The sequence below is a fragment of the Salmo salar genome, chromosome ssa17, assembly GCF_905237065.1.
Source record: "Salmo salar chromosome ssa17, Ssal_v3.1, whole genome shotgun sequence".
In the NCBI taxonomy this organism is placed as follows: Eukaryota; Metazoa; Chordata; class Actinopteri; order Salmoniformes; family Salmonidae; genus Salmo; species Salmo salar.
Window position 1 is genome coordinate 30348065 of NC_059458.1, and position 110805 is coordinate 30458869.

At 45.6% G+C, this 110805-nt stretch overlaps 1 protein-coding gene across 2 annotated transcripts; it reads left to right on the forward strand.

Moving 5' to 3' along the window:
• Window positions 1-3562: 3562 nt before the first annotated feature.
• LOC106573968 (semaphorin-5B) lies at window positions 3563-88760 on the forward strand. 2 transcript variants are annotated; one of them, XM_045699370.1, is made up of 23 exons: window positions 3563-3719; window positions 33980-34069; window positions 44684-44904; window positions 48332-48431; window positions 48614-48659; window positions 56275-56337; window positions 57516-57614; window positions 58631-58844; window positions 59502-59787; window positions 63880-64015; window positions 65862-66069; window positions 66202-66409; window positions 74440-74557; window positions 75214-75398; window positions 76811-76954; window positions 77290-77434; window positions 77701-77926; window positions 79249-79503; window positions 84529-84699; window positions 85032-85181; window positions 85408-85446; window positions 87271-87476; window positions 88563-88760. In XM_045699370.1, exons 3-23 carry the CDS (start codon window positions 44712-44714, stop codon window positions 88746-88748), a joined length of 3378 nt encoding a protein of 1125 aa, XP_045555326.1. In that variant the 5' UTR covers window positions 3563-3719; window positions 33980-34069; window positions 44684-44711; the 3' UTR covers window positions 88749-88760. The 2 variants fall into 2 exon arrangements, with proteins under 2 accessions (XP_045555326.1, XP_045555327.1); XM_045699371.1 differs by lacking the exon at window positions 33980-34069.
• The last annotated feature ends 22045 nt before the right edge of the window (window positions 88761-110805 follow it).

Below are 110805 nucleotides of genomic sequence, written 5' to 3' on the forward strand. Positions count from 1 at the left end.
CAGGGACAGGCAGACAGAGACACACAACGTGATGCAACAGAATGTAAACTATCTGATAGGAGTTATAGTGGATGGAGGACGGGGTTCAACTCACATACCTGCATATACCCTATCGTCAGGATCCAGCCAACCCATGCCCCCCCCCACACACACACACACACACACACACACACACACACACACAGACACACACACACACACACACACACACACAGAATGCTGTGAGGAGTGAGCGTGGTACCCTCACAAACACACAAACTAAACTACCTCACTGTAACATCCTTCATTATGAACTAGGGCTGTCAAAAGATTCAACAAATGTATCGCGTTAATCACAGGATTTTGTGTGGTTAATCACGATTAATCGTAAATTCAGAAGTTACTGAAGTTTAGCTGTAATTTAAGATTTTTTATAGAAGGACCATTACAAGAATATTGGTGTCATGATTTTGGCCAAATTAAAGGTTAGCAAAATCAGGTAAATTGATAAAGCCCACTTTCTTTAACCTCAAAGTCAACTTGTTTTGACATTGTATTATTGTTTTTAGCTGTATAGTTTATGTATTTTGGACGTTTTTAGTGTATTTTCGAAGTATTTCAGACAATGCTATTTAGTCACTGCCATAATATTAGTACAATAACATTACAAAAAGTTAACTTGAGTTGACTGATGAGCTCTGACAGCCCTATTATAGACAGAGAGAATATTCATCTTTCCACTTCCTCCGTCTATTCTGAACAGTATACTGTAGCACAAGGCCCTCAGGCTCTGCCTGATTGACATATCCAATGGTGAAAAGCATCAAGGTAGCCCACTCAATAGTCTTTCATTCAGATCTACGAATATAATAATTGATCATTGAATCTATTTTGACACAATAACTGTAAAGAACCTTAATGTAGTTAGACCCATACGGCAGATACATTAGGCTAGTGCAGCAGGAAACGTCTTAGTTTTAAAGGCAAAAGGAAACTAATCTGGCAACATGCCATTTCTGGTTCTTATTCATTCGCAAAGTGGTGGCAAACCTGGCAACCCGCCTGTTTTTTCCTCTCCTGGTTACAGAGGAGCGGAGGGCCCAGAGCCATGGCTGTCACTGTTTTTTAATGCCCCCCTCCTAACAGTACAACCGGGGTCCTGTTCGGTCCAGCAGAATACACAATCACAACTGCTGAGTGTCAAGTCAGCAGAGAGAGGGATTTACAAACTGCCACACGCTACATATTGATGGGAAGCCATGTCTGAGTCACACTACAATAGGGAAGAGAATGGGGGGGGTTATCCATTTTGTGTAACATTGGGGAGACATTGGAGAATGAGTGGTGAGTAACCTTGTCTGAGACTGAAGACTTGTGGTATCTGTAATGTCTAGGCTTCAGCTCGGAGGGCTAACAGAGTCTTGTGTTCAAACCCCATCAAGTCACATATGATTATTTCCTATACAAGACCATGAAACCTGTGGAAGGGGTCATCAAATATGAACAATACAATGGTCAAGCACCAAAACCAGGAACTACAATACCTGACTAACTACTCTAATTTAATTCGGTGAAGGCATTCCTCTGGATCAGAGTGGTAGCCGTGAGTGAAATTCCACTCCGAACTTTGGAGAGCTTTGTATTGGCCTCTTACTCAAGGATTCAGCTCTTTTGTGTTGATCTGCTTTTCTAAAAAGTACCAAGTCGTTGAGAGAGTGAAGCACCTTTCCTTCCTGTCTTTTTAAGCCGCCCTGATCTAGAGAAATCAAAAGACAGATGGAAAAACATAACACAAGTCAAACAATGCAGATTATTTCAGAAGGAATAGTTCATGTGTGAAAGGAAGCGTTTGACTGATGCCTCAAAACCTTGCAGACTTGGCGGCTACTAAGTTAGCACTGAGAGTTAGTTTTCATCTTCTATCAGCATGCTGTCGGTGCTACTCTGTTACTTTGTGATGCATCGCTGGCAAAAAGAATGGCCTTAAATCTGTCCTGCATGGTAAGGGAGTTTTGCAGTGGCTGGTACAGTCAAAGCACATATTGTGTCATGAAAGGTGTACCCAAATATGCTTCAGTCCAGCTTGAACAAAAATATCATGGATGAAAAGTATTCATACAGGATGCTCGACAGGCTTTGCCCCCTCAATCCACGTGGTCTGGATTTTGCCATCTCCAACCATCTTGCCGTCCTGTGTAATCTGGTCGTCCCCTTAACCAAGATGCTGCAAAAACGGACCATTACATACAGGAACATTAAGTTTGTCATCACATCAGTCCTAGGAAACGCAGTTCAAACACACAACAGCTGTGATCCTCTTCTTTCCTCGGCCGAGGAGCTGGGTTCTCACTATGACACACTCCTCTCCTCCAGCCTTGACTCTTTTGCACTTCTGATAACTCGGACTGTGTCTTTCTCCTTCTCTGCTCCCTGGTTTACCTCTGAGCTGCATTCTATGAAGTTCACTGGCCGACAACTGGAGAGGCTATAAAAAATCTGGTCACACAGTCCAGTCCACTCAGAGTCCTGGAGGACTAAATGATGCTCTCTCCCAGGCCAAATCAATCTACTACTCCAACCTCATCAATAATGGCCAAGGCAATCCCAGAAGCCTTTTCTCCACCATCAACAGACTACTCAGGCCTTTGGATTCCTCCCCCTCACTGGCTCTTTACAGCCTTGTAATACATTTCTGGACTTTTTTCAGTCAAAAATTGAATACATCTGCCAGCAGCTTCAGATATCCCCCAGCCTGCACCCAGCCCCAGTTGTGACTAACACTACCCACACAGCCTTCTGAAAGGTGCTTTAAATCCCATGTATTACTATTTTATTGTTATTATTTAGGATATGAAAGTGGAAAAGTTTTGGGGCATTTTGGGGACACATTTAGATCCACATTCGGGTTCTCTACCCGTTTAATGGTTGGGGACTTGGAGACCGTTCTGGATGTTGTAGCGCAGCCACTGACCGAAAGAAAAGGAAGAAGGGAAAGTCAATAGAACTGGTTTCTTCTTTAAAACACTTTTTTTAAAACAGCTTTCCTCCCAGTATTATCATTAAAAGTTACATTTTTTTGGATAACAGCAACGTGTGTGACTGAATAATATCAACACTTTTAATTAAGCTTTTTGCTGACATTTGCTAAATATTTTTTTACATTTCCCATGAATAAAGCATTTGTAATAATAGTAATACAAAAACGTAGTTATAACTGTTAGTAGAATGTCCTATTACTACCAGAAGAAATGTATATTAGGAGACAAAGTATAAAAGCCACCGTTCTGTCAAGTAGCCTTATCAATATCAATTAGAACCGTATCACGCCCTTACATCGAGAGTGACCATTCTATCTAGGGGGGTGCGCATCTCTCACTCTGAATAGAATGGAAAGACAATTATATGACTGGAGAAATTAGTTTGAAGAAAAAGGCTCTGGGTGGTTAAAAGTTAGCCTACCTACAATTAAATTGTAACAAACATGTCCTTAATTTGAGATTTAAAACACCCTCAACCGATTCGTAGGTTCAAAACTCCCCTTTTAACAGCTGTAGTGGGATCTCCGCACAACATCACAGCGCCTGCAAAGCCAGCCAGGCAGATAGCCACTTGGTAGGAGAGAGACACGCACAGGACAGTGGATACTCGTATAGGCTACTGTGTATAGGCCAACGCGCTCCGCTTAAGCCTTCGTATGAAACTAACTTTCCCCAGCAACATAAATGCACCAATAAAGAAAGGTAAGGTTTGTAAAAAAAAAAATGAAAAAAAAAATGGTAGTGAGACAGCAATTGAATTAACTTAGTTTTCTGGAAAGTTTGACTGAAAGGCAATTTGAACATATTTGAGTAACCGTATTTCCATTTCGTAGAATATGCTTATGTCAAATAATTATTGACTTTGAACAAGCAACTTCATATAAATGGTGTTATCTGAATGACAAACGCGGTATAATCTTTGTTATTTGACTATAGGACGCCTTGTGTTGCGTCAATGTACTGTCCCTTCGATACATTTTTCAGATCAATTCTGTTATGGGATTTTCGGTTGATTCCGAATGGATTTTAGGCTACCTATGCGCGCAAGATGTTGGCCCGACAGACAAAAGGCAAGCGGTTGGAATCATACCACTAGAGTAAGACTGTCTGATCATTCTGCGCACTGCTTTAGGGCATTAGATACAGTATAATGCACATCTTTACGACGCAGCCCAGGACAGAATTGTCCTTTTCTTTTCTGTTCTAGGCCATATAACATTCATGTTGCCCCAAACTTTGCAACTTTGCTCACAATTTAGGTTAATTATTGCCACTCGTCGATAGAGTGCAGAGTTGAGCAGCTGTTGTCCTTGGGTTTACAGTAGTCTCTGGGTTTACTGTAGTCTCTGGGTTTACAGTAGTCTCTGGGTTTACAGTAGTCTCTGGGCTTACAGTATTTGTGTTAATACTGTATGTCTAAAGTGTTTTATGCACCAGTAGACAACGAGAGTTTATCAAGGTGTTTGAAAATAGCACTGTAATGTATTTCTTCCTCACCTAATGGCTTTAATATCACACCTAATGGCTGGTTCATGATGTTGCATGAATACAGCTAGAATGTGTCTAAAGTTGTCTCATTCTCTGTAAATTCTCATCTGGAATGTAATCTGTGATGATATATCATGTATATATCTCTCAATGAGTGTATACTGTATTCTTTGGGGCAAAGATCTGGTTTGTGGCACTCTCTACCTCTCAATTCAATTCCTTTATTGGCATCCAAACATCTCTCTCTCTCTCTCTCTCTCTCTCTCTCTCTCTCTCTCTCTCTCTCTCTATTCTATTCTATTCTATTCTATTCTATTGGCATGACGTACCAATGTACATACGGCCAGAGCTTACTTTGGAGATGTACAATATTAACATAATTAATAATAATAATTAATATTGTCAACGGAACAACAGTAACAACAATAATAAAGGGTCAAAATAACCCTACATTGAACAATACCAATAACAATAATCATAGAGGACATGTGCAGGTTGGTTGGTCTGTCAGACACCGTCCCTCATCTTATGGCAGGCAGCAATGTAGTGCGCTGCCAACCCACAGCTCTCTGTGTCCTCTGTTCTATCTGTTCTAAACAGACCTATTGATGATTCAATAGCTTCGCTCACTGATCTCCCTCAGCGCAAGTCCAGTTCACCTTATCAGATCTGTTCACAAAAGATGAAATGACTGCCCCTCACCCTGTCCTACCTGGCTACAAAAGTGGAACATGAGCTTCAGTGATAAGGGCTAGAAAAGGTCAGGGTAGAGAAGCACTTGTGTCCATTGTGAGTTGGCGCACCTCCACAGACAAGAGCAGTACAGCAGTCAACTACAAGACCTGAGGAGAGAGGAGGAGAGAGACATTAATTATATTCCATTCTTAACAACTCTGGTAGCATGTCTGTGTACAACATGATCAGAGTTGAGAAAGGAAAGTGGAGAGATGAGAGGAGGGAGATGCTTGTTACTACATGTTAAAACTATTGGCTGGTGGAGTATGCTACAACAGAGATTTAATGTCTTGGACCTGCGGGGCTCAGCTCTGGTCTGCCTGTCGCTCTGCCTGCCTGTCGCTCTGCCTGCCTGTCGCTCTGCCTGTCTGTCGCTCTGCCTGTCTGTCGCTCTGCCTGTCTGTCGCTCTGCCTGTCTGTCGCTCTGTCTGTCTGTCTGTCTGTCTGTCTGTCTGTCTGTCTGCCTGCCTGCCTGCCTGCCTGCCTGCCTGCCTGCCTGCCTGCCTGCCTGCCTGCCTGCGTGCGTATTCTTAGGTCTCAGGAGTAGTGTTTCTCTGCTCAATCGCTTCAGCTCTTGTCCCAACAACACAGAAACAAAAATACTACTCCCCAGGCTGTTCAGAAAAGTACCTCTGATGTATTTGAGTACGGCTTGGTGCCATGACTTATCCATGTGTTTAGTTACATCTGTGTGTTTCTCATCGGAGAACGTCCCCTGTCAACACACACTCGCTCACTTGCTTGCATGCACGTGCCCGCACACACACACACACACACCACACCACACCACACCACACCACACCACACACACACACACACACACACACACACACACACACACACACACACACACACACACACACACACACACACACACACACACACACACCTCTCAGTGATCTGCTGTAACAGACTAACTGTGACTCCATTGCATTTGGGATTGTGATTCTTGCTCTGTAGGTCTCTGGTGTTTGATGGGAAACGGTCAAATCTAGAGGACAGTTTCCCCTTCCACTACATTAATAATACAGTAAGACTGTTGAATGATTCATTGATAAAATCCCCCATCCCCACAAAACTCAACCTCTGTGACCTCTTTCACTTCCCCATTTCATTCCTAGTAATTTCTCATCTCCCGTTTACATTTACAGGTTGGATTAAATGTGTATTTAATGTGTATGTACATGTATACAGTAGGATGTTAATTTGAGCCAGTTTACTACAGCAGGAACAGGACATGTGAAATGTGGATTATTATTAATGGACATTTTTGTATGGGTTAAAACATTTTTCGTCAAGTAAAAAATGTCAAAGTGGAATTTACAAACTTCAGAAGCCTTTTTAAACCTCAAATACACTAAAAGTTTAACATTTTCTGCATTGCAGGAAAGTTATCCTGCAACAGGGTGATCAAATGAAGATCCTACATCTGTATGGCAATCACCTGGCCTAGACAAACAACGTTGCACTCTCTCAGCATCAGGTCTACAGAATACAGCCTTTAATATGCGGCTCAAAGTGGAAGCAGCCATTAAATAATTTTAGTGCTAGACAGACTGCCACAGGCTGATTATGAAATGGCACCCTATTCCCTTTGTGGTGCACTACTTTAGACAAGGGTCTCTGGTCAGAAGTAGTGCACTGTATAGTGAGTAGGTAAGCCAGAGACCACAGCTCCCCTCTCTCTCTCCACTGCTGTTTTACTGGGATGGTGGGAGGGGGGAGGAGAGGGAGGGAGGGTCACCTAGCCAGGTGGGCTATGGTGGTCACCTTGCACTGACCATGTCATTCACTAAGAGGGCTCAGATGAGTGCGTGTGTGTGTGTGTGTGTGTGTGTGTGTGTGTGTGTGTGTGTGTGCGACTATATTACCAGAGTAGCAAGGTAAACGTTGACACTCCCAAGAGGTGGGTCAAAGGCCACACAGCCACGCTTGTTGAAGTCAGGTTATCCCAATGTTTGAAGTAAAAGTCAAGGACAATATTTCGGTGTGCGATACCCCTGGCTCACAGTGGAGTGCTATGCTGTCGGACAAGGGCCCCATTGATGCCTCTGCAGAGGAAAGTGAGGGGAGGTTTCCCAGGGGAGGTCCCTGGACTGTTGTATCTGAAGGGTCTAGGAAGCTCTGCTGGTCAAACCAACCGTACTGTGATGGCTCAGATATTTTTGTCCGTTCCAGTACAGTTCCATTCCAGTACAGTTCCATTCCAGTACAGTTCCATTCCAGTACAGTTCCAGCAACTATGGTAAATGGGTAAGGCTAGCACAGCTCGGTTCAGCTCGGCTCAGTAATGTGTAAAGGGTATAACAGTCAGAGAGAGAGGAAAATGAAGGAAGTCTTTGACTCTGTACAGACTCAATGAGCATAGCCTTGCTATTGAGAAAGGCCACCGTAGGCAGACCTGGCTCTCAAGCGAAGACAGGCTATGTGCACACTGCCTACAAAATGAGGTGGAAACTGAGCTGCACTTCCTCCTGCCAAATGTATGACCATATTAGAGACACATATTTCCCTCAGATTACACAGATCCACAAAGAATTTGAAAACAGATCCAATGTTGATAAACTCCCATATTTATTGGGTGAAATACCACAGTGTGCAATAACAGCAGCAAGATTTGTGACCTGTTGCCACAAGAAAAGGGCAACCAGTGAAGAACAAACACCATTGTAAATACAACCTATATTTATGTTTATTCATTTTCCCTTTTGTACTTTAACTATTTGCACATTGTTACAACACTGTTTATAGACATAATATGACATTTGAAATGTACCACGTACCATGCACCAGGCCTCCAATACGTCAGCCCAGTCCAACTCAGCCCGTTCCTGCTCCCCGCACTAGCCATGAGGTGCGTGTCCCCAGGCTGGTACCTCCACTACCAGTCTCACGCATCAGGCTTCCAGTGCGTAATACCAGTTCCACTCGGCCAGTTCCTGCTTCCCGCACTAGCCCTGAGGTGCGTGTCCCCAGGCTGGTACCTCCACTACCAGTCTCACGCATCAGGCTTCCAGTGCATCAGCCCAGCCTCGAGTGTCCGGAAACAGTGCCCTGTCCAGAGTGTCCGGAAACAGTGCCCTGTCCAGAGTGTCCGGAAACAGTGCCCTGTCCAGAGTGTCCGGAAACAGTGCCCTGTCCAGAGTGTCCGGAAACAGTGCCCGTCCAGAGTGTCCGGAAACAGTGCCCTGTCCAGAGTGTCCGGAAACAGTGCCCGTCCAGAGTATCCGACGACAGTGCCCCGTCCAGAGTATCCGACGACAGTGCCCCGTCCAGAGTATCCGACGACAGTGCCCCGTCCAGAGTATCCGACGACAGTGCCCCGTCCAGAGTATCCGACGACAGTGTCCCGTCCAGAGTATCCGACGACAGTGTCCCGTCCAGAGTATCCGACGACAGTGTCCCGTCCAGAGTATCCGACGACAGTGTCCCGTCCAGAGTATCCGACGACAGTGTCCCGTCCAGAGTATCCGACGACAGTGTCCCGTCCAGAGTATCCGACGACAGTACCCCGTCCAGAGTATCCGACGACAGTGCCCCGTCCAGAGTATCCGGTAAGAGTGTTAAGCCCGGAACCGAGTGAGACGGCCTACAGTTCGGAACCAACGGAGACGGCCCACTGTGCAGAACCGAGTGAGACGGCCCACAGTTCGGAGAGGGGTGAATGGGTCTACAGTCCGGAACCGAGTGAGTCTGCATGCGGTCCGGAACCGAGTGAGTCTGCCTGCGGTCCGGAACCGAGTGAGTCTGCCTGCGGTCCGGAACCGAGTGAGTCTGCCTGCGGTCCGGAACCGAGTGAGTCTGCCTGCGGTCCGGAACCGAGTGAGTCTGCATGCGGTCCGGAACCGAGTGAGTCTGCCTGCGGTCCGGAACCGAGCGAGTCTGACTATAACTCCGAACCGAGTGAGTCTGCCTACAGCTCAGAACCGAGTGAGTCTGCCTACGGCCCGGAACCGAGTGAGTCTGCCTACGGTCCAGAACCAAGCGAGTATGCCTACAGTCTGGGTGGCTGTAGACCAGAACCTGAGCCACCTCCAGTATAGGTGGGTTGGGGTGGGGGGGTGTAGCACAGGTGCCGTCGTTGACGGCAGCTACCCTCCCTTCCCTCCCTTTAGTTTAGGGGATTTATGTTTGTTTTGGGGTATTTTGTTTTTTGTGTGAGGTGCATCCGAGGTCTGCACCTTTGTGGGGGGGGGGGTACTGTCACGTCCTGACCAGTAATAGGGGTTATTTGTTATTGTAGTTTGGTCAGGACGTGGCTGAGGGTATTTGTTTTATGTGGTTCGGGGTGGTGGTTTGTTTAGTAGGGTATTTGATTTATGTATTCCGGGTTTTTTTTGGGCACTGTTCTATGTTAGTGTATTTCTATGTTCTGTCTAGTCTTTTGTATTTCTATGTTTTGTTAATTGGGGTTGGACTCTCAATTGGAGGCAGGTGTTTTCTAGTGGCCTCTGATTGAGAGTCTTATATATAGGTATGTGTTTGTTGAGTGCTTTGTGGGAGATTGTTCTGTGTATAGCCTTGTGCCTTACCAGCCTGTGAATAGTCGTTGTGTTTTCTTTGTGTACGTGTTTATTTTGGTTCTCCTTCTTGTCCGATTATAATAAAGAAGATGAGTGCACATTTCCCCGCTGCATTTTGGTCTATATCCGACGACAGCCATTACACTACCTCACTTGCTTTGGTGAAGTTAACATATGTTTCCCATACCAATAAAGCCTTTAAATTGAACATGTAATTGAGATAGGGTTACACCCACCCAGCATGACAGTAGTTGCTTGCTCTTTAGTCAATGGCTCTGATGTCCAAGTGCCAATAACTTGTTCTTCCTAACAGAATGTATCCGATTGGATGTCAGGCCTATTGCCCTCACCCGATGAGTGCTCGATATTTAGATCCATTTCCTAAGGAAATGAGGTCATACTTTCTTGTCTCCTTAAATGATTGTTTTGTCTGTAATGGATCCACTTAAGACACCTTAGCTAAGGGTCTTGACTTACTTGAGTTAAAGTTGTTGACCCCGTGAGGAGCGAAGGTATGGAGCTAAGGGTCAGACAGGAAGACTAACGGCTCACTGTCAACCCTGACCTAGCCTTGACTCCTGTGATACTGTATGCATCCTGACCAGCTACTCTCACCCTCTGTCTCTGGTGACAGAGAGAGAGAGAGATTAGTGATGGCAAGACCTGACCTGTTCTGAAGACAATCCACACTTTACAGCTGTAAGTAGGCTTAGCAGGTTTGTGTAGTGCTAGGAATGTGTTTGGAAAATAACATTTTAGGTATCAGGTACCAGAGAGAAAGACTGGAAATGTGTGTGGAATAAGCTGTAGTTTCCAAGTAATGGTAACTAAGTCAAATAAGGCATTATGAAGGGTCATGCATGCTTATAACAACTAATGAAGCGTTATACCTGCTTGTTGGCTTTAAGTGAAGTCCTACTGAGGTAGGATTATATATGTCAAAAAGTCTTACTGAAGTAATAAACATTATCTGACTACTCTATTTTCTCCCCCATTTCCACTTCGATTTATCTGCAAGAGTTGTCCTCCTAAGTGTCTGGCTGTGCTACAAACTCTATCTCTCAACCTAAGGTGATGACAACAGCACTGTGAAATCACTTTACACTGCCACTCTGGGGTTGGGCTGAAAGTTTAGCAAAAGCAACAGGCCCCCACAGTCTCTTGGGGTTGGGGTAGTCTACCGAGCCAAGCTAAGATGAATGAGCCGCCTCCCGCATCTTTCAAGGTTAGGAGTTCAATCGCTGGAGACTATTTGTCTCTGCTCTGCTGGACATACGGGCCAAGTGGAGGGTTTTTTCAGCTGACGTGATTTATGGTCACCGTGAATTGCTATTATATGTGTTTGAGCAGCGGGTCATTCTACGATGCCCTTGTGTTTTCCTTTTAGATTGGCATTTAATTCCTTGGTTGGGAGACTCAGACTGCAGCCTAAGTGTGTGTGTGTCTTGTAGTACAATGACACATCATAGGGGTTTGTGTCTCAATGTAGACGTGTTGTTGTCACTGTCCTGCCCTTTGAGACTTCCTGTTAGCCACTTCTAAGCTGGGCTTTGGATGTGCTCTGTCACAGGTGAAAGATCTGACCTTTTACAACTGACACTTTGGCATAATGATAAATTGTAATTTCAAAAAGGTAAACTAATATTTCTCAAAGCTAATCAGATTTGGTATTGTCTTTGTGACGCACGCACGCCTTCATTTACACATTAATGAGGCTTATTCCTGCTCCCTAGAGCGATGGCGTTGATTTCCGGCCCAAATTAAATGTCCACCTTTAGGTAATGGCTTTACAAATTAATTAATCTGGGAAATCAATTTGGAAGTGAAAAAAATCAGGGAGATTGCACACCATGTGGAAATAAAACATAAACAATCATGTCTTCCACCAGAATATTTTTGATGATCATCTCCTCTCCTCTCCTATCCTCTCATTTCCTCTCCTCTCCTCTCCTATCCTTTCTTTACTGTGTTACAATACAGAGGAGAGTACTAGAGCTTTCTTTATCTCTCCATCTCTCTCTCTCTCTGGCTTTCTCTCTCTCTCTGTGTTTAGTTGAAACAGCTGATGGATAGTAGGTAGTTCATCTTGTGAACAGATCATCTGTTTTTTTTCACCTTCCCTCTGATATTTGACTGAAGAGAAAATATGTATCTCCATAACTCTTGTCACTCTCTCCATGTTCAGTCTCTATCTTTCGTTATCTCTCTCCCACTCTCTCCTTTCTCTCTCTCTCCATCTCTCCTCCCAGTAATATGTTGTATTGGTCTGTATTTACAGACTGTTTCTCCTGCCTTGCCTCCCAGTGGGGTTCTCTCTGTCTCTCTCTGAAGGTTATGCTGTTGTTAGACACACACACCAGGCCTCCAGACCAAGCTCCCAAACCACCAGAGGGCTAGACACACACACCAGGCCTCCAGACCAAGCTCCCAAACCACCAGAGGACTAGACACACACACCAGGCCTCCAGACCAAGCTCCCAAACCACCAGAGGACTAGAACACACACAGGCCTCCAGACCAAGCACCCAAACCACCAGAGGACTAGACACACACACCAGGCCTCCAGACCAAGCTCCCAAACCACCAGAGGGCTAGACACACACACCAGGCCTCCAGACCAAGCTCCCAAACCACCAGAGGACTAGACACACACACCAGGCCTCCAGACCAAGCTCCCAAACCACCAGAGGACTAGACACACACACCAGGCCTCCAGACCAAGCACCCAAACCACCAGAGGACTAGACACACACACCAGGCCTCCAGACCAAGCACCCAAACCACCAGAGGACTAGACACACACACACACACATACGCAAACACAAGCACGCACACATAGACACACACACGCATGCGGACACATGCACACACACACTCATACACACATGCCTTAATGCAAACATAAACACACACAAACATTGTGTTTAAACTTCAACTTTATATATAAAGTTTCAACAGAACTTTTTGCGTTGTTTTCATTGTTGCCTCTGTCATATTCTCCTCTCTTGCTAGTTTGAAGTTTCCTGACCTTCAACCCCATGGTGTTTCACTCAGAGGGAATCCATACACCATAAGAATGGCTGCAGATGCTAAGCCCATCAGACAAGTGACAAAATGGGGCGGCAGGTAGCCTAGTGGTTAGAGCATTGGACTAGTAACCTGAAAGGTTGCAAGTTCGAATCCCCGAGCTGACAAGGTACAAATCTGTCGTTCTGCCCCTGAACAAGGTGTTTAACCCACTGTTCCTAGAACGTCATTGAAAATAAGAATTTATTCTTAAATGACTTGCCTAGTTAATTTAAAAAACAGCCCTGTAAAAGTGGACAACCATTTCCAACATTGGACACAAATTTCCCAGTGGTTAGAAAACATGAGACTTTTCTTTGTTGCACACAGATTGACCCACTATCTTTATTCATGTTGTCTAATGGTTGTCTTTATGTTCCCTTATAGATTTAACTAAACATTGTCACGCCCTGACCTTAGAGATCCTTATTATTCTCTGTTTGGTTAGATCAGGGGGTGACTCGGGTGGGGAAGTCTATGTTTTCTATTTCTTTGTTTTTGGCCGAGTGTGGTTCCCAATCAGAGGCAGCTGTCTATCGTTGTCTCTGATTGGGGATCATATATAAGTTGTCATTTTCCTTTTGGGTTTTGTGGGATCTTGTTTTCTGTTTAGTGTCTGTGCCTGACAGAACTGTGCGCTTTCGTTTTTGCCTTTTGCTATTTTGTTTAAGTGTTTGGTGAATAAAAGTAATCATGAACACTTTCCACACTGCGCTTTGGTCTACTCTTCCTACCACCAATGAGAATCGTTACAAACATACTGAATTGGAATGATATAAATAATTTAAAACCTCAACGCTATTACTGTAAATATTAGCCTATGTTCCCTTAGGACTTTCAATGTAAACCTAACCAAGTGACACGCATGAATACACACACACACACACACACACACACACACACACACACACACACACACACACACACCACACACCACACACACATGCCTGTATGCACCCCATTGTTTGTTTGAATATTATTTTCCCTCTGTTGTCCTTCTTGTCTCTCCTGGAGGACTGTTTTGTTAACTGACCTCAATCAGGTCCTTCTGGGGGTCTGAGGTTTAAGGATGTTTTAACACTGTAAATCCTCACACACACGCTCACCTACAAACACAGACAAACACACACACACACACGCAGACAAACACACTTGTGTGTCAGACATGAGTACACCAGCAAAATCTTTAGCCATCAAACTACACCCAACTGTGAAGCATGCAGTCCCCTACCAGAGTTGACTGGAGGGGGGGCTAGGTGGGGGGCTGGGAGGATACCATACCAGAGGAGACTGGAGGAGGGCTAGGTGGTGGGCTGGGAGGATACATTACCAGAGGAGACTGGAGGAGGGCTAGGTGGTGGGCTGGGAGGATACATTACCAGAGGAGACTGGAGAGGGGCTAGGTGGGGGGCTGGGAGGATCCCCTATCAGAGTTGACTGGAGGGGGGGCTAGGTGGGGGGCTGGGAGGATACATTACCAGAGGAGACTGGAGGAGGGCTAGGTGGGGGGCTGGGAGGATACATTACCAGAGGAGACTGGAGGAGGGCTAGGTGGGGGGCTGGGAGGTTCCCTTACCAGAGGAGACTGGAGGAGGGCTAGGTGGGGGGCTGGGAGGATACATTACCAGAGGAGACTGGAGGGGGGGCTAGGTGGGGGGCTGGGAGGATACATTACCAGAGGAGACTGGAGGGGGGGCTAGGTGGGGGGCTGGGAGGATACATTACCAGAGGAGACTGGAGGAGGGCTAGGTGGGGGGCTGGGAGGATCCCCTATCAGAGGAGACTGGAGGGGGGCTAGGTGGGGTGCTGGGAGGATACATTACCAGAGGAGACTGGAGGGGGGCTAGGTGGGGGGCTGGGAGGATCCCCTATCAGAGGAGACTGGAGAGGGGCTAGGTGGGGGGTTGGGAGGATACATTACCAGAGGAGACTGGAGGGGGGGCTAGGTGGGGGGCTGGGAGGTTCCCTTACCAGAGGAGACTGGAGGGGGGCTAGGTGGGGGGCTGGGAGGATACATTACCAGAGGAGACTGGAGGGGGGTCTAGGTGGGGGGCTGGGAGGTTCCCTTACCAGAGGAGACTGGAGGAGGGCTAGGTGGGGGGCTGGGAGGATACATTACCAGAGGAGACTGGAGGGGGGTCTAGGTGGGGGGCTGGGAGGTTCCCTTACCAGAGGAGACTGGAGGAGGGCTAGGTGGGGGGCTGGGAGGTTCCCTTACCAGAGGAGACTGGAGGAGGGCTAGGTGGGGGGCTGGGAGGTTCCCTTACCAGAGGAGACTGGAGGAGGGCTAGGAAAAACAATACTGATCAACCAGATGTCCCTGGCCTGTAGCTCAGACATATAGGGAGCTGTTGTAATCTGATGTAACCCTCTTCTCACCAGACATATAGGGAGCTGTTGTAATCTGCTGTAACCCTCTTCTCACCAGACATATAGGGAGCTGTTGTAATCTGCTGTAACCCTCTTCTCACCAGACATATAGGGAGCTGTTGTAATCTGATGTAACCCTCTTCTCACCAGACATATAGGGAGCTGTTGTAATCTGCTGTAACCCTCTTCTCACCAGACATATAGGGAGCTGTTGTAATCTGCTGTAACCCTCTTCTCACCAGACATATAGGGAGCTGTTGTAATCTGCTGTAACCCTCTTCTCACCAGACATATAGGGAGCTGTTGTAATCTGCTGTAACCCTCTTCTCACCAGACATATAGGGAGCTGTTGTAATCTGCTGTAACCCTCTTCTCACCAGACATATAGGGAGCTGTTGTAATCTGCTGTAACCCTCTTCTCACCAGACATATAGGGAGCTGTTGTAATCTGCTGTAACCCTCTTCTCACCAGACATATAGGGAGCTGTTGTAATCTGCTGTAACCCTCTTCTCACCAGACATATAGGGAGCTGTTGTAATCTGCTGTAACCCTCTTCTCACCAGACATATAGGGAGCTGTTGTAATCTGCTGTAACCCTCTTCTCACCAGACATATAGGGAGCTGTTGTAATCTGCTGTAACCCTCTTCTCACCAGACATATAGGGAGCTGTTGTAATCTGCTGTAACCCTCTTCTCACCAGACATATAGGGAGCTGTTGTAATCTGCTGTAACCCTCTTCTCACCAGACATATAGGGAGCTGTTGTAATCTGATGTAACCCTCTTCTCACCAGACATATAGGGAGCTGTTGTAATCTGCTGTAACCCTCTTCTCACCAGACATATAGGGAGCTGTTGTAATCTGCTGTAACCCTCTTCTCACCAGACATATAGGGAGCTGTTGTAATCTGCTGTAACCCTCTTCTCACCAGACATATAGGGAGCTGTTGTAATCTGCTGTAACCCTCTTCTCACCAGACATATAGGGGGCTGTTGTAATCTGCTGTAACCCTCTTCTCACCAGACACGCATGCAGGACTACTTGTGTTGTTACAGAGAGATAAACTGCCCTATATCAGATTTTTGTATTTATTTTTTATTTCAACTTTACTTAACTAGGCATATGAGATTGTTAAGTGATTGACTTGGTTGGAAACGCTGATCTGATGTGGCTGGATATTTGTTAGCCTATCTGCCTATTTGCCCAGTACATTAGATAGATCATGTCTGAACAGTATTAATTGGGGATCTGGATCAGTTACTATTCCCTATCACCATCCTGCTGTGTAGATAATGAGTGGCTTAGTCATGTACACACACACACACACACACACACACACACACACACACACACACTTGCTACCTTGGTATATTATCCCCCTTAGCAGAATGCCCTGCAGCGCATGCTAATTGAGCTTACTGTAATTAACACTAGACCAAAGCTTCTGGTGCGCCTGCTCATTTAATTAGTTTTTCACAATGTGTTCATTTAGAAATGAGGAAATGCAGGCCTCTCATCAATCTTCAAACTCAACCTTAACCATTTTATCATCTTCGTTGAACTCTGAACAGTTTCTGAGAAAATCCAGAGAGAGTATGGAGCCATCAAACACACACACACACACACACACACACACACACACACACACACACACACACACACACACACACACACACACACACACCATGTTCCACCAGCCTACTTGGTCACTTGCTTGTTGCCTCAGTGTATGTGTCAAGCCCTGATCTGTTTCACCTGTCCTTGTGATTATCTTCACCACCTCCAGGTGTGGCTTATTTTCGCCAGTGTATTTATCCCTGTGTTTCCTGTCTCTCTGTGCCAGTTTGTCTTGTATGTTTTCAAGTCAACCAGCGTGGTTTCCTGTGCTCCTGTTTTCTATTCTCTTTTTCTAGTCTTCCCGGTTTTGACCCTTTTTTCTGGACTCCGTACCCGCCTGCCTGACCCTTCTGCCTGCCCTGACATCTAGCCTGTCTGATCCTTCTGCCTGCCCAGACATCTAGCCTGTCTGACCCTTCTGCCTGCCCTGACATCTAGCCTGCTTGACCCTTCTGCCTGCCCTGACATCGAGCCTACCTGACCCTTCTGCCTGCCGTGACATCAAGCCTGCCTGACCCTTCTGCCTGCCCTGACATCTAGCCTGCTTGACCCTTCTGCCTGCCCTGACATCGAGCCTGCCTGACCCTTCTGCCTGCCCTGACATCGAGCCTGTCTGACCCTTCTGCCTGCCCTGACATCTAGCCTGCCTGACCCTTCTGCCTGCCCTGACATCGATCCTGTCTGCCACTCTTTAGCTCTTGGACTCAGAATCTGGTTTTGACCTTTTGCCTTGCCTGTCCATGACCATTCTCTTGCCTACTCCTTTTTGGATTATAATTAAACTACAAAGACGCTAAGCATCTGGCTCCTGTGTCTGCATCTGGGTCTCTTCTTGTGCCCTGATAGTATGAGCTGCATAGTGTGCTTACTGTGTGGTGTTACAGTCTGGGGGTGTTTCACACCATTGTGTTGTCCAGCCAATTCAAAAGGTGGAAACAGAGCTAGTGTTCAGTCTGTCAGTGGACAACGCAGGAGAGCAGTATAATCAGTGTATGTGCTGTATATACCTGCTGTGTTATTGCCACTCCTGTGCTGAGCAGTACCGATAGATACTTTACTGTCCATTGTGTGATGGGAATGAATCTTCTGCCTTTTCCAACTCCCCCCAGACACACACACACTGAGAGACACAAGATCAATTCTGGGGTTAAGTCCCTTGCTCGAGGGTACAGCGGCAGAAAATGTACCTGGGATCTGACCAGCAGCCCTTCGGTTGACAGTTTAGTTCCCATTTCTTTCATTTCATTTCAAGTGGTAGGGAGAAGGCAGCAGTGGTAAGTGAGTACAGAGTGGCAGACAGACAGACAGTTGTCAGAGAACAGCCCTTACTAAGGTGTGATGTCAACAACTGCTATAGCAGTAGTGTCTGTGTAAACCTGACTTCCTGTCATACAGGACCTTGGGAAAGTATTCAGACCCCTTCAATTTTTCCAAATTTTGTTACGTTACAGCCTTATTCTAAAGTTGATTCAATTGATTGGACATGATTTGGAAAGGCACACACCTGTTTATATAAGGTCCCACAGTTGACAGTGCATGTCAGAGCAAAAACCAAGCCATGAGGTCGAAGGAATTGTCCGTAGAGCTCCGAGACAGGATTGTGTCGAGGCACAGATCTGGGGAAGGGTACCAAAAAATGTCTGCAGCATTGAAGATCCCCAAGAACAAAGTGGCCTCCATCATTCTTAAATGGAAGAAGTTTGGAACCACCAAGACTCTTCCTTGAGCTGGCTGCCCGGCCAAACTGAGCAATCGGGGGAGAAGGGCCTTGGTCAGGGAGGTGGTCAAGAACCCAATGCTCACTCTGACAGAGCTCCAGAGTTCCTCTGTGGTGATGGGAGAACCTTCCAGAAGGACAACCATCTCTGCAGCACTCCACCAATAAGGCCTTTGTGGTAGAGTGGCCAGACAGAAGCCACTCCTCAGTAAAAAGGCACATAACAGCCCGCTTGGAGTTTGCCAAAAGGCACCTAAAGACTCTCAGACCATGAGAAACAAGATTCTCTGGTCTGATGAAACCAAGATTGAACTCTTTGGCCTGAATGCCAAGCGTTACATCTGGAGGAAACCTGGCACCATCCCTACGGTGAAGCATGGTGGTGGCAGCATCATGCTGTGGGGTTGTTTTTCAGTGGCAGGGACTGGGAGACTAGTCAGGATTGAGGCAAAGAAGAACGGAGCAAAGTACAGAGAGATACTTGATGAAAACCTGCTCCAGAGAGCTCAGGACTTCAGACTGTGGCGACAGTTCACCTTCCAACTGGACAACGAACCTAAGCACACAGCCAAGACAACGCAGGAGTGGCTTGGGACAAGTCTCTGAATGTCCTTGAGTGGCCCAGCCAGAGTTGAACCCGATCGAACATCTTTGGAGAGATCTAAAAATAGCTGTGCAGCAACACTCCCCATCCAACCTGACAGAGCTTGAGAGGATCTGCAGAGAAGAATGGGAGAAACTCCCCAAATACAGGTGTGCCAAGCTTGTAGCGTCATACCCAAGAAGACTGAAGGCTGTAATCGCTGTCAATGGTGCTTCAACAAAGTACTGAGTAAAGTGTCTGAATACTTATGTAAATGTAATATTTAAGTTTTTTATTTGTAATGAATCTGCAAAAAATTCAAAAAAACAGTTTTTGCTTGGTCATTATGGGGGCTAACACCTAGATTGATAAGGGTAAAAAAATCTTTAATCAATTTTAGAATACGGCTATAACCTAACAAAATGTGAAAGTCAAGCGGTCTGAATACTTTCCGAAGGCACTGTAGAGAGGCAGGAGGTACTGTATTAATGGTCCAGGGAATAAACAATCCCCTCCTCCCTTCCCCCATCCTCCTCCTCTCCCCCTCCTCCCTTCCCCCATCCTCCTCCCCCCAACCTCTCTGTCTGGCTCAGAGCGGGCACAGTTGGGCATCCCCATGCCCCCCTCCCTCCATCCCTCCTTCCCTCCCGTCTCTTTCTCTGCACACACTCACACCCCCACTCCATTGAGAAAGTTAACGGTTTGTTTTTCACAAGCGAGGAATGCTTTGCCGCTCACAACATCACCCCGAATCCCAACTCCCCCTTTGCAGTGGAGGGAGCGGCTAGCCAGTTTGTGTGCTGATGAGTTGCAATGTTTCTCTCTTTCTCTTTCTCTCTCTCTCTCTCCCCCTCCTTAAAGGTTTCTGGAGGGTTGATACATGAAAATATGCTCTGGTTTATTTGAACATCTAATCAAATGGTACCCAGACTATTTGCATTGCCCCCCACCTACATGTACATATTACCTCAATTACCTCGACCAACCCCCCCCACATTGACTCTGTACCGGTACCCCCTGTATATAGTCTCACTATTGTTATTTTACTGCTGCTCTTTAATGTAGGTGCCAGTCTTTCCCTCTCAGAATGAGTGTCTGGTGATGCTGTGCTGCTTCCCCCTCCCTCATTGGCCAGTGAAGGACTGTCCATGTGACCTGGTTTGTCTGTTTTCCCCCTTCCTCTCTCTGTGGTGGACACATGGTCATCAGGGCTGGGGTCAATTCCATTTCAAATTTCAGCTCATTTAGGAAGTTTAGGATGTATTCAGTTAAATGATGGCTTTTCAGTAAGAAATATTTGTCTGACATTTCTCGAAATGGAACTGACCCCAACCCTGATGAACATCACTCCCATATCACTGTACCCCCCCCCCCCCCCCTCCCCCCCAGCCAGAAACAAACACCCCCCTCTCTCTTGCGTCTACAAACCGGATGTTATTGGACACACTGTTGTCTGTCAGTGTAACCGTTTTGATCAGTATCCGTTCTGTGCTGTCACCCCAGGGCTCTCCTACTGTGTGAACGATGCCCTTTGTTCTCCTGTCTGTCTGACTGAAGGATGTGTGCTGGAATGAGGAGGGGAGGAGAGGAGCGGGTGGGCACAGGGTGGATCCATGGCTAATGTCTGTGTTGTCTCTACAGCTGCTGTAAGTGCGCATATTAAGGCAAAGGGTCACACGTTGCACTTGCTATATCCTTTAGAAGCTTTTTATTCAGAAGATGTTATTCTCATCCGTGTATTACTAAACATGATCATGCAATGCATTATAATGCAATTCATTTTTGTTTTAAATTATGGCACAAAAAAAGCTTTACTGTTGCAGCAGCCATGCTGGATAGATAAACAATATGAAATGGTCTTCCAGGCACTGGTAATCAAAACGTGTGCTGATCTGATCTGTTGTACTCCTAGTTGGACAAACTGTAGTTGCAGGGTGTGATGTAATAACTTAATCTTTGTAATGCTCTCCCTATGAGCAAAAGATGTTGAAAAACATATTTCTGGTTGAAAATACGTAAAAAATATATGTCTTTGTTTTTTTGCTTACTGGGCTGTAGCCTCCAGTACTCTGCTTAGAGTCGTAAACACAAGGGTTCTCTGATTTGACCAACTACACTGCTCTACTGTCAAAACCTTTTGTTATCATCTCTTCAAGTGTCTATTTTTAAATCTTCCTTTGTCACTTTGTTATATCTTTGTAATGTTCTATGTGCGTACGTGTCTAATCCATGTTGCATCACAGATTTTTTTAGCCAGTTTATTCAAATGTTTCCTTCATGTGAATTGAAGCAGAAGAAAGACCAACGTTGAACAGTGCAGATATGCAGATAAGAGGGAGGGAGAGAGCAGTGCAGCTGTGGTCCTATTTATCATTCTGTTATCTCCCCCCCAGCCTCCTAGTCCTGTTTATCATTCTGCTATCTCCCTCCAGTCTAGTTCTGTTTATCATTCTGTTACCTTCCCCCTAGTCTAGTCATGTTTATCATTCTGCTATTTCCCCCATAGTCTTGTTTATCATTCTGTTATCTCCCCCTTAGTCGAGTCATGTTTATCATTCTGCTATCTCCCCCCTAGTCTAGTCGTGTTGCTCATTCTGTTATCTCCCCTCCTAGTCTTGTCCTGTTTATCATTCTGTTATCTTCCCCCTAGTCTTGTTTATCCTTATGTTATCTCCCCCAGCCTCCTAGTCCTGTTTATCATTCTGTTATCTCCCCCTAGTCTAGTCCTGTTTATCATTATATTATCTCCCCCCTAGTCTAGTCCTGTTTATCATTATGTTATCTCTCCCCAGTCTAGTCCTGTTTATCATTATGTTATCTCTCCCCAGTCTAGTCCTGTTTATCATGCTGTTATCTCATCCCCTAGTCTAGCCCTTTTATCATTCTGTTATCTCTCCCCAGTCTAGTCCTGTTTATCATTCGGTTATCTCCCTCCCTAGTCTCCTAGGCTAGTCCAGCCAAAGTAGCATCATTAGCTTTGGCAAATGACCCACGCAGCCATTGTGGTCCGGCCATGGCATGTTAGTGTGTCTTTTAACTGTGGCTAAACTGAGTCCATTCACTTGTAAAAGAGAGCCACCATTGGCAGATACTTGGCAAGTCAAACAGAGGAGGCTTTCACACGAGGAGCAAGGACCTTGGAGGGAAAAAATACCAAAAAAAACATCACACCGCCTCAGACATTTCTTGGCGTTGAGGAAATATTTATAGTCACATTTCAGTTGACCTAACAGAATGTGGGACACCCCTGTTCAGACTCTGAGGGTATGGGTTTTATTAGTTAGCTGTAACCTAATAATACAGCCCCATACAGCAGCCTAGTTGGGCAGTGAGGGTTGAGGAAGCCCAGAAGTTCATTTTAGAGCGATGTGTTTAGGAGGAGGGCTGTTGTTTTGCGACCCTCTTTGTTCCGGGTGGAATTTGGGGGTTACGGGGCCAGTGGAGTCCTGCCCATTCCTTTTAATCATGTTTGGAAGGAGTCCAATTCTTCCCAGAGAGGAGGAGTGGCTCTAATACAGAATATATTAAATATATTATAGATATAGATAATATTATAATATAGACAGTAAGCAAAAACACCAAGACAGGACCACATAGACATCGGGAGTCCCTATAAAACATCAAGACAGGACCACATAGAAATAGGGAGTCCCTATAAAACATCAAGACAGGACCACATAGAAATAGGGAGTCCCTATAAAACATCAAGACAGGACCACATAGAAATAGGGAGTCCCTATAAAACATCAAGACAGGACCACATAGAAATAGGGAGTCCCTATAAAACATCAAGACAGGACCACATAGAAATAGGGAGTCCCTATAAAACATCAAGACAGGACCACATAGAAATAGGGAGTCCCTATAAAACATCAAGACAGGACCACATAGAAATAGGGGGTCAGTATATCACAGTCAGGAACGTTTGTGTCATTTTAGTAATCTGGTAATGTGACTGAGCATGAACAAGTGTTGAGTGTAGTGTCCAACACAGAGACCTCACGGTCACCTGAAGGGTCATTGTATTCTCTCTACTGCAGAGAAAACAGAGGAAAGACATCTGAATTAGGAAATTGCGAGGCTTCATTGACATGTCATCGATCTGCATTAGTTTTAGAAACTCCCACCAGTCCGCTCAGTCAACAACTGGGCAGTTCTATAGATCGATCAGGGTTCGGCTACAATGGCTGTTTCCTGGTTGCAGGGTTGAGCCGTGACCGAACGCCTTTTCCCCAAACCCAATGGTTGCGTGCCACGTCATCGACTATGCCGTAGGGCACCAGATTGCTATAACATATGATGGTTAGCTGATAGGTAAAATACCTATCCAGGTGTTGTAAGCTCTTGCAAGTATCAACAACACCTGGGCAGAGGAACGTGTCCACAATGTCCGTTTTGCTTACCATGTGTATCCTCTGGGAATATGATTCCATTACAATGGATGGTTAGTGAGAGAGAGATTTCAGCGTTATACAACTTCTGCAGCTAAACTGCATGTTAAGCTTGGAATTATATATCTACGGAATTATATAGCTATGGAATTAAATATCTACGGAATGATATATCTATGGAATGATATATGTATGGAATGATTTATGTATGGAATGATATATCTATGGAATGATTTATGTATGGAATGATATATGTATGGAATGATATATGTATGGAATGATATATCTACGGAATGATATATCTATGGAATGATATATGTATGGAATGATATATGTATGGAATGATATATCTATGGAATGATATATCTATGGAATGATATATGTTTGGAATGATATATGTATGGAATGATTTATGTATGGAATGATATATGTATGGAATGATATATCTATGGAATGATATATCTATGGAATGATATATGTATGGAATGATATATCTATGGAATGATATATGTATGGAATGATTTATGTATGGAATGATATATCTATGGAATGATATATCTATGGAATGATATATCTATGGAATGATATATCTATGGAATGATATATCTATGGAATGATATATGTATGGAATGATATATCTATGGAATGATATATCTATGGAATGATATATGTATGGAATGATTTATGTATGGAATGATATATCTATGGAATGATATATCTATGGAATGATATATGTAGGTGGAGGCCTGGAGGGAAGGAAAGGGAAAAAATGATTTGTTGTTCTAAAGAACGGCTAAGTGGTTATAGTTAGTGGGCTAGGTTAAAGATCATGTGGGTGAAAGATTCCTTGGTTAAACGATGTGATGGTTAACATGCCTGACTGAACTGTGAGAACCGAACCATCCCACGATGTTTCTGAATGGCCCACTTGGCTCCAATTATACTAGGTTGCGTTCAGCGGGAACCAGCATAGCAAAATGTTTTGCAGTTGAAAATGAAAAATATGTGTTGTTATTGGAGGAGTTCAGATCATTTCTTGTCATTCCACTAACATTTTCTTCCCCACTGAACAGGGCCTAGGTTGGTTGTATGTAGGCTTTATGGAGAATGTATCTGTATTACAGAGAGGGGGTCTATTATGAAGAGGGAGTCTGCTATAGAGAGGGGGTCTGCTATAGAGAGGGGGTCTGCTATAGAGAGGGGGTCTGCTATAGAGGGGGTCTGCTATAGAGGGGGTCTGCTATAGAGAAGGGGTCTGCTATAGAGAGCGGGTCTGCTATAGAGAGGGGGTCTGCTATAGAGAGGGGGTCTGTTATAGAGAGAGGATCTGTTATAGAGAACAGGTCTGCTATAGAGAGGGGGTCTGCTATAGAGGGGGTCTGCTATAGAGAGGGGGTCTGTTATAGAGAGAGGATCTGTTATAGAGAGGGGGTCTGCTATAGAGAACAGGTCTGCTATAGAGAGGGGGTCTGCTATAGAGAGGGGGTCTGCTATAGAGAGGGGGTCTGCTATAGAGAGGGGGTCTGCTATAGAGAGGGGGTCTGTTATAGAGAGGGGGTCTGCTATAGAGAGGGGGTCTGCTATAGAGAGGGGGTCTGCTATAGAGAGGGGATCTGATATATAGAGAGAGGATCTGTTATAGAGAGGGGGTCTGCTATAGAGAGGGGGTCTGCTATAGAGAGGGGGTCTGCTATAGAGAGAGGATCTGTTATAGAGAGGGGGTCTGCTATAGAGAACAGGTCTGCTATAGAGGGGGTCTGCTAGAGAGGGGGTCTGCTATAGAGAGGGGGTCTGCTATAGAGAGGGGGGTCTGCTATAGAGAGAGGTTCTGTTATAGAGAGGGGGTCTGCTATAGAGAACAGGTCTGCTATAGAGAGGGGGTCTGCTATAGAGAGGGGGTCTGTTATAGAGAGAGGATCTGTTATAGAGAACAGGTCTGCTATAGAGAGGGGGTCTGCTATAGAGAGGGGGTCTGCTATAGAGAGGGGGTCTGCTATAGAGAGGGGGTCTGCTTAGAGAACAGGTCTGCTATAGAGAGGGGGTCTGTTATAGAGAGGGGGTCTGTTATAGAGAGGGGGTCTGCTATAGAGAACGGGTCTGCTATAGAGAGGGGGTCTGCTATAGAGAGGGGGTCTGCTATAGAGAGAGGATCTGTTATAGAGAGGGGGTCTGCTATAGAGAGGGGGTCTGCTATAGAGAGGGGGTCTGTTATAGAGAGAGGATCTGTTATAGAGAGAGGATCTGTTATAGAGAGAGGGTCTGCTATAGAGAACAGGTCTGCTATAGAGAACAGGTCTGCTATAGAGAGGGGGTCTGCTATAGAGAGGGGGTCTGTTATAGAGAGAGGATCTGTTATAGAGAGGGGGTCTGCTATAGAGAACAGGTCTGCTATAGAGAACAGGTCTGCTATAGAGAGGGAGTCTGTCATAGAGAGGGAGTCTGTCATAGAGAGGGAGTCTGTCATAGAGAGGGAGTCTGTCATAGAGAGGGAGTCTGTCATAGAGAGGGAGTCTGTTATAGAGAGGGGGTTTGCTATAGAGAGGGGGTCTGTTATAGAGAGGGGGTCTGTTATAGAGAGGGGGTCTGTTATAGAGGGGGAGTCTGGTTAAGAGAATGGTCTGGTACAGAGAGGGGTTCTGTTATAGAGAGGGGGTCTGTTATAGAGAGGGGGTCTGATTTAGAGAGGGGGTCTGTTATAGAGAGGGGGTCTGGTAGGAAGAGGGGGTTTGGTATAGAGAGGAGGACTGTTATAGAGAGGTCTGTTATAAAGAGGGTGTTTGCTTGAGAGAGGGGGTTTGCTTGAGAGAGGGGGTCTGGTATAGAGAGGAGGTCTGGTATAAAGAGGGGGTCTGGTCTTGGAGAGGGGGTCTGGTGTAGAGAGGGGGTCTGTAATAGAGTGGGGGTATGTTATAGAGAGTGGGTCTGTTATGGAGAGGGGGTCTGTTATAGAGAGGAGGACTGGTCTGAGAGAGGGGTCTGTTATAGAGAGGGGGTCTGGTTTAGAGAGGAAGTCTGCTATAGAGAGGGTCTATTATAGAGAGGGGGTCTGGTTTAGAGAGGGGTCTGGTTTAGAGAAGGGGTCTGTTATAGAGAGGGGGTCTGTTATAGAGAGGGGGTCTGTTATAGAGAGGGGGCACATTATAGAGAGGGAGTCTGGTTTAGAGAGGGGTCTGTTGAAGAGATGGGGTCTGTTAAAGAGATGGGGTCTGGTTTAGAGGGGGTCTGGTAGAGAGGGGGTCTGGTAGAGAGGGGGTCTGGTAGAGAGGGGGTCTGGCTTAGAGAGGGGTCTGGTTTAGAGAGGAGGTCTGCTATAGAGAGGGGGTCTATTATAGAGAGGAGTCTGGTTTAGAGAGGGGTCTGTTAGAGAGGGGGTCTGTTATAGAGAGTGGGTCTGGTTTAGAGAGTGGGTCTGGTTTAGAGAGGGGGTCTGGTTTAGAGTGGGGGTATGGCTTAGAGACGGGGTCTGGCTTAGAGACGGGGTCTGTTATAGAGATGGAGTCTTATAGAGAGGCGGTCTGGTTTAGAGAGGGGTCTGTTATAGAGAGGGGGTCTGGTATGCTATAGAAAGAGGGTCTGGTTTAGAGAGGGATCTGGTAGAGAGGGGTCTGGTTTAGAGAGGGATCTGGTAGAGAGGGGTCTGGTAGAGAGGGGTCTGGTAGAGAGGGGTCTGGTAGAGAGGGGTCTGGTTTAGAGAGGGGTCTGGTAGAGAGGGGTCTGGTTTAGAGAGGGATCTGGTAGAGAGGGGTCTGGTAGAGAGGGGTCTGGTGTAGAGAGGGGTCTGGTTTAGAGAGGGGTCTGGTTTAGAGAGTGGGTCTGGTAGAGAGGGGTCTGGTAGAGAGGGGTCTGGTGTAGAGAGGGGTCTGGTTTAGAGAGGGGTCTGGTTTAGAGAGTGGGTCTGGTAGAGAGGGGTTCTGGTGTAGAGAGGGATCTGGTAGAGAGGGATCTGGTTTAGAGAGGGGTCTGGTTTAGAGAGGGATCTGGTAGAGAGGGGTCTGGTTTAGAGAGGGGTCTGGTTTAGAGAGTGGGTCTGTTTAGAGAGGGGTCTGGTGTAGAGAGGGGTCTGGTTTAGAGAGGGGTCTGGTTTAGAGAGGGGTCTGGTTTAGAGAGGGGTCTGGTTTAGAGAGGGGTCTGGTGTAGAGAGGGGTCTGGTGTAGAGAGGGGTCTGGTGTAGAGAGGGGTCTGGTGTAGAGAGGGGTCTGGGTAGAGAGGGGTCTGGTGTAGAGAGGGGTCTGGTTTAGAGAGGGGTCTGGTGTAGAGAGGGGTCTGGTTTAGAGAGGGGTCTGGTAGAGAGGGGTCTGGTAGAGAGGGGTCTGGTAGAGAGGGGTCTGGTGTAGAGAGGGGTCTGGTGTAGAGAGGGGTCTGGTGTAGAGAGGGGTCTGGTTTAGAGAGGGATCTGGTAGAGAGGGGTCTGGTTTAGAGAGGGATCTGGTAGAGAGGGATCTGGTAGAGAGGGGTCTGGTGTAGAGAGGGGTCTGGTGTAGAGAGGGGTCTGGTTTAGAGGGGTCTGGTAGAGAGGGGTCTGGTGTAGAGAGGGGTCTGGTTTAGAGAGGGATCTGGTAGAGAGGGGTCTGGTAGAGAGGGGTCTGGTAGAGAGGGGTCTGGTTTAGAGAGGGGTCTGGTGTAGAGAGGGGTCTGGTGTAGAGAGGGGTCTGGTGTAGAGAGGGGTCTGGTTTAGAGAGGGGTCTGGTTTAGAGAGGGGTCTGGTTTAGAGAGGGGTCTGGTTTAGAGAGGGGTCTGGTGTAGAGAGGGGTCTGGTTTAGAGAGGGGTCTGGTTTAGAGAGGGGTCTGGTGTAGAGAGGGGTCTGGTGTAGAGAGGGGTCTGGTGTAGAGAGGGGTCTGGTGTAGAGAGGGGTCTAGTTTAGAGAGGGGTCTAGTTTAGAGAGGGGTCTAGTTTAGAGAGTGGGTCTGGTTTAGAGAGGGGTCTGGTTTAGAGAGGGGTCTGGTTTAGAGAGGGGTCTAGTTTAGAGAGGGGTCTGGTTTAGAGAGGGGATCTGGTTTAGAGAGGGGTCTAGTTTAGAGAGTGGGTCTGTTTAGGAGTAGCAGTAGTTAAGTCAGAACAGAGTTTTTAAACAGCTCACAGAACACGTAACACAGTGACATTTAAAATAAAACTAATCTCCTGTTTTAGATTAGCATGTTTGTCCACTTCCTAAAACGTTGTTTATTCCTTCCCATCAAAAGGTTATTTGTCTTCAAATAATGTGCTTAGCTGATAGGGAGAGTCGTAGTAGAAGACAGACCAGGATTGAGCAGGCTGAGCGACTTCACCTCGAAATCTCTTCTACCAGTAATTCACATGGTTAACTTTCATGATTATCTCATGTTTATTTACTTTGTAGAAATCATTACATGGCAGACAGACGCACACACACATACGCCCCACACACACGCAGACACACAAACACCCAGCTAGTACGTGCAGCGCAGGCTTATGGAGGAGGTGGGTCAGCTTGGTCTTCCATGTTAATTGACAACCAGTTCAGTGGAGTTCATGAGTTGTGGTTTGATTTGATTAGGATCTCCCATTAGCCCACGCCAATGGGGACCGCTATTCTAACTGGGGTCCGACACCGAACGAAAAATACATTACAGACAAAAGACTTTACAATTTACATACATTTAAAAACATTAACATGTAGCGTGTGTGTGTGTGCATACACACAACCAGTAGGTCACATGTCAGTACATACACACAACCAGTAGGTCACATGTCAGTACATACACACAACCAGTAGGTCACATGTCAGTACATACACACAACCAGTAGGTCACATGTCAGTACATACACACAACCAGTAGGTCACATGTCAGTACATACACACAACCAGTAGGTCACATGTCAGTACATACACACAACCAGTAGGTCACATGTCAGTACATACACACAACCAGTAGGTCACATGTCAGTACATACAACCAGTAGGTCACATGCCAGTACTTACACACAACCAGTAGGTCACATGCCAGTACATACACACAACCATTAGGTCACATGTCAGTACATACACACAACCAGTAGGTCAAATGTCAGTACATACACACAACCAGTAGGTCAAATGTCAGTACATACACACAACCAGTAGGTCACATGTCAGTACATACACACAACCAGTAGGCCACATGTCAGTACTTACACACAACCAGTAGGCCACATGTCAGTACATACACACAACCAGTAGGTCACATGTCAGTACATACACACAACCAGTAGGTCACATGTCAGTACATACAACCAGTAGGTCACATGTCAGTACTTACACACAACCAGTAGGTCACATGTCAGTACTTACACACAACCAGTAGGTCACATGTCAGTACTTACACACAACCAGTAGGTCACATGTCAGTACATACACACAACCAGTAGGTCACATGTCAGTACATACACACAACCAGTAGGTCACATTGGGGAGAGGCGTTGTGCTGTGAGGTGTTGCTTTATTTGTTTTTTGAGGTTTGTGGTTCACTTGCGCTATATAAGATGGAAGGGAGTTCCATGCGCTCATGGCTCTATATAATACTGTACGTTTCCTTGAATTTGTTCTGGGCCTGGGGACTGTGAAAAGACCCCTGGTGGCATGTCTGGTGGGGTACACAGCCACTTAGTACTACAGTCCTTCTCCAGGAGCGCGGGGTTCTCCCCGGGGAGCGTGGGGTTCTCCCCGGGGAGTGTGGGAAACACAGAGGCACCCTCAGAGATGTCACACACTCTCATAATCCCATGTAAAGCCGTGTGTGTGTGTGTGTGTGTGAGAGAGAGAGAGCGATTTGGATTGGCAACAGACCTGGCTTCAAATAGTATTTGTTTTCTTTCAAATACTTCAGCTGTGCTTGATTGAGCTTGCCTGCACAATGTAACTAACAAAATAGTCCCAAAAGAGCAAACTGCAAACCCCGTCCATCTGGCATCTCCAGGAAGGCTCAATCAAACCCTCACAGCATTTGAAAGAAAACAAACACTATTTGAACACCGGTCTGATTGGGGCGAAACCCCTGTCAATCTGCTACCCAATTACCCAGCCTCAGTCCCCTTGTAATTGCGTAATTTACGTGTCAAGAAGTTGCCGTCATTCAGTACAAAAAAAACTGGAGGGAGCTGACACCTGTTCCCCTATTCAAGTCAACGAACAAAGCGGTCAGAACATTGGTCCTCGCCTGGGTCTGCCTCTCTCTGCCCCTCTGTGCCTCTGTCTGTCTGTCTCTCTCCCTGTCTCTCTGCCCCCTCTCACAGCCAGAGCTCTTCTAGCAACAAAGGCAAGTTCAGCAATTGAATGGCAGCACGAGTTGGTTCATTAATCATCACAAGTTCACAACTGCTGAGCACCCAGCAGGTTGCAGCCAGGGCCTTCGGTCTCCAGAGTCCAGTTCATTCTCTCGGTTGGATAAGGGGCACCGTGACGAAAGAACTGAACAGACCCACCCACACAATGACCTGAGGTTGACATTAGATGCTGATGTTGGGTCACGGTGCCCTTTGGGACACAGCCACCGTAGGAAGGTGTCAGTCTGAATCCTGGGCTGAATGCTCTCTCTTCTGCCTGATAGCAGCCATTAGCTGAGTGACTCCGGGACCAGGGAGATGGGGACCAGGGAGACAGGGACCAGTGACTCAGGGATGCAGGGACTCAGGGACCAGAGAGATGGGGACCAGGGAGATGGGGACCAGGGAGATGGGGACCAGGGAGACAGAGACCAGGGACTCAGGGATGCAGGGACTCAGGGATGCAGGGACTCAGGGATGCAGGGACTCAGGGACCAGGGAGACGGGGACCAGGGAGATAGAGACCAGGGAGACAGAGACCAGGGACTCAGGGATGCAGTGACTCAGGGATGCAGGGACTCAGGGACCAGGGAGATGGGGACCAGGGAGACGGGGACCAGGGAGATAGAGACCAGGGAGACAGAGACCAGGGACTCAGGGATGCAGGGACTTAGGGACCAGGGAGACAGGGATCATTATCCAGGCTCAGCTGTACCACTCTGAAGCACAAAGTAGATAGAGACTTGCATCAAGCCTTTAGAAGTCAAAAAGACCAAAGTTATCATGCTGTTTTGCTGTATTGTTGGTTTTTGTGGAAGGTACATAAAGGCTTGAATGGGAGGCATGTATAGATGTCGGATCTTAATTTGATCACCCTGTTGCTGCATCAATATTTTCCTGCTGTGAGAAACTGGTCAAATTGAGATCTTATATCTGTACATTGCTTTTGGCTGTTGTTCCTCGATATTTTGAAACACTTAAATGTACTATTGATGTGGCATAATGTCCCAGATGAGAAAATACATAGTTAAGTTATAGACTGTTTTCTCTGCTACCTCACGGCAATTTACATTGTACACTGCTGCTACGTGCTATTTATTTGTTATCTATGCAAAGTCCCCCACCTACATGTACATATTACCTCAACTAACCTGTACCCCCGCACACTGACTCGGTACTCGATACCCCCTGTATATAACCCCGTTATTGTTATTCTTATTGTGTTACTTTTTATTATGACTTTTTATGTTAGCCGACTTGGTAAATATTTTCTTCCTCTTGAACTGCACTGTTGGTTAAGGGCTTGTAAGTAAGCATTTCACGGTAAAGTCTACACTTGTTGTATTCGGCGCATGTGGCAAATAAAGTTTGATTTGATTATGCCCTCGAAGCCGGTGTTTGCAGAGAATATTGGCACAGGTGTTGTTAGGCCCAAGACAAAGTTGTGCCAATATATCCTCCAAACACCGGCTTCGAGGGCATTTTCACTTTTATACTATGAGTTACCAACATATTCAAATAATGACTGACATATTTTCATTAAAAACATTATTTTGATGAATGTATTCATACTATTCAATCCTTCCATGATATATAGTCCCGACACAATCTAGGGTTCCTACCCAAGCCGACTGGTCGTTTGTTCTATCGGTTCGGTTGCCTGACCCAGTTGTTAAGTTTCTTTGTTCTAAATCTATGGAGTTGTTCGTTCTAATGATGGCTGGCAACGTTCTTATACCTTGCTTGCTAGCTAGCCAAATTCGGCGAACACAGTCACGTGCAGCTAGAATAATAGCAAAGTAGCTGCGTTTGTGTTTGTTTAAGCTGTTGTCTAGTGATTGTTTTGGGATACATCTATAACAACGAGCTAATGATGAGCAATTTCGCCTGACATAGAACATTTGCTCTCTCTCCAGGACACTGTTCAGAGGAGCTAGCCAACTACACAGCTAACATAATCACTTAAAACTGAAGCTGGAATGACAGCAAACTAACTGCATTTCTTTGTATATATCCATAAAAAAATTCCTGATTCATGATTTCAGCTGGCTGAGAAAAGCTGCCAGTCTGTCTGTTTTGACCCGAATCCCGACATATTCATTACCCTAGTACACCTGGAGATCAAAATTTCAATATTGAAACAATGTTGGAAATGTCAGAGAGACAGACAGCAAGTTTATTACAAGTCTGCGCTGTTGAAAACCAAATGTTAGTCTAAAAGAAATGGGAGATAATGTCTAGATGCTTTTTACAGGGTAGATCTAGTATATAAATTGCCTGGCTGGGCTGATGAGACAGTGGATTGCACAGTCAGATGGAACAGAGTAAATAGGCATTTCAACATCATAGATTTAGCCGGTGGAATAGACACCGGCTGGAATACGGTTTTAGCCAATCAGCATCCAGGATTAGACCCACCCATTGTATAACACTGCATACTGTCTGATACAACATTCACAGTCTTAGCCCTATCATATACTTAAGCAATAAGGCCAGAGGAGGTGTGGTATAGGGCCAATATACCACGGCTACGGGCTGTTCGTATGTTCGACGCAATGCGGAGTGCCTGGACACAGCCCTTAGCCGTGGTATATTGGCCATATATCACAAACCCCCGAGGAACCTTATTGCTATTATAAACTGGTTACCAACGTAATTAGAGCAGTAAAACTAAACGTTTTGACATACCCATGGTATACGGTGTGATATACCATGGCTTTAAGCCAATCAGAATTCAGGGCTCAAACCACCCAGTTTATAAAGTACAATATATCATTAATTCAAAGAATATCTCACTGATTCATCTCATTGTTGTCATGTAAATGTGTGTCTTGAAGATGTTGCTTGATAGTAATGGTGTGGATATGGAAAGGTACTCTGTTGTCCATGTCCAGCAGAGACGAGGCTCCCTGCTTTCTTAACGAAAGAATGAAATAAATGATCCTACTCCACTCACTGATCAGATTAGCAAAGTGATCTTGTTTATGTGGTTTTAAACAGACACCTTGCCAGCATGTAGAATGTTAGGTTGAGTTAAAACAGGGACAAGTCGTGGTAGCCTGCCAGTAGGAGCAGCCTTTTAGCCGGGACAGAGTGAGTGTGAGGGGAGACTTCACAGGTCGGTGTTTAGCTACAGCATTAGAGGGAACAACAGAACACAACAGGTCAGGGCAGGAAATCAATAAAGACTTACACACTGGTGATTTACAGGGAAACATCTGGGGAAAGAGCAGTTAGTAGCAGGTCACTGGAGCCTGGACTGGGACTGGAGAACATGAGATGTTTACTTGTTTTGTCCATGTAAGTATCTAAGTGTATACTTGTTTTGTCCATGTAAGTATCTAATTGTATGCTTGTTTTGTCCAGGTAAGTATCTGTAAGTGTATACTTGTTTTGTCCATGTAAGTATCTAAGTGTATGCTTGTTTTGTCCAGGTAAGTATCTGTAAGTGTATACTTGTTTTGTCCATGTAAGTATCTAAGTGTATACTTGTTTTGTCCAGGTAAGTATCTGTAAGTGTATACTTGTTTTGTCCATGTAAGTATCTAAGTGTATGCTTGTTTTGTCCAGGTAAGTATCTGTAAGTGTATACTTGTTTTGTCCATGTAAGTATCTAAGTGTATGCTTGTTTTGTCCAGGTAAGTATCTGTAAGGATATGCTTTTTTTTGGTCCACACGTGTGCTTTCTCTTTTCTGAGATTACATGAAGTGAATACAATTCGTTTTTTTGTTTTTTATTCAGGAAACATTCAGGAAAACGTAGCGTTTTGGTCTCATAAAGAGTTTTCATTATGAGAAGTGCATTGTATTTATTATCATGGCGATAGGAATCTATGTTTCAAGGGAGCCCTGACCAAAATATATTATCATAATGGTGAATAAAGGTAGCAGCATAATGGTGTATAAAGGTAGCAGCATAATGGTGTATAAAGGTAGCAGCATAATGGTGTATAAAGGTAGCAGCATATTGGTGTATAAAGGTAGCAGCATAATGGTGTATAAAGGCAGTAGCATAATGGTGTTTAAAGGCAGCAGCATAATGGTGTTTAAAGGTAGCAGCATAATGGTTTATAAAGGTAGCAGCGTAATGGTGTATAAAGGTAGCAGCATAATGGTTTATAAAGGTAGCAGCGTAATGGTGTATAAAGGTAGCAGCATAATGGTCTATAAAGGTAGCAGCATAATGGTGTATAAAGGTAGCAGCATATTGGTGTATAAAGGTAGCAGCATAATGGTGTATAAAGGCAGTAGCATAATGGTGTTTAAAGGCAGCAGCATAATGGTGTTTAAAGGTAGCAGCATAATGGTTTATAAAGGTAGCAGCGTAATGGTGTATAAAGGTAGCAGCATAATGGTTTATAAAGGTAGCAGCGTAATGGTGTATAAAGGTAGCAGCATAATGGTGTGTAAAGGTAGCAGCATAATGGGGTATAAAGGTAGCAGCATAATGGTATATATTGTGGTGTCATTTCACACACATTAACTGGTTAATCAGATTTATACTTTTTCTTCAAACTTCACTCCAGGTCCTCGCTATTTGTTGCTCTCCAAATCCTTTTAATTCCATTCCGTTTCGTCCATAAAACCAACATTTAATTTCCCAAATGAGGCATTAGTTCAGAGTCAACCAAGTGCTAATGTAGTTACAATGTTAGTAATAGATTGATAGAAGGAACACTTCTCTGAGAATTAGCCATAAGTGAAATAGTTGACATTCTGAAACCTTTAACAAGGCACATTTCAGGGAACTGCCAGTCTGGTGTGGTAGTTGTTGAGTCTAGACTTTCATTGGCCAAAAACATGTAAAGCATCTCATGGCTGTGAAAGAAAGGAGGGATAGATTCTGTCTGCCATGACTTGCTTTGCTCCCTCTCCAGAGAGAGTGCGTTGTCATTCCATGTAAAAGCTGTGGTCCCACTTTAACCAAACAACCGTTTTAAAACATTTTTAAGACATTCACAAATGCTTCACAGATCATTCATCAATAAATGCTATGTAAAGGATGGTAAAAGGGTTATGCCACATATCCAGATATATCCTTAACACCTGTTATATAGTGTGACTTTGCTTATAAAACATTTGTGAAGCATCTACGAAGGCCTTATAAAGGTTTTACAAAGCCTTCATTAAGCGTTGACTTTAAAGATGCTGTTTGTTGACCAACTGGTCATTAAGTCACTGTTAGCAGCACATCCTCATTGTTCCATATAGTATATACAGTACTGTAGTCCCACGGCTGTCCCAGACAGGCCACCAACGCAGCGTTTATCCACTCCTTCCATCTTCCCAGGGGGTTTTCACCATGGTTCACACATCATCTCTCGCTCTACCCAGTAGTTAGACTGTCTCATCTTTCACAGATCATCACATTTCATACGTCCATAAAAGGATTTGGCATCCGTATAAAGGACCTTTATGTGCTTTTATAACACATTGTCTTCTTCTTTTATATATTTTCTCCTCCCTCCCTCCCCGTCTCTTTCACTCTCTCTTCCTCTCTTTGGTTAAGGCTCATATCTGAATGGAGCTGGATCATAGAGGGCTCTAGAGATGCCACCCCTGGTTTGGGAGTAGGCTTTAGAGGGATTTTGTGGGTCTGGGCCATTGAGGTGGATTAGACATGGTCAATACAGACCTGACTTTAGGGGGTCTGGAGAGAGAGGAGGGAGAATGAGATAGGGTAGGAGGACTGTCTGTGGCAGGCCAGAGGAGAACGGGTAACGCTCATTAGAAGATGTGGAGGGAGTGTGTGTATGGGGAAGGTGTGTGGGTGTTTGGGTTACAGCTACAGACACCCTCCTATCAGGGCCATGTCTGCCTCAAAACCCCCCAGGCTACAGAGCAGTCCAGCCCCTACTCTCCCCTGTCTGTCTGGACCAGCCCCTACTCTCCAGTCTCTGTCTAGACCAGCCCCTACTCTCCCCTGTCTGTCTGGATCAGTCCCTACTCTCCCTGTCTGTCTGGATCAGCCCCTACTCTCCCCTGTCTGTCTAGCCCAGCCCCTACTCTCCCCTGTCTGTCTGGACCAGCCCCTACTCTCCCCTGTCTGTCTAGCCCAGCCCCTACTCTCCCCTGTCTGTCTGGACCAGCCCCTACTCTCCCCTGTCTGTCTGGACCAGCCCCTACTCTCCCCTGTCTGTCTGGACCAGCCCCTACTCTCCCCTGTCTGTCTGGACCAACCCCTACTCTCCCCTGTCTGTCTAGACCAGCCCCTACTCTCCCCTGTCTGTCTGGACCAGCCCATACTCTCCCCTGTCTGTCTGGACCAGCCCCTACTCTCCCCTGTCCGTCTGGACCAGCCCCTACTCTCCCCTGTCCGTCTGGACCAGCCCCTACTCTCCCCTGTCCGTCTGGACCAGCCCCTACTCTCCCCTGTCCGTCTGGACCAGCCCCTACTCTCCCCTGTCCGTCTGGACCAGCCCCTACTCTCCCATGTCCGTCTGGACCAGCCCCTACTCTCCAGTGTCTGTCTAGACCAGCCCCTACTCTCCCCTGTCTGTCTGGACCAGCCCCTACTCTCCCCTGTCCGTCTGGACCAGCCCCTACTCTCCCCTGTCCGTCTGGACCAGCCCCTACTCTCCCCTGTCTGTCTGGACCAGCCCCTACTCTCCCCTGTCTGTCTGGACCAGCCCCTACTCTCCCCTGTCTGTCTGGACCAGCCCCTACTCTCCCCTGTCTGTCTGGACCAGCCCCTACTCTCCCCTGTCTGTCTAGACCAGCCCCTACTCTCCCCTGTCTGTCTGGACCAGCCCATACTCTCCCCTGTGTGTCTGGACCAGCCCATACTCTCCCCTGTTTGTCTGGACCAGCCCCTACTCTCCCCTGTCCGTCTGGACCAGCCCCTACTCTCCCCTGTCCGTCTGGACCAGCCCCTACTCTCCCCTGTCCGTCTGGACCAGCCCCTACTCTCCCCTGTCCGTCTGGACCAGCCCCTACTCTCCCCTGTCCGTCTGGACCAGCCCCTACTCTCCCCTGTCTGTCTGGACCAGCCCCTACTCTCCCCTGTCTGGAGTCATGAGCTCTGAACTACTGCTATTCTCTCTCTTTAACTGGTGGAGAGCCATTGGCTAGAAGCCTAAACACTTCTCCATACTGAGATCCAGAGGTGTAAAGTAGTTAAGTAAAAATACTTTAAAGTATTACTTAAGTAGTTTTTTGGGGTATTCATACTTTACTTTACTATTCATATTTTTGGCAACTTTTACTTTTACTTCACTACATTCCTAAAAAAAATAATGTTCCCCTTTTACATTTTGACAGGAAAAGGGTCCAATTCACACACTTCAAGAGAACATCCCTGGTCATCCCTACTGCTTCTGACCTAGCAGACTCACTAAACAGAAATGCTTCTTTGTAAATGATGTCTGAGTTTTGTAGTGTGCCCTTGGCTATCTGTCTCAATAAAAAATATACTTTTACTTTTGATACTTAATTACATTTTAGCAATTGCATTTACGTTTGATACTTAAGTATATTTTAAAACCAAATACTTGTAGACTTTTACTCAAGTAGTATATTACTGGGTGACTTTCACTTTTACTTGAGTCATTTTCTATCAAGGTATCTTTACTTCTGCTCAAGTATGACAATTGAGTACTTTTTCCACCACTGCTGAGATCTAACATCTATCCATAACTGGTGGAGAACCATTAGGTAGAAGTCTAAACACTTCTCCATTAGAGATGTAACATCTATCCATAACTGGTGGAGAACCATTAGGTAGAAGTCTAAACACTTCTCCATTAGAGATGTAACATCTATACATAACTGGTGGAGAACCATTAGGTAGAAGTCTAAACACTTCTCCATACTGAGATGTAACATCTATCCATAACTGGTGGAGAACCATTAGGTAGAAGTCTAAACACTTCTCCATACTGAGATGTAACATCTATCCATAACTGGTGGAGAACCATTAGGTAGAAGTCTAAACACTTCTCCATTAGAGATGTAACATCTATCCATAACTGGTGGAGAACCATTAGGTAGAAGTCTAAACACTTCTCCATACTGAGATGTAACATCTATCCATAACTGGTGGAGAACCATTAGGTAGAAGTCTAAACACTTCTCCATTAGAGATGTAACATCTATCCATAACTGGTGGAGAACCATTAGGTAGAAGTCTAAACACTTCTCCATACTGAGATGTAACATCTATCCATAACTGGTGGAGAACCATTAGGTAGAAGTCTAAACACTTCTCCATACTGAGATGTAACATCTATACTTAACTGGTGGAGAACCATTAGGTAGAAGTCTAAACACTTCTCCATACTGAGATGTAACATCTATACATAACTGGTGGAGAGCCATTGGCTAGAAGTTTCCAAGCTGTGAGACTGTGACACGGACTACTAGCCTTTATTGTCCAGTTTGATTCATGGTTCTTCAGAACTGTATGCCATGGGCTCTGGTCCAAAGTAGTGCACTATATAGGGAATAGGGTGCCATTTGGGATGCACCCACTGTGTAGGGCAGCAGTGAATAAAGATCCGTTTAATGAGTAGCTTGCCTGGTCAGGACTCAGAACCAATGACCAATTAGAGACAACAGAGGGCCTGGAGTAAAGCCTATAATCAAAGTTGTGTTGCATGATTGATTTATTGCTGGCTGGTTGGTAGGAGGGTCTGGACTGTGTCTGGGTTCCACAGCCTCTAGGTCAGGTGTTTAAATACAGAGAGAGAGACGAAGCACACTCCCATACTCTGATTGGTGGGTTGAGTGTCTGGGGTATGTGTGTAATATATGGACACACCGATTCATTCCAGGGTTTTTCTTTATTTGTAATATTTTCTACATTGTAGAATAATAGCGAAAACATCAACACTATGAAATAACACATATGGAATCATGTAGTAACCAAAAAAGTGTTAAACAAATCAAAATATATTTTCTATTTGAGATTCTTCAAAGTAGCCACCGTTTGCCTTGATGACAGCTTTGCACACGCTTGGCATTCTCTCAACCAGCTTCATGAGGTAGTCATCTGGAATGCATTTCAATTAACAGGTGTGCCTTGTTAAAAGTTAATTTGTGGAATTACTTTATGTATAGATGTTAGATATCAAATGGAGAAGTGTTTAGGCTTCTACCTAATGGTTCTCCACCAGTTATGTATAGATGTTACATCTCAGTATGGAGAAGTGTTTAGACTTCTACCTAATGGTTCTCCACCAATTATGGATAGATGTTAGATCTCAGTATGGAGAAGTGTTTAGACTTCTACCTAATGGTTCTCCACCAGTTATGGATAGATGTTAGATCTCAGTATGGAGAAGTGTTTAGACTTCTACCTAATGGTTCTCCACCAGTTATGGATAGATGTTACATCTCTAATGGAGAAGTGTTTAGACTTCTACCTAATGGTTCTCCACCAGTTATGGATAGATGTTAGATCTCAGTATGGAGAAGTGTTTAGACTTCTCATTTGAAGGTGTTGGTAATGAAGAATGTATTACCTCAGTCTCTGTTTTAACAAGGAACTCAATGTGCTCATCTCTCACTACAGTCAAAGTGAGGGGCTACAGCCCATTGATTGTGCCTGTGAGGAAATGCTAAATATACACTGAGTGTACAAAACCTTACAGACTGACCAGGTGAATCCAGGTGGAAGCTAGGATCCCTTATTGATGTCGCCTGTTAAATCCATTGGTGTCAACACGGGCCAGCTTCCCTGTGGAACACTTTCAACACCTTGTAGAGTCCATGCCCCGACGAATTGAGGCTGTTCTGAGGGCTAAGGGGGATGCAACTCAATATTAGGAAGGTGTTCCTAATGTTATGTACACTCAGTGTACAACATGTATAGGCTACATCACAAACTCTTAATTAAGACACTCTTTTAAAAATGCATCTGTTCATAATCATCCACATCACTAATCATCTCCATCAGCAATACGTGTTGTTACCATGACAACCTGCTGTATCTACTGCCATAATCAACAGAAGGAGACCCTCCCTTCTCTTCCAAGATACCTGACTCTGATCATGTACACACACCCCTGGCAGCTGCTTGGCACCCAAGCACCAAGTCATTACAGTTGTGGCTGAACGCCTCTTATGGTTCACTGCCAACATTAATGATCAACTTTACTTTGTTAAAAACTCTCCAGTCCTTCAGCCACTACAACAAGGACATTGGGAAGAGAGGGAATGTGAGAAGGAGCATGCCCGCCTGCCTGCCAGCTGTGTGTGTGTGTGTGTGTGTGTGTGTGTGTGTGTGTGTGTGTGTGTGTGTGTGTGTGTGTGTGTGTGTGTGTGTGTGTGTGTGTGTGTGTGTGTGTGTGTGGTGTTTTCCTCTGAGATGTACAGTACAGTGTGTGTGCCAGCTTCTGCTGATGCCCATGGTGATAGTGGGGCATTAAGCACCCAGATGGTTTTAGACTGGACTTGTGCCAAGTTGCCAACTCCAGTGGTCTCCGAGGCTGCTGTGAGCAGCTAGCTAGGGCCAGATGTTTAGGACTGCAGCAACTTACGCTTGATGCATCCTTTTCCCTTCACTTGCTCCAGATCTTTAAAGAGGAATGAGGGTTCCACATCTGTGCCCACAACGTGCAAGAGAGACACACGGTTGAATAACTACACCAGAAGTTTACAGTAACAGATGCAGTGTAAATGTTTGAGTCTGTCTGTCTTGGGGGTGTTGGGAGCAGAACAGAAGAAGAATGTCAGTCTCTGACGGACTAATATACACTGTTCTATTCTAGACTATTCTATACAATTCTATTTTATACTATACTATTCTATTCTAGACTATACTATTCTATTTTATTTTATACTATTCTATTCTATTCTAGACTATTATATACTATTCTATTTTATACTATACTATTCTATTCTACACTATTCTATACTATTCTATTTTATACTATTGTATACTATTCTATTTTATACTATTCTATTCTAGACTATTCTATTTTATACTATTTTATACTATTCTATTTTATACTATTCTATTCTACACTATTCTATTCTAGACTATTCTATACTATTCTATACTAAACTATTCTATACTAAACTATTCTATACTATTCAAATCAAATCAAACGCTATTTGTCACATGCGCCAAATACAAGTGTAGACTTTACCGTTGTCACGTCCTGACCAGTAAAGAGGTTATTTTGTTATTATAGTATGGTCAGGGCGTAGCAGGGGGGTGGTTGTTTTGTGTGTTTTGGGATTTGGGGTTTGATCTATGTTATCTATTTCTATGTTTTCCTTTCTAGTTCTTCTATTTCTATGTTGTGTATGTTTGGGTTGATCTCTAATTGGAGGCAGCTGATCCTCGTTGCCTCTGATTAGAGATCATATTTAAGTAGGGTTTTTTTCTTCATGGGTTTTGTGGGCAGTTGTTTCCGTGTATAGTCTGAGCACCTTACAGGACTGTTTTTCGTCGTTTGTTTGTATGAGTATTTTTCCTTTCTTTAATAAATAAGAAGATGAGCAATTTCACCGCTGCATATTGGTCCGATGATTTCTCCTTCTCAGACGATGAACTTTATGACAGAACTACCCACCAACCGTGAAATGCTTACTTACAAGCCCTTAACCAACAGTGCAGTTCAAGAAGAAGAAAATATTTACAAAGTGGACTAAAATAAAAGGTAATAATAAAAAGTAACACAATAAGAATAACAATGAGGCTATATACAGGGGGCACCTGTACCGAGTCAGTGTGCGGGGGTACAAGGTAGTTGAGGTAATCTTTACATGTAGGTGGGGGCGAAGTGACTATGCATAGGTAACAAACAAACTGCGAGTAGCAGCAGTGTACAAAAGGAGGGGGGGTCAATGTAAATTGTCCGGTGGCGATTTATATGAATTGTTCAGCAGTCTTATGGCTTGGGGGTAGAAGCTGTTGAGGAGCCTTTTGGTCATAGACTTGGTGCTCAGGTATTCTATACTAAACTATTCAATACTAATCTATTCTACATTAAACTATTCTACACTAAACTATTCTATACTATAATAAACTATTCTATTCTAAACTATTATATTGTAAACTATTATATTGTAAACTATTCTATACTAAACTATTCTATACTAAACTATTATATTGTAAACTATTCTATACTAAACTATTCTACACTCATCTATACTATACTAAACTATTCTAAAATAAACTATTCTATACTGAACTATTCTATACTAAACTATTATATTCTCTGGAAATGGGCCATTGTTCTCTATTCTATTGGCTAAAGGGGATGAAGGTGGACCAGATACTATTTCCTCAACCCCTGCTTGTCTAGCTTCATACCACACACCGTTTCCTCACTCCCTGCTTGTCTAGCTTCATACCACTTACTGTTTCCTCAACCCCTGCTTGTCTAGCTTCATACCACACACTGTTTCCTCAACCCCTGCATCATACCACACACTGTTTCCTCAACCCCTATAAGTCTAGCTTCATACCACACACTGTTTCCTCAACCCCTATATGTCTAGCATCATAGCACACACTGTTTCCTCAACCCCTGCTTGTCTAGCTTCATACCATACACTGTTTCCTCACTCCCTGCTTGTCTAGCTTCATACCACACACTGTTTCCTCAACCCCCTGCTTGTCTAGCTTCATACCACACACTGTTTCCTCAACCCCTGCTTGTCTAGCTTCATACCACACACTGTTTCCTCAACCCCCTGCTTGTCTAGCTTCATACCACACACTGTTTCCTCAACCCCTGCTTGTCTAGCTTCATACCACACACTGTTTCCTCACTCCCTGCTTGTCTAGCTTCATACCACACACCGTTTCCTCAACCCCTGCTTGTCTACCTTCATACCACACACTGTTTCCTCAACCCCTATATGTCTAGCTTCATACCACACACCATTTCCTCAACCCCTGCATATCTACCTTCATACCACACACGTTTCCTCAACTCCTGCACATCTAGCTTCATACCACACACCATTTCCTCAACCCCTATATGTCTAGCTTCCTACCACACACCGTTTCCTCAACCCCTGCTTGTCTACCTTCATACCACACACCGTTTCCTCAATCCCTGCATGTCTAGCTTCCTACCACACACTGTTTCCTCAACCCCTGCATATCTACCTTCATACCACACACCGTTTCCTCAACCCCTATATGTCTAGCTTCATACCACACACCGTTTCCTCAACCCCTGCATATCTACCTTCATACCACACACTGTTTCCTCAACTCCTGCACGTCTAGCTTCCTACCACACACCGTTTCCTCAACCCCTGCATGTCTACCTTCATACCACACACCGTTTCCTCAACCTCTGCTTGTCTACCTTCATACCACACACCGTTTCCTCAACCCCTGCATGTCTAGCTTCATACCACACACCGTTTCCTCAACCCCTGCATATCTATCTTCATTTGAATGAATGTGTGTGATTATTAGTAATGACAGGATAAGTTTGCATGTTGGGGTTTGGGATAGGGGGAGTAGCTCAATTACTGTTGCGTTGCTATAACCTTTGACCCCGCTAATGTCATTTGGGTCAGCGTTGGTGGCCACTCACTCCAGCTCTGCACAATGTCAGCACACTAGACAGGTGTCAATTGGCCAGCCCATAAAACGGTCAAAAGTACAAGGCCCAGGGGTCAGGAAGGCTTGGGATCACTAAAAGGTTGAAATGAAATGATCAGATTTGTTAAATGGATCTATTCTGGCATAGAGATAATACATAGTATTATCTATGGTCTGTGGTGTTCAGTTGACACGTTGCTCTTTCTACCTTTATTTCCCATATCTTTCAAGGAGTAAAAATATCTAAAAGCTCAAATACATTTTATACAGAAGACATTGTCGCTCTAGTTGTCTTTTGCTGCACTTTACTGTCTAAGTGGTGATTGGCTGTCTGTATGTTATAACCAATCGTCATTGGCCATGTGTATGTTTGACTGACAGCTCTGTCCTTCTTCCCTCAGGTGTGTCCTGTGAGGACCAGTTAGAGGTATGGTGGGCGTGGTTGGCCCCGTAACCATGGCGACGTCTCTGTGGGAGGTTGTGTCCCATCCTCCCGTTGGTCTACTGCTGCTCCTCTGCCTGCCACTCTGTCTATGCCAGCAGCCATTGGTCAACTTTGAGAGCCCGTCCCAGCCCCTACCGGAGTGTAGCAGGAAAGTTCATCCCATCGTCCCATACAAAGGTGAGCACATTAGATACTTTGAGCATCTGCCTGACTCTGCCTGTTGTGCCGGATAGGCAGGGTTTGCATTTTTGAGAGTATGCAATTGGTTCCGGTGCTCCAGGCAGCTCAGTCAAGCATAGCGAAAGTATTTGACAGATTTCCAATACCATTTTGCAAATCTACTCCTCACTAGCATCATCATTCCAATGAGACGTTTCACAATGGTTTGCTATTCACTGCTATCTCCTCTGAGGATTCTGCAGCCTCATCCTTCTCAATCACTCCTCTGCCCAGAAAGCCAGCTATATGGGTCTGGCCCAAGAGAAACCGAAAGGACAGCAACATTTTGTGATTGTAGATAATTGGACTCCTCTCATTTCTGGTGCCTTTTCTCTTTTGAGAGAGCTGTCTATTCTTTCTCTCTCTCATCCCAAAAACCCCTCCCTCGCTCCTTCCCTCCACAGTCAGCTCTTTTCAGGGTTCCATTATCGAGAGAGAGAGAGAGAGAGAGAGGGAGAGAGAGAGAGACTACTTTCCACTCCATTTGGATGTCTGTTAGAAAGTGTCTGTTCTTTGCCAGGATGCTCCCACCCCCCCCCTCTCAGGGGTGTAGTTTCTGAAAGGGGTCTGAGGAGAGGAGGTGGGGGAGGAAGAGAGGGGAGAATGGTAAACTGTCCTGTCATTCAACTGTCAATCATCAGACACTTGTCACACTTGTCACATGCTGGTTCAATGTGGCTGAGACTGGCATCACTATATACCTCAGGGAACACTGCTGTCTGCTATTGTTGTCTTACTGGAGACCGGATGGGCAACTCTGATGTGGGTGGGGCCACAAGAAATCTGAACTCATCATGAGGGGCCACTGTGGCTCGCGGGTCTGCGTACCCACACAGGGCTCCCGAGTGGCTCGCGGGTCTGCCTACCCACACAGGGCTCCCGAGTGGCTCGCGGGTCTGCCTACCCACACAGGGCTCCCGAGTGGCTCGCGGGTCTGCCTACCCACACAGGGCTCCCGAGTGGCTCGCGGGTCTGCGTACCCACACAGGGCTCCCGAGTGGCTCGCGGGTCTGCCTACCCACACAGGGCGCCCGATTGGCTCGTGGGTCTGCCTACCCACACAGGGCTCCCGAGTGGCTCGCGGGTCTGCCTACCCACACAGGGCTCCTGAGTAGCGCAGCGGTCTAAGGCACTGCATCTCAGTGCTCGAGGTGTCACTACAGACACCCTGGTTCGATTCCAGGCTGTATCACAACCGGCTGTGATTGGGAGTCCCATAGGGCGGTGCACAATTGGCCCAGCGTCGTCCGGGTTTGGCCGGGGTAGGCCATCATTATAAATAAGAATTGTTTACAAATGTAAAACATGCAGTCAGCTTTTTGACGGCCCGAAGTGACATTAACTTTTTTCCCCTCATGACAGCAGAGAGAAAAATCTGCCGTTTTAAAGTTATTTCCTGCAATTCTTCACATTTGGCCATTGGGTGGAGAGAAATGTTTGCAATTTTTAATATGATATCTGAGTGAGAGTGACTAATAAAATCAATGGGCCCTGGTCGGTAATTCAACCATGATTACTACAAGTTTAGATAGCTGGCATGACTAACTTACCAATCTAAACAATGTTAGCTGATACGTGCTGTCAGAGACGGACATATTGTAGGGGTGGAATTGATCACAGGGCTACAAAAGAAGCAGTTGCCCATCCCCCGCTGTAGACAAACATTGATATGGACTGAAGCCTTTTAAAGATGGCGTCGACAGAGAGGGCTGCCTCGCTTCTAGTCCTTTTACAAGCATTTTGCTACACTCCCAATAAGATCTGCTAACCATGTATATGTGACCAATAATATTTGATTTGAAGCCGTTCAGATCCAGTGACATTGTGTCAAGCAGGCCTGTATGTTGCTGCACATTTCCCTATGAGAAATGAAAGTATTCACTATATTTATTAATTGATCTATCTACTAGAGAATACAACTGTAGCCACTGCATGTTCAGACCTGGTGTGAAACAGGCACTACTACACAACATTGTGTTAGTGAGAACTAGGTCAGACATTTTGTAAAGAGCTCATAGCAGCGTACAGTAGCAGCTCTGTCCGGAAGAGGATGTTTATGGTGTGGTACGGATGCTGTCCGAAGTCGTGTGCCATTTTTCATTTTTAATATCGTCGTCACTGAAAGGTTCCAGAGGGACTAACCTTTATGCAGGATACCATTTCTCATGTGTTAAGGAGATTATTCCTTCCCAGAGGGAGCATTAAGGTTATTTTAAGGTCTGTTTTAACAGTGTGAGTTTTGGGGTACTAGAGGTTCTGATTAACAGTGTCTGTGTTAGCGGAGTGGTGTGGAGTTTCACATTTTACAATTCTATCTCAATGGCTGAGGCTTTTTTTATGTTACAGTATTATGATTTTGAAATGCACTTAAAATCACCTGTCCTCTGTAGAAATGATCTATATATTAAGCTGTTGCTGAGATACAGTAAACTATATCACGTCCCAGCCTGGGTAGCCTATATGAGAACGTCTTGCTCGCCTTCTCTGACTTATCCCATTTGTTTTGAAGTTGTGTCTCTATCTCCTCAATTTAAAGTCCCTAGTTGGACTCATCCAAGCTAAACTGTTTATATTTGCCCATCAAACAGTCTTTCTATTGGTGCAGAGGCCTGAGCCTTGGCTGTTTTGACTGGGTGTCGAGTTGCATTAACATCAGGACACCAAAACAAACCCTGCCTTTATTGCTTTGGGTACATCCCTCCCTCCCCCAAAGACCTCTTTGTCTCCCCCAGCTCTTTCTCTCTCTCAAACACCCCCCTCTCTCTCCCCTCTCTCTCTCTCTCTGTCTTCCTCTGTCTCTCGCTCTTTTTTTTCTCTCCCTGCCTATCTTTCTCTGTCTCCTTCTCTCCCCCTCTCTCTCTTTCTTTCTCTCTCTCTCTGTCTCTCACTCTCTCTCTCTCTCCCTCCCCCCTAACTGTCCCTCTGTCTCTCATTCTCCATCTAATGAAGCAGGCTAGCGTTAGCTCAGCCTCTGGAAAGGGTCAGCATGCATTTCAGCACAGGGCTCAAGGAGAGATTATCTGCTCGTTTGACAGCTTTTGGTTTTGAGCCACCCGCTCTCACAGTCACACTGATCTTGATATGATACAGATGTGTCAACATGCTACTACTGTGTTAGCCTGCTACTGTAATAATGGATCTGCAGGAGCTGGTTTCAACTGATGCCTGGTGAGAAATCAGTTGACGACACAGGCTGAAAGGCTCATCCCTATGTTCCAGGTATCGCGTCAGGGGAGAGACATTTCACAGTCAGAGCAGGGCCTGAGCCAGCGACCGTTTAGTGTCGGTTTCCAAACTGACTGGATGTTCACACTCGTTTCACCTCCTCGTACTCCTAATCCTCCTCTTCCTTCTCTTCTCCCTTCCCTCCTCTTCCTCCTTTCAGCATTGAGTCCCTGGATGTCAGGATTCTCTCTTCCCGGAGTGAAGGACTTTTCCCAGCTGACCCTTGACCTGACCAGAAACCAGCTGATTGTGGGAGCTAGGTGAGATACACACACACACACACACAAACCCAAGCGCACACACACACACACATGTGCAACCCACACACAGAACACCTATTTTACATGTACACACACATCCAACACAACAGACTTTTGCTTGTTTTTTACTGACGTAGAATATGCCATCATGTTGGTTAGAACTCTCTCTCCTCTATCTTCAGAAATCACCTCTTCAGACTGAGTCTCAGTAATGCTTCTCTCCTACAGGTAAGCTGTTCACAGCTCTCCATGCTCCCACTGTTATTACAAACCACATTACTTAGGGCTGTTTTCACTCTTCCAAATGGTAGCTAGGCAACCATATAGTTTGTTGAAATTGTAGAAGAGACCAGACACATCAGAGTAACTGTTGGCCAGTAGGCTCCGTTCCTTAGCTGAGTGGGGGGAGGGGGTTAGGAATGTCAACACACTGGGGGTTTACTGGGCCAGATTGGTGTTTACCAGGAGTTACATCACACAGGAGCGGGATCTACCCAGCTACCTTTACTCTGCCCCCTCACTCTCAAATTGCACCCCCCCCTCTCTCTGTCAATTTCAATTCAAAGGGGCTTTATTGGCATGGGAAACACATGTTTACATTGCCAAAGCAAGTGAAATACATAATAAGCAAAAGTGAAATAAACTTTACATTTACAGAAATAATAAAGAAATGTCAAATTCAGATTATGTGCAAATAGTTAAAGAACAAAAGGGAAAATTAATAAACATTAATCTCTCTTTTTATTTCTCTCTGTCTCATTCTCTCTATCCCTTGTCTCCTCTCCCTCCCCTGATCCCTACTCTGTCATTGCTAAATGGTTGATCAATTTGATGTCAGTCATGAACTTTCTGTCAGTTTTGTCCTGAGGGCCACGTCATTGCTTTCTTGGGATAACACCCATCAAACGTCTCCCTAAAATCAATCTGAATAAGCTGTTTTGGAAATGTCACAGTGCTGCAGAATGCACAAATGTCTTCCTGTCCATCCAGCCGTCCGGCTGTCTTAGGGATATTATAAATATATTGCATCTCTTACAATGGCTCCTTGATATGTCATTAACTGTATGAATTGCTTTTCATCAGTATACAACTAAAGGACATACCGTGAACATTACAAAGAACCTCTCTCCTTTAATGATATGATTGGAGTGTTCTTTCTCTACGAATTATGATCCATTTGTATCCATGGATACAAGGTACAATGATTTTATTTGCAAGTTCAAGGATGACTGCATATAACATCAATAATTTCTTACAAGGTTGTTTTACAATTTCAATATACAGATGTAGTATCTTAATTTGATAACCCTTTTGCAGGAGAACCTACCTGCAATGCAGGAAATGTTAACTTGTAGTATATTTCAGGTTTAAATTGGCTTCGGAAGTTTGTAATTTCCACTTCTAAAGGGTTAGGTTTCAAATCTGATTTTATGAATTTGTGGCTATGCTAGCGAGTGACCACTCCGCAGTGCTGCCTCCAGAACAACATTCATGATGAATAACGCTAATATGCTACAAAGACTACCATTAATTATAATCCGCATAATAATTCAAATTTCCTGTTGCTGCAGGATTTTTTTCCTGCTGTAGCAAACTGGTTCAAATTAAGATCCTACGCTGTACCACTATCGACAAATGTTAGAATGTTAAACGTGCCTTATAGTACTGAACTTTGTTGTCAGTATACTTCCAGGTACGTAAGGAGTGTAGTCAGTATACTGTACATCCAGGTACTTAAGGAGTGTAGTCCGTATACATCCAGGTACGTAAGGAGTGTAGTCAGTATACATCCAGGTACGTAAGGAGTGTAGTCAGTATACATCCAGGTACGTAAGGAATGTAGTCAGTATACATCCAGGTACGTAAGGAGTGTAGTCCGTATACATCCAGGTACGTAAGGAGTGTAGTCCGTATACATCCAGGTACGTAAGGAGTGTAGTCAGTATACATCCAGGTACGTAAGGAGTGTAGTCCGTATACATCCAGGTACGTAAGGAGTGTAGTCAGTATACATCCAGGTACGTAAGGAGTGTAGTCAGTATACATCCAGGTACTTAAGGAGTGTAGTCAGTATACTGTACATCCAGGTACTTAAGGAGTGTAGTCAGTATACTGTACATCCAGGTAATTAAGGAGTGTAGTCAGTATACATCCAGGTACTTAAGGAGTGTAGTCAGTATACAGCCAGGTACTTAAGGAGTGTCCTTGAACAATGAGCTCACTGACCATCTCAATAAGAGTCTCATGTCATTCATCAACGCTATACTGAATGAACGGACAAGGAGCAAGCTGGAGGAGGGAGGGACATGTGTGACTTTGGAGGCCCTGGTCGGCCTATCAGAGCAAGCGAACCATGAATGACACCTCTGAGAACCAACTCCTTAATCGACCACTGCACCAGTGGCCACAATGGCATTATGCAAACACAGGGAAGAGTTTTCAGTTTGGTCATTCATTCACGCTTTGTCCCTGATCTTTAGAAGTAGATTTGGGAGCTCTGTTGTCAGGGTGACTGAGGGAAAAACTTTGTGGGAGTGAGTTTAGCAGTGAACTTTCACGAGGCTGAGGCTTGTTTCAGTGGCTCCAAAGTAAAGCACAGTGAAATGCTACAGTATACTGTAAGGTGTGTCAGTGTAAGGGCTCCCCTTAAGTTTGAGGGTCTGAGAGATATATCGGTTTAATAGGAAATAGTTTGAGCAGGTAAATAGTTATCAGCTATTTTAATGAAATTAAATTGCAGTCTTGGGCGGCAATTTTGGGCCTTGAGATGTGCACACAATTGTATTTACTACGTTTGTTTACACTGATATGTATGGTGTAAACAAACCTTGATTTGCAGTTTCAGACAGTTTCCCAAAACTATGATAACATTTCCCCCAAAAATGAGGTGCCGCTTTTCGCTCTCAGCTTTCTTCACCACAATGAAATTGTAGGAACAGAGAATAGAGTTTAATCATACTACTATTCTTATGCTGGATACATTTTTTTTGCCTTTATTTTACTAGGCAAGTCAGTTAAGAACAAATTCTTATTTTCATTGACGGCCGAGGAACAGTGGGTTAACTGCCTTGTTCAGGGGCAGAACGACTGTTTTTTTACCTTGTCAGCTTGGGGATTCGATCTTGCAACCTTTCGGTTACAAGTCCAATGCTCTAACCACTAGGCTACCTTACTGAACCCAAAACACTATTCCTTGGAAAGTTATATGCAAAATAGGGGAACCATGTGCAAATGTTGTTAGAACATTTTGTGTTCGCGGGATGACTTGTGTTTTTGTTTGGCCTGTGGTCAAGATCCAATTGTTGTAGCTATGGTGATTAGACTGGAGTGATTGAGTTGGGGGGTGTAGCCATGGTGATTAGACTGGAGTGATTGAGTTGGGGGGGGTGTAGCCATGGTGATTAGACTGGAGTGATTGAGTTGGGGGGGGGTGTAGCCATGGTGATTAGACTGGAGTGATTGAGTTGGGGGGGGTATAGCCATGGTGATTAGACTGGAGTGATTGACTGCAATCGAGGACAGAGTATTTTTATGCACAATGCGCTTCAGCACTCGGCGGTCCCATTCTGTGAGCTTGTGTGGCTAACCCCTTCGCAGCTGAGCCATTGTTGCTCCTAGACGTTCCACTTCACAATAACAGCACTTCCAGTTGACCGGGGAAGCTCCACCAGGGCAGTAATTGAGTTGGGGGGATCAGTGTAATGTAATTTGTCATGTCTTGCATTATCTGTGTAAATGTGCAAACAACAATTCATAGTTAACAGTATACATGTATTATACACTACAAAAGTATGTTGACACTGGCTTGTCGAACATCTCATTTCAAAATCATGAACATTAATATGGAGTTGGTCCCCCCTTTGCTGCTATAACAGCCTCCACTCTTCTGGGAAGGCTTTCCACTAGATGTTGGAACATTGCTGCGGGGACTTGCTTCCATTTACCTACAAAAGTATAAATGAGGTCGGGCACTGATGTTGGGCAATTAGGCCTGGCTCACAGTCGGTGTTTCAATCCATCCCAAAGGGGTTCAATGGGTTTGAGGTCAGGGCTCTGTGCAGGCCAGTCAAGTTCTTCCACACCGATCTCAACAAACCATTTCTGTATGGACCTCGCTTTGTGCACGGGGGCATTGTCATGTTGAAACAGGAAAGGGCCTTCACCAAACTGTTGCCACAAAGTTGGAAGCACAGAATCGTCTAGAATGTCATTGTATGCTGTAGCGTTAAGATTTCCCTTCACTGGAACTAAGTGGCCTAGCCCGAACCATGAAAAACAGCCTCCCATTATTCCTCCTCCACCAGACTTTACAGATGGCACTATGCATTTGGGTAGTGTGGCAAACCTCTTCAAAGTTAGGAGCGTTTGTCACAAATTAAGGGGAAACTGTCACCAAAGTCAGCCCAGAATGAAAGTTATTTCGAACATGACAGTACCTGTGTGTTTGTTTCGCTGTCCTGGTCCACCCAGACCGCAGGTAAGGTCAAGGATAGCAGGGTTCGGTACACAAATCTGGTTCTCGGTAGGTCCAGGTCTAAACGCCAACAGGTAAGTCCAAAACAGTCCAGCACGTACACGGTAAATCCAGCCAATGTAGATTGTCTCTTTCTCTATGGTTCATAGATCCTTCCCGCCCTCTCTCTCTCTTCCTGGTTTTTCTTGACCTTTTATCTGTGGGTCGGCTCCACCTTCTGAGGGTTCCCCTTGCTTCTGGGAATTGTAGTTTTGGCAGTCGGCCATTTTGTGATCTGTAGTTCTGATCGGGGTGGCCATTTTAGTGATCGGGCAGAGCCCGTTTATTAGTTCTGCCCTCACATATCTGCCATTTATCACTCGACCCCCTTCTTTGCCACACATCTCCCCCCTAGATCCGACCCCCTAGGTCGGGCTACCGCAGCAAAATATGCGTGCATGCGGGATAACCCATCCACATTTCCCATTTCCTTTCCTGCTCTCTGTTTCAAGTCAAAGTGAAACGGTTGGAGACTCAAAAACCACTGCATCACCCGAGCGTTCTTCTCTTTAGCCCTATGCATCCAGGTGAGTGGTGCATGGTCACTGATGAGGGTGAAGTGGCGCCCCAGCAGGTAGTATTTCAGGCTTTCCAGAGCCCACTTTACTGCCAGCGCCTCTTTCTCAACAACTGAGTAGTTGGTTTCCCGTGGTTCCAGCTTCCTGCTTAAAAACAGGATGGGGTGTTCCACCCCTTCTACCTCTTGGGACAGCACTGCTCCCAAGCCGACCTCTGAAGCATCCGTCTGAACCACAAACTCTCTCTAAAAGTCTGATTCCACAGCACTGGATTACAGCAGAGGGCCTCCTGTAATGTCCTAAATGCTTTGGTGGCCCTTTCATCCCACTTGACCATGTTTGGCCCTCTGGCTCTAGTCATGTCGGTGAGTGGGGCGGCCACTGTGGCATAACTTGGGATGAACTTCTGGTAGTACCCGGTCAGCCCTAGGAAGGCTCGAACCTGCTTCTTATTTACTGGTTTCGGCCATTCTCTAATTGCCTCCACCTTCTTACGTTGGGGTTTGATTAATCCTCTTCCCACTGTGTATCCCAGATACTCAGTTTCCTCTAACCCCACATAACACTTGGCAGGGTGCGCTGTGAGCCCTGCCTTTCTAAAGGCGTCTAACACTGCCTGTACCCGGGGTAAGTGGGATTCCCAATCTGGGCTGTAGATCCCCACATCATCCAAATAAGCTGCGGCGTATGCTTGGTGCGGTTTTAGGACCTTGTCCATGAGCCGTTGAAAGGTGGCTGGGGCCCCGTGTAGGCGGAATGGCATGACGGTGTATTGAAACAAACCATCAGGGGTTGCAAAGGCTGTCTTTTCTTTGGCCCTGGGGGTCAGAGGAATTTGCCAGTACCCTTTTGTCAGGTCCAGGGTCGTAATGTACCGAGCTTTACCAATTTTCTCCAGTAGTTCGTCTACTCTGGGCATGGGGTAGGCATCAAACTTGGAGATTTCATTTACCTTCCGAAAGTCGTTACAGAACCGCAAAGACCCATCGGGCTTGGAGACCATCACAATTGGGCTAGACCACTCACTATGTGACTCTTCGATCACTCCAGCTGTCAACATTTTCTCCCTCTCTGCCGTCCTTTCGAAGGTGGTAAGATATGCTTCCACATCATCCTGCGCTGTCATTTTTTGAAGAAAATGATTGGCCCACCTTTGGGTATTTACAGCTGGTAACTGAGCCCCAATTTGGTCCGCTAGCACCTTTAGGCCTTCTCTTAACTCCCGGGTGTTTCTCTCTTGCTCTTCTCTGAGCAGCTGGTTGGTGCGGTGCTGGACCTGTAACGTGTCCTGATACATTCGCATTGCATCCTGATGAGCTATTTGTTGAGCTCTAGTTGCCTCTTGTTGGGCGGCCGCCGCTTGTAACAGGGCCTGTATGGCTCCCTCCATACTAATTTTCCTGAAAAAAACTGTCCTAACCAAACAAAGCCACAAAAAAAATTAAAAAAATAAACCTGACTCCCCTTTGGAGTGCTAACTAAACTTTTTTTTCTTTCCTACCTAACCAGCGGTATGGTTAATCTACTGCCCACATTCTCAACCACGTGTGACAAACCTCTTCAAAGTTAGGAGCGTTTGTCACAAATTAAGTGGGAAACTGTCACCAAAGTCAGCCCAGAATGAAAGTTATTTCGAACATGACAGTACCTGTGTGTTTGTTTCGCTGTCCTGGTCCACCCAGGCCGCAGGTAAGGTCAAGGATAGCAGGGTTCGGTACACAAATCTGGTTCTCGGTAGGTCCAGGTCTAAACGCCAACAGGTAAGTCCAAAACAGTCCAGCACGTACACGGTAAATCCAGCCAATGTAGATTGTCTCTTTCTCTATGGTTCATAGATCCTTCCTTCCCGCCCTCTCTCTCTCTTCCTGGTTTTTCTTGACCTTTTATCTGTGGGTCGGCTCCACCTTCTGAGGGTTCCCCTTGCTTCTGGGAATTGTAGTTTTGGCAGTCGGCCATTTTGTGATCTGTAGTTCTGATCGGGGTGGCCATTTTAGTGATCGGGCAGAGCCCGTTTATTAGTTCTGCCCTCACATATCTGCCATTTATCACTCGACCCCCTTCTTTGCCACAGTAGGTAGTGTTCTCCTGGAATCCTCCAAACCCAGATTAGTCCGTTGGACTGCCAGATGGTGAAGCGTGATTCATGACTCCAGAGAACGCGTTTCCACTGCTCTAGAGTCCAATGGCGGCAAGCTTTACACCACTCCAGCCGACGCATGGCATTGCGCATGGTGATCTTAAGCTTGTGTGCGGCTGCTCGGTCATGGAAATCCATTTCATGAAGCTCTCGACGAACAGTTCTTGTGCTGATGTTGCTTCCAGAGGCAGTTTGGAACTCGGTAGTGAGTGCTGCAATCGAGGACAGAGTATTTTTACGAGCAACGCGCTTCAGCACTCGGATGTCCCGTTCTGTGAGCTTTTGTGGCCTACCACTTCGCGGCTGAGCCATTGTTGCTCCTAGACGTTCCACTTCACAATAACAGCACTTACAGTTGACCGGGGAAGCTCCAGCAGGGCAGAAATTTGATGAACTGACTTGTTGGAAAGGTGGCATCCTATGATGGTGCCACGTTGAAAGTCAGTATGGGTCATTCTACTGTCAATGTTTGTCTATGGAGATTGCATGGCTGTGCTCTCAATTTTATACACTTGTCAGCAACGGTGTGGCTAAACTTTTGTGTATGTATAATAGTATATACAATACATATCCCATACTAAATCTGATTTAGCAAGGATCCAATCTACACATTCTGTCCACGTTATTGTGCACACGTTTATATGCAATTTTTTTGTGTGTCATTTTCTTCTCCAGGCAGTAGAATGGGGACCAGATGAAGACACCAAGCGGTCGTGTCAGAGCAAAGGAAAGACAGAGGTATTATAGCTGTCTGGCAGTTCTGGACTATTTAGATAGAGAAAGACAGATGACTGGTAGAGTTCTACATTAAAGGGGCTGCCCTCACCAGAGATATTTAGATAGAGAAAGACAGATGACTGGTAGAGTTCTACATTAAAGGGGCTGCCCTCACCAGAGATATTTAGATAGATAAAGCCAGATGACTGGTAGAGTTCTACATTAAAGGGGCTGCCCTCACCAGAGATATTTAGATAGAGAAAGACAGATGACTGGTAGAGTTCTACATTAAAGGGGCTGCCCTCACCAGAGATATTTAGATAGATAAAGACAGATGACTGGTAGAGTTCTACATTAAAGGGGCTGCCCTCACCAGAGATATTTAGATAGAGAAAGACAGATGACTGGTAGAGTTCTACATTAAAGGGGCTGCCCTCACCAGAGATATTTAGATGGAGAAAGACAGACGACTGTCACGGTTGTCGTAGGAAGGAGCGGACCAAAGTGCAGCGTGTGTGTCATTCCACATTTTATTTTCACTGTGAAACTATGCAATACATAAACATAAACTAAAGAACAAAAAACAACAAACCGTGACGCAGAGGTGAAACATACACTAACTCAAAAACAATCTCCCACAAACCCAGGTGGGGAAAAACACCTACTTAAGTATGATCTCCAATCAGAGACAACGATGACCAGCTGCCTCTAATTGGAGATCATCCCACACAAAGCCCAACATAGAAATACAAAACTAGAACATCACAACATAGAAAACTAAATTAGAAGAAAAAGGTCACGCCCTGACCTACTCTACCATAGAAAATAACAGCTTTCTATGGTCAGGACGTGACAACGACCGGTAGAGTTCTACATTAAAGGGGCTGCCCTCACCAGAGATATTTAGATAGAGAGAGACAGACGACTGGTAGAATTCTACATTAAAGGGGCTGCCCTCACCAGAGATATTTAGATAAAGACAGATGACTGGTAGAGTTCTACATTAAAGGGGCTGCCCTCACCAGAGATATTTAGATAGAGAAAGACAGATGACTGGTAGAGTTCTACATTAAAGGGGCTGCCCTCACCAGAGATATTTAGATAGATTCAATGAAATGTACTAGAAGCTGTACTAACCTTGTACAGGAATAAATGAACATAGACTATTGTATGGTGGTGTTATGTTCCCGCCCCCGCAGGATGAGTGTCAGAACTACATCCGGGTCCTGCTCATCACCGGGAGGCGGATCTTTACCTGTGGAACCAACGCCTTTACCCCCGTCTGCACCACCCGGCAGGTAAGAGGGAGAGGGAGAGGAGGATGAAGATAGAGTTGAAGGAGATGAGAGAGGAGTAACAGGAGAGGGAGAGGAGTAACAGGAGAGGGGGGATGAGAGAGGAGTAACAGGAGAGGGGGATGAGAGAGGAGTAACAGGAGGGGAGGGGGATGAGAGAGGAGTAACAGGAGAGGGAGATGAGAGAGGAGTAACAGGAGAGGGAGATGAGAGAGGAGTAACAGGAGAAACAGGAGAGGGAGATGAGAGAGGAGTAACAGGAGAGGGAGATGAGAGAGGAGTAACAGGAGACGTTGGAGTGGGCTTATGGTAGAGAAACTAACATTCAATTCTCTGGCAACAGCTCTGGTGGACATTCCTGCAGTCAGCATGCCAATTGCACCCCCCCCCGCCTTAAAAATTTGAGACATCTGTGGCGTTGTGTAACAAAACTGTACATTTTAGAGTGGCCTTTTATTGTCCCCCACATAAGATGCACTAACAGGGATGTAAACAAATTTGTGGCCAAAATTTTAGAGAAATAAGCTTTTTGTGCATATGGAACATTTCTGGGATTTTTTATTTCAGCAGATGAAACATGGGACCAACACTTTCCATGTTGTGTTTCTATTTTTGTTCAGTATAGTATGAAGTGATGTTTTGGCCATGCATACTATATAGCAGGTGTCTGCACCAAAACCGGCCCGCGGGGGATTTACGTTTTTGGTAAAATAAAGATTCATTTAAGAAATCTGTTCCCCAGTATTCCCACGAGTAAAAAAGGAGACATGATCGTGTCTCAATGTAATTAACATATGAAGGGATTGTTATTTTCAAATACAATATATTTTTCGGCTTAGTTGTGGTCTATTTACAGTGTACAAATTATAATAATTATGTTCCGGGCCCCCGACATCCGCTCCGACAGAAATCATCCCGCAGCTGAATGGAGTGGCTTGTTCCTGCTGTATAGGATCCTAGTATGGACATACCTCTATGTAAACACCCTCTATCCTCACCCTTCTTCCATCCTCTTCCAGATAGGAAACATCAGTCGGGTGATGGACACGGTGAACGGGGTGGCGAGATGCCCCTACGACCCGCGTCACAACTCCACTGCCATGGTAACAGAGAAGGGCGAACTCTACGCCGCCACTGTCATCGACTTCTCGGGTCGTGACCCCGTCATCTACCGTAGCCTTGGTAACATGCCGCCGCTGCGAACAGCCCAGTACAACTCCAAATGGCTCAACGGTAAACACTCATCTGTACCATAAACTCTTAGAAAAAAAGAGAACGCTTAGAAGAACCCTTTTTGGTGCCAGGTAGAACCTTTTTAGTTCCAGGTAGAACCCTTTTGGGATCCATGTTGAACCCCCAAAAGGGTTCTACCTAGAGCCAAAAAGGGTTATCCTATAGGGACAGCCGAATAACCCTTTTGGAACTCTTTTGTCTAATAGTGTAGGAATAGAATTGGATCATGACTGTACTTCCTGCTTTGCTTCCTGGCTATGGGTACATTCAATATGGCTGCCGGTCCAGCCATCAGGGAACATAGACTTGATGGGGTATTTGCATTCTAGCAATTCTATTTCAATGCCAGTACATTACTGAACAGCCAACTGTAACTGGCTAGAGGCACTCCTTATGTTCTAACGTGAAAGGAATCCTAGAGGATGAGTCATAATGGTAATAGGAAAGTGTAAGGAAGAGAAAGATACTGATTCCATGCCAAGAACATCATTGCTCACATTCCTGCCGCTGCATCAGACGTTTGGAGCTGAAATACCATATCTCATGCCTAACTTACACCTTCCCTCCATCTCTTTCTCTATTCCTCTCTTCTCCCCTCCCTCTCGCCCTTCCCTTCTCCCTACTTCTCCTCCTCTCCTCCTCCCCTCCCTCCTCCAGACCCTCACTTTATCTCAGTCTATGAGGTGGGTCTTTTCACCTATTTCTTCCTGAGAGAGAACGCAGTCGAACACGACTGCGGTCGGACCGTGTTCTCCCGGGTCGCCCGGGTCTGTAAGAACGACGTGGGCGGTCGCTTCCTATTGGAGGACACTTGGACTACGTTCATGAAGGCGCGGTTGAACTGCTCGCGGTCAGGAGAAATCACCTTCTACTATAACGAGCTGCAGAGCACCTTCTATCTGCCCGAACAGGACCTCATCTACGGCATCTTCACCACCAACGTGTGAGTGAGAGTGACACACGTGCACATACACACAGACACACACCTACACACAGACGCACATACACACACACATAAAATGAACACACACATTGTCAGTCATACACACACAGGCACTTTTACATGTACAGAACCAGTCAAAAGTTTGGACACACCTACTCATTCAAGGGTTTTTCTTAATTTTTTACTATTTTCTACATTGCAAAGCTGTCATCAAGGCAAAGGGTGGCTACTTTGAAGAATCTCAAATATTTGTTTAACACTTTTTTGCTTACTACATGATTCCATATGTGCTATTTCATAGTTTTGATATCTTCACTATTATTCTACAATGTATAAAATAGTAAAAATAAAGAAAAACCCTGGAATGAGTAGGTGTGTTCAAACGTTTGACTGGTACTGTAAATATATATATGTATAGATGTAGGCACACACCCACACACACACACACACACACACACACACACACACACACACACACACACACACACACACACACACACACACACACACACACATCTGCAAAAGTACAAGGAGGACCTTTAAAACAGCCCCAATAAGTGAATGACAGCATAATTTAGTAGCCACACACACACACACACAACAGACGCACAAGCTCACTTACACATACCTTTATTCTCCATCTATCCAGTCCCACTTTGTTTTAGTCAATGTATTTACACATTGCCCTAACAGCATCCTGCTGAGGCTGAAGGTTTTACAGATGCTAAGAAGCATATTACAAAGGGACTACAACCCAGCGAGGCAATCCTCTCTTGTAATTTCAGGCTGTTTGGACAAATGCTGAGAGGAGGGAAGTGAAAATCACTTCTAGAGTCTTTTCTCCTGTCTCTGTCTGTGTTGGTGCCCTTGGCGTAGCGACAGAGCAGAACCTTGTCTGGGAGAGACGTTTTAGTCCGCAAGGAAGAATGGTGTTGGAGGATAACCAGCTGAGAACATTTCTGTGTGACTGTGAAACACTTAAATAGTTTTCAAACTCAAAGGGTTGTGGAAATCGATTGTGGTCAACCATTTGTGTTAGTTAACCCTATCAGGTTTTGGGTTGCTGTCTGTCTGTCTGTCTGTCTGTCTGTCAGTCAGTGTGTCGGTCCTACTCTGTGCATAGCCCAAAGCATCATATTCTGTTCAGAACCCCTCTCTGTCAGTCTGTAGTCCCATGTTCCTCCTCCTTGGTCTGTTCAGAACCCCTCTCTGTCAGTCTGTAGTCCCATGTTCCTCCTCCTTGGTCTGTTCAGAACCCCTCTCTGTCAGTCTGTAGTCCCATGTTCCTCCTCCTTGGTCTGTTCAGAACCCCTCTCTGTCAGTCTGTAGTCCCATGTTCCTCCTCCTTGGTCTGTTCAGAACCCCTCTCTGTCAGTCTGTAGTCCCATGTTCCTCCTCCTTGGTCTGTTCAGAACCCCTCTCTGTCAGTCTGTAGTCCCATGTTCCTCCTCCTTGGTCTGTTCAGAACCCCTCTCTGTCAGTCTGTAGTCCCATGTTCCTCCTCCTTGGTCTGTTCAGAACCCCTCTCTGTCAGTCTGTAGTCCCATGTTCCTCCTCCTTGGTCTGTTCAGAACCCCTCTCTGTCAGTCTGTAGTCCCATGTTCCTCCTCCTTGGTCTGTTCAGAACCCCTCTCTGTCAGTCTGTAGTCCCATGTTCCTCCTCCTTGGTCTGTTCAGAACCCCTCTCTGTCAGTCTGTAGTCCCATGTTCCTCCTCCTTGGTCTGTTCAGAACCCCTCTCTGTCAGTCTGTAGTCCCATGTTCCTCCTCCTTGGTCTGATACAGTACAGTCAGATACAGTACAGTCAGCTACAGCCAGCTACAGTAGTCAGCTACTGTACAGTCAGATACAATACAGTCAGCTACAGCCAGATACAGTACAGTCTGCTACAGTACAGTCTGCTACAGTCTGCCACAGTACAGTCAGCTACAGTCTGATACAGTACAGTCAGATACAGTACAGTCTTCCCTGTGGCTCAGTTGGTAGAGCATGGTGTTTGCAATGCCAGGGTTGTGGGTTCGATTCCCACGGGGGGCCAGCACAAAAAACAAAAAAAAAGAAATGCATGAAATGAAATGTATGCATTCACTACTGTAAGTCGCTCTGGATAAGAACGTCTGCTAAATGACTAAAATGTAAATGTCTGCTACAGTACAGTCTGATACAGTACAGTCTGATACAGTACAGTCTGATACAGTACAGTCAGTTACAGTACAGTCAGCTACAGTACAGTCCGCTACAGTACAGTCCGCTACAGTACAGTCCGCTACAGTGCAGTCCGCTACAGTGCAGTCCGCTACAGTGCAGTCCGCTACAGTGCAGCCCGCTACAGTGCAGCCCGCTACAGTGCAGCCCGCTACAGTCAGCTACAGTACAGTCCGCTACAGTCAGCTACAGTACAGCCTGCTACAGTACAGTCCGCTACAGTACAGTCCGCTACAGTGCAGTCCGCTACAGTGCAGTCCGCTACAGTACAGCCTGCTACAGTACAGTCCGCTACAGTACAGTCCGCTACAGTCAGCTACAGTACAGTCCGCTACAGTCAGCTACAGTACAGCCTGCTACAGTACAGTCCGCTACAGTACAGTCCGCTACAGTGCAGTCCGCTACAGTACAGCCCGCTACAGTACAGCCTGCTACAGTACAGTCCGCTACAGTGCAGTCCGCTACAGTGCAGTCCGCTACAGTACAGCCTGCTACAGTACAGTCCGCTACAGTACAGTCCGCTACAGTCAGCTACAGTACAGTCAGCTACAGTGCAGCCTGCTACAGTGCAGCCCGCTACAGTGCAGTCCGCTACAGTATAGCCTGCTACAGTACAGTCCGCTACAGTACAGTCCGCTACAGTCAGCTACAGTACAGCCTGCTACAGTACAGCCTGCTACAGTGCAGCCCGCTACAGTGCAGCCCGCTACACTGCAGTCCGCTACAGTACAGCCTGCTACAGTACAGCCTGCTAAAGTACAGTACCCCAGTGGTTCCTTTCATACCTGTACTAATGGTCCTATTGAGAGAGAGAGAGAGCGGTAGCATCAGTTTGGGCCCATATTACTGGCACAGGCACTCTTCTGTCTGAGGTCCATTTTGGAATCGCCCAGGGCAGAGCTAAAAGGCTTGTAAACTCTGAGGTATTGAGAAAGACATCTTATCCCAGTCGCACAGACAAAAGACAGGCTGCAAGGCATTGAAACGATAGTGATCTCAGGTATCCTCCAGGGATAACAGGAACAACTCTGAAAGACCTTAGTGATGAAGACGTGGCGTGTCTTGATCTGCGCCTGGATCTCTCTGATACGGAGGGTTTTACCATATAAATAGAATCTACAGAAAGGGCTTGGAACCTCTAACCCTGGCAATTTGACTGTTACACGGGTGCCCTCGCAATGGCTGCCAGTCCACCCATTATGCCATCATTAACTTGAATGTTCTGTAGATTCTATTACTATGAGTTTTGCCTTGTGTGTCGGTTGCAGTTCCTTGTTGTAGTCCTTATCTACTTACCCTTTCACTCCTTTTACCAGTGAATACTTTGTCTGTTTTGCAGCTGAGAGGTTTGAATGACTGTGAGGAATGTTTAAGGGAGCTGGTCTATAGGAAATAAAGACAACCAAGTCTGTGGGAGATCATCAAAAATCATTATCCTGTCATTATCCTGTCATTATCCTGTCATTATCCAATTATGTGCCATATTATACCTTATATTCATAGTGATGATAACTATTATAATTGATAGATAAATGTCTCTGTATATTGTAGATGTCATTAAGCTCTCTTTTGAACTAAGAATATAAGTAGGTCTTACACATCAATTCAGTTCTTTATGAACAGTGGTTTCTTGTATCAAATAGGCTGCTGTATTTTTCCTGCTGATGTACGTGCAACGGGCTTTATAAATGTATTTGATGGATTGGATTGAAAAAAGTGGACGGCGCTCAACCAACGTGAGTCGAGGTGCAACCAAAACATTTGATCATCATTGAAAAGGAAAGGGCACAACGCTCGCTCACCGTTAAAAACAGCATCGATTGGTTCACTGCCATGGCCTCTGAGTCACGGTTTCCTGACGTCTTTATGTCCCTCTCCTCCTAACAGGAACAGCATCTCTGCGTCAGCTGTGTGTGCTTTCAACCTCAGCGCCATCACCCAGGCTTTCAACGGACCGTTCCGTTACCAGGAGAACCCTCGTACAAGCTGGCTCTCCACCCCCAACCCCATCCCCAACTTCCAGGTAGGGGACGATGCAAAGTCTACTGTCTGGTCTTCTACTAGATTCCTTATTTCACTGTTTCCCAGCCCTCTACTCAGGGACCAAGATGTTTCACGTATGTCTTGTAGCTCTGAACTAGCACACCTCATTTGAGTCGGTGACTCAAATGAGCCTTTCATCACACCTGATTCCACTAGTCAGTGACTCAAATGAGCCTTTCATCACACCTGATTCCACTAGTCGGTGACTCAAATGAGCCTTTCATCACACCTGATTCCACTAGTCGGTGACTCAAATGAGCCTTTCATCACACCTGATTCCACTAGTCGGTGACTCAAATGAGCCTTTCATCACACCTGATTCCACTAGTCGGTGACTCAAATGAGCCTTTCATCACACCTGATTCCACTAGTCGGTGACTCAAATGAGCCTTTCATCACACCTGATTCCACTAGTCGGTGACTCAAATGAGCCTTTCATCACACCTGATTCCACTAGTCGGTGACTCAAATGAGCCTTTCATCACACCTGATTCCACTAGTCGGTGACTCAAATGAGCCTTTCATCACACCTGATTCCACTAGTCGGTGACTCAAATGAGCCTTTCATCACACCTGATTCCACTAGTCGGTGACTCAAATGAGCCTTTCATCACACCTGATTCCACTAGTCGGTGACTCAAATGAGCCTTTCATCACACCTGATTCCACTAGTCGGTGACTCAAATGAGCCTTTCATCACACCTGATTCCACTAGTCGGTGACTCAAATGAGCCTTTCATCACACCTGATTCCACTAGTCGGTGACTCAAATGAGCCTTTCATCACACCTGATTCCACTAGTCGGTGACTCAAATGAGCCTTTCATCACACCTGATTCCACTAGTCGGTGACTCAAATGAGCCTTTCATCACACCTGATTCCACTAGTCGGTGACTCAAATGAGCCTTTCATCACACCTGATTCCACTAGTCGGTGACTCAAATGAGCCTTTCATCACACCTGATTCCACTAGTCGGTGACTCAAATGAGCCTTTCATCACACCTGATTCCACTAGTCGGTGACTCAAATGAGCCTTTCATCACACCTGATTCCACTAGTCGGTGACTCAAATGAGCCTTTCATCACACCTGATTCCACTAGTCGGTGACTGAAATGAGCCTTTCATCACACCTGATTCCACTAGTCAGTGACTCAAATGATGTAACGCGGGTCGTATAAAGGGGACCAAGGCGCAGCGTGTATAGTGCTCATATTCACTTTTATTATGAAGACACTAGAACAAAACAACAAAACGACCGACAACAGTTCCGTCAGGTGAACATACACTAAACAGAAAACAACTTCCCACAAAACCCAGGAAGAAAAACCCCTACTTAAATATGATCTCTAATCAGAGGCAACGAGGATCAGCTGCCTCCAATTAGAGATCAACCCCAACATAGAAATAGAAAAACTAGAACTAAAACATAGAAATACAAAACAGAACAAACACTCCCTGTCACATCCTGACCTACTCTACCATAGAAAATAACAACTTACTATGGTCAGGACGTGACAAATGAGCCTTTCATCACACCTGATTCCACTAGTCAGTGACTCAAATGAGCCTTTCATCACACCTGATTCCACTAGTCAGTGACTCAAATGAGCCTTTCATCACACCTGATTCCACTAGTCAATGACTCAAATGAGCCTTTCATCACACCTGATTCCACTAGTCAATGACTCAAATGAGCCTTTCATCAAGCTCCTAGGCTCCACCTTGTGATCTCTGGTTTATTGCAAAATAAATCAGTATAATTTAGGAAAGGGACTTTTATGTTAAAAATCAAAAAGTTGTCCTTCCCTCTGTCTGCCCCCTCAGTGTGATACCCTGGAGGAGCGTGGTCCAGGGGAGAACCAGACGGAGCGCAGCCTGCAGGACGCCCAGCGTCTCTTCCTCATGTCTGACGTGGTGCAGCCCGTCTCCACCGACCCCCTCCTGTACCAGGACAACATCCGTTTCTCCAAGCTGGTGGTGGACATCGTGCAGGGCCGAGACACCCTCTACCACGTCATGTACATCGGCACTGGTGAATCAACAGGAAGGAGAGAGAGAGGGAGAGAGAGGGAGGGAGGGATAGAGGGAGAGGGAGAGAGAGAGGGAGGGAGAGAGGGAGGGAAACGGAAGCTAGATGTCTCATTTTGTCTGTTTGTCCAATAAGAATACGGCACCATCCTGAAGGCCCTCTCCACGACCAATAAAAGCATGCGGGGGTGTTACCTGGAAGAGATGAGGCTCCTCCCCGAGGGCGAAAGCGAGCCAATCAAGAGCCTTGAAATCCTCCACAGTGATAGGTCGTTGTTTGTGGGGCTTAGCGACAGGGTGCTGAAGATCCCACTGGAAAGATGCTCCAGCTACAAAACTGAAGGGTAAGAAGACCGCTTCAATACCACACCACTTATAGGCTGCAGTTCAATCAAACCTGCCTTTGCAATGTTTACGAAGTGTCTTTGTTTATAAACTACTTCCTTCTGGTTCTGGAAAGTGGATGTATCTACTGGTGAGGGCAAAGTCCAGAAGATAACAATAATATTGTATCAGTATTCTACCTGAAGCTAATCATCTTAGTGACAGTTAATTGGAAAGAAGCCAAACTTTCTGTCCTCCAGCCTAGCAGGGTCTGACTGATCCAGACAGGAAGTAGTCAAATGCAGGAATGGTGGCGTTATTACTGTTGTGACTACTGATATATGAGGTCTCCTACACCCCACAGCCCCCCGTAGCTTCCATAGGACCGCAGACACCCAATGATGTCTCACCTTACTGTACAGTATGAAGAATGGTGGTGTTATTACTATAATGGTATCACACCTTACTGTACAGTATGAAGAATGGTGGTGTTATCACTATAATGATGTCTCACCTTACTGTACAGTATGAAGAATGATAGTGTTATGACTATAATGATATTCTACCTTACTGTACAGTATGAAGAATGGTAGTGTTATTACTATAATGGTATCACACCTTACTGTACAGTATGAAGAATGGTGGTGTTATCACTATAATGGTATCACACCTTACTGTACAGTATGAAGAATGGTGGTGTTATCACTATAATGATATCACACCTTACTGTACAGTATGAAGAATGGGAGTGTTATGACTATAATGATATCACACCTTACTGTACAGTATGAAGAATGGTGGTGTTATCACTATAATGATATCACACCTTACTGTACAGTATGAAGAATGGTAGTGTTATGACTATAATGATATCACACCTTACTGTACAGTATGAAGAATGGTGGTGTTATCACTATAATGATATCACACCTTACTGTACAGTATGAAGAATGGTGGTGTTATCACTATAATGGTATCACACCTTACTGTACAGTATGAAGAATGGTGGTGTTATCACTATAATGGTATCACACCTTACTGTACAGTATGAAGAATGGTGGTGTTATCACTATAATGGTATCACACCTTACTGTACAGTATGAAGAATGGGAGTGTTATGACTATAATGATATCACACCTTACTGTACAGTATGAAGAATGGTGGTGTTATCACTATAATGATATCACACCTTACTGTACAGTATGAAGAATGGTAGTGTTATGACTATAATGATATCACACCTTACTGTACAGTATGACAAATGGTGGTGTTATCACTATAATGATATCACACCTTACTGTACAGTATGAAGAATGGTGGTGTTATCACTATAATGATATCACACCTTACTGTACAGTATGACAAATGGTGGTGTTATCACTATAATGATATCACACCTTACTCTACAGTATGAAGAATGGTGGTGTTATCACTATAATGATATCACACCTTACTGTACAGTATGAAGAATGGTAGTGTTATGACTAATGATATCACACCTTACTGTACAGTATGACAAATGGTGGTGTTATCACTATAATGATATCACACCTTACTGTACAGTATGAAGAATGGTGGTGTTATCACTATAATGATATCACACCTTACTCTACAGTATGAAGAATGGTGGTGTTATCACTATAATGATATCACACCTTACTGTACAGTATGAAGAATGGTAGTGTTATGACTAATGATATCACACCTTACTGTACAGTATGACAAATGGTGGTGTTATCACTATAATGATATCACACCTTACTGTACAGTATGAAGAATGGTGGTGTTATCACTATAATGATATCACACCTTACTGTACAGTATGAAGAATGGTAGTGTTATGACTATAATGATATCACACCTTACTGTACAGTATGAAGAATGGTAGTGTTATGACTATAATGATATCACACCTTACTGTACAGTATGAAGAATGGTAGTGTTATGACTATAATGATATTCTACCTTACTGTACAGTATGAAGAATGGTAGTGTTATGACTATAATGATATCACACCTTACTGTACAGTATGAAGAATGGTAGTGTTATGACTAATGATATCACACCTTACTGTACAGTATGACAAATGGTGGTGTTATCACTATAATGATATCTTACCTTACTGTACAGTATGAAGAATGGTAGTGTTATGGCTATAATGATATCACACCTTACTGTACAGTATGAAGAATGGTAGTGTTATCACTATAATGATATCACACCTTACTGTACAGTATGAAGAATGGTGGTGTTATCACTATAATGATATCACACCTTACTGTACAGTATGAAGAATGGTGGTGTTATCACTACAATGATATCACACCTTACTGTACAGTATGAAGAATGGTAGTGTTATCACTATAATGACTACTGATATATAAGGTTTCTTACACTCCTGTAGCTTCCATAGGTCCCACATCCTGTCCACTCTAACAGCCAATGCCATGACACCTAACAATACATACACAGTGTTATGACTACTGATATATGTGGTTTAATACATATTAACATATAATTATTTTATATGTATATTCATATATAATATATGCCATTTAGCAGATGCTTTTATTCATACAGTATAAGCCGAACAGCATTTGCCAGTCATTCACTCATGAATAATACCATACTTTATCTGCCATGTCATTACCCCCTGTTCATACTATACAGATGCAGTCAGATATATTGGCACCAATGCATGATATATTGGCACCCTTGCATGACTCACCTTTTCTTCTCAAATGCGTTTATTTTTTTTTGGGGGGGGATTCTAACTGAAATTGAAAAAAAATGATTGGCCTAGACTAAATTATTCAAAATTCTAATTAACTTGGTTGGAGGCAATGGTTCTCATTTACTGTGTAATTTATCTCACCTGTGGTAAGTTGCAGGTGCCTGCAGGGTAAAAATAGCAATTGAATGAGTTTTGAAAAGAAAAAACAGCTCACTCTACCCAGTTGCACTCCTTTTGTAAAGTGCAATGTGTCAACATTTGGCCACATCTGTAAGTGACCAATCCAGCTGAGACTTCCTGTAATTACATTTGACCTCTCCCGTTGGATGAATCCCTGCTAGCTCCTTGTGAACACTGCCCTCTGCCTCTCCCGGTGCTAGTGGGGAAAAAACTCATTTCCTCTGGTTCCGGCTGCAGACTGGAGCCAGTACAATGGCAGTCTGGGATGGTGTTGCAGTGCCAGCAGAGGTTTTCTGTGCGATCCATCACGCTCACCTGTCAGAGGGGAGGAGGGAGGAGGAGGGGAACAGGAAATAAATACAGTCAGGGAAAAAGAGAGAGGGAGAGAGGGTTGTTGATGTGGGAAAGATAGTGAACTGACCACCTCCCTAACTGACTGGACATGGATGGATGTTAACGTGAAAGGCATCCCATTACTACAATAGATGAAGTAGTTGTAATGGTGATTGCATGTGTCCTACCCCTATCTTTTACCACATTTTACATATCATCCTGTGTACTAACTGTGTATTAACCATCAGCATACCACCCTGTATCCCACCGCGGGCATGTCTCTGAGATCCCAGTGCCCCAGGGCAGTGATTGGGGACATTGCCATGTGTAGGGTGCCGTTTTTCAGATGGGACGTTAAACGGGTGCCCTGACTCTCTGTAGTCATTAAAGATCCCATGGCACTTAATATAGAGTAGGGTTGTTAACCCCGGTGTCCTGGCTAAAATATCCAATCTGGCCCTCATGGCCACCAATTTTTTTTTAACTTTATTTAACTAGGCAACTCAGTTAAGAACAAATTCTTATTTTCAATGACGTCCTAGGAACAGTGGGTTAACTGCCTTGTTCAGGGGCAGAACGGCATATTTTTACCTTGTCAGCTCGGGGATTCGACCTTGCAACCTTCCGGTTACTAGTCCCACGCTCTAACCACTAGGCTACCTGCCGCCCTAATCATCCCCCTAGCCACTCCCTTCCAACCCCATGTCAGGAACCACCTAGCCTAGCCACTCCCTTCCAACCCCATGTCAGGAACTACCTAGCCTAGCCACTCCCTTCCAACCCCATGTCAGGAATCACCTAGCCTAGCCACTCCCTTCCAACCCCATGTCAGGAATCACCTAGCCTAGCCACTCCCTTCCAACCCCATGTCAGGAATCACCTAGCCTAGCCACTCCCTTCCAACCCCATGTCAGGAATCACCTAGCCTAGCCACTCCCTTCCAACCCCATGTCAGGAATCACCTAGCCTAGCCACTCCCTTCCAACCCCATGTCAGGAACTACCTAGCTTAGCCACTCCCTTCCAACCCCATGTCAGGAACTACTTAGCCTAGCCACTCCCTTCCAACCCCATGTCAGGAACTACCTAGCCTAGCCACTCCCTTCCAACCCCATGTCAGGAACTACCTAGCCTAGCCACTCCCTTCCAACCCCATGTCAGGAATTACCTAGCCTAGCCACTCACAATCCCATCAACCCCAGTGTGCCCCCAGGTTACGTTCTCTCATATTATCCTCTGTGCTCTGAATGGCATCTGCGTGTGGAGACATTTTGGCTCTACAGACCAGGGTTACCGACCACGTGTGGAGACATTTTCGGCTCTACAGACCATAGTTACGAGCTGCGTGTGGAGACATTTAGGCTTTACAGACCAACGTTTCAAGCTGTGGGTTGTTTGTTTAATTGTTCTGAGAGAAACTGATTCCTTCCCTCCCCCTAAGGATAAATAATCACAGTAATACACTTGACAAACGGCGATATTAGCGACTTGACTTGCAGCCACACAGGGAAATATTGCATTACATGCATAATGGATGAGAGCCCTCTCTTACTAGCAGCTTGCTTAGTGTTTTAGCTATAATCCTATAATCTATGGTAGTTATTGGCCAAGTGGGTTTAGCCTCTTAATATCTCAAAGAGCTCCTTGGTTACCTTCTCCATAGCAGAACTGTGAGGAGAGTAGAATGGGGAAGGGGTTAACTGTGAGGGGATTAGAATGAGGAAGTAGTTAACTGTGGGGAGAGTAGAATGAGGAAGTGGTTAACTGTGAGGAGAGTAGAATGGGGAAGGGGTTAACTGTGAGGAGAGTAGAATGGGGAAGGGGTTAACTGTGAGGAGAGTAGAATGGGGAAGGGGTTAACTGTGAGGGGAGTAGAATGAGGAAGTAGTTAATTAACTGTGGGGAGAGTAGAATGAGGAAGTGGTTAACTGTGAGGAGAGTAGAATGGGGAAGGGTTTAACTGGGTGAGAGTAGAATGAGGAAGTGGTTAACTGTGAGGAGAGTAGAATGAGGAAGTGGTTAACTGTGAGGAGAGTAGAATGAGGAAGTGGTTAACTGGGTGAGAGTAGAATGAGGAAGTGGTTAACTGTGAGGAGAGTAGAATGAGGAAGTGGTTAACTGTGAGGAGAGTAGAATGAGGAAGTGGTTAACTGTGAGGAGAGTAGAATGAATGGGGAAGTGATTAACTGGTTGAGAGTAGAATTGGGAAGTGGTTAACTGGGGGGGAAGAGGGATGGAGGCTGGGGTTGGGTGGAAGAGGAGTGGAGGTTGTTGTTGGGGGGAAAAGGGGTGGAGGCTGGGGTTGGGGAAAGAGGAGTGGAGGCTTGGGTTGGGGGAAAAGAGGTAGAGGCTGGGATTGGTGGGAAAAGGGGTAGAGGCTGGGGTTGGGGGGAAGAGGAGTGGAGGCTGGGGTTGGGGGGAAGAGGAGTAGAGGCTGGGGTTGGGGGGGAAGAGGAGTGTAGGCTGGGTTTGGGGGAAGAGGAGTGGAGGCTGGGTTTGGGTGGGAGTGGAGTGGAGGATGGGGTTGGGGGGAAGAGGAGTGGAGGCTGGGGTTGGGTGGGAAGTTTTCTACAATAATGTAGGGGCTTTATTGGGGTTTTCCTCCCAGGATATATACAAACACAAGAGCACACACACCCTAGTACATAATAATTTGTGTAACACACACACAACCTAGTACATAATAATTTGTGTAACACACACACACAACACACACCCTAGTACATAATAATGTGTGAAAACACACACACACACCCTATGAGCATAACCCTGCCCCCTTCCCATCCCTCTCAGACAACCATTATTTAGTGCAGTCTGTAGCCGCCAGCCCGTCAGCAGGGTGATCAACACAGTGGTTGTTAGATAGTCTCTCCCCCGCTGCCTGCTAAACTGATATTACTGCTGATTATCAGGAACTGATCTGTCAACTATTTATTGCAGGGGAGTGCTTTGTTGGTCGCGCTCCCTATACAGAATACCAATAAGTCCTAGGTAGGCTGGTGTTAGTGCATTTATATTCCATTCACCAGATTGTAGATGGCTTAGTCCCAAATGGCACCCTATTCCCTATATAGTGCACTACATTTGACGAGGGCCCATGGGTAGTAGTGTAAAAAAATAGGGAATAGGGTGGTATTTGGGACTGACCCCTTGTCTTGCACAGATACAAGGGAACAGGAGATACAAAGACAGCAAATAATCAAAACCATCTATAAAAGGCTAAATAGAGTGTTCACAAAGTCTTCATAAGCACTACATGGGTCATAAGAAAAGTCATACTACACTTTACCTTGAAATGCTTCCACAATGTTGACACACTATCTCTTCCGCTCCATAATTCAAGGCAGACACACACACACACACACACACACACACTGGCCTCTTGCTCTCTACATCAGCCCACTGAGTGCTCTGGGTCAATAAGACCTGTTTTCTCTGCTCCATCTCGGCCTCATGGAGCCAGAAAAACAACCAGGAAGAGAAGGACCCCTCACAGAGTCCTACATGAAGAGGCTGCCCTAACCTGTGCCTGTCACACAGGGTCCTACGGTAAAGAGGCCACCCTGACTTGTGCCTGTCACACAGGGTCCTACGGTAAAGAGGCCACCCTGACTTGTGCCTGTCACACAGGGTCCTACGGTAAAGAGGCCACCCTGACTTGTGCCTGTCACACAGGGTCCCTACGGTAAAGAGGCCACCCTGACTTGTGCCTGTCACACAGGGTCCTACGGTGAAGAGGCCGCCCTGACTTGTGCCTGTCACACAGGGTCCCTACGGTAAAGAGGCCACCCTGACTTGTGCCTGTCACACAGGGTCCTACGGTAAAGAGGCCACCCTGACTTGTGCCTGTCACACAGGGTCCTACGGTAAAGAGGCCACCCTGACTTGTGCCTGTCACACAGGGTCCTACGGTAAAGAGGCCACCCTGACTTGTGCCTGTCACACAGGGTCCTACGGTAAAGAGGCCACCCTGACTTGTGCCTGTCACACAGGGTCCTACGGTAAAGAGGCCACCCTGACTTGTGCCTGTCACACAGGGTCCTACGGTAAAGAGGCCACCCTGACTTGTGCCTGTCACACAGGGTCCTACGGTAAAGAGGTCACCCTGACTTGTGCCTGTCACACAGGGTCCTACGGTAAAAAGGCTGTCCTCACCTGTGCATGTCAGACAGGGTCCTATGGTAGAGAGGCTGTCCTCACCTGTGCCTGTCAGACAGAGTCTTATGGTAGAGAGGCTGCCCATTGACTTTGATAGACGTCTTATCATTGTATCTGTCCCATTATGGCGTCTGTGAGAGCACGGCAGCACCATTGAGGCCATCTACATTTTGAAGTAGTCCACGTTCTTCTTCTACTACTTCTATAAGTTGGTAAACACCAGAGTCCTGTATCTATTTCTACGGGCTGCCCTGACCTGTGCCTTTTCACAAACACATTGTCAAACAGCATTCCTAAGCTAGGGGGTTCCCTTCCCGGACTCTCTGACAACTTCATTTCATTAACAATCCTGGATTTAATGACTGAAATTAGCTTGTGTTTTTTCTGGAGCGTACAAACACTTAGTTGCAGTGAAGCGTGTCGTGTGGCACGGTGCCTTACAGTGGAGCATATGTCAGAGTGGATCCCCCTTGATGTGTCAACATCTCAACAAGCACCAGTCTGATACTGTATGGGTTCTATTGGGGGAGAGCTGTTTTCCTAGCTTTACGCTAACATGTTGTTGAGTGAGTTGAGGTGTGAGGCGTTTTTCCAGTGCTGTCCCTCTCCACTGACTGCTGTCTTTGTGCCCTGGGGTCTTACAGGCACTGCCTGGACGCCCGAGACCCCTACTGTGGCTGGGACCGTAAGCAGAAGCGATGCACCACCATCGAGGACAGCTCCAACATGAGCCAGTGGAGCCAGAATATCACTGAGTGCCCGGTAAGGGTCACACACACACAACTCATATGTAACATACACATATCATATGTAACACACACACCTCATATGTATCACACACACACTTCATGAAATATCAGGACTTTCTGGAGTGTAAAAATGTTTGACCATTAAAAATCCTATTTTCCCTAACCCCTAACCCTACTACTAACCCTAACCTTAACCCCAAAACCCTAACCTTATACCTAACCTTTAAACCTAAACCTAACCATAACACCAAAAACCTGAATCTAACCTTTAAGCTTTAAATAGCATTTGAACAAATTCAGAACCTGAACATTTTTTTACATGTAAAAAACAACAGGTTTTCCTACCTTTTCAGGACATTCAGGTGAAATGTTAGTAGTCCTGATTATGTAGGAAAACACACACACACACACACACACACACACACACACACACACACACACACACACACACACACACACACACACACACACACACACACACACACACACACACACACACACTCTCTCCTACCACCTTCACCTCTCTCCTACCACCTTCCCCTCTCTCCTACCACCTTCCCCTCTCTCCTACCACCTTCCCCTCTCTCCTACCACTTTTCCCCATTAGCCACCATTCTGACCCCATCTCTGATTGGTCCCTTCTGATGCTGAACTCCTGCCCGCTCGCAGGTAAGGAACCTGACCCAGGACGGCAGCTTCAGCCCTTGGGCGCCATGGCAACCCTGTAACCACGACGACAGGGAGGGCGCCAGCACCAGTTGCGCGTGTCGCTCACGCACTTGTAACAGTCCAGTCCCTCAGTGTGGAGGCTCCAACTGCAAGGGCCCCACCATCCAGGTGGCCAACTGTTCCAGGTACTGTAGAGAAAGAAGACAGGGGAAGCTACAGTCTACTATTCATCATTCACTACCAAACATCATAACAGTTACTGACTTCCCAAAAGGGGAATAGTCATGACCGTCAGCAGTCAGAGCTTGTTTCCTGGAGCTTTTGGGGATTATCAAGTCCCTCATTTGAGCACCTGATTCACCTTTTTTGTTCCAGTAGGGCTGATGCGCGTTTGAGTCCGCTTTCATTCTATGTTTCCAGCATGTTAACAAACTGTCAGTATATTTGATGAGAAGGTATTGTACATGTTGACCTTAAATGGATCTCTAGACAAAGACAAGTAGTAGCATGAGACTTCAGACCAGCAGCAGACGAGCACACGGAGACTCAGCAATGTTTGTTCTATTCTTGATGAGTTCTATTCTTCTATTCTTCTGCTGTCAGAGAGTTTACAATAAACTTCCAACTACCAGACAGTGTTGACATGTTCTCAGAGGAAACTCAAGTTGTAGCATCAGACCAGCAGCAGCAGAGTCCAACTACCAGACAGTGTTGACATATTCTCAGAGGAAACTCAAGGACTCCCTTGCCCTCTATTAGTAGAGGTTTCCCTCATTAGGCAAAAGAGATTGGATTTATCTAGAGAGTGAGTTGAAAACCAAATAACTGTTACCTCTCAGTATAGCAGGTCTATTTTTGTGTGTGTGTGTGTGTGTGTGTGTGTGTGTGTGTGTGTGTGTGTGTGTGTGTGTGTGTGTGTGTTTGGCTTTACTATCCTTGTGGGGACCAGAAGTTCTCACAAGGATAGTAAAACAAGGAACATTCAGACAAGTGGGGACATTTTGCCAGTCCCCACAAGGAAAAAGGCTATTTTAGGCTTTGGGTTAGGATTAGAATTAGGGTTAGTGGTTAGGATTAGGGTTGAGAGATAGGGTTGGGTTTGGGGTTAGGGAAAATAGGATTTTGAATGGAAATCAATAGTAAAACAAACGTGTGTGGGTGCGTTTGTGTGTTATTAGAGAGATTACGGTCTTCACTGGTGGCTTCCTGTTGCTTACTTTACTGTGTTACTATGCAGGAGAGAGATGGAGGAGCTGAAGGGTCTTTTACAGGAGGGTATTTTACAGGAGCACCAATTTAATTAGAAGGGAAGCTCCACCGGCCTGAAGCACTTAAACAAATTAGGTGGATTTTTTTATGCCTCAGCCGAGTCAGCTTCCCAGACAAGCACACGTAGACTCAGCAATGTTTGTTCTGTTCTTCTATTCTAGGTGAATCTGTGTGTCTTCCCAGTTCTGAGTTTCTCTCTCTCTCTCTCTCTCTCTTTCTCTCTGTCTCTGTCTCTCTTTATCTCTCTCTCTCTCTCTTTCTCTCTGTCTCTGTCTCTCTTTATCTCTCTCTCTCTCTCTGTGTCTCTCTCTGTCTCTGTCTCCTCTAGGAACGGAGGCTGGACCCCCTGGTCCTCCTGGGGTCAGTGCAGCACCAGCTGTGGCATCGGGTACGAGGTGCGCCAGCGCTCCTGCAACAACCCCTCACCCCGGCATGGGGGGCGTGTCTGTGTGGGACAAGGCCGAGACGAGAGGTGAGACAGAGGGACACAATGCAGTACATTCAGTCAGGTGTACATTCAGTCAGGTGTACATTCAGTCAGGTGTACATTCAGTCAGGTTTTCTCCCCATCTTGCATCATATGCTTAGTGACAGACGAGATTTGTGTAATGCCCTCAGCTTTAGCTCAGCAGGTTAACACAGTATTGTGGCGTTGCAGGAGACCCTGGTTCAGTGATGCAAAGCCCTGAAATGGTGCACATATTGTAAAGCAGTGGTTCACCTTCTCTTACAGAGACCACCAGGCAGAAAGAGTAGGACTGCAGGTTTACCGTGTGTGTGTGTGTGTGCACGTGTGTGTGTCTGCAGGCTGTGCAATGAGAAGAGCCCATGTCCCCTGCCTGTGTTCTGGTCGTCTTGGGGCTCCTGGTCTCAGTGCAGTGCAGAGTGTGGAGGAGGGGTCCACTCCCGGGTCAGGAGCTGTGGGGGGAACACCTGCCCAGGATGTGCTCTGGTACGGTAGACACGCACACACACACACACACACACACACACACACACCCTTTACTACAACTTTCTCACAGATAACACCCTTATTTGATCTAGTGAATGGCATCTTTCATTATTCATTTATCATAGCCTGAGGATGAACAGTAAGGTTGAAACTGACATATCCTCTCTCTCCCCTCTCCCCTCCCCTCTATCCTCTATCCTCTCTCCTCTATCCTCTCCCCTCTATCCTCTCCCCTCTATCCTCTCCCCTAAAACACACTCCCTTAGGAATACAAGACCTGTAACCTGGAGGTGTGTCCGGAGGTCCGTCGCAACACCCCCTGGACCCCCTGGATGCCGGTGAATGTGACCCAGGACGGGGCCCGCCAGGAGCAGAGGACCCGCTACACCTGCAGGGCCCTCCTTCCAGACCCTCATCAGCTGCAGCTGGGCAAGAAGAAGGTGGAGACCCGCGTCTGCCCCAACGACGGCACCGCCACCTGTGAGACTGAAGGTAAGTCTGAGGCCGTCCCACTCATACATATATACTGGACATACACTCACACACTTTCTCCATACACCTTTCCACTCCCCTTCTAAAGAACCCAGTCCAGACAGACAGACAGACAGACAGACAGACAGACAGACAGACAGACAGACAGACAGACAGACAGACAGACAGACAGACAGACAGACAGACAGACAGACAGACAGACAGACAGACAGACAGACAGGAAAGCCTGCTAAGCCTCTGATGTTATCCAGTGGGCTGTGGTTTTTAACCGGCCAGCTGGGATGACCTATGCTGTGCTCACTGGGGCGGGACGATCTGGGCGGTCATACCCAGTGACAGGCTCCCTGGGGGGGGTAGGTGTCACAGTGCACAGCCTCTCATTGATTTAAAGGTCAGACAGGCAGGCAGAACGCCTCCCCTGCTGACAGTAACTAGACGGGGGAGAAGGGTGTGTGTGTGTGTGTGTGTGTGTGTGCATATTTAAGACAGGCTCCATGTGAAGCAAGGCAGATAGAGAGGATGTGTTTGCGACGATTTGCAGAGAACAGAGCAACCGTATGGTCACTGGGACTAAACACAATGTCACAGGCTGTCACCAGGCCTAAACACCATGTCACAGGCTGTCACCGGGCCTAAACACAATGTCACAGGCTGTCACCGGGCCTAAACACAATGTCACAGGCAGTCACCGGGCCTAAACACCATGTCACAGGCTGTCACCGGGCCTAAACACAATGTCACAGGCTGTCACCGGGCCTAAACACAATGTCACAGGCTGTCACCGGGCCTAAACACCATGTCACAGGCTGTCACTGGGTCCAAACACTGTGTCACAGAGGCGCTGTCTAGAGTCAAGAGGAGACATTTGGCCTCACAGTAACATGGACAGTATGAAATATTACTGCTGCCCTGGTTTCAAACCACACAGACAAAAAATAAAAAGCTATCAATTCATTATTGAAGTCATTTCCATAATTTAGGTGACGTGTTGCTTTTTTTCCCCTTTTCAAAGAGTTCATCTAGAACCGATTAACCCAGATTTTACCCCACAGTTGAATGTTTGGCCCAGATTCTAACTGCACAGGTTACTATCATACCATGTAATGAGGAAGGAAGCCTCTGCACTCTTAGAACCAGCCCATTTTCAGTTATTTCATTGCCAAGCTTTAGGTCACAGAAGACCATTGTTTATCAGAGCTGTTCTCTGTTTCCTACCATACCATTAGGAAAACAACATATTTTTGACTTTGAGAAGTAAAAAGAATATTGTAAATCACCTTTTGTGTTGTAATGTCTCATGTATGATTATATCTGTGGTTCAGCTCTGGTTGAAGACTTGGTCAGGACCAGTGGAGGAGGCAGTAGTGGTCGACCTTTGCTCCGACAACCAGGTGGCACCAGGTGGTCGCCATGGGAGACATGGTCGACCTGCTCCCAGGAGTGTGCCAAAGGCTTCCGCACGCGCAAGCGTACCTGTGCCTCAGCCGAGGGCAAGAGCAGCCCCAGTGCCTGTAGTGGATCCCCAGTGGAGTACCAGGACTGCAACTCCCAGGACGGTAACTCCCAGCCCTGCCCAGGTAAGACAACGACTACTCCAGTGCTACTGTATATCTGCTCAAATACTGTACTGACCGATTAACTTAACGGGCAGCGTAGAACCGAGATTGGGATTCCTTCAAAGCCGACAATAGCCTTTTAAAGGCAATTTCCCCCACGTTCTCGGAGATCACATTCATGGTAAAAGCTGCTTAAGCGTAAATTGCCTTTAAAAGTCTGTGTTTTTCACTAAACTGGTCTAAAAAGCATGAATGAAATGTTTTGTTTTCATGTGCTGAAAACATGTAAAAAAAAACTCAGTATCTGGATAAATATACTGCTAAAAAAAATAAAGGGAACACTTAAACAACACAATGTAACTCCAAGTCAATCACACTTCTGTGAAATCAAACTGTCCACTTAGGAAGCGACACTGATTGACAATACATTTCACATGCTGTTGTGCAAATGGAATAGACAACAGGTGGAAATTATAGGCAATAAGCAAGACACCCCCAATAAAGGAGTGGTTCTGCAGGGGGTGACCACAGACCACTTCTCAGTTCCTATGCTTCCTGGCTGATGTTTTGGTCACTTTTGAATGCTGGCGGTGCTTTCACTCTAGTGGTAGCATGAGACGGTGTCTACAACCCACACAAGTGGCTCAGGTAGTGCAGCTCATCCAGGATGGCACATCAAAGCGAGCTGTGGCAAGAAGGTTTGCTGTGTCTGTCAGCGTAGTGTCCAGAGCATGGAGGCACTACCAGGAGACAGGCCAGTACATCAGGAGACATGGAGGAGGCCGTAGGAGGGCAACAACCCAGCAGCAGGACCGCTACCTCCGCCTTTGTGCAAGGAGGAGCAGGAGGAGCACTGCCAGAGCCCTGCAAAATGACCTCCAGCAGGCCACAAATGTGCATGTGTCTGCTCAAACGGTCAGAAACAGACTCTACGAGGGTGGTATGAGGGTCCGACGTCCACAGGTGGGGGTTGTGCTTACAGCCCAACACCGTGCAGGACGTTTGGCATTTGCCAGAGAACACCAAGATTGGCAAATTCGCCACTGGCGCCCTGTGCTCTTCACAGATGAAAGCAGGTTCACACTGAGCACGTGACAGACGTGACAGAGTCTGGAGACGCCGTGGAGAACGTTCTGCTGCCTGCAACATCCTCCAGCATGACCGGTTTGGCGGTGGGTCAGTCATGGTGTGGGGTGGCATTTCTTTGGGGGGCCGCACAGCCCTCCATGTGCTCACCAGCGGTAGCCTGACTTTCATTAGGTAGCGAGATGAGATCCTCAGACCCCTTGTGAGACCATATGCTGGTGCGGTTGGCCCTGGGTTCCTCCTAATGCAAGACCAGGCTAGACCTCATGTGGCTGGAGTGTGTCAGCAGTTCCTGCAAGAGGAAGGCATTGATGCTATGGACTGGCCTGCCCGTTCTCCAGACCTGAATCCAATTGAGCACATATGGGACATCATGTCTCGCTCCATCCACCAACACCACGTTGCACCACAGACTGTCCAGGAGTTGGCGGATGCTTTAGTCCAGGTCTGGGAGGAGATCCTCAGGAGACCATCCGCCACCTCATCAGGAGCATGCCCAGGCGTTGTAGGGAGGTCATACAGGCACGTGGAGGCCACACACACTACTGAGCCTCATTTTGACTTGTTTTAAGGACATTACATCAAAGTTGGATCAGCCTGTAGTGTGGTTTTCCACTTTAATTTTGAGTGTGACTCCAAATCCAGACCTCCATGGGTTGATAAATTGGATTTCCATTGATTATTTTTGTGTGATTTTGTTGTCAGCACATTCAACTATGTAAAGAAAAAAGTATTTAATAAGATTATTTCTTTCATTCAGATCTAGGATGTGTTGTTTAAGTGTTCCCTTTATTTTTTTGAGCAGTGTAGTTAACCCCTTACACTCGTGGGCCTTTATGGATTGGGCTAAATTGAAATGTTTCTTACAGAAGAAATATGGAAAGCATATGCAAAACCATGGCAGGAGTTTAAAGGGAACAGTTTGGAGATTATGGGAAAATTATGACTAAAGTTGAGGACACAACAGTTCACCTGACACAAGACTGAATCCAATTTATGTGCATTTTACATTTACTGTACTTTTTGCCGCATTTGTTGATAACAAAATCAAAAAATTCTAAGAAGTGTCTTCAACTATAAGGCGCTATTTTTAGCTCTCCTTGTTGTTGTTTTGTTTGGAACACAACCCAGCATCCCCGCCTTCACAAGTACTGTTGTTGTTTACGCATTCCAAAAACAGTCCATTGTAAATCACAATCTGGGTCAGATGGGCATCATATGAAAGCTTGTTCTACTGCCAACATGACTAGCTAAATTATAAAATACGTTAGGTTTTCAACAAGGCAATTCAGAGAAGCAGATCATCATTTTGGTGCGCATAGAATGGAGTCATGAACAGTGGTGTTAAATACTTAAGTAAAAATACTTTCAAGTACTGCTTAAGTCGTTTTTTGGGGTATCTGTACTTTACTATTTATATTTTTGACAACTTTTACTCCAATACATTCCTAAAGAAAATAATGTACTTTTTACTCCATACATTTTCCCTGACACCCAAAATTACTAGTTACATTTTGAATGCTTTGCAGGACAGGAAAATGGTCTAATTCATGCACTTATCAAAAGAACATCCTTGGTAATCCCTACTGCCTCTGATCTGGCAGACTCAGTGTGCCCCTGGCTATCCGTAACTGTAAAAAACAAGAAAATCATGCCGTCAGGTTTGCTTAACATTAGGAATTTGAAATGATTTATACTTTTACTTTTGATACCTACAGTTGAAGTCGGAGGTTTACATACACCTTAGCCAAATACATTTAAACTCAGATTTTCACAATTCCTGACATTTAATACTAGTAAAAATTCCTTGTCTTAGGTCAGTTAGGATCACCACTTTATTTTAAGAATGTGAAATGTCAGAATAATAGTAGAGAGAATGATTTATTTCAGCTTTTATTTCTTTCATCACGGGTAGCCTTCCACAAGCTTCCCACAATAAGTTGGGTGAATTTTGGCCCATTCCTCCTGACAGCTGGTGTAACTGAGTCAGGTTTGTAGGCCTCCTTGCTCGCACACGCTTTTTCAGTTCTGCCCACAAATCTTCTATAGGATTGAGGTCAGGGCTTTGTGATGGCCATTCCAATACCTTGACTTTGTTGTCCTTAAGCCATTTTGCCACAACTTTGGAAGTATGCTTGGGGTCATTGTCCATTTGGAAGACCCATTTGCGACCAAGCTTTAACTTCCTGACTGATTTCTTGAGATGTTGCTTCAATATATCCACATCCTTTTCCTCCCTCATGATGCCATCTATTTTGTGCACCCCCACAACATGATGCTGCCACCCCTGTGCTTCACGGTTGGGATGGTGTTCTTTGGCTTGCAAGCCTCCCCCTTTTCCTCCAAACATAATGATGGTCATTATGGCCAAACAGTTCTATTTTTGTTTCATCAGACCAGAGGACATTTCTAAAAAAAATAATAAGATCTTTGTCCCCATGTGCAGTTGCAAACCGTAGTCTGGCTTTTTTATGGCGATTTTGGAGCAGTGGATTCTTCCTTGCTGAGCGGCCTTTCAGGTTATGTCGATATAGGACTTGTTTTACTGTGGATATAGATACTTTTGTACCTGTTTCCTCCAGCATCTTCACAAGGCCCTTTGCTGTTGTTCTGGGATTGCACTTTTTGCACCAAAGTACGTTCATCTCTAGGAGACAGAACGCACCTCCTTCCTGAGCGGTATGACAGCTGTGTGGTCCCATGGTGTTTATACTTGCTTACTATTGTTTGTACAGATTTGTACCTTCAGGCATTTGGATGAACCAGACAAGGATGAACCAGACTTGTGGAGGTCTACAATGTTTTTTCTGAGGTCTTGGCTGATTTCTTTTGATTTTCCCATGATGTCAAGCAAAGAGCCACAGGTACACCTCCAATTGACTCAAATGATGTCAATTAGTCTATCAGAAGCTTCTAAAGCCATGACATCCTTTTCTGGAATTTCTAAAGCGGTTTAAAGGCACATTCAACTTCTGACCCACTGGAATTGTGATACAGTGAATTATAAGTGAAATAATCTGTCTGTAAACAATTGTTGGAAAAATGACTTGTGTCATGCACAAAGTAGATGTCCTAACCGACTTGCCAAAACTATAGTTTGTTAACAAGAAATTTGTGGAGTGGTTGAAAAACGAGTTTTAATGACTCCAACCTAAGTGTACGTAAACTTCTGACTTCAACTGTAATTATATTTTTGCGATTACATTTACTTTTGATACTTAAGTACATTTAAAACCCAAATACTTTTAGACTTTTACTCAAGAAGTATTTTACTGGGTGACTTTCGCTTTTACTTGAGTCATTTTCTTTTAAGGTATCGTTACTTTTGCTCAAGTATGACAATTGGATACTTTTCCCACCACTGGTCATGAATGTATTCTGGTGCGTGGTCCACGGCAACTTTTCACAATGCAACAAACATAGGCTCATTTTGTTCAGGACAACCCAGGGTATAACGCCATGTCATCTTGTAACTAACTAACTGTACATCAACATAGTGATCATAAACATATACTATATGACAGTAGTTTTATGATGTGGAAATGTGAAGTGTACATTTGGACTCACGGGTGTTTGGCTTGGATGACATCAAATCGGTATTTATTATAATTCTCAACGTATCTTCTTTCAAAATACATCGAGTCCTCGTCATTTACAGCATTCCCCTCACTCAGACAACAACAAATGTGCAAAAGTTGCCCAATTATCTGGAGGGATGGGGGCAACTTCTTGTTGCGCGTGGTGCACAAGTTCAGAACGTCTGTCAGTCAAAACCCATCCAGAGCTGTGAAGCGCAGAGCCAGAGCTGTATAACCTGTTGCTATACAGCCACTGTGTTCCAATGTAGGTGCTTATCAGTGTCCAAATCAGCCCTTTTCAACCTGTATACTGACTGAAGGGCTACAGGAAATAAACCTTTTATATTTTCCATAAAAGTTTGGTGTGTGTGTGTGTATCCAGTGAAAGGAACCTGGTCGTGCTGGGCGTCATGGTCTCACTGCTCTGCCACATGTGGAGGTGGGCACTACCAGCGTAGCCGTACCTGTAGCAACCCTGCCCCCGCCAACGGAGGTGACATCTGCATCGGCCTGCACACTGAAGAGGCCCTGTGCAACACACACACCTGTGAAGGTATGCAGAATGAACAGATTCACAGATGACAGATATTCAGCACTCAGTCATACACAGATACACAACATTCAATCCTATCCTGCACAGGTTCACATATTTGCAGCATTCGTTCATACAAATATTGTTTTAAAAATGTTGAGCATTCAAAGTAACTAATTTAATTTAAATGATGGTGCATAAGTCATGTTAAGGTTATGTAGCTGCTATGTTGAGTTCACTGTGGCTTTGCTTTGACTTCTAGTGGTACAACAACTCATCCTCCTCTCTTCTCTCCGTCCACCCTCTCCTCTCTCTCTCCTCCAACCCCCTCCACTCCTCCGCTGTTCCTCCAGGTGGCTGGCTGGTGTGGTCAGAGTGGGGGGAGTGTGACGAGGAGGGGCTGCAGCATCGCAGCAGGGAGTGTGGGGAACGGGAGGCAGACCCCAGCCTGTGTCAGGGCAATGCCACCGCGAGCAGGCCCTGCCAGCCCCCCGAGGTGCCAGGTCAGCCCCCAACATTTTGAACACACTGCTAAATAGCCAGCTGACCATCACTTTATGGGCAGTGCTTGGTTGGTTTTGCTGCAGAAAGTGGTACTCTGTGATTGTGGGGATCTTTGACTCTATTGGCTAGTTGAATTGTGCATTGCAGTAACAGTCTGTTTCTCTCTCTCTCGGTTCCTCCCTATTTCTTTCATCTATTTTTCTCTCTCCCTATTTTTCTCTGCAGTCATTCTGCCTGGACAGGATAACGATCAGCGTTGTGGGGGTAAGTGAATTACGAGAATCCCCCCTCCTCACCATCCCAGTGGGGGGTTACAGGGACCCCAAGGACATGGAGCGTGCCTCTCGTCACCCCCTTCCTCTCCCTCCACCTCTCCTCTTGTTTTACGCCCTTCCCACTCCCGTTGCATCACAAATGAATCATCGCCACCATGATTACACACAATGCTATCATTCCTAAAAGCTTTAGGCCTAGATTCACCTAGATTTTGGTGGTGTCGGAGGTGTAACTGTGTTGTAGCTGTCAAATCAGGGAGCAGCTGCTATTGATCATTGTCACGAAGCCACACCCCGTCCCACTCGCATTAGAAGTTCAGAATGAGAAAGTGTAGGCTATATAGAAATAATTGCGCTCAAATCAAAAATCATTAAATTATCAGCCTAATCAAGGTGTAGATTACATCTCACATTCCAGTGTTAAAACTTCTAAACAAGGCTGAAAGGGATTTCTAATAATGCAACACCGTTCAGCCAATGGCAATGTCTGCTTTAGGAATGATGCCAGGAGCCGCTTGTGGATCTGACAGCTCTAACGCTGTTCCAACTCTGACACTGCCAAAACAACCGCTATGTGGATGTAGGCTAAAGCAGATCTGATTGAATAGAGCCTTAAAGCCTTGTTCACATTGGCAGTTTGAAGTGATTCAAATCCAATTTTTTTCCATATCTGGTCCGAATCTGTTATTTTTCCTGCAGTCTGAACAGCCAAAAAGTACATGGAATCAAATATTTCAAGCCATATTTCAAACCACCTTTGTAGGTGGTTTGCAATCAGATACAAATCTGATTCCTGACTGTGCAACTTCTGTCTGAACGGTCAAATTTGATTTATTTGGTATATATTGTTGCTTACTAGTTAGTGGGTTGACAGTTTTGACAAGACCATGTGGAAGCTAATTAGCTTGTTAATTTAAGAACAAATTACTGAATGTGCTAGAAAGCTAAACAGCTAGCTAGCTGACGGCTGTGGCTAGCTAGCTGATGGCTGGCTAGCTGACTGCTGTGGCTAGCTAGCTGACTGCTGTGGCTAGCCGAATAGGACTAGTTTTGAAAGTTGGATCATCTTATCCTTTGAGGTTTAAATAAAAAGTGTACTTCCACTATGAATTTGAATATTCTAAACAGGGAGGCATTGTTGTCACCTTAGCTTGCTACATAACTTCTGAGTGATAAGAAGCATGAGCACCACCAATCAGCCTACACCACTGCGCACACATCTGTCGTTACTATGACAAGTAGCATAGCCACGTCAGCAAATTACTGCTGTCTGAACACACACAAATCTGATTTGGTCACTTGTAACTTGCTGTTTGGACAGTCAGTATTCCAAAACAGATTTGAAGAACTAATTTGAGTCTTAAGGCGTGCAGTGTGAACAAGGCTTTAGTTTCAGTATGATTTTTGGTCTTTTGAGCGGATCCTCTCATGACAAAAACATTATGGAGCTATTGCAATGTTGCTAGTAGACCTGGGTTCAAATACTATTTGTAATCTTTCCAAGACTTTTAGCTTCCGCTCTAGCCTGGCTGCAGTGCTATATGACCAGGGTTTACACTTTTAGAAATGTTCCATTTAGCCAGGCAAGCTCAATTAAGAACAGATAAGGAATTTTAACTGATTTCAAATAGTATTTCAACCCAGGTCTGATCACTAGCTTAGCTGCACTTAGCCTTAAATAGGTTTGACCTCGCTATTTTTGGGAACAAGACTACATTGCCAAAGCAAACATATTGGAACATATTAAATCAATGATGGAGTAAATAATACCAATAATATTCAAACTCTGTCTCTTTTTCTCTCCTCCTACCAGCCTTCTCTCTGTTCCACCTGATGGCCACGGGAGTGTTGTGTTTCTTTGCAGCGGTGGGGCTGTCGGTCCTGGTCTACGCCTACTGCCAACGACTCCACAAGCCCTCCCAGGAGTCAGCCGTCATCCACCCCACCACACCCAACCACCTCAGCTATAAGGGCAACACGACGCCAAAGAACGAGAAGTACACCCCCATGGAGTTCAAGGTGGAGTATTCCACTCTTTCTACCCCCCACCCTTATACACAGGGAATGGAACAGTCCGTTAGGGCAGTCAGACCTGCAGGTTCAGATAGATAACATTTGTTTTCTTTCAAATACTTTTCATTAAGTCTGCCTGGAGTGCCAGATGGGTGGGGTTTGGACTTTTGGAACTATTCCATTGGTTCCATTGCATCAGGCAAGCCCAATCAAGCACAGATTAAGAATTTTAAAGAAAGTAAATACTATTTGAACGTAGGTCTGCTTAAAATACCAAATATCAGACCTCAAATGGTCAGGTCTTTGGTAGAATGGCAGAGAGACAGTAGCTGTAGCTGTGTGTCCGTCCATCCGTCAGTCCTGCCCTTGTGATGTCCCAGTGATGTACCACCTGTTTGCCTCCCACTCTTTATTAATGTGTTCATTAGCCTGTTAACCTATCAGAAAGGAGGGTGAGACTCACACAGCTGTGTTTGATTAATCGAGCCATTACTTGAATTAATTAACTAACGTCTGCTCTCTGGCTGTCTCCTCATACCACACACACACACACACACACACACACACACACACACACACACACAAACACTCCCTCATGTCCTTCCTGTGTCTGCCTCTCTCCATGGTTACCAGCGATTACCACCATGGTTTGTCTGTCTGAGACCCCCGAAAGGGATCGTTAGTCCATCTGTGTGTGATTGATCGTGTCTACTTGTTGATACAGTTTGATGTATTATACTATCTGTGTGTGATTGATTGGGTCTGTGTGTGAAGATACAGTATGATGTAACTGTGGGAGAGAATCTCAATTGCATACTCCTTGTGTCCTCGCCTCCTTCTCAAAACCCAAAGCCAGAGGTCCCGCCCCTTTGACCTTCTCCTCCAATGGGTTTTGAGAAGGAGGTGAGGAGAGAGATTCTCCCTGAGTGTTAGTAGGTGGTACAGTAGGGCGTTGCAGGGAAGTAGAACTGGAAACAAAAATGTGCTTTCTCATTGGATGAGATCAGGTAGCGCCTCCTGCCTTTTGAAACCTTTTCTCCCATGTTGCACCTACTGAACACTCCCTGTTCTGTTCCCTTCTGTCTTCCACAGACGCTGAACAAGAACAACCTTCTCCCGGACGAGAGCTGCAACTTCTTCCCCTCGTCCCTCTCGCCCCTCCCCTCCCTCCCCCAGAATAACGTTTACACCACCACCTACTACCCTGCACCCCTGGGCAAATACGACCACCCCTTCCATCCTGACTCACCTTGCAGGAACTATATGCACCACAGTTGAGACAGGACCCCCCCCCCCAACTCTCTTCTCTGTGGGAAGTTGGAAACACTCCTGCACCCCAGACCCTTCACCGTTTCTCCTCTCCTCTCCTCTCCTCTCCTCTCCTCTCCTCTCCTCTCCTCTCCTCTCCTCAATTGAGTGTTTACTCTGCTACAGTGAGGGGGAGCTGTGTTAACGACCGGGCAGACCCTTGAACTGGGTGTGTCCTCTCATGGTCCGAACCATGAACGTTCTTCTCAATCACCAGTGCAGACGGAGGTTGAACTGTCCCTGTCAACCAACAGGACAATCATTTCGTATCATTGTGACTGTTCAGTTGATATGACTGTTTTATGACGTTGTTTTTCTACTCTACTGTGCAGTACAGCAACTCATCTCAAGACGAGGAAGTAGACTGGACCATGTGGAATGCTGGGAGTTGGAGTCTTATGAGGGAGCTGGGCTGTAGCAGCCTTATGGTTCAGTATGGAGATTCACTACTTGTGGAATCTGTTCTAAAGCAACACTGTTAAACGTCTCCTGTAAAACCCTACGGTATCAGATCATGTATATCACAAAAACCCACAGACTTCACATTTGATCTGAGGAGAATATAAGACATTGTGGCTGGTTTGTATTCGATATAAACGGCAAAGTCAACCGTTTCCAAAGGATACCGTACCGGAATATGCTGACCAAGACACCTTCCAGCTCTAAAAACCGACTTTATGACGGTGAAAATGCAGAACTCAATGACACTGACAGTATGGGCACGTTTGTCATGCTCCTGCTCACCAACTTGTTTCTCCTGTCTGTTTGGACACACTGCATCAGAACAGCCTCATGGTCAGGTGCTCCCGCAGTGTGGACTAACAGAGAGGGGCTGGTACTGCTTTCATCTGAGCAGCCCAAGGACTCCTGGATTGCGTCCCAAATGGCACCTTATTTCCTATATAGTGCACTACTTTTGACTAGAGCCCAATGGGCCCTGGTTGAAAGGAGTGCACTGGTTGAAAGGAGTGCACTATGTAGGGAATAGGAAGCCAAATGGGACGTGACAATGGCCTCTGAAGGGGTTTATAATCCTCTAACTACCTGCACCGACACCCAAAAATGACAATGACGGCGATTCAGAGTCGACGTAAAAGGAGCCATTTTGAGAAAAAGACATGTATTTTGAACAACCCAGATACTCAGCTAAGGCTCAGCAATACTGTCTCACCACCCTCATCCCTTCAAATGGATAGCTGTCTCACCACCCTCATCCCTTCAAATGGATAGCTGTCTCACCACCCTCATCCCTTCAAATGGATAGCTGTCTCACCACCCTCATCCCTTCAAATGGATAGCTGTCTCACCACCCTCATCCCTTCAAATGGATAGCTGTCTCACCACCCTCATCCCTTCAAATGGATAAATGGATGCATCCAATTGGAAATGTCTATGGATGTGGAAAATGATCTGTATACCAAACCTTGACATGAAGCATGATGAATACAGTTGGTCTGTAAGGGCACTGTTTCATCATCATGCCGAAGGGAAATGTGTTTGTCATGTTGGTATGATGAAATGTGTATTGAATGGTGGCAGATAAGGTCATCACCTGGATTACAATACTGGATCACTCAGCACTGCTTCCACTGGATCACAATACTGGATCACTCAGCACTGCTTCCACTGGATCACAATACTGGATCACTCAGCACCTCCTCCACTGGATCACAATACTGGATCACTCAGCACCTCCTCCACTGGATCACAATACTAGATTACTCAGCATCACTTCCACTGGATCCCAATACTGGATCCCATTACTGGATCACTCAGCACTGCTTCCACTGGATCACAATACTGGATCACTCAGCATCACTTCCACTGGATCACAATACTGGATCACATTACTGGATCACATTACTGGATCATGTTATGGTAATCATCTGCAGAAGAAGATATTAACACCAACCATACTGTGTGCGTGTGCGTGTGCGTGTCTTGCTGGGCCATTCATTGTTGTACATGTTACTGTGAGTGTGGAGAGTATCAATGTGATGGTATCAGAGTAGTGATGATCAACTCCTATCTCTTCCAGTCACATTCAAGTTGTTCATGTTACAGATCTGAGCCCCATATAAGCTGATGGTAGGACATCTTCACCTAAATGATACTGAGCTGATGGTAGGACATCTTCACCTAAATGATAATGAGCTGATGGTAGGACATTTTCACCTAAATGATACTGAGCTGACGGTAGGACATCTTCCCCTAAATGATACTGAGCTGATGGTAGGACATCTTCACCTAAATGATACTGAGCTGATGGTAGGACATCTTCACCTAAATGATACTGAGCTGATGGTAGGACACCTTCACCTAAATGATACTGAGCTGATGGTAGGACATCTTCACCTAAATGATACTGAGCTGACGGTAGGACATCTTCACCTAAATGATAATGAGCTGACGGTAGGACATCTTCACCTAAATGATAATGAGCTGACGGTAGGACATCTTCCCCTAAATGATACTGAGCTGACGGTAAGACATCTTCACCTAAATGATACTGAGCTGACGGTAGGACATCTTCCCCTAAATGATACTGAGCTGATGGTAGGACATCTTCACCTAAATGATACTGAGCTGACGGTAAGACATCTTCACCTAAATGATAATGAGCTGACGGTAGGACATCTTCCCCTAAATGATACTCAGCTGACGGTAGGACATTTTCACCTAAATGATACTGAGCTGATGGTAGGACATTTTCACCTAAATGATACTGAGCTGATGGTAGGACATCTTCCCCTAAATGATACTGAGCTGATGGTAGGACATTTTCACCTAAATGATACTGAGCTGATGGTAGGACATCTTCCCCTAAATGATACTGAGCTGATGGTAGGACATCTTCCCCTAAATGATACTGAGCTGATGGTAGGACATCTTCCCCTAAATGATACTGAGCTGATGGTAGGACATCTTCCCCTAAATGATACTGAGCTGATGGTAGGACATCTTCCCCTAAATGATACTGAGCTGATGGTAGGACATCTTCCCCTAAATGATACTGAGCTGACGGTAGGACAACTTCACCTAAATGATACTGAGCTGACGGTAGGACAACTTCACCTAAATGATACTGAGCTGATGGTAGGACATCTTCACCTAAATGATACCGAGTCTGGAAGTTTACTGTGAAGGTTCTCAAACTATTCATTCTCCAGTCGCTGAATGCAAAGTCATGTTTTCTTAAACAGCAAATCTTAATTTGTTCATAGATGCTGTTCCATGCTAAAGGCAATGAAACCTAAAGTCAGTATGGTTTGTAAAATGTATATTGTATAGCTTTTCTGTGTTTTAAAGGCTTCTAGTTGTAAAAATGCATATGTTTTGTAAATATCAAGAAGGAGATGGAAGTTTGTACCTGTCAGTAACCTGGATTTGATGTGAGTGCCAGTCTGTTTGTGCTGACATGCCAACTCCTCATCACTCATTGTCACATGGCTTGACAATGACCAATGGGGTTGGCAGGAGCACAAACAGATCAGGGACAAGGCTAGATGCTATGTAGCATAATGTTCATCCCTGTAATGTAGTAATGACAGATCTGAGACCAGGTTAGATGTTATGTAACAATGTGCAGCAATGTAATGTAGTAATGACAGATCTGGGACCAGGCTAGATGTTATGTAGATTAATGTTCAACCCTGTAATGTAGTAATGACAGATCTGGGACCAGCCTGGATATTATGTAGATTAATGTTCAGCCCTGTGATGTAGTAATGTAGCCACACATAGGTTTAGCTGCCATGGTATCTGTTACCCTCAAATCTCAAGATACAACCCTCTTCATGTATTTCAATGAGTTTAATTGTGTGTGTGTGTGTGTGTGTGTGTGTGTGTGTGTGTGTGTGTGTGTGTGTGTGTGTGTGTGTGTGTGTGTGTGTGTGTGTGTGTGTGTGTGTGTGTGTGTGTGTGTTAAAAATAAAATTAAAATAAATATTACTGTACATTCATCGTTGTGGACACTCACAGGACACATTCACTTCGTTTTGTCATCGTGATTGGACATGCTGCTGTTGCATGTTGGAAAAACACCAATCGGAGGGCTCTGCACCCTTCTACGCAATCAACCAGGTGGTACTGCTCACAAGTCCTGCTCACAAGTTATTGCTCTTTTCCAGAACTACAAACATGGCTGTTGGATTTGTGAATTGAGACTTTTTAATCACTGCCTTTTAGACACTGTGAATTTTTTGGTACTCTATATTTTTGTATATTGTACATTGTAAAAAATGAATAAAAATTAACTTTGGTGCCAAACATCTGTCAACTGTGCCCTTCTACATTCACTAGGAAGCTTGGTTGATTACTCCATTGTAAAGACACTATCATTCAGTTAGCCTCACTACATCACTAGGAAGCTTGGTTGATTACTCCATTGTAAAGACACTATCATTCAGTTAGCCTCACTACATCACTAGGAAGCTTGGTTGATTACTCCATTGTAAAGACACTATCATTCAGTTAGCCTCACTACATCACTAGGAAGCTTGGTTGATTACTCCATTGTAAAGACACTACCATTCAGTTAGCCTCACTACATCACTAGGAAGCTTGGTTGATTACTCCATTGTAAAGACACTATCATTCAGTTAGCCTCACTACATCACTAGGAAGCTTGGTTGATTACTCCATTGTAAAGACACTATCATTCAGTTAGCCTCACTACATCACTAGGAAGCTTGGTTGATTACTCCATTGTAAAGACACTACCATTCAGTTAGCCTCACTACATCACTAGGAAGCTTGGTTGATTACTCCATTGTAAAGACACTATCATTCAGTTAGCCTCACTGTATCACTAGGAAGCTTGGTTGATTACTCCATTGTAAAGACACTATCTTTCAGTTAGCCTCACTACATCACTAGGAAGCTTGGTTGATTACTCCATTGTAAAGACACTACCATTCAGTTAGCCTCACTACATCACTAGGAAGCTTGGTTGATTACTCCATTGTAAAGACACTATCATTCAGTTAGCCTCACTACATCACTAGGAAGCTTGGTTGATTACTCCATTGTAAAGACACTATCATTCAGTTAGCCTCACTACATCACTAGGAAGCTTGGTTGATTACTCCATTGTAAAGACACTACCATTCAGTTAGCCTCTTGCTCTTTCTGTAGTATGATCTAAAATAAGGAGCGGCGACAACGAGGTTCTAGCTCCAGCCTGTTTATTAACCTAACCCACGCATGTCATACATACATAGGTACCGATACCCCCAAGGGACATCCTACTACATCTTCCCCTCTCCCATGAACAAGAACTCAACATGCATAACCACTGAAGCATAACTGAAATGCAATTTGGAAACCAGTATTATTCTCTAACATGCTACTTCACATCCTGAAACAGTATGAAAGCATTAAATCACACAGTATGAACATTAACTTAGGTACAGTGTCTTTTTGCTGGGTATGGTCCCCAACAGTATGTTTTCTCTGTGTCTCAGTTTGGTCTGAGATGCAGGTAGGCTGTCCCTTATTGCATTAATGGACACCTGTACCTCACCCTCTAGACATTGCTCCTCCTCTGATAATAGACGTTTAATTGGGGCCCTGGAGAGTGCATCTGCTGTGATCAGTGCCTTCCCTGGCACATACACCATCTTGTAGGTGAACCTCAGGAATCTGAGGCGGAAGCGCAGAACTCTGGGAGGCAAGTCGTCCAGTGCTTTTGTCCCTAACAGAGCCAACAGTGGTTTGTGGTCAGTCTCTGCTGTAAACTGCAGGCCAATAAGGTATTGGCTGAGCCTTTCACATGCCCATGTGATAGCCAACGCCTCCTTCTCCACTTGAGCATACCTTTGCTCTGTGTCGGATAAGCTTCGGGAGATGTATGCTATTGGACGCCACTCCATGTTGTCCTGCATCTGTGTGAGGACCGCCCCTAGCCCAAAGGATGATGCATCTGCTGATACTTTTGTCTTAGCGTGGGGACGGTACTGGGCCAGCACTCTCTGTGAGGCCAGGTCTCCTTTGATTTTGTCAAACGCCACCTGTTGCATGTGACCCCATGACCAGTCATTCTCTTTGGCTAGTAAGTCTCTCAGAGGTTTGGTTGTATCTGAGAACTGTGGGAGGAACTTACCCACATATGTGGCCATGCCTAAGAAGGTCCTGACTTCAGCCACATTCTGGGGTCTGGGCATATCTGTGATGGCGCTGATCTTCTCCGGGTCCGGCTCTATTCCAGCTGCACTGATTTTGTGTCCCAAGAACAAGACCTCTGACTGTGCAAAAGTGCATTTTTCATTGAGTGTCAGGCCAGTCTCCTGGAGTCGGGTCAGAACTGCTGTGAGCCTTACATCATGTTCTGCTCTGTCCCTTCCGCACACGAGCACATCGTCTGCGTGGACTATGACGCCACTCAGCCCATCCAACAGCTGGGACATGCGTCTTTGGAAATGCTCAGGACCGGAAGCGATTCCAAACGGCAAAACATTAAAACAGTAACGGCCAAATGGTGTTATAAACGTTGTGAGTGCCCTACTCTCTGATGACAGCTGTATCTGCCAGAAACCTGAGCGGGCATCCAGCTTTGTGAAGACTTGTGAGCCATCCAACTGAGCCAGTGACTGCTCCACTGATGGTAAGATGTGTCTCTCTCTGCAGAGTGCCTCATTCAAGTTAGTCATGTCCACACAGATCCTTATGTCCCCATTGGCTTTTGGGACCACTACCATCCCTGCACACCAGTCTGTGGGACTCTCTATTTTAGACACTGCCCCAATTTCTTCCATCCTCCCCAACTCTTCCTTTACTCTGGCCAATAAAGGGATAGGTACACGGCGGGGGGTGGTAAGGGCTTAGGGGACAGCATCCTCTTTCAGGTGGATTTTGTAGTCACCTTCTATCCTTCCTAGACCAGAAAACACTTTCGGGAATTTCTTTTTGAAAACCTCACCTGGGTCCTCCAGTTCGCTCACTCTCTCAATGAGTTGCAATGCTTCAATTGCTGGCAGCCCCAGCAACGGTCTGGCTACAGAGTCAATGACGAAGACAGGCTGGATGGCACTTTTGTCTTTACTCTCCAGTTTAATCACCAACTGCCCTACCACTGGTAGAATCTTATTACTGGGCCCGTAGAGTGTTTTGTTTGTAGAGAGCAAAGGGCCATCTCTACTATAGCTATACAGCCTAGTTGGGATAGCTGTCACTGCTGCCCCAGTGTCTAGTTTAAATGACACAACCTCCCCATTGAGTTTAATGTCTGAATGTCAGCCAGCATTGTTTTCCTTTACTTCTCCCAGAAACATGCTGTCCTGCTGTACCTCCTCTGAGACCTCATGCATTTGCTTTAATCGACAGACAGCTGAAAAGTGTCCTCTCCTGTGACATTTCCTGCATTCCGCATCCTTTGCTGGGCAATCTTTCCGTCTGTGGAAAGGGGATTTCCCACATCTGCGACAAACACTTGAACTAGCTACTGGTGCTGTCTGTGATTGTTTTCTCCACATCTGTTTCTGTTCTGTGTTCCCCTCCGTTTTTTTAGCTCGGTATGAAAATGCATTTATTTCCTCACTCTCTTCGCTCTGCAAGGAGCTGCTGTCGCGCAGCATCATCTGCTGTCTTTTTACTGTCTCACTCTGCCTAACCTGGTTTACAGCTTTGGACAAGGTAAGCTGGGAATCCAACTGTAACTTTTCAGAAAGTGATATATTTCTTATTCCCACTACAATCCGATCTCGGATCAGCTAGTTTGTGAACAGCTGTGATAAACTGTCGGTGGTTTCACCCTGCTCCTGTTTGCGCATTTTAAACCTAGCTCTCTCAAATATAATGTTGTGTCTCCCTACAAAATGCGTTTCAAAACAGTCTTTAACGGCACTGTAGTTAAGTTTCTCTTACCCAGTCAACATTGTGTAACGTCCACTTACTACGACGACCGTTACAGAACTTCCCACCAACAACGGACCAAGCAGCGGGGGAAGGAGCGACAGAGGAATTATGTGGACTATTTGGAAACTTGGACATGGGAGGAGATCCTGGACGGGGCTGGACCATGGCACCAGGCTGGGGAATATTGTCACCCACCGGAGGAGATAGAGGCAGCCAAGGCGGAGCGACGCCGGTATGAAGCTCTATACATACGGTTGGCATTTAAGCCTGAGAGGCAGCCCCAATAATATTTTTTGGGGGGCACACGGGTAGTTTGGCTGGGCCAGGGTTAAGCCCCAAGCCAACTCCCCGTGCTTATCGGAAGCAGCCTGTTATTGGTCAGGTCCCGTGCTATGGAGTGATACGCACGGCGTCGAGGCCGAGCAGTCACAAGCCGGTGTGCGAGGTGCCAGCACCCCGCATTTTCCAGGGGGAAGCGGGCATCCAGCCAGTAAGGATGGGGCCAGTACTGTGCTCAAGTCCGCCAGTGCGCCTTCACGGCCCAGTGTATCCTGTTCCCGCTCCTCGCACTAGCCCTGAGGTGCGGGTTTCCAGTCTGGCACATCCTAAGCCAGCACCACGCACCAGGCTTCCAGTGCGTCAGCCCAGTCCAACTCGTCCTGTTCCTGCTCCTCGCACTAGCCTTGGGGTGCGTGTCTCCAGTCTGGTACCTCCACTACCAGCACCACGCATCAGGCTTCCAGTGCGTCAGCCCAGTCCCGAGCTTCCGACGACAGTACCTTGTCCAGAGCTTCCGGCAACAGTTCCCCGTCCAGAGCTTCCGGCAACAGTGCCCCGTCCAGAGCTTCCGGCAACAGTTCCCCGTCCAGAGCTTCCGGCAACAGTTCCCCGTCCAGAGCTTCCGGCAACAGTGCCCCGTCCAGAATGTCCGGCGACAGTGCCCCATCTAGAGATGGCCCACAGTCCGGAACCGAGTGAGACGGCCTACAGTCCGGAAACGAGTGAGACGGCCTACAGTCCGGAGCCGAGTGAGACGGCCTACAGTCCGGAACCGAGTGAGATGGCCTACAGTCCGGAATCGGCGCAGCCAGAGTCGTCCTACAGTCTGGAGCTCCCAGAGTTGCACTACAGTCTGGAGCTCCCAGAGTCGCACTACAGTCCGGAGCTCCCAGAGTCGCTCTTCTGCCCGAGGTCTACAGCGATGCGCTTCAGCCCGAGGTATACAGCGATGGACTTCAGCCAGAGGCATTCAGCGGGGGTGGACAAGTTAGGTGGGGGACTAAGGCCAGAGAGCCACCTCCACAGTAGGAGGATTGGGGGGGGGTGTAGCACGGGAACCGTCAGTGACGGCAGCCACCCTCCCTCCACTCCCTTTAGTTTGGGGGGTTTATTTTGTGTTTATTTTTTTGTGTGAGGTGCATCCGGGGTCTGCACCTTTGGGGGGGGTACTGTCACGTTCTGACCAGTAAAGGGGTTATTTGTTATTGTAGTTTGGTCAGGACGTGGCAGGGGGGTATTAGTTTTATGTGGTTCGGGGTGTGTGTTTATGTAGAGGGGTGTTTGGTTAATGTTTTCCGGGGTTTTGGGCTATGTTCTAGGTTAGTATATTTCTATGGTCTAGTCTTTTTAGTTCTATGTTTAGTTTATTGATTTGGCCTTCAATTGGAGATAGCTGCTCCTCGTTGCCTCTGATTGAAGGTCCTATATAGAGGGACTGTTTTGTTTGGGTTTTGTGGCAAGTTGTGATTGCATAGCTGTGTTTAGCCTGTAATCCTATTCGTTCGATCGTTTTCTTGTTTTGTTTTGTTACGTGTTCAATAAAGTTAAGATGAGCACTCAACCCGCTGCGCTTTGGTCCACTTACTACGACAACCGTTACACGTTGAAGCATTTAATATATACTCAGCTTCATCACCCATAGAGTAGATCAGTGTATTAACTTGAAATGCCTCATTTTCACGTTTAAGCCTGATGCTACCCTGTACCTTTCAAAGCGCCTGATCCATTTCGGCCAGTTTTGAATGTCCATACAAACAAAATTATCCGGGGGACTAATGCGAAATCCATCAGCACTAGCCACTGGCCTGTCCGTGTTTGCGCCAGAGCCCGTTGAACTTGGAGTCGCAAACCCTGAAATCCCGCCAGCTTCTTCCTCTTGCAACATGTTGCTTAGCAGTAACTTAGTCCTTGCTCGTTAGCTAGCAAAATAATGATATGCGGTGTTTTATCTCCAACACTGCCCTCCCTGCTTTGAAACAGCCTGAATGTATCATGTACTTGGTACGTCCTTCACGTTTATGTGAATTTTATACCCACTTCTGACTCCATGTAGTATGATCTAAAATAAGGAGCGGCGACAACGATGTTCTAGCTCTAGCCTGTTTATTAACCTAACCCACGCATGTCATACATACATAGGTACATAGGTGCGGATACCCCCAAGGGACATCCTACTACACTTTCCCTACAGTCACCATGTATTCAAACTGTATTTGTGCTGAGGCCGATTCAGTATTCTTACATATATGGTACATGGCAACAAGAAGCATAGAGTTGGCCAACACATACAGTACAGGATGGATACAATCAAATGTATTTTACAAAGCCCTTTTAACATCAGCAGTTGTCAGAAAGTGATTTACAGACACCCAGCCTAAAACCCCAAAGAGCAAGCAATGCAGATGTAGAAGCACAGTGGCTAGGAAAAACTCCATAGAAAGGCCAGAACCTAGGAATAAACCTAGAGAGGAACCAGGCTCTGAGAGGTGGCCAGTCCTCTTCTGGCTGTACCAGGTAGAGAGGAACCAGTCTCAGAGGGGTGGCCAGTCCTCTTCTGGGTATAGAGGAACCAGTCTCAGAGGGGAGGGCCAGTCCTCTTCTGGCTGTACTGGGTAGAGAGGAACCAGTCTCTGAGGGGTGGCCAGTCCTCTTCTGGCTGTACTGGGTAGAGAGGAACCAGTCTCAGAAGGGAAGCCAGTCCTCTTCTGGCTGTACCGGGTAGAGAGGAACCAGTCTCAGAGGGGAGTGCCAGTCCTCTTCTGGCTGTACCGGGTAGAGATATAAGAGTAGGTGTGCTTGACTGTTTCATCACCAGTACTGCAGGCCTGGTTGTTGCTAGATATGTTTGAGTCCTAGCTTGACTGTTTCATCACCAGTACTGTATGAGTCCTAGCTTGACTGTTTCATCACCAGTACTGTATGAGTCCTAGCTTGACTGTTTCATCACCAGTACTGTATGAGTCCTAGCTTGACTGTTTCATCACCAGTACTGTATGAGTCCTAGCTTGACTGTTTCATCACCAGTACTGCAGGCCTGGTTGTTGCTAGATATGTTTGAGTCCTAGCTTGACTGTTTCATCACCAGTACTGTATGAGTCCTAGCTTGACTGTTTCATCACCAGTACTGTATGAGTCCTAGCTTGACTGTTTCATCACCAGTACTGTATGAGTCCTAGTTTGACTGTTTCATCACCAGTACTGTATGAGTCCTAGCTTGACTGTTTCATCACCAGTACTGTATGAGTCCTAGCTTGACTGTTTCATCACCAGTACTGTATGAGTCCTAGTTTGACTGTTTCATCACCAGTACTGCAGGCCTGGTTGTTGCTAGATATGTTTGAGTCCTAGCTTGACTGTTTCATCACCAGTACTGTATGAGTCCTAGCTTGACTGTTTCATCACCAGTACTGCAGGCCTGGTTGTTGCTAGATATGTTTGAGTCCTAGCTTGACTGTTTCATCACCAGTACTGTATGAGTCCTAGCTTGACTGTTTCATCACCAGTACTGTATGAGTCCTAGCTTGACTGTTTCATCACCAGTACTGTATGAGTCCTAGTTTGACTGTTTCATCACCAGTACTGTATGAGTCCTAGCTTGACTGTTTCATCACCAGTACTGTATGAGTCCTAGCTTGACTGTTTCATCACCAGTACTGTATGAGTCCTAGTTTGACTGTTTCATCACCAGTACTGCAGGCCTGGTTGTTGCTAGATATGTTTGAGTCCTAGCTTGACTGTTTCATCACCAGTACTGTATGAGTCCTAGCTTGACTGTTTCATCACCAGTACTGTATGAGTCCTAGCTTGACTGTTTCATCACCAGTACTGTATGAGTCCCAGCTTGACTGTTTCATCACCAGTACTGTATGAGTCCCAGCTTGACTGTTTCATCACCAGTACTGTATGAGTCCTAGCTTGACTGTTTCATCACCAGTACTGTATGAGTCCCAGCTTGACTGTTTCTTCACCAGTACTGTATGAGTCCTAGCTTGACTGTTTCATCACCAGTACTGTATGAGTCCCAGCTTGACTGTTTCTTCACCAGTACTGTATGAGTCCCAGCTTGACTGTTTCATCACCAGTACTGCAGGCCTGGTTGTTGCTAGATATGTTTGAGTCCTAGCTTGACTGTTTCATCACCAGTACTGTATGAGTCCCAGCTTGACTGTTTCATCACCAGTACTTTATGAGTCCCAGCTTGACTGTTTCATCACCAGTACTGTATGAGTCCCAGCTTGACTGTTTCATCACCAGTACTGTATGAGTCCCAGCTTGACTGTTTCATCACCAGTACTGTATGAGTCCCAGCTTGCCCACTTTGCTTGTATCGCTTACAAGTGTCTCACTGAATCGTATCAGATTGTTATTACTACTGAGACACACCACCATTGACCCCTTATTCCAAAACCTGTCAGAGAGAATCCAGATCCACACTGACTTGTGATGCTACGGTACTCTCTTCCCCCCCAACACATCCTAGTGTGAGATCAAGGTTGACTTTGGCTATGCTTCGGCATTCACACGGTGTTATGCACTATTTGATGCCCAAGATAAATTGTGTGAAACCTGTCACCTGCAATCAACCAATTCATGCACAACCTAGCATGAACTCAAGTACGCATGCACAAAAAGATGCACACACACAAGCTCTCTTTCTCACTCTCACACAAATAAACACACATACACTCTCTCTGTTTCTCTCTATCTGTCTTTCTCTCTCTGTCTCTATCTGTCTCTCTCTCTCTGTTTCTCTCTCTCTTTTTCTCTCTGTTTGTCTCTCTCTCTGTTTCTCTCTCTGTTTCTCTCTCTGTCTCTCTCTCTCTGTTTCTCTCTCTGTCTCTCTCTCTCTGTTTCTCTCTCTGTCTCTCTCTCTCGGTTTCTCTCTCTGTCTCTATCTGTCTCTCTCTCTGTCTCTCTCTCTCCGTCTCTCTCTCTCCGTCTCTCTCTCTCTGTGTTTCTCTTTTTCTCTCTGTCTCTCTGTCTCTCTGTCTGTCTGTCTGTCTGTCTGAAGAACATCCTTCCAGACAGACCAGTTCAACAGACCCCTGTTGCTACAATGGCTGTGTTTACACCGGCAGCCCAATTCTGATATTTTGAAACTAATTGGTCAGATCAGATCTCTTGTCAATCATTGGACAAAATATCTAAATTCGACTACCTGTATAAACACAGCCAATGACACAGCAAAGCCCTCCTGAGGCATGCTGGGATATTTATGGAGCTGAGGTAAGGAGGATGGCCTATAGCCTCAAGGTATCTCACGGAAACTGGACAGGGCTTTTTCACCATCCTGTACTAGCCAGCTAAAGCACCAACCCAGATCAGTAAACTTTAAAACATGCTTGTAACCTTTATGTCAGCCTTAAAATGTATCCTTCAGCCCGTAGAGTCATACCTTAGCCCCTAATCATATCTTAGCCCATAGAGTCATACTATGGTCCTTAATCATACCTTAGCCCCTAAAGTCATACCTCAGCCCCCAGAGTCGTACCTCAGCCCCGAGAGATGTACCTCAGCCCCTAGAGTCGACCTCGGCCCTAGAGTCGTACCTCGGCCCCTAGAGTCGTACCTCGGCCCCTAGAGTCGTACTTCGGCCCCTAGAGTTGTACCTCGGCCCTAGAGTTGTACCTCGGCCCTAGAGTCGTACCTTGGCCCCTAGAGTTGTACCTCGAACCCTAGAGTCGTACCTCAGTCCCTAGAGTCGTACCTCAGTCCCTAGAGTCGTCCCTCAGCCCCTAGAGTCGTCCCTCAGCCCCTAGAGTCATATCCCAGCCCCTTGAGTCATACCTCAGCAGTTATCACCATCTAGTGTATATGTCGCTCTGCATTTAGTAAATACCCTCATTCAACACAGACCTACAATATGAAGGACTCAAAAGTTTTTTTTTTTTTCAATTACTCAACTGAAAATGTGTATTACTAGGTGTATCCCCTGGATGCCTCGTAGAAAACAATTCAAACATATTTACATACAGTCATAATTTACCAGGCCAATATCAGTCTGTCAGATACTTACAGTCTCGGCAGCCAAAGTGACCGAGACATTTCATAAGGATGGTGACTCAATATTATGATTGATGGTGTTTGTATTAAGTCCTGATGGATTGTGATAGTATTTTAATGAGCTGGGCTGTGTATTGGCTTTCCCATTAAATATAAGGAAACCATCCATTTCCTAACAGATGTTGTAGATTAGAGGGTGGTTGAGGACGTCCGGTGGGACATATGTGTCTGTGAGTGTGAATGTGTGTGTGTGTGTGTGTGTGTGTGTGTGTGTGTGTGTGTGTGTGTGTGTGTGTGTGTGTGTGTGTGTGTGTGTGTGTGTGTGAGTGTGTGTGTCTACAGAGATCCGTCAGACACTGTATCAATGATAATCCACAAGTTCACTATGTTCATAAAACCTGAAACTACATCCTACATCCTGTTTTTTACCCTTATCGTTCTCTAGGATGTTTCCACTCTTGAGTCTATCGGATTTATTATAATGGTGAGTCACACACACACACAGTCTCCCCCTCCAAGGAGACCTCTCTCTGATGGGAGGAACAAACCTCCTGGTTCTCTATGCCAAGCAGCCTCTGATGGGAAGAACAAACCTCCTGGTTCTCTATGCCAAGCAGCCTCTGATGGGAAGAACAAACCTCCTGGTTCTCTATGCCAAGCAGCCTCTGATGGGAAGAACAAACCTCCTGGTTCTCTATGCCAAGCAGCCTCTGATGGGAAGAACAAACCTCCTGGTTCTCTATTCCAAGCAGCCTCTGATGGGAGGAACAAACCTCCTGGTTCTCTATGCCAAGCAGCCTCTGATGGGAAGAACAAACCTCCTGGTTCTCTATGCCAAGCAGCCTCTGATGGGAGGAACAAACCTCCTGGTTCTCTATTCCAAGCAGGCTCTGATGGGAAGAACAAACCTCCTGGTTCTCTATGCCAAGCAGCCTCTGATGGGAGGAACAAACCTCCTGGTTCTCTATGCCAAGCAGCCTCTGATGGGAAGAACAAACCTCCTGGTTCTCTATTCCAAGCAGCCTCTGATGGGAAGAACAAACCTCCTGGTTCTCTATTCCAAGCAGCCTCTGATGGGAAGAACAAACCTCCTGGTTCTCTATGCCAAGCAGCCTCTGATGGGAAGAACAAACCTCCTGGTTCTCTATGCCAAGGTGACTATAACAAAGATCCCTCAGGTACTATGCCAGGCATATGGAGAAAACAAGCTGAATTAATGTTATTGTATGTTAAAAATATATATATATATACACTTTGAATACTATTACCATGGCTAGTATACAGTTGAAGTCGTAAGTTTACATACACCTTAGCCAAATACATTTAAACTCAGTTGTTCATAATTCCTGACATTAAATCCAAGTAAAAATTCCCTGTCTTTGGTCAGTTAGGATCACCACTTCATTTTAAGAATGTGAAATGTCAGAGTAATAGTCGAGAGAATGATTTATTTCCGATTTTATTTCTTTCAACACGGGTAGCCTTCCACAAGCTTCCCACAATAAGTTGGGTGAATTTTGCCCATTCTTCCTGCTGGTGTAACCGAGTCAGCTTTGTAGGCCTCCTTGCTCACACACGCCTTTTCAGTTCTGCCCACAGATTTTCTATGGGATTGAGGTCAGGGCTTTGTGATGACCACTCCAATACCTTGACTTTGTTGTTAAAGCTTGGTCGCAAATGGGAAGACCCATTTGCGACCAAGCTTTAACTTCCTGACTGATGTCTTGAGATGTTGCTTCAATATATCCACATAATGTTCTTTCCTCATGATGCCATCTATTTTGTGAAGTGCACCAGTCACGGTTGGGATGGTGTTCTTCGGCTTGCAAGCTGCCACCTTTTTCCTCCAAACATAACGATGGTCAGTATGGCCAAACAGTTCTTTTTTTGTTTCATCAGACCAGAGGACATTTCTACAAAAAGTACGATCTTTGTCCCCATGGGCAGTTAGAAACCGTAGTCTGGCTTTTTATGGTGGTTTTGGAGCAGTGGCTTCTTCCTTGATGAGCGGCCTTTCAGGTTATGTCGATATAGGACTCGTTTTACTGCGGATATAGATACTTTTGTACCTGTTTCCTCCAGCATCTTCACAAGGTCCTTTGCTGTTGTTCTGGGATTGATTTGCACTTTTCGCACCAAAGTACGTTCATCTCTAGAAGACAGAACGCGTCTCCTTCCTGAGCGGTATGACGGCTGCGTGGTCCCATGGTGTTTATACTTGTGTACTATTGATGAACGTGGTACCTTCAGGCATTTGGAAATTGTTCCCAAGGATGAACCAGACTTGTGGAGGTCTACAAGGTCTTGGCTGATTTCTTTTGATTTTCCCATGATGCCAAGCAAAGAGGCACTGAGTTTGAAGGTAGGCCTTGAAATACATCCACAGGTACACCTCCAATTGACTCAAATGATGTCAATTAGCCTATCAGAAGCATCTAAAGCCATGACATAATTTTAAAAAATGTTCCAGGCTGTTTAAAGGCACAGTCAACTTAGTGTATGTGAACTTCTGACCCACTGGAATTGTGATACAGTAAATTATAAGTGAAATAATCTGTCTGTAAACAATTGTTGGAAAAATTACTTGTGTCATGCACAAAGTAGATGTCCTAACCGACTTGCCAAAACTATAGTTTGTTAACAAGAAATTTGTGGAGTGGTTGAAAAACGAGTTTTAATGACTCCAACCTAACTGTATGTCAATTTCCTACTTCAACTGTATGCCTAGGTCCAATCATTTAGAAATGTAGATTAGGTACCTTGATCTTGGAATAGCCACGTCACCCTTTTAGGACCGGGAGGAAGCCATGCATGCATCCCAAATGGCATCCTATTCCCTATGTAGTGCACTATATTGCTCTGGTGCCACTGCCCATGCTAATAACGTGGAGAGGAACGTTAATACCCAGGTAATTACGGATGCTGTTAGTACCATTCCACAGCACATGAGGTTGTTAACTAAACGGATCAATGGAGGATGCAACACAGGTGCAGTGTCCCCAAATGAATCATAAACTCAGAGAGAACATTAGCTCCTTGGATAAAGACAACGTTAGTTCTAGTCAGCTAGGTTGCTTCCCAAATGGCACCCTTTTCCGTTCACAGTGCGCTACTTTTGATCAAAGCCCTATGGATATTGGTCAAAAGTAGTGCACTAAATAGGGAATAGGGTGCCATTTGGGACGTAAACCTAGTCATTTCAGCATGTGATTGAGAATATAAACTCAGTCATCCCCTTCACGCCAGCTGATGCATAGGGCAGCATATATAAAGACCTGGGGAAATGATGAGCTGAAATAGAAATATGCAGAGGTGTATGGCTATCAGCATTGGCAACAGGTTGTGTTTGGTAAATTATCCAACCCATCTCCTCTTTATTTCCATTCACATTAAAACAAATAGTGATGTGATGTCCACCAGTTCAGATTTAAAAACACACCCAGAAAGAGGAGCTGATGGGAGTACCATGAGGAGGAGGAGGAGGGAAGAGGGAGAGGTGGAGGAGGTGTAGAGACAGGGAGAGAAAGAGAGAGAGGGAGGGAGGGAGGGAGGGAGGGAGGGAGAGAGAGAGGGGTAAGAGTAGAAGCAGTAGGAAGAGGACTGCTACACCCGACACCCAGACAACAGATATCATGAATCTATTAAATGTAGCCTGCTATAGGTGGGAATGCTTGTGTGTGTGTGTGTGTGTGTGTGTGTGTGTGGGGGGGGGATTGATTTGCACTTTTTGCACCAAAGTACGTTCATTTCTAGGAGACAGAACGTGTCTCCTTCCTGAGCGGTATGACGGCTGCGTGGTCCCATGGTGTTTATACTTGCGTACTATTGTTTGTACAGATGAACGTGGTACCTTCGGCGTTTGGAAATTGTTCCCAAGGATGAACCAGACTTGTGGAGGTGTACAATTTTTTAAGGTAGGCCTTGAAATACATCCACAGGTACACCTCCAATTGACTCAAATTATGTCAATTAGCCTATCAGAAGCTTCTAAAGTCATGACATAATTTTCGAAACATTTCCAAGCTGTTTAAAGGCACAGTCAACTTAGTGTATGTAAACTTCTGACCCACTGGAATTGTGATACAGTGAATGATAAGTGAAATAATCTGTCTGTAAACAATTGTTGGAAAAATTACTTGTGTCATGCACAAAGTATTCCAGTGGGTAAATGATGTCCTAACCGACTTGCCAAAACTATAGTTTGTAACAAGACATTTGTGGAGTGGTTGAAAATCGAGTTTTAATGACTCCAACCTCGGTATATGTAATCTTCTGACTTCAACTGTACAGACATAAACACACACACACACACACACACACACGGGCATGCACACACACACACGGACATGCACACACACACACACACAGACACACACACACACACGGGCATGCACACACGCACACGGGCATGCACACACACACACACACACACACACACACACACACACACACACACACACACACACACACACACACACACACACACACACACACACACACACACACACACGCACACACACACACACACACACGCACACACACACACGGGCATGCACACACACACACGGGCATGCACACACGCACACGGGCATGCACACACACACACACACACACACTCATGGGCACACACACAGGCAAGCACACACACACACGGGCCATTTCCGTCAGAAAGAGGAGAATTAGCGATGAGTTTTTCTGTCTGTCTCTGGGTCTGTAGCTTTGCTAACAGAGGACCAGACCCACCAGGCCCATAACAAAGAGACCACTTAGGAGGCCAGACACAGATGGCATTGTGGGTCCAGCCGTCACAGTCAGTACCCCCTGTCATCGCCGTCGCCCAGTGACACTGACAGACCTGAGTCGTGTTCAGCAGGGCACACTTTAGGAAACATTTTGCAACAAAAATCTGTATTCTTATTGGACAAGTTTAACAAGGCCTGTGCTTGTTACTCCATTTCAAAACGTTTCCTCCCTACTGAACACAGCCCCAGTATATCTCTGTTCGTAACACAGTGTAGAATGATCAGCAGGAACACAAGATGTCCAGAGAGTAGCGGCCAGTCTGATTAGACTAATTAATGGATACTGTATCTACTCTCCACATCTCCCAATAAAGAAACCACTCTCCTTCCTCCTACCTTCCTCTGTGACCTTCACAACATGTCCGTTCTTATCTCCAGTCTCACTGAAACAACCGTACAAAGTGAATCTACCATTTTGATTGGATTCCAGGGTTTACATGATTAGCATACTAAGGCTGGTGAAGGGATCTGAGGTCGTAAAATTCTAATTCAACAACAGTATTAAAGAAGTACTACAATAATCTCAGTGAAGTGGGACATCTGCTGGGCAAAATGGTGAACTACACTTAAAATGTAACAGCCAAGAGTTTGCATAGGCCTTTACCCCTATCTCTGTCTCTGGTACTGAAAGGAAACCCAGAAGGAAATAGGCTACACATGAGGAGAGGTTGTAAAACTATAGAGACTTCTAGCCACTGGCAGGTCCTAGGTAGGGGGTGAAGATACTGTGTTGATGATGAAGCCATAGCAGCTCTCTGCGATCTGAAGCCAATACTAAAACACAGAGAATCCTGTCCAGATTAGCCCACCCTCAGCATTCCTCTTTATTCCAACTCTCTAACAGCACACAGACATTGGTCATTCCTGCACCCTGTAACTCAACACTTTAACAAGGCAATTACAGCTAGTCTCACACAGACAGAGACCTGAGCACCTATCAACCAATCAATCAAATGTATTTATAAAGTCCTTTTTACATCAGCCGATGTCACAAAGTGCTATACAGAAACCCAGCCTTTAACCCCAAACAGCAAGCAATGCAGATGTAGAAGCACTGTGGCACAAGATGCTTGGAAAAACTCCCTAGAAATGCAAGAACCTAGGAAGAAACCTAGAGAGGAACCAGGCTCTGAGGGGTGGCCAGTCCGCTTCTGGCTGTGCCGGGTGGAGATAATAACAGTACATGGCCAACATGTTCAAACGTTCATAGATGACCATAGATCACAGTGGTTGTAGAGGGTGCAACAGGTCAGCACCTCAGGAGTAAATGTTAATTGGCTTTTCATAGCTGAGCATTCAGAGTTTGAGAAAGCAGGTAGAGAGAGACAGTCGAAAACAGCAGGTCAGGGACAAGGTAGCACGTCCGGTGAACAAGTCAGGGTTCCATAGCCACAGGCAGAACAGTTGAAACTGGAGCAGCAGCACAACCAGGTGGACTGGGGACAGCAAGGAGTCATCAAGCCAGTTAGTCCTGAGGCATGGTCCTAGGGCTCAGGTCCTCCGGGAGGGGAGGGAGAGAGAGAGAGTATTAGAGAGAGCATACTTAAATTCACACAGGACACCGGATAAAACAGGAGAATTACAGCAGATATAACAGACTGACCCTAGCCCCCTGAAAATCTATTGCAGCGTAGATACTGGAGGCGGAGACAGGAGGGGTCGCATCTGTCTTTTCACAGGTATGCTAATAAGTCCAACCCTGCAACGGCCAGATAAGATGCTAATGACCTGAATTAGGCCTGGCATTAGAGAATGAAACTGCACACCTTGCAGTGGAGGTAGACGTTATAACAATGGATGTATATTATGGAGCAAGACAGCAATAGGGAAGGGAAGGTTGATTGGTCAAATGCACATGACACATACAGACAGTGAGGATGGTAGACCTCTACTGGTTGAAGACAGGCTTGGTCAGATCACCACTTCACAGTGAGGATGGTAGGCCTCCACCAGTGGAGGCTGCTGAGGGGAGGACGGCTAATACTAATGGCTGGAATGGAGCGAATGGAATGGAACTTAAAACTCTCCACCTTCTCCACTACTGTCCCGTCAATGTAGATAGGGGGCTGCTCCCTCTGCTGTTTCCTGAAGTCCACGATCATCTCCTTTGTTTTGTTGACATTGAGTGCGAGGTTATTTTCCTGACACCACACTCCGAGGGCCCTCACCTCCTCCCTGTAGGCTGTCTCATCGTTGTTGGTAATCAAGCCTACCACTGTAGTGTCGTCTGCAAACTTGATGATTGAGTTGGATGTGTGCATGGCCACGCAGTCGTGGGTGAACAGGGAGTACAGGAGAGGGCTGAGAACGCACCTTGTAGGGACCCAGTGTTGAGGATCAGCGGGGTGGAGATGTTGTTACCTACCCTCACCACCTGGGGGCGGCCCGTCAGGAAGTCCAGGACCCAGTTGCACAGGGCGAGGTCGAGACCCAGGGTCTCGAGCTTAATGACGAGTTTGGAGGGTACTATGGTGTTAAATGCTGAGCTGTAATCGATGAACAGCATTCTTACATAGGTATTCCTCTTGTCCAGATGGGTTAGGGCAGTGTGCAGTGTGATGGAGATTGCGTCGTCTGTGGACCTATTGGGGCGGTAAACAAATTGGAGTGGGTCTAGGGTGTCAGGTAGGGTGGAGGTGATATGGTCCTTGACTAGTCTCTCAAAGCACTTCATGATGACAGAAGTGAGTGCTACAGGGCGGTAGTCATTTAGCTCAGTTACCTTAGCTTTCTTGGGAACAGGAACAATGGTGGCCCTCTTGAAGCATGTGGGGACAGCAGACTGGAATAAGGATTGATTGAATATGTCTGTAAACACACCAGCCAGCTGGTCTGCGCATGCTCTGAGGACGCGGCCGGGGATGCCGTCTGGGCCTGCAGACTTGCGAGGGTTAACACGTTTAAATGTTTTACTCTCGTGAAGGAGAGCCCGCAGGTTTTGGCAGCAGGCCGTATCAGTGGCACTGTATTGTCCTCAAAGCGAGCAAAAAAGTTGTTTAGTCTGCGTGGGAGCAAGGCATCAGCTGGTTTTTCTTTTGTAATCCGTGATTGACTGTTGACCCTGCCACATACCTCTCGTGTTTGAGCCA

What these genes read in the sequence shown, in the direction of transcription:
- LOC106573968 (XM_045699370.1), top strand. Translation starts at nt 44,712, where the DNA reads ATGGTGGGCGTGGTTGGCCCCGTAACCATGGCGACGTCTCTGTGGGAG. An exon ending in CCGTCTGCACCACCCGGCAG is followed by an intron (nt 57,615 to 58,630) that starts GTAAGAGGGAGA and finishes ATCCTCTTCCAG; the next exon opens with ATAGGAAACATCAGTCGGGT. An exon ending in GGACAAGGCCGAGACGAGAG is followed by an intron (nt 76,955 to 77,289) that starts GTGAGACAGAGG and finishes GTGTGTCTGCAG; the next exon opens with GCTGTGCAATGAGAAGAGCC.